Consider the following 144,179-nt stretch of genomic DNA (forward strand, 5'->3'; position numbering starts at 1 on the left):
GGTAAACAGGTAGGTGCACTAGGTACAACCATAAGGGCGCGTTTGGTAGCCTGCATGGGATTCCTGCACCACTGCGCCATCAAGATGGGCCTCCATGCGCGTTGCGAACGGGTCATGTGCCATGAAACGCGGCTCGTTTGATATCCTGGGCGGCCTTTTCTGCGCCGAAGAGGGAAGCCAGACCCCATCGTTTAGTTGCCCATTTCCAGCCTAAGTTGCACGTAGGAAAACAAGAATCAACTGTTTGGTTGCTCAAATCACACTTCCAAATTCCTACCACAATTCAAATAGGGTGAGATTACCATGCCATAGCATGTTACATACGATCAGACACCATTCAAAAGAACAAGATCCTTGCGATCATCACGATGAGGAAGGGGATGATGTAATCTTGGACCCGACTGGGACGTACCTTCGGTGGTGCTCCTTGTAGAGCATGTACTTCCTCCGGCGGTAGCTATGTTAATGACACTTCCTCATCGATGGCCTGATATTTTAGGAACTCCTCTTCTAGAAAGGTGAGGTACTTTTGCTGTGACTCCTCCAATGTTTCGTACCCTCGGTAGCTGTTGTTGGAGTAGCCATTGACCTGGTCTTGATAGACCCTCCATGAGCTGTAGATTCCTCGAATCCGTCCGCGAAACACCACATACCATTAGCACGACATAAGAAGAATAGGTAATCGATCACAACCATGAACCAATTTAAAACAGAACAATAGAACCACACAAGTGTTGACAGCAAATGATAAACTAATAGTGGTATACATGATCATTCAAAAGTGTATCACAAGTTCATCCTACACTAGTATGGTGTTATCCTACCACCACAACAAAAGTGGGTGTCATCCTAACACCACGAGTTCACCATCACCTGAGGGTTAGTATATACCACCTCATCATAGTTACAAAAGGGGGCCATCAAATGTTTTTTCAGCCCTTGCTACTGCCAAAATGTACATCATCAGCAGCATCATCATCATCATCAAGTTCATCACCTCCATGCATGCATCCCCTAAACCACCCCCTCAAGGGCACCACTACACTTTGCAGTGGTACTTGGCAAGGTAGTTCCTTAGCCAGAGGATGCGGTGTGGCTCGATCATGACCACAAAGCTGCAACCCTGGGCCTTGTGGTCGATGAGGTGGCTCAGGGTGGCCATGAGATCATCCTCGGTGAAGCCAAGCATGTCCATGATCGCATTGTACATGTCAAGGTGCATGTCCGTGGGCTTGTTGCCCCTGATGGCCCGTGCGACATCCTTCACAGCAACAATCATGTTGGTGAAGGCCACCAGCTCGTCGTCGACAAAGGCGCCTCTCTTCCTCTTGCCGGCGGTGACCTTCTCAGGCGTTTCGGCAGCCTTCTCAGGTGGCCCATCGAGGTTGATCGTGTCGGACTCCTGGGTGTCAGCTTCCTCAGGTGAAGGATTTGCTCCAGCCGAACCAGGGGCTCACTGGATCCCATGGAGTACTTGCCGGTGGCGAGACCGAAAGAGAAGATGGTATGCATCTCGTCACAGTTGGCAATGTCACATTCAGGAACTCCGCGTCCTTTGAGTGATCCTACAAGTTAGTGCGGTGGACTGAGCGTGCTCACCGCGACGTGCCCGTAGTAGTGCTCATCCTCAAGGATGATGCATTTGGTATCTTTGCACAACTGAGCCCCGCTTAGATCGCGGAGCATGGTCATGGTGAGCTACCTCTGCCTCCACTTACTCAGGTGGTTGTACACCCGAGTGGAGCACGCGGAGACACCACAGTGTTCAAACAGGCCCTTCGCCACAGCAGTTAGATGGACTTCCTTCAATCCTTTGTCAGTTCTCACTCCGGTCTGGATCAAGCTGCATATGTTCTCCAAGACGAAGCTGGACATGAATAGAAGCCATTTGATGGTGTCAGTCCCTTTATGCGAGGCCTTTAAGGCCCTGTCCGCTTCCCTGCGGTTCTTGTACTTCTTTGTGGTGGACAACCTAGCCACGATCTCTGCCTCTACCTGAGCCACCAGGTCAGCCATAGGCCCATTGACGGGCGGCAGAGGAGTGACCGCCACCTTGGAGTCATAGATAGGTTGTGAATCGGGAACTTGCGAAGGGATCTGAGAGTCCCCAATGCAGACAAGCGTCTGGCTAAAGTCATCACAGAAGGAGTCCTACACACATCGTAGTACATATAACGTGAATCTACTTGCAAGCAAGAACATGCCTAAAGTGGACAACACAAACCATACCAACAATCATCCTAAATCAGACAAGCAGTTCATTGCAACGGTGAATAGCACAAACCCTAGCAAGATCATGGTAGGTCAGCACATTTGGGGCAAGAAGCAACCGAAAATGTCGAACCCTAGCAAGATCATGACAGCTCAGCACAATCCAGACTAACCCCTGCTACAAGACCAAACCCTAAACAAGATCTGACAACTCTTAACCTAGATCTAAACATTACCACGGTACCGGGATAAGGGATTTCTTACAGTCATCGCCGGCGGTGTAAGATGTGCTGCACCATGAAGTAGATGAAGCCACCCAGATATAGTCACCGCCACCGCTGCCACTGTCGCCGACCGGGGATGCGTGCGCCTCTTACCTACTTCCCGACGGGAGGAGGAGCTCGAAATTGGGGGGGGGGGGGGAGTGGAGGAGGGGGTAGAAATAGGCCATGGGGCGCGGAGGGAGGTGACGGAATCCTTCCCGCCACCTTTTCGGTTTTTGCCGATGCGCGCCGCAGCTCCCGCCATCTCCATCCTCGTCTCCGCGCGTGCGCCGAAGATTCGATTTTGCATCAGCCGCGTTGAAGATTTGCCTGCACCGCTGGGAAATGCTGAACCGGGCATTCTTCCAAGCCTAGCACAAGGTTGCTTTGAAAACCTGTTCATGCAATAATACCACTCAGCCCAAGCAACAAACGGGCCGAAAATTGCTGGGGCGATGCGAGCCAAGAGGCGCACATCCTACCAAAGGTGCCCTAAATCTCGCTGAACCGGATATAAGGCGCCCTAAATCTCGCTGAATCGGATATTTTCCTCCGCCAAACCTGCTTGTTCTGTTTCCGTGCTGCCACAGAAAGAGAACATCGGCTGCTTTTCCATTCCGCCCGAGAGCCAAATTTACATGGACGCCAAGATCCATTGCACCTCTCCGTGCAACTCGCAGAGCTTCTCTAGATCACATGCCACAACGTCCATCAAGCTGCGGTCGGCGCTCCGCCTCCGGTGGAATCGCCTGCCGCCGCGGTTAAGCCCGCCAGCGTAGGAACAAAACTAAGGCCGCACGAATCAGTCGGTACGAATGGATTTGACTCGCGAGATCGTCTGTTCTTGCCGGTACGTGTGGTCGATGAACCATTGTTTGCGCCTTGATTCGGGGCCTGACGAGATGGGCAGACAGAAACATCTGATCAGAACCACGCAGTCAAATCCAATCCGCACGGGCGTCGGCCTGAGAACGACGGCGGGGTCGACCACCGTAATGTCATCCGACCTCATCCGGTTTACGATAGGGCTGCCGTCGCTGGCGTGAGGACACGTTCTCCGGTGCTCTGCCAGAACTTGACATGAACGTGCCCATGTACAGATACATAGTACCGCCTAGGCGCCTACATGCGTTCATCCTGCAAATTAAGTTTGGGAGCTAGTGAACGCTGGAGTTCAAAACATTCACAGACATGCCCATCACATTCGCATGTATCTTTCAGAAACGATGGACAGTTACCTTACACGTCCCTCAACTCGCCGCTGCTAATTTCCTGACGAACTGGTTTTTTTTTTTTTTTGAACAGGGTACGGTCCCGAAGGACCGAGAGCTTTAGTGACATTCAGCGGTGGATTTACATTTTACAAGAAGGGCCACAAGACAAGAGGAAAATACAACTAGACCCTTACAATTTGCACAAAGGACCTTGGAGAGAAAAGCTAAAAAGCAATCAGGTCCTGATCCAATTCCACCGCAGCAGAGCTCGATGCAGTCAATCTCAACGACGCCGGGGACGAAACCACTTGGAACGAGGAGACAGGAGCACACTGCATCCGAGCCAAGGGGCCTCCGAAGTGGCATAGCAGCCAGGAGGTTGATGAAGACCTTCACACGCCGACCGGTGATCGCCGTAGCCGACGCAAGAGGCTGGAGGGGTCGCCAACCGACCATGAAAGACAGCGGCGCAGAAGACGTCGCCGTGATGCACCTCCATAGAGAAGCAGCGTAGCTCCCCCGCGGCATAATTAGCTACCAGCAGCTAGAGGCGTCAAGGCTTCCTCCCCCCTCGCCACCATGACGAGCGAAGGAGCGCACAATCGACCAACGACCGCCGCCGACGAACCTGCCAAAAAGGACCTTATTAACGGAGATGCCGGCGAGGACCACCTTCCCCGTCATCAGCTCCGACCGATGGAGCTCAACAGGAAGGCAGAGGTCGCCGAGATGCGCCAGATCTGGCCCAGAAGACCTGGGGCTCTACTCCAAACCAGCACAAGGCCAAAAACCAGCAACACGGGAAGACAATCTACTCCTACTATGTACAGGGCTCCGGCGCCGTTCCTCTGCCAACTCCGGCCGGCCGCGCCGCCGGGGAGGGCTCGGGATTGGCCCGGTCACTCAGAGGCGACTCTCAAGAAGCTGACGGTGGACGAGAGGAAGAAAGGGGAAAAGCACGACGAACTGGTAGAGGAAGCAAAATCGTCCGGGTAATAATAATATGGACTCCTGTTTGGCTGCAGTAGTCACAAACCGGTCGAAGCGAAACAACAATCGGATCGATCGGTCGAAAGGGACGTCGCACTCGTTGTCAGTTTATCATATCTGACCATCTCTTTCCCTGGTCCAACAACAGTAGTGCATACCTGGCTCAACGCCTGCTTCAGATTCCATATGTGCAAGGCATAGGCATGGGGTAGCCGTGCCTCGTTCAACTGAGAAGATAAGGATATCCATCAGGACAACTGTTTCAGATTCGTGGGACTTTACGTGTGCATCTGCAACTCGATGAGCTCTAAATCTGTCAGCACAGAGGGGGAGCATTAAAAGTCCAAGCTCTCGGATACCAACTTTGCTGTGAGTGGGGTTTTTTTCGAAGATTATACCTGCGAAATATCCCAGCGATAGGGCCGCCGCGCAACCGTTTAACAAAGTTGTTCTAAGAGCTAAATATTTTTCATCTGGAGATTTTTTCGATAAAGAGTATATATTAATATCGCGGAGATACCAATTACACATAGCCTCTGCAATAACATCATGCCCTAATGGCATAAAGGATGCACACAACTAAGATCGGTGGAAGAGCAATGGTGGTCGGATCGTGGTGGTGAGATGGAATTGGCTTGGAGATTCATGACTTCAAACAGCGGCTTGTATGTGGGGGCGACTGCACAGGAAAAGTTCAGAGTTCTATCTTTCAGGGTGAAAATCCAAGGTCTGGCCTTAATTGGTGTGCCTGACAATGTTCTTGTTGAAGACATTGTTTTGAGAGGGAGGACTTTCTTCAGGGTGAAAACCTAAGATCTATGATCGGGCGATGACAGCGTTTGTGCACTGTTTCCTTCTTGGAGGCATCGCTTATGGAGAAGTTGATCTTCTGGTATTATCTTGGTAGTGTCAGTGTTGTTGTTTCAAGTTTATCGATCTCTGTAACGGGACTTTTCTTTTCTGTTTCATCTGGAGATATCTTAAACTGCCAATTGAAAAAGGTAGTTCTTATACCTGGCGAAGTATTTGGGCAGGGATTCAAAGCTTTAAAACGGGTCACATGTGGAGAGTTGGCGATGGTAATAACATTAATATTTGGGACGATGCATGGATTCCAAGCAGCCCTAATCGGAGAATTGCGACAAGAAGAGGTAATATTCTGTTTACGAAGTTTCTGAACTTATTGACCCAGAAACTAATGCATGGGATGATGAACGGATAAGAGAGATCTATTGATGTTCAACGTATATTAAATATCCCACTCGCGAGACACTAGTGGAAAACATGGATTTAGTCCTGGTGCATTTGGGGTTTTAGTCCCGGTTGTACAACTAGGACTGCACAACCGGGACTAAAGCCCTCTACCTTTAGTCCCGGTTCAAATATAAACCAGGACTAAAGGGTCCTCTACGTGGTGCGTCCAGGGGATTCGTGATGGAGTACCTTTGATCCCGGCTCATAAACAGAGAAAGTGGCCGTTTTATCTGCCTAGGGTGGAGCAGCGTTTCTCTGCCGTGGTAGAGAAACTGTCCGTTTCTCTGCCGCGGCAGAGTTTCAGGGTTTTATGTTATTTATTCAAATCTGCAATCCATACATCACTCAAGAAACCACAAACATCGTCATGAATATATAGACATCATCATTAAATACAATACACGTAATGCATGTTTAAAATACAAAGTCGATCCTCTTTACCATATCTATTTCATATCCCTAATGTCATATATGAACTCCCGGTGGTATGCTCCAGTTCGAGCTATGACCTCCCTAACTAAGAATCCCGCAAATTCTTCTTGAATTTCTCGTATGCGATCCACCGTTAGGAGAGAGTCGCGCACACGTTCCATCCATTTTTTTTAAAAAAAGATCAATATATATGAATGGAACTCAATACAATAGATGGTAATAAAATAAGATTGTGACATATTGTTCACGTAGTTGAAGGGCATGTATACCGTCTTCGGGTCCCGGTAATAGCCCATCTCGCGAATGAACTCGCAGACGTAGTATCCACATAAGTTATTCCCGGGTTCCTGCTTCAAACATTTTACGAAAAAATAATTCGACCAAACTAATAATCAAGCATGGTATTGAAAAAAAAATATCAAAGAGATCCACGGACATACCTATAGTACCACTTGCAAGGCGATCTTGAAATGTAATCTCTGGTTTCCATTCACTCGGAGCAGTCTTGATGAACCGTTTCCAAGCACTGCCCAGGAAAGAAAAAATAAGTAAATGAGTTATTAATTACTTGATATCAGGAAATGAGAACAGAAGATGTCAATACCTGGCGATATTGATTGAAATTACCCCTGGAGCTAGGCAGTCAGGTTTGCTCATAGCCGATGCTCTTTACGTTTCGAGTCCATGACATGTACTACTCCTTTCTCAAGCTGGATGATTAGGAGAATATAGTGGAATCTGCGCACGCATAACTCAGAGAATTAGTTAAGACTTAACATTGAGTAAGTGTATAAGACAGTAACACTCACTGGAATTGGTTTACCGTAACTTCATGAACGGTGTTTGGGTCAATGAACCCAATGTCATAGAGTTCGCCTCTTTTGCATCCGAGCATCTTCATTCTGCATAATATATAGCGCATAAAAGAATACAGTGAGGATAATTGTTAGTGCAATGAATGATCCGAGCTAGAGACTTAATTACAGAAATAAATCACTTACAAACAGTAGAACCTCATGAGAGTTTTGTCGAGGGCATCTTGATTGAATAACTTAAATAGTTCTTCAAAGTCAATGTTTAGCTCCTTGTTTCCCCTGAAGTAATGCTCATCTTTAATTCCCACTGTGAGTATGATCTTTGACTCCCTACAGGTTTGCATGCACCAGTCATGCAATTTTCGCATATGAGTCCCTAGAAGCGGGAGCTGGTCAGATCTGACGAGAGGCTGCGTGTATGTGTATGTGTATGTGTATGTGTATGTGTATGTGTATGTGTATGTGTATGTGTACGTGTATGTGTATGTGTATGTGTATGTGTATGTGTATGTTAGTTCAGCCATGGGAAAGTAACCTTCGTACTGAACGGGTGCTCCAAGATCTCTAGCCTCCCGTTGGATGATCTCTGCCGCCTCTGGATCATCATAGGAGTGCACGATCAAGGGGGGTACCGATTGATTTTCCTGTTGTTCGAGCTGGGCAATTGTTGTCCCTTTTAAGGGTCTACTTCCATACTTTCTCTCATAATCCGCTCTAGAGGACTGTCCAAGAGAGCGGTCATAATCAGTTGCTAACTAAGCTTGCTTTGTTCTCGTCTCGGTAAAGTGCCTCACTGTATTCGGTGGTATAAACAGCTTTGGCAGATGCTTCTTCGGTGCAAAATGCGCCTTCATCTGAGCCATTGCGATTTCATCATTTTGCTTATCAGTCCTCTCGTATGGTAACAACTCAGGAGCCTTAGACCTCTTCGGAGTTGATGATCTCTTCGGAGTTGTAGTACTTGTCGTGGTACTATTCCTCTTTTGCTGAGTCTGTTTAGGCGGCAGAGTCGGCGGAGTCTCCTGACGAGGAGGAGGCGGCGGAGTATGCTCACGCGGAGGAGACTGCGGAGGCGGCGAAGAATGAGCTGGAGGTGGCCTGCTTGGCTTCGAACCTGGAAGCACAACGTATTCCTTTCGCCATAGAACTGTGGTTCTAATGGCTTCTCCCAGTTCAGTCAGTTTCCCATCTTCACCTGTAGGGTGGTCAAGCATCACCAGCTCATATCCTAGCATCACTTCACCCACCCCCGCAACAGCATAGCCATCTGGAATCGGACGACAATGGTAAGTTGTTGTAGCTGAGACATAGCCGACCGCCGCCTCCTTCATGGATAGTATCATAACTTTTACATGTAGCTCATCAAGACGGCTCTCTGTGATATCATCCACGGGGTAGCAAGGAGCCAACATCACCTAATCATCATAAATAGTATCGAGCTACGTGGAAGCCACGCTGCTTTTCCGGTGCTAAGATTGATGCGGGTTGATAGCATCGAATGTAGGATCTTCATGCTGCCCCTGAGATCGCTGGCTAAGTACTTCATTAATTTTGGCCATTTGGGCATGTTGTGACCTCATTTGTTCGTGCATCTCCCTCAAAGATTCCTCTAAGGACGCGAAGCGGTCTGCTTCCGTTGCGTTTCTCCTTTCATGGCTTTTATCGGGAAATCTCTCCTTTCCTCGGGAAAGCCATACTTTATTCCTAAGGGCGCATGTCAGCTCGTCATTCTCTCTATTGGTATGGAACCTCCCCTCTCACACGTCCTTATGTGCAGCTATAAGGGCTTCAACCAGGTTTTCTGAGACGTTCTTTTGTATAAATACACTTCCCTGTTATTGGTCCAACTTTCCCCAAACCACGAAGAACCACTCCTTCGACCGTTCGGTCCAATTGGATGTCTCTATATCGATCCCTTCGTTGATTAGTTCCACCTCAGCTTTCTCCCACTTAGGCTGTTAGACTTGTAGCCACCTGGACCCATAATATGGTGATATTTCTTCAACAAAGCTTTTGCCTTATTTGTTTCAGACCTTTTCTTAATTAGCTTCGTCTGAAAGCTTGAACTTCACGAATTCGGGCCAGTGATCTTTTATCCTCTAATGCGCTCCAGTGAAGTCTGGAGTATTGATTTTCTTGACATAGTCACGAAACAATCTTTTCTTGTGGTTCTTCAATTGTTCGGCCATCTTCTTTAGAGCAAACTCCTTGAATTTCTCCTCTATCTTTTTGGCTGTATTGAAATTCTCCTCTTGAGTTAGGGTGAAATGTGCCATGAGTTCACGCCAAAGGTTATTTTCGTCAATATCATCGACATAAGTGTCTTCTTCAACCTCTTCATCCTTTGGTTTGTGCCAATCTCGAACGGTGATCGGGATGCAGTCCCTAACAACCAGTTCGCATTGACTTACAAATAAATTTTCCGTATTCAAGGGAGCAGTCGGTCGGCCATCATAAGCGATTTTGACGATGTAGAACCTAGCACCATCGCTCAACTTTTTGTCGGGCCTCGCTTCAACTTTACAGAAGATTGGCTCAATCCGGAGGGCTAAAAAAGAAAGAATTTATCGTCAATATATATATACAAATCAGTTAATGTATCTAGTCTGCAACGGCTTAATTAATATACCTCGGAGGACTTTTAAATAACTAAGGTTCTAGAGCCGTCGTCTTCTCCTTCACCGGTGCCATTATCTTCTCCCTCGCCGGAGCCATCATCTTCTCTTCGCTCAAGATCGTCCGCTCCCTCACCGGAGTCATTCAGATACGCTGCGGTGACATCTGCATCTCCACCGGCTATGAGGTTCGCCATCAATTCTTCTTGTACTTCGTCTCTGTCAGCGTCCATAGTTTCTGCAACGACTTGCAAGTTATAGGAACCATCATATAATCACATATATAGATATTAATTAAGCATAATACACAAAACAGAGATTGGAGTTACATATATAGCTATTAATTAAGAATAATGTAGTGCTCAAAACAGAGATTGATGTAACATATATAGCTTGGGTCCATTTTATTATTTAAGCCTAATACATCACTACAAAAATCCCATGCATGAACCTCTCAACGTCGACCGAGTGCTGAGTCTCAGGCGGTGAACACCCAGAGATACGAAACAGTCACATGATCATAGCTCACGTGAGATCCCTGCATAACCGCCCATGTGTTAGAATACATGTCGTCCAACACATGGATGTAACAGCGAACGTGCTCGTCCTCCTCTCTAATGCGGCGATGTACCACCTCCTCGGGGGCCGGCTCCCTCCACATCGATCGTGCCCCACGCGACCGCCACCAAAGAAGATTTGGGTTGACAATGGGACCCGGATTCCTTACTAAGGTGCGCGCCCCGGAAGGTAACACCTCCCAGTGCCAGCCCAACGGAGCCGAGTCCCAGATCTCGGTCGTCATCATCTGGTCCAGAACGTGGCAAAAGCTATGAAAACTAAATCATACCGGAAATTCAATTTGGCTACCGGGTGCACATGGTCCCTCTACCAACAAAACATATTTCAAAGTGTGGAAAAATTTTGAAAAAAAATTCTACATGTACATCTCCATAATATATGTGTGTGCTTCAAGTTTCACGAAAAATAATATTTTTTGTGACCTATGTAAAAAAGAGAAAACTTATCCTGTGAAAAGCATTGTTTTAAGCACTGAATATTGTCTTTTTACACACGTCACTATGAAACGACTTTGTGAGCGCGTAGCACATGAATATGTACGTGCGAATTTTTTGTTTCAAATTTTTTGAAATTTAAAATATATGTAAGATGCATTTTAAAATATAGGGAGCATATGCTCCCTTGTTCCAAAACACCACTCCCTAATATACTAACATAATTAAACAAGTGCAAAATAAACTAACTATATACGAACTAATATTGTTCTATAACTATAACATACTACAAATATAATATTTACATACTAAAAATATTTACTAACTATTTCTAACATTTCTAACAAATTATTTACTAACAATTTCTAACGTTACTAACTACATACTAAAAATATTTCTAACAATATACAAATAACTATTTCTAACAAATAACTATTTGTTACTATTTCTAACAAATAACTATCTGTTACTATTTCTAACATATAACATACTACAAATAACTATTTCAAACTATTTCTAACGAAAATATTTACTAACTATTTCTAACATTACTAACTACATACTAAAAATATTTACTAACTATTTCTAACATTTCTAAAATATTTTCTATCTATTTTTTAAAAAAATTAACAATTTCTAACATTTCTAACTATTATAGTACTAACATTTCTAACTATTTCATCAAAATTATATTTCTAACTAATTAAAAAAATTAAAAAATGGTGTGGCCAGCGGCCGGCTGGAGGAGGGGCGCTACGCTTACCGGCGGTGGTGGCGGCATTGATGGCATCGCACGAGTCGGCGAAGGTCGGAGGCGTCATTCGGTCGCGCGGTCGATCGACGGAGGTCGGTGGCGGAAGGAGAGGAGGCGACCGGCGACAGGGGCAACGGCGGGCGGTGCGCATGAAGGAGGCGGTGGCAATGGCGGGTGGCGGCGCATTTTTGGGCAGCCTAACGACATCCAAAAACTGCTCTCCGTGGAGACGAAGCGTTGGTCCCGGTTCATCAAATGAAAAATAATTTGAAAATACACATAGAAATAGACCTTTGGTCTCGGTTGGTAATACCAATCGGTACCAAAGGTCTATTTTGGCCGCGCCTATTTGCTGCGCGCGCAAAACACTCTTTGGTCCCGGTTGTATTACCAACCGGGACCAAATGTCTATTTCTATGTGTCTTTTCAAATTATTTTGTTTCCCGTCATATTTCAAATCAGAAAATAACATATGGCATATTAAAATGTTCAGAAAAGAAATTTCTTTGTAATAAAAGTATTGTTTATTTTTTATGAACATTCAAGTTTTTAAATTCCTTATGTTAAGTGTTTGAATATGAATTTAAATAACTTATGCATAATTTTGAATGTGACAAAATTTTCAACATGAAAAGTGTTTTAATTTAGATAATTAATCTAAAATCATTTTATGTTTTCTAAAATAATTATTTTAACTATTCAAACTACTAACCATTTTGCCATTTTAAATTTAAAATGCATTAATTTATATCTTTTGCATAATTTCTATTCCGATAAAGTTTACAACATGAAAAGTGTTTGAATTTGGATAATTTTAAAATAATTTTATGTTTTCTAAAATAATTATTCTAACTATTCAAACCATTAACCATTTTGCCATTTTCAATTTAAAATGCATTAATCTATCTTTTGCATTAATTTATTCGTGGATGATGTTGATGATGATGAGGAGGAGGAAGAAGAGGAAGCTAGAGCTGGTGGTGAGCAGATGGGGGACAAAACGAGTACCGGAAGGATGGCTTCATTGTGGATGACACCGATGATGATGACGAGGAGGAAGAATAGGAAGCTAGAGCTGGTGGTGAGTAGATGAGGGACAAAACGAGTACGAGAATGATGGCTTCATCGCGGATGACGCTGATAATAATGATGAGGAGGAAGAAGAAGAGGAAGCCAGAGCTGGTGGTGAGCAGAGGAGGGAAAAAACGAGTACGAGATGGATGGCTTCATCGTGGATGACGTCAATGATGATGAGGAGGAGGAAGAATAGGAAATCAGAGCTGGTGGTGGGCAAAGGAGGGACACAATGAGTGGAGAAGAATGAATTCATCGTGGATGACACTGACGATGATGAGGAGGAGGAAGAAGAGGAAGTCAGAGCTGACCATTCAACCTTTAGTACTAGCTTGTGGGTTTAACCGGGGCTAAGGTGGTTTTAGAAGCCATCTACCAAAACTGTCGGCGAGATAAGGACGTGTGGGCAACCTTTAGTCCCGGCTGGTGGGTGCAACCGGGACTAAAGGTCGTTTTTTTATGTCATCTAACAAAATTGTCGGTGGGATAAGGACGCGTGGGTAACCTTTAGTCCCGGCTGGTGGGTGCAACCGGGCCTAAAGTAGTCGGCGGGATAAGGACGCGTGAGTGGACGCACTGCTCAACGAGATAAGGCTTGTAGTGCACGACGCCCTATCGGAGAAACAAGACGAAGGAGTGATACGTCTCCAACGTATCCATAATTTCTGATGTTCCCTGCTTGTTTTATGACAATACTTACATGTTTTTATGCGTTTTCCGGAACTAACCTATTAACAAGTTGCCACAGTGCCAGTTCCTGTTTTCTGCTGTTTTTGGTTCCAGAAAGGCTGTTCGGGCAATATTCTTGGAATTCGACGAAACGAAGACCCAACATCCTATTTTTCCCGGAAGCATCCAGAACACCGAAGGAGAGTCGGAGGAGAGCCAGGGGGCCACCACACATGTGGGCCGCGTGGGCTACACCCTGGCCGCGCCGGCCTGGTGTGGGGCCACCCTGTCGCCCCTCCTGCGCCGCCTCTTCGCCTATTTAAGCCCTTTCGACCTAAAAACTCGATACCAATTGACGAAACTCCAGAAAGACTCCAGGGGCGCCGCCGCCATCGCGAAACTCCAATTCGGGGGACAGAAGTCTCTGTTCCGGCACCCTGCCGGGATGGGGAAGTGCCCCCGGAAGCCATCTCCATCGACGCCACCGCCTCCATCATGCTCCGTGAGTAGTTCCCCCATGGACTACGGGTTCTAGCAGTAGCTAGTTGGTACTCTCTATCCTATGTACTTCAATACAATGATCTCATGAGCTGCCTTACATGATTGAGATTCATCTGATGTAATCGGTGTTGTGTTTGTTGGGATCCGATGGATGATACATTATGATTAGTCTATCTATAAAGTTTGTGAAGTTATTGTTGCTGCAATCTTGTTATTCTTAATGCTTGTCACTAGGGCCCGAGTGGTATGATCTTAGATTTAAGCTCTATACTTATTGCTTAGATTGTATCTACAAGTTGTATGCACATGTCGCTGTCCGGAACCAAAGGCCCCGAAGTGACAGAAATCGGGACAACCGGAGGGGATGGCGGTGATGTGAGGATCACATGTTTTCACGGAGTGTTAATGCTTTGCTCCGGTACTCTATTAAAAGGAGTACCTTAATATCCAGTAGATTCCCTTGAGGCCCGGCTGCCACCGGCTGGTAGGACAAAAGATGTTGTACAAGTTTCTCATTGCGAGCACGTACGACTATATATGGAAAACATGCCTACATGATTAATGAATTGATGTTCTATCTTAATGCTTTATCAATCCTGTCAATTGCCCAACTGTAATTTGTTCACCCAACACTTGTCACTTGTTATTGGAGAGTTACCACTAGTGTAGATCGCTGGGAACCCCGGTCCATCTCTCATCATTATATACTCGTTCTATATGTCATTGGAAGTAGTATCAACTATTTTCTGGTGCCATTGCTCATGTGTTACTGATATCGCTGCTGTGTTACTGTTACTATTGCTCTCATATTACTGCTGCTTTCACATCACCCCTGTTACTAGTGCTTTTCCAGGTGCAGCTGAATTGACAACTCAGTTGATAAGGCTTATAAGTATTCTTTACCTCCCGTTGTGTCGAATCAATAAATTTGGGTTTTACTTCCCTCGAAGACTATCGCGATCCCCTATACTTGTGGGTTATCAAGATTGTTTTCTGGCGCCGTTGCCGGGGAGGCATAGCTCTACTCATAAGTTCACCTGGGGAGTACACTCTACCTCTCTCTCTGTTTTATTTTGTTTTGTTTTGCTTAGTTTACTTTTGTCTAGTTTATTTGTGCTTAGTTTATTTCTGTCTAGTGTTATTTTGCTTAGTTTCTTTTTGTCTTGTTTTACTTTTCTCATATACCCAAAAATCCATAAAAATTTGAAAAACCTAAAAATTAAAAACTGCTGTTATGGGAGAACCCACAACCTATTTGGAGCTTATAGAATATTATAATAATTATAGAGAATCAAGAACTGGTAAAGTAATGAGTGCTGTGATAGAAAAATTGAACGCAATGATATAAACTGTTGCTCTCAACAGGACACTAAACATCTTAAATTTCAATGTGGCTTTAGTGAGGAATTTTTAATTAAGAACTATAATCGGAATAGGTATATTCATTTTGGGTTTGAAGAAGTAGAACAATTTGTCTTATTTATGGGAGCTTCTGAGATCGAATCCTTCATGGTTAAAAATTATGAAACTTGTGTTGTTTGCAAGGACCTCAAAGATTATGTCTCTTCTATCCTTAATTTTTGCAATGAAAGTTACACTGATAATCTTTATATCATTGATTATAAAGAGAGACTCATTAATGCACAAGAATGCACTCACAATTTGCAGGAACCCGTGGAAGAAGAAATTGATGAACCTGAAAGCTCATTGGATGAAAAAGAGGAGGAAATTGATGAACCTGAAAGCTCATTGGATGAAAAGGAGGAGGAAATTGATGAACTTGAAAGCTCATTGGATGAAAAAGAAGAGGAGAGTGATGAACAAAAGGAGGAAGAATGGATTAGCTACCCATGCCAACCTTCTAATGAGAGTAACTCTTTATCTCTTACACTATTTGATTGTCCTCCATGCTTACCGAAAGAGGTTGAATGTTATGTTCCTGTGGATTCTCTTGAAATATTACCTATGAGTAAAACTTGTGAGAATAATTATGCTACTGTTATTTATGATAATCCATGCTACTTTGATAAATCTTATGATAATGCTTTGTTTGTGCCTAATGTCGAAATGCATGGTACTAAAGAATTTTGCTTGGCAAATGTTTATGATAAAGCTCTAGATGATGGTCCTATGTTAATTGATACTATTAATTGTACTACTAATGAAAATGGGATTGGAGAAGTCTTGACATTATCTAGGAGTCCCATATCTTTTGAGATTGATCAATCATCATGTTATATTATTGATAAAAGTGGGTTTGAAAGTTTTAATCCCATTATTTTTGAGTTAGATAAAAATTATGTGTTATTGGATCATGAAAAGCATGCTGCATATGATAGTTATATTGTTGAGTTTGTTCATGAAGCTACTGAAAATTATTATGAGAGAGGAAAATATGGTTGTAGAAATTTGCATGGTACTAAAACACCTCTCTATATGCTTAAAATTTTGAAGTTACTCTTGTTTTACCTTCTTATGCTTGTCACTTTGTTCTTCATGAATTTATTTGTGTACAAGATTCCTATGCATAGGAAGAGGGTTAGACTTAAATGTGTTATGAATTTGCCTTTTGATGCTCTCTTCTGCTTCAACTCTTATTTCTTGCGAGTGCATCATTAAAACTGCTGAGCCCATCTTAATGGCTATAAAGAAAGAACTTCTTGGGAGATAACCCATGTGTTTATTTTGCTACTGTTTTGTTGTGTTTTGGAAGTTGTTACTACTGTAGCAAACTCTCCTTATCTTTATTTTATTGCATTGTTGTGCCAAGTGAAGCCTCTAATCGAAGGTTGATACTAGATTTGGATTTCTGCGCAGAAACAGATTTCTATCTGTCACGAATCTGGGCTGTTTTCTCTGTAGGTAACTCAGAAAAATCTGCCAATTTACGTGTGTGTTCCTCAGATATGTACGCAACTTTCATTAGTTTTGAGTTTTCTGATTTGAGCAACGGAAGTACCTCTTTAAAATTCGTCTTTACTGGCTGTTCTGTTTTGGCAGATTCTGTCTCTGTTTTTTGCATTGTCTCTTGTGGACTTTAAGCAAGGCTTTCTAGACGTGGAGAACTGTAGCTAATGTTTTATTGAGTTCTTGCAATGTGTCATTACAGGACCAAGGTGGATTCAAATTTTTTGAGTACTAACCCCTCTAATGAAGTTTATGAGAAGTTTGGTGTGAAGGAAGTTTTCAAGGGTCAAGAGAGGAGGATGATATATGATCAAGAAGAGTGAAAAGTCTAAGCTTGGGGATGCCCCTGTGGTTCATCCCTGCATATTTCAAGAATACTCAAGCGTCTAAGCTTGGGGATGCCCAAGGCATCCCCTTCTTCATCAACTTATCAGGTTTCTTCTATTGAAACTATATTTTTATTCGGTCACATCATATGTGCTTTACTTGGAGCGTCTGTGTGTTTTTATTTTTGTTTGTGTTTGAATAAAGATGGATCCTAGCAATCCTTGTTTGGGAGAGAGACACGCTCCGCTTTTTCATATGAACACTTGTTCTTCGTTTTACTTTTAATGTTCAATGATAAAAGTTGGAAGCTACAATACTTATGGTTATTTGGTTGGAAACAGAAAATGCCTCATATGTCTTGAATAATTTGACACTTGGCAATCATTTTGAGCTCTCAAGTAGATCATGATTAAGTTTTTTCATGTAGTTTAAACCTATTAGTGGAGAACTACTGTAGAGCTTGTTGAAATTGGTTTGCATGATTGGTCTCTCTTAAGGTCTAGATATTTTCTGGTAAAAGTGTTTGAGCAACAAGGAAGACAGTGTAGAGTATTATAATGCTTGCAATATGTTCTTATGTAAGTTTTGCTGTACCGGTTCATACTTGTGTTTGCTTCAAATAAACCTTCCTAGCCTAAGCCTTGTATCGAGAGGGAATACTTCTCATGCATCCAAATCCTTGAGCCAACCACTATGCCATTTGCGTCCACTATACCTACCTACTACATGGTGTTTCTCCGCCATTCCAAAGTAAATTGCTTGAGTGCTACCTTTAAACAATTCAAAATTTATTACCCCTGATTTGTGTCAATGTTTTATAGCTCATGAGGAAGTATGTGGTGTTTATCTTTCAATCTTGTTGGGCGACTTTCACCAATGGACTAGTGGCTTCATCCGCTTATCCAATAATTTTTCAAAAAGAGCTGGCAATGGGATTCCCAGTCCCAAATTAATTAACCAAAATAGACACTCCTCCATGGTATGTGATTGTTGGACGGCACCCGAAGGATTCGGTTAGCCATGGCTTGAGAAAGCAAAGATGGGGAGGAGTGTCATCATAATAAAACTAAAATAAAAGGGCACTCCTTCATGGTTTGAGATTGTTGGCAGGCACCCGAGGATTCGGTTAGCCATGGTTTGTGACAGAAAGGTTGGAAGGAGTGCCACCCAAAAATAAAATAAAATGGGAGCCGCTCTTTGAAGGTTTGTCTGGCAAGGGGGTTAGAGTGCCCACTACCATTCGTTGACAACAACAAACACCTCTCAAAACTTTACTTTTATGCTCTCTTTATGTTTTCAAAACCAAAGCTCTAGCACAAATATTGCAATAAATGCTTCCCTCTGCGAAGGGCCTTTCTTTTACTTTATGTTGAGTCAGTTTACCTACTTCCTTCCATCTTAGAAGCAAACACTTGTGTCAACTGTGCATTGATTCTTACATACTTGCTTATTTGCATTCATCATATTACTTTATGTTGACAATTATCCATGAGATATGCATGTTGAAAGTTGAAAGCAACTGCTGAAACTTAAATCTTCCTTTGTGTTGCTTCGATGCCTTTACTTTGAATTTATTGCTTTATGAGTTAACTCTTGTGCAAGACTTTTTGATGCTTGTCTTGAAAGTACTATTCATGAAAAGTTTTGCTATATGTTATCTATTTGTTAGCAACTATAAATCATTGCCTTGAGTCACTTCATTCATTTCATATGCTTTGTAATAGTACGATCAAGGTTATGTAAGTAGCATGTCACTACATAAATTATTCTTTTTATCGTTTACCTACTCGAGGACGAGTAGGAACTAAGCTTGGGGATGCTGATACGTCTCCAACGTATCCATAATTTCTGATGTTCCATGCTTGTTTTATGACAATACTTACATGTTTTGCTTGCACTTTATAATGTTTTTATGCGTTTTCCGGAACTAACCTATTAACAAGATGCCACAGTGCCAGTTCCTGTTTTCTGTTGTTTTTGGTTCCAGAAAGGCTGTTCGGGCAATATTCTCGGAATTCGACGAAACGAAGACCCAACATCCTATTTTTCCCGGAAGCATCCAGAACACCGAAGGAGAGTCGGAGGAGAGCCAGGGGCCACCACACATGTGGGCCGCGCGGGCTACACCCTGGCCGCGCCGGCCTGGTGTGGGGCCACCCTGTCGCCCCTCCTGCGCCGCCTCTTCGCCTATTTAAGCCCTTTCGACCTAGAAACTCGATACCAATTGACGAAACTCCAGAAAGACTCCAGGGGCGCCGCCGCCATCGCGAAACTCCAATTCGGGGGACAGAAGTCTCTGTTCCGGCACCCTGCCGGGACGGGGAAGTGCCCCCGGAAGCCATCTCCATCGACGCCACCGCCTCCATCATGCTCCATGAGTAGTTCCCCCATGGACTACGGGTTCTAGCAGTAGCTAGTTGGTACTCTCTATCCTATGTACTTCAATACAATGATCTCATGAGCTGCCTTACATGATTGAGATTCATCTGATGTAATCGGTGTTGTGTTTGTTGGGATCCGATGGATGATACATTATGATTAGTCTATCTATAAAGTTTGTGAAGTTATTGTTGCTGCAATCTTGTTATGCTTAATGCTTGTCACTAGGGCCCGAGTGGCATGATCTTAGATTTAAGCTCTATACTTATTGCTTAGATTGTATCTACAAGTTGTATGCACATGTCGCTGTCCGGAACCAAAGGCCCCGAAGTGACAGAAATCGGGACAACCGGAGGGGATGGCGGTGATGTGAGGATCACATGTTTTCACGGAGTGTTAATGCTTTGCTCCGGTACTCTATTAAAAGGAGTACCTTAATATCCAGTAGATTCCCTTGAGGCCCGGCTGCCACCGGCTGGTAGGACAAAAGATGTTGTACAAGTTTCTCATTGCGAGCACGTACGACTATATATGGAAAACATGCCTACATGATTAATGAATTGATGTTCTATCTTAATGCTTTATCAATCCTGTCAATTGCCCAACTGTAATTTGTTCACCCAACACTTGTCACTTGTTATTGGAGAGTTACCACTAGTGTAGATCGCTGGGAACCCCGGTCCATCTCTCATCATTATATACTCGTTCTATATGTCATTGGAAGTAGTATCAACTATTTTCTGGTGCCATTGCTCCTGTGTTCTTGATATCATTCGCTGTTACTGTTACTAGTGCTCTCATATTACTGCTGCTTTCACATCACCCCTGTTACTAGTGCTTTTCCAGGTGCAGCTGAATTGACAACTCAGTTGATAAGGCTTATAAGTATTCTTTACCTCCCCTTGTGTCGAATCAATAAATTTGGGTTTTACTTCCCTCGAAGACTATCGCGATCCCCTATACTTGTGGGTTATCAAGGAGGAAGCGACACCGTACCTATAAAAGGAGCGTCGATAATCGCCATGGCAAGCAGCTCAACAAGCCAACCTAGAAGTTAGGGAGCTTCGTCCCCATGCCCAGGGGAAAGGGTTGGGAAATCTCTCGTGGCAGAGCTTCTCGAAGATGTCGTTGGTGCACATGCCCTAGGATATTTTCGAAAGATCCGCCTCGGAATTTTTTTCACGCAAGCGTGTGAAAGCCTCCATCTCATCTAATAGTGTTGGGGAAAGGGTTGGGAAATCTTCCGTGGCAGAGCTTCTCAAAGATGTCGTTGGTGTACACACCCTAGGAAATCTTCGGAAGTTCCACCTCGGAATTTTTTCTCGCAAGCCTGTGAAAGCCTCCATCTCCTCTAATAGTTTTGGGGAAAGGGTTGGGAAATCTCCCGTGGCGGAGCTTCTTGAAGATGTCGTTGGTGCACACACCCTAGGACATCTTCGAAAGTTCCGCCTCGGAAAAATTTCCCCGCAAGCCCGTGAAAGCCTCCATCTCGTCTAACAGTGTTGGGGAATCTCCCTATGGTACGTCACAACCTCTATTTAACTAGTAAAAACAAGCCAACCATCTCCACTGTTAATATGTCACATACAATTACATTATTACACAAAAATAATGGGAAATTGATTGCCATATTGAGATACACATGTGTGCCATGAATCTTTTTCGTGTATGCCCTTGCTTATGATCGCTTCGGCCCTAGCCATGGAGCATCTTCATCATTTAACTTGATGCTTAGGTTAGTGTTCACTGTGAAGGGCATAATTTCATCAAATTTATTATAATCGTCTGACATGTCTGTCTTGTCCTCCACTCCCACGATGTTTCTTTTTCCTGAAAGAACTATGTGGCGCTTTGGCTCATCGTATGATGTATTCTTTTTCTTATTTTTTTCTTTTTCTCGGTATGGTAGACATGTCCTTCACATAGAAAACCTGAGCCACATCCGTGGCTAGGACGAATGGTTTGTCTCTATACCCAAGATTTTTGAGATCCACTGTTGTCATTCCATACAACTTGTCTACCTAAACCCTGCCTCCTGTTATCTTGACGCATTTGCAGCTAAACAAGGGACCTTAAAAGATGGTCCATAGTCAAGTTCCCATATCTCCTCTATGTAACCATAATATGTGTCCTTTTGGCCTTTGTTGTTTGTTGCATCAAAGCGGACACCACTGTTTTGGTTGGTGCTCTTTTTATCTTGGGCGATCATGTAAAATGTATTCCCATTTATCTCATACCCTTGGAAAGTCAATACAGTCGAAGATGGTGTCTTGGCCAACAGCTAAAGCCGATCTCCAACAGTGGTATCATTCATGAGATGTTTTTGCAACCAACCGCCGAAAGTCTCCACGTGTTCATGTATAATCCAGTCGTTGGACTGCCCTGGATTTTGGGAGCATACAAAATTCTTGTGTACATTGATATACGGAGCCACCAAGGTGGAACTTTGTAGAATTGTGTAGTGTGCTTGAGTGAAAGAATGCCCGTCCATACTTATCATTGCTTTCTTTCCTAGCGTGCCTTTCCCACTCAGTCTCCCCTTGTGCCGCGATTTAGGAACACCAATCGGCTTAAGGTCAGTAATAAATTCAACATAGAACTCAATGACCTCCCCTGTTCCATAGCCCTTGGAGATGCTTACTTCTGGCCTAGCACGGTTATGAACAAATTTCTTTAAGACTCCCATGAACCTCTCAAAGGGAAACATATTGTGTAGAAACACAAGACCGAGAACGAAAATCTCATCGACCAGGTGAACGAGGAGATGCGTCATAATATTGAAGAAGGATGGTGGGAATATGATACGTTGCAAACATATCTATAATTTTTGATGCTCCATGCTTGTTTTACACCAATTTCTATATGTTTTCTTTACACTTCGTTGCACTTTTATGCATTTTCTGGAACTAACCTATTGACAAGATGCCACAGTGCCAGTTCGTTGTTTTCTACTATTTTGTATTTCAGAAAAGTTGTACAGGAAATATTCTCGGAATTGGACGAAACAAAAGCCGAAGTTCCTATTTTACTGTAACAAAGACGGACTCCGGAGGAGACACAAAGAAGTGCCACGGGGTGGCCACACCAGGCCTAGGCGCGGCCCAGGCCCTGGCCGTGCCTAGAGGTGGTGTGGGCCCTTCGGGCACCCACCGACCTCGCCCTTCCGTCTATTTATTCACATGTTCAGGGAAAACCTAAATACCCGAACCTCCATCCACGAAAAGTTCTGTCTCGGCCGCCATCGTCGACCCTAGCTCGGGATGGTTTTGAAGCTCTTCCCGACACCCTGCCGGAGAGGGAGATCATCACCGGAGGCGTTGATACGTCTCCGACGTATCGATAATTTCTTATGTTCCATGCCACATTATTGATGATATCTACATGTTTTATGCACACTTTATGTCATATTCGTGCATTTTCTGGAACTAACCTATTAACAAGATGCCGAAGTGCCAGTTGCTGTTTTCTGCTGTTTTTGGTTTCAGAAATCCTAGTAAAGAAATATTCTCGGAATTGGACGAAATCAATGCCCAGGGTCCTATTTTGCCACGAAGCTTCCAGAAGACCGAAGAGGAGACGAAGTGGGGCCACGAGGTGGCCAAACTATAGGGCGGCGCGGCCCAAGCCCTGGCCGCGCCGACCTATAGTGTGGGCCCCTCGTGTGGCCCCTGACCCGCCCTTCCGCCTACAAATAACCTCCGTCGCGAAACCCCCAGTACCGAGAGCCACGATACGGAAAACCTTACAGAGACGCCGCCGCCGCCAATCCCATCTCGGGGGATTCAGGAGATCGCCTCCGGCACCCTGCCGGAGAGGGGAATCATCTCCCGGAGGACTCTACGCCGCCATGGTCGCCTCCGGAGTGATGTGTGAGTAGTCTACCCCTGGACTATGGGTCCATAGCAGTAGCTAGATGGTTGTCTTCTCCCCATTGTGCTTAATTGTCGGGTCTTGTGAGCTGCCGAACATGATCAAGATCATCTATCTGTAATTCTATATGTTACGTTTGTTGGGATCTGATGAATAGAGAATACTATGTTATGTTGATTATCAATTCATGTCTATGTGTTGTTTATGATCTTGCATGCTCTCTGTTATTAGTAGATGCTCTGGCCAAGTTGATGCTAGTAACTCCAAGAGGGAGTATTTATGCTCGATAGTGGGTTCATGTCTCCGTGAATCTGGAGGAGTGACAAGAACCTCTAAGATTATGGATGTGTTGTTGCCACTAGGGATAAAACATTGGTGCTATGTTCGAGGATGTAGTTACTGATTACATTACGCGCAATACTTAATGCAATTGTCTGTTGTTAGCAACTTAATCTTGGAGGGGTTCGGATGATAACTTTGAAGGTGGACTATTTAGGCATAGATGCATGCTGGATAGCGGTCTATGTACTTTGTCGTAATGCCCAATTAAATCTCACTATACTCATCATAATATGTATGTGCATGGTCATGCCCTCTTTATTTGTCAATTGCCCAACTGTAATTTGTTCACCCAACATGCTGTTTATCTTATGGGAGAGACACCTCTAGTGAACTGTGGACCCCGGTCCAATTCTCTATACTGAAATACAATCTACTGCAATACTGTTCTACTGTTTTCTGCAAACAATCATCATCCACACTATACATCTAATCCTTTGTTACAGCAAGCCGGTGAGATTGACAACCTCGCTGTTACGTTGGGGCAAAGTACTTGGTTTGTGTTGTGCAGGTTCCACGTTGGCGCCGGAATCCCTGGTGTTGCGCCGCACTACATCTCGCCGCCATCAACCTTCAACATGCTTCTTGACTCCTACTGGTTCGATAAACCTTGGTTTCATACTGAGGGAAAACTTGCCGCTGTACGCATCACACCTTCCTCTTGGGGTTCCCAACGGACGTGTGTTGTACACGCCATCAAGCAATTTTTCTGGCGCCGTTGCCGGGGAGATCAAGACACGCTGCAAGGGGAGTCTCCACATCCCAATCTCTTTACTTTGTTTTTGTCTTGCTTAGTTTTATTTACTACTTTGTTTGCTGCACTAAATCAAAATACAAAAAAATTAGTTGCTAGTTTTACTTTATTTGCTATCTTGTTTGCTATATCAAAAACACAAAAAAATTAGTTACTTGCATTTACTTTATCTAGTTTGCTTTATTTACTGTTGCTAAAATGGGTACTCCTGAAAATACTAAGTTGTGTGACTTCACAACCACAAATAATAATGATTTCTTATGCACACCTATTGCTCCACCTGCTACTACAGCGGAATTCTTTGAAATTAAACCTGCTTTACTGAATCTTGTTATGCGAGAGCAATTTTCTGGTGTTAGTTCTGATGATGCTGCTGCCCATCTTAATAATTTTGTTGAACTATGTGAAATGCAAAAATATAAAGATGTAGATGGTGACATTATAAAATTAAAATTGTTCCCTTTCTCATTAAGAGGAAGAGCTAAAGATTGGTTGCTATCTCTGCCTAAGAATAGTATTGATTCATGGACTAAATGCAAGGATGCTTTTATTGGTAGATATTATCCCCCTGCTAAAATTATATCTTTGAGGAGTAGCATAATGAATTTTAAACAATTAGATACTGAGCATGTTGCACAAGCATGGGAAAGAATGAAATCTTTGGTTAAAAATTGCCCAACCCATGGACTGACTACTTGGATGATCATCCAAACCTTTTATGCAGGACTGAATTTTTCTTCGCGGAACCTATTGGATTCAGCTGCTGGAGGTACCTTTATGTCCATCACTCTTGGTGAAGCAACAAAGCTTCTTGATAATATGATGATCAATTACTCTGAATAGCACACGGAAAGAGCTCCACAAGGTAAGAAGGTAAATTCTGTCGAAGAAACCTCTTCCTTGAGTGATAAGATTGATGCTATTATGTCTATGCTTGTGAATGGTAGGACTAATGTTGATCCTAATAATGTTCCGTTAGCTTCGTTGGCTGCTCAAAAAGATTATGTTGATGTGAATTTCATTAAGAATAACAATTACAATAACTCTATGCCATATCCTGCTAATGGTAACTCTTATGGTAGATACGCTTCACCTAATGAGGAAAAGATGTTAGAAATTGAAAGATCCACCAAGAACTTCATGCAATCACAATATGAGCAAAATAAATTGTTTACTAAAACTATGAATGAGCAATCTACCTTGTTGAAGAATATAGGAAATCAACTTGAAAATTTGAATATGGAGATTTCGGGGTTGCAAACTAAACTTGCTAATGCTGAAAACCGAATCTCATACATGTCTGCGTCACAATCTTCTTTAATTAATAAAATGGCTGCTAAACCTGAGGATATAGATAATAAAATCACTACTACAGCAAATGCCATCCAAGTTTGAATTAATGAGAATATAAGATTGATGGCCGAATTGCGTGCTAGGTGGGAAAGAGAAGAAAATGAAAAAGAAGAGAATATAGCTAAAGTTTGGACTATTACCACCACTAGTAATGCTAATGCTACACAAGTTGCTGCACCTCCTACTATTACTAATAAAATAATTGGTGTTAGCAATGTTTCCACTTCTAATGCAAAGCGCGAGAAACTTCCTGAAACTGCTAAAGCTACTTTGAAAGCACTGTGATAAAACTGCTGAAATTTTTTCCAACATTGGGGATGATGATCCCATTGCTTTAGATTATAATGGTTTGAATTTTGATGATTGCCACATCTCTGAAGTTATAAAGTTCTTGCAAAAACTTGCTAAAAGTCCTAATGCTAGTGCTATAAATTTGGCTTTCACAAAACATATTACAAATGCTCTCATAAAAGCTAGAGAAGAGAAACTAGAACGCGAAGCTTCTATCCCTAGGAAGCTAGAGGATGGTTGGGAGCCCATCATTAAGATGAAGGTCAATGACTTTGATTGTAATGCTTTATGTGATCTTGGTGCAAGTATTTCCGTTATGCCTAAGAAAATTTATAATATGCTTGACTTGCCACCGCTGAAAAATTGTTATTTGGATGTTAATCTTGCTGATCATTCTACAAAGAAACCTTTGGGGAAAGTTGATAATGTTCGCATTACCGTTAACAATAACCTTGTCCCCGTTGATTTTGTTGTCTTGGATATTGAATGCAATGCATCTTGTCCCATCATATTGGGAAGACCTTTTCTTCGAACTGTTGGTGCTATCATTGATATGAAGGAAGGTAATATAAAATATCAATTTCCTCTCAAGAAAGGTATGGAACACTTCCCTAGAAAGATAATGAAGTTACCTTTTGATTCTATTATTAGAACAAATTATGATGTTGACACTTCGTCTCTTGATAATACTTGATACACACTTTCTGCGCCTAGCTGAAAGGCGTTAAAGAAAAGCGCTTATGGGAGACAACCCATGTTTTTACTACAGTACTTTGTTTTTATTTTGTGTCTTGGAAGTTGTTTACTGCTGTAGCAACCTCTCCTTATCTTAGTTTAGTGTTTTGTTGTGCCAAGTAAAGTCGTTGATAGAAAAGTTCACACTAGATTTGGATTACTGCACAGAAACAGATTTCTTTGCTGTCACGAATCTGGGAAAAATTATCTGTAGGTAACTCATAAAATTATGCCAATTTACGTGAGTGATCCTCAGATATGTACGCAACTTTCATTCAATTTGAGCATTTTCAGTTGAGCAAGTCTGGTGCCTCGATAAAATTCGTCAATACGAACTGTTCTGTTTTGACAGATTCTGCCTTTTATTTCGCATTGCCTGTTTTGTTATGTTCGATGGATATTTCGATTCCATTGACTTTCAGTAGCTTTGTGCAATGTCCAGAAGTGTTAAGAATGATCATGTCACCTCTGAACATGTATATTTTGATTGTGCACTAACCCTCTAATGAGTTGTTCTAAATTTTGTGTGGAGGAAGTTTTCAAGGATCAAGAGAGGGAGATGATACAACATGATCAAGTAGAGTGAAAGCTCTAAGATTGGGGATGCCCCGGTGGTTCACCCCTGCATATATCAAGAAGACTCAAGCGTCTAAGCTTGGGGATGCCCAAGGCATCCCCTTCTTCATCGACAACATTATCAGGTTCCTCCCCTGAAACTATATTTTTATTCCATCACATCTTATGTGCTTTTCTTGGAGCGTCGGTTTGTTTTTGTTTTTATTTTGTTTGAATAAAATGGATCCTAGCATTCACTTTGTGGGAGAGAGACACGCTCCGCTGTAGCATATGGACAAGTATGTCCTTAGGCTCTACTCATAGTATTCATGGCGAAGTTTCTTCTTCGTTAAATTGTTATATGGTTGGAATTTGAAAATGATACATGTAGTAATTTGCTATAATGTCTTGGATAATGTGATACTTGGCAATTGTTGTGCTCATGTTTAAGCTCTTGCATCATATGCTTTGCACCCATTAATAAAGAAATACATAGAGCATGCTAAAATTTGGTTTGCATATTTGGTTTCTCTAAGGTCTAGATAATTTCTAGTATTGAGTTTGAACAACAAGAAAGACGGTGTAGAGTCTTATAATGTTTTCAATATGTCTTTTATGTGAGTTTTGCTGTGCCGCTTCATCCTTGTGTTTGTTTCAAATAGCCTTGCTAGCCTAAACCTTGTATCGAGAGGGATTATTTCTCATGCATCCAAAATACTTGAGCCAACCACTATGCCATTTGTGTCCACCATACCTACCTACTACATGGTATTTCTCCGCCATTCCAAAGTAAATTGCTTGAGTGCTACCTTTAAATTTCCATTCTCCACCTTTACAATATATAGCTCATGGGACAAATAGCTTAAAAACTATTGTGGTATTGAATATGTACTTATGCACTTTATTTCTTATTAAGTTGCTTGTTGTGCGATAACCATGTTCACTGGGGACGCCATCAATTACTCTTTGTTGAATATCATGTGAGTTGCTATGCATGTTCGTCTTGTCTGAAGTAAGGGCGATCTACCACCTTATGGTTAGAGCATGCATATTGTTAGAGAAGAACATTGGGCCGCTAACTAAAGCCATGATCCATGGTGGAAGTTTCAGTTTTGGACAATATCCTCAATCTCAAATGAGAAAATTAATTGTTGTTACATGCTTATGCATAAAAGAGGAGTCCATTATCTGTTGTCTATGTTGTCCCGGTATGGATATCTAAGTTGAGAATAATCAATAGCGAGAAATCCGATGCGAGCTTTCTCCTTAGACCTTTGTACAGGCGGCATAGAGGTACCCCTTTGTGACACTTGGTTAAAACATGTGTATTGCGATGATCCCGGTAGTCCAAGCTAATTAGGACGAGGTGCGGGCACTATTAGTATACTATGCATGAGGCTTGCAACTTGTAAGATATAATTTACATGATACATATGCTTTATTACTACCGTTGACAAAATTGTTTCTTGTTTTCAAAATCAAAGCTCTAGCACAAATATAGCAATCGATGCTTTTCCTCTTTGAAGGACCTTTCTTTTACTTTTATGTTGAGTCAGTTCACCTATTTCTCTCCATCTCAAGAAGCAAACACTTGTGTGAACTGTGCATTGATTCCTACATACTTGCATATTGCACTTATTATATTACTCTATGTTGATAATATCCATGAGATATACATGTTACAAGTTGAAAGCAACCGCTGAAACTTCATCTTCCTTTGTGTTGCTTCAATGCTTCTACTATGAATTATTGCTTTATGAGTTAACTCTTATGCAAGACTTATTGATGCTTGTCTTGAAGTACTATTCATGAAAAGTCTTTGCTATATGATTCACTTGTTTACTCATGTCATATACATTGTTTTGATCGCTGCATTCACTACATATGCTTTACAAATAGTATGATCAAGGTTATGATGGCATGTCACTCCAGAAATTATCTTTGTTTATCGTTTACCTGCTCGGGACGAGCAGGAACTAAGCTTGGGGATGCTGATACGTCTCCGACGTATCGATAATTTCTTATGTTCCATGCCACATTATTGATGATATCTACATGTTTTATGCACACTTTATGTCATATTCGTGCATTTTACGGAACTAACCTATTAACAAGATGCCGAAGTGCCGATTCTTTGTTTCTGCTGTTTTTGGTTTCAGAAATCCTAGTAAAGAAATATTCTCGGAATTGGACGAAATCAACGCCCAGGGTCCTATTTTGCCATGAAGCTTCCAGAAGACCGAAGAGGAGACGAAGTGGGGCCACGAGGTGGCCAAACTATAGGGCGGCGCGGCCCAAGCCCTGGCCGTGCCGACCTATAGTGTGGGCCCCTCGTGTGGCCCCCTGACCTGCCCTTCCGCCTACAAATAGCCTTCGTCGCGAAACCCCCAGTACCGAGAGCCACGATACGGAAAACCTTACAGAGACGCCGCCGCCAATCCCATCTCGGGGGATTCAGGAGATCGCCTCCGGCACCCTGCCGGAGAGGGGAATCATCTCCCGGAGGACTCTACACCGCCATGGTCACCTCCGGAGTGATGTGTGAGTAGTCTACCCCTGGACTATGGGTCCATAGCAGTAGCTAGATGGTTGTCTTCTCCCCATTGTGCTTAATTGTCGGGTCTTGTGAGCTGCCGAACATGATCAAGATCATCTATCTGTAATTCTATATGTTGCGTTTGTTGGGATCTGATGAATAGAGAATACTATGTTATGTTGATTATCAATTCATGTCTATGTGTTGTTTATGATCTTGCATGCTCTCCGTTATTAGTAGATGCTCTGGCCAAGTTGATGCTAGTAACTCCAAGAGGGAGTATTTATGCTCGATAGTGGGTTCATGTCTCCGTGAATCTGGAGGAGTGACAAGAACCTCTAAGATTATGGATGTGCTGTTGCCACTAGGGATAAAACATTGGTGCTATGTTCGAGGATGTAGTTACTGATTACATTACGCGCAATACTTAATGCAATTGTCTGTTGTTAGCAACTTAATACTGGAGGGGGTTCGGATGATAACCTGAAGGTGGACTTTTTAGGCATAGATTCATGCTGGATAGCGGTCTATGTACTTTGTCGTAATGCCCAATTAAATCTCACTATACTCATCATAATATGTATGTGCATGGTCATGCCCTCTTTATTTGTCAATTGCCCAACTGTAATTTGTTCACCCAACATGCTGTTTATCTTATGGGAGAGACACCTCTAGTGAACTGTGGACCCCGATCCAATTCTCTATCTTGAAATACAATCTCTTGCAATCTTGTTCTCTTGTTTTTACGCAAACAATCATCATCCACACTATACATCTAATCCTTTGTTATAGCAAGCCGGTGAGATTGACAACCTCGCTGTTACGTTGGGGCAAAGTACTTGGTTTGTGTTGTGCAGGTTCCACGTTGGCGCCGGAATCCCTGGTGTTGCGCCGCACTACATCTCGCCGCCATCAACCTTCAACGTGCTTCTTGACTCCTACTGGTTCGATAAACCTTGGTTTCATACTGAGGGAAAACTTGCCGCTGTACGCATCACACCTTCCTCTTGGGGTTCCCAACGGACGTGTGCTGTACACGCCATCAGGCGTCTACATCGCCATGCCCGCCTCCAAAGTGATGCGTGAGTAGTTCATCTCTGGACTATGGGTCCATAGCAGTAGCTAGATGGTTGTCTTATCCAATTAATGCTTCATGTTTAGATCCTGTGAGCTGCCTATCATGGCCAGGATCATCTTTATGTAATGTTACATGTTGTGTTTGCTGGGATCCGATGAATATTGAATACTATGGTTGAGATCGATTATATACTTGTAAAAGGTTATCTGTGATCTTGCATGATCTCCGTTGCTAGTAGATTCTCTGGCCAAGTATGTGCTTGTGACTCCAAGAGGGAGTATTTATGCTCGATAGTGGGTTCATGCCTCTAGTAATCTGGAAGAGTGACAATAACTTATAAGGTTGTAGATGTGATGTTGCTACTTGGTAGAAAACAATAATTCTTTGTCTAAGGATAATTCTATGGTTTACTTTACACACTTTTCTTAACGAGATAATATGTTGCTTGCAACTTAATACTGAAAGGGTGCGGACGCTAACTGGAAGGTGGTTTATTAGTCATAGACGCAGTTGGATTACGGTCTATGTATTATGTTGTAATGCCCAAATGAATCTCATAGTAATCATCTTGTCATGTATGGTCTTTATTCTGTCAATTGCCTAGCTGTAATTTGTTCACCAGGATGTTATTTATCTTTATGGAGAGACACCTCTAGTGAACTATGGACTCCGGTCCTTTCTTTTACACTGATAAAATCATCTACTGCAAACACCTGTTCTGTTTACTTACTGTAAGCACTATTCTCTTTATGGCCCACAGCTGTAGAAGTTCTTCAACTAATGGCTTCAAGTACACATCCATGTCGTTGTCGGGTTGCTTCGGGCCTTGGATGAGCACTTGCATCATAATGAACTTCCGCTTCATGCACAACCAAGGAGGAAGGTTATAGATACATAGAGTCACAGGCCAGGTGCTATGAATGTAGCTCTGCTCTGCAAAAGGATTCATGTCATCTGTACTTAAACCAAACCTTAAGTTCCTTGCTTCCCCAGCAAAGTACGGGAACTTTCTATCGATTTTTCTCTACTGCAACCCATCAACAGGATGTCTCAACATCGCGTCTTTCTTACGGTCTTCTTTGTGCCATCGCAACAACCTGACGTGCTCTTTATTTCTTAACAAATGTTTCAGCCATGGTATTATAGGAGCATACCATATAACCTTGGCAGGAATCCTCTTCCTAGGGCGCTCGCCCATAACATCACCCGGGTCATCTCGTCTGATCTTATACCGCAATGGAGTGCACACCGGGCATGCATCTAAATTCTCGTACTCACCGCGGTAGAGGATGCAGTCATTAATGCATGCATGTATCTTCAGCACGTCTAATCCTAGAGGGTATACAACCTTCTTCGCTTCGTACGTACTGGCGGGCAATTCGTTACCCCTTGGAAGCTGGTTCTTAATTATTTTTAGCAACTTCTCAAACCCCGAGTCAGTCACACCGTTCTCTGCCTTCCATTGCAACAATTCCAGTGTGCTACCAAGCTTTTTCTGGCCATATATGCAAGTTGGGTACAACAATTTGTTCGGATCCTCCAACATCTGGTCGAAGTTCAACCTTTCCTTTTCAGTTTCACAGTCTCTCCTTGCATTAGCAATGACCCGACCAAGATCATCAGCAGACTCATCTGATGCCTCTTGATCTTCTGCTTCATTGTCTTCTGATGTAAAACAATCCCCCTTTGCAGTATCACCGTATTCAGGGAACATGTGATAGTTGCCATCATCCTCTTCTTCATTGTCTTCCATCATAACCCTTCTTTCTTCGTTCTTGGTCCAACAATTGTAGTTGGACATGAAACCGGACCGCATCAGGTGGGTGTGAAGGGTTTTCGAGGAAGAGTCATTTATGTTATTCTGACACTTAACACATGGAAAAGATATAAAACCATCCCTTTGTTTTCCTCAGCCACACCGATAAAAAAAATTCAGGCACATAGTGAACTCGTGAAGGCATCGGTCACTGTACATCCATTGCCGATTCATCTGCATGATATAATTAAGCTTATCAAAAACCATTACAGAACATCATGATTAGTGAAGCGATGTATATATATACACATGAATTTTATCAATGACAGATGAAAGAATAAAGTTGTTAACCTCGATGGAGAAGCAAAAAGAGAGGAGAAAGCTTAAGTGTGCCTTGTTTTGTGTGAACTCAAGTGGCAAAATTTCTTAGGCATTTCATCAAGCACCTCTTGTGCATAAGAAGAGAGAGCAAAGCAACATACGCCTCCCTTGTGCTAAGACGTGGAAAAAGCTAAGTGTGGCTCACACTTGGGCAGGGCAGGGGTGTATATAGAGATGGGCCCTTGGTACCGGTTTGTAATACAAACCGGGACTAAAGGTGCACGGGCAGTGGCGCGCCCTGACGCAAGACATTTAGTCCCTGTTTGTATTGCAAACATGGACAAAAGGCCCCAAACGAACTAGGACTAGAGGGTGGCGTCACCCTACACCGGTCGAACCGGAACCAATGCCCCCACTGGCCCCGGTTCGTTTTTAAACTAGGACTAAAGCTCCCAGGGGATTTGGACAAAAGCCATGTTTTCTACTAGTGAGAGAAATGATGGAGGATTTCATATCGTGGCATTATACAAAGACATGAATGTTCTAGGTAAGGTCATGTTATCATGTCGATTGGGAACACCAACATGGAAGTAAACTTTGACGAACGAGTGAGTTTGGGTATGCCTCGATGTTGCCTGTTTGGAGGACCTTACAGGATACAAATGTGCCGGTGAAGATAAAAATCCATTGTTGGAGAGTTTTGCTTGGTGCCATTCCATGCAATGGCGTACCTGCTAATAAACACATGCAACAAATTCTTAGTGCTAGCTTTTCCAAATTGATTGTGATAATGTATGTCATGACCTCTTTACCTGTGCAATAGTTAGTGATATTTGGAATCTTCTAGGGCTGCAGGAACTAATTACACGGGTTTGCAACATCCAGTTAGATGGTGGATATCCTCTAGAAGATTTGTTTCGCGATCGATCTGCTAAAGCTCCCTTGATCTCATAGGTAGACATAATGATTTTGTGGCAACAACGATGTGGTAGATCTGGTGGGAAGGTAGACATGCCACACATGGAGAACGCTACAAAAAAATTCCTGGGCCAGAATGTCCACCCCGACCAGACCTGTTACCCCTGACAGCTCTCTAGGATCTCTAGACTAGCCCCACAGATCAATACATGTCTTTCCTGCACACTTTGTCCTCACTCGTGTGCACCCAGGAACTACTTCCCGATCGGTCACCCATCCTTAAATTACTCCGGGCCAATCACGCTTAACTGAGGAGTTCTTTCCTGATGAGCTTCCGGAAAATAAGTTGCAACTTGTTGGTATGAGTATCCTATGAACCCTATTAATCCCTAGGCTAGGATGTCACATTCATCCCCCCTTAGATGATCGACGCCCTCGTCGATCAGCCCCAGGCCAGGAACGTCCCCTGTTGGCACACGTCTATGCGTCTAGTGTCGGCACATGTGCCATGCCGCGTGCCACGATGGGCCACACCAGCCATGCGCCACATGCCCGAACCCCTGACCCGCACACGCCTGTGTAACTGCGAAGGTCGGATCTGATACCAAATGTAACACCCCAACCACACCCCGGCCGGGTCTGTTACCCCTGGCTGCTCTCTAGGATCTCTAGACTAGCTCCACAGACCAACACATGTCTTTCATGCACACTTTATCCTCACTCGTGCGCACCCGGGAACTACTTTCCGGTCGGTCACCCATCCTCAAATTACTCCGGGCCAAGCACGCTTAACCTCGGATTTCATTGCTGATGAGCTTCCGGAAAAAAGTTGCAACTTGTTGGTATGAGTATCCTTTGAATCCTATTAAGCCATGGGCCAGGATATCAAATTATGCACACGTATTTGCTATCGTTAAATTCCATCAATGAATATAGCAAAGGTGTCATACATCTTTTATCGATCCTCACATACATTTTCATCATTGTTGTTCTTCCTCTCCCAACTTGAACTGCACAATATGCTCACATATAAAATTAAGAAATTTAAACTTGGTTCACTCAAAGCATATTATTCTTATAGCAGCAATGTCAATAGTATGATGTCAATATGATGTCGCATGTGGCTGGGATCAATATAGAAGTATATCATTCATTTTGGACCATTTACAAGTTCAACTAGCCACTTTTAGGGATGAAAAAACAAAATCTACCAACAAAGTCCAGCATCTATGCATCCAATTTTGCCCCACTTAAACATCCTAGGAATTTTGGCCAATTTTTTTGAGTCGATGACCGAGGGCCAAAAGGCACTGGGTAGCACACCACCTGGTCCCTTTTGGGCCTCGTGGCTCCCCTCTCGTGATCCAAAGCTCCAGGCCCTCTATTTTGATGAAAAACTTCCCAAGTGTTTTTTCCCGATTTTATTTCTTGAGAAAACTGACAGAAACGGGACTTTGCTAGAAACAGCATCAAACTCAGTAGTTTTTATCCCAGTATGGCGAGATTCCGGAGCAAATCTTTGAGCAAAGTGCTTGAAAAAATATTTACATTTGAGATGTATTAGTCATTTCATTTCTGATCAAAGAATTGGTCTGGGTAGTGTCATCCGATGCTAGCACTTGTCAGACTGGGCTAGAAATCGAAGCTTCACATACTCCTTCAAACATGTTTTTTCTTAGGTGGGCTTTCCTCGTCTCTTTCTATCACTCTCTCTGTGTCTCTCTCTATGTAAGATAGTTTTTTTTTTGCTAGGATGTGTTTAAGTCTATGTTGGTCATCACAAGCAAGCTCATTGAGATCAACCCTCTAAATAGTGTGGTGTTCCTATTGACTTAAGAACAACGTCATCAAAATATAAAACAAAAACACTGAATTTTTTTCCTTTGTGAAATGGGAGGGAAGTCTCCAACCATCATACATCCTTCGCAATAGACTAAAACCTAAGTAGAAACTTAATAGGTAAAATTATTCCTCTCTAGCTCTGATGTCTAAAACACAATAAAGGGAAAATGTCCTTTTAGCTTTGAGCATGAAAATATGCACGAAGAGGTCGCGCATTCAATGAAGCAGCGTTCGGAGCTACTAGCTAGGGGCACCCAGGGGGATGCGTGCAGGCACTCAGGAACTGGCGTTGGAGAAGTTCAACCTTGAAGGCGAGTGCATTTAGCTGCTTAGGTAAGTCAGTCGTGTGTAGGAGGAACACTTCAAAATTCTAGGTGTCGTCTGTGTGCTTAAAAAACTAGAGATATGATCTTGAGTCATCGAAGGGTATGATGGAGCACCTTGTGTGTGTTCTTGGAGTGTTTCACCTTCTTGATCAATGTGGTGAAGAGCTACGTGTTGAAGGGCAGCAGAGGAGGTCCATGAAGGCCATGTAGAGTAGCTTTGTAGGTCCTCCCCTGCTTGGGTAGTTTTAGTCATTGGAAGATGACCTTGAGTGATCTTATGTAACTAAGTACATATGATAGATGTGGCGAACTAGGTACTAGATAGAAATTGTTGGTTGAAACTTTGCTTGTTACTTCCCTCCATGCAGGGACACACTTGAGTATTTTTTCGAAGTAGCTTGTGCATGCCTTCAACTTAGTGGGTGCTTTCGAAAATAAGGATGAAAAGCACTAGTGAAATGTTAGTTGTAGAAAACCAAAATTGTGAGTAGTTCCCTTATACATGTAGCCCCCTGATACGTCTACAACGTATCTATAATTTCTGATGTTCCATGCTTGTTTTATGACAATACCTACATGTTTTTTACACACTTTATGTCATATTTATGCATTTTCTGGAACTAACTATTAACGAGATGCCGAAGTGCCAGTTCCTGTTTTCTGCTGTTTTTGGTTTCAGAAATCCTAGTAAGGAAATATTCTCGGAATTGGACGAAATCAACGCCCAGAACTTTATATTTCAAGGAAGCTTCCAGAGCACCGAAGAGGCGCCAGAGGAGAGGCCCAGGGCCACCACACAAGGTGGCGGCGCGGCCCAAGGGGGGGGGGCGCCCCCTGTTGTCTGGCTGCCCCGTAGCCCCTCTGACTCCGACTCTCCGCCTATAAAAGCCTTCCTGACCTAAAAACTTTGGGGGAATAAGCCACGGATTGACGAAACACCGGAAAACCTTCCAGAGCCGCCGCCATCGCGAAACTCCAATTCGGGGGACAGAAGTCTCTGTTCCGGCACCCTGCCGGGACGGGGAGTTGCCCCCGGAAGGCATCTCCACCGCCATCTCCACCGCCATCTTCACCGCCATCGCTGTCTCCATGATGAGGAGGGAGTAGTTCACCCCCGGGGCTGAGAGCTCTACCGTAGCTATGTGGTTCATCTCTATCTTTGTGATCTAGTTGAATATCATCTATGTGCTACTCTAGTGATGTTATTAAAGTAGTCTATTCCTCCTCCATGATGTAATGTTGACAGTGTGTGCATCATGTAGTACTTGGTATAAGCTATGATTGTGATCTCTTGTAGATTATGAAGTTAACTATTACTATGATAGTATTGATGTGATCTATTCCTCCTTTCATAGCCTGTCGGTGACGGTGTGCATGCTATGTTAGTACTCGGTATAATTGCGTTGGTCTATCATGCACTCTAAGGTTACTTAAATATGAACATCGAATATTGTGGAGCTTGTTAACTCCGGCATTGAGGTGCTCTTGTAGCCCTACACAATTAATGGTGTTTATCATCCAACAAAAGAGTGTAGAGTAGATTCAGTTATGTGATCAATGTTGAGAGTGTCCACTAGTGAAAGTATGATCCCTAGGCCTTGTTTCCACACATCGAATCTCCGCTTGTTTACTGTTATGTTGCATGTTTACTCGCTGCCATATTTTATTCAGATTGCTATTACCACTCATATTCATCCATACCACTTGTATTTCACTATCTCTTCGCCGAACTAGTGCACCTATACATCTGACAAGTGTATTAGGTGTGTTGGGGACACAAGAGACTTCTTGTATCGTGATTGCAGGGTTGCTTGAGAGGGATATCTTTGACCTCTTCCTCCCTGAGTTCGATAAACCTTGGGTGATCCACTTAAGGGAAAACTTGCTGCTGTTCTACAAACCTCTGCTCTTGGAGGCCCAACACTGTCTACAGGAAAAGAAGCGTGCGTAGACATCAAGCTATTTTCTGGCGCCGTTGCCGGGGAACGAAAAGCTACACCACAGAGATATCTACCTCCCACGTCAACCACGCGCCAGTTGTGGACAGCAAGCTATTTTCTGGCACCGTTGCCGGGGAGGAAAGGTAAAAGGCACTAACACTCCGGTTCCTGGCAACTAAGCTATTTTCCGGCGCCGTTGTAAGTGCTCGAAGCTATTTCCTTTAGATCCTGCATTTGCATCTTTTTGTTTCTTGTTTTTATTTTTCACTAGTTAGGCATAATGGAAAGCAACAGTGAGCTTTTAAAACTATTTCCGGAGTTAAGACATGGATTGTTTGCTGCGAAAACTAAAAAACCTATGGAACCTTATTTGCATGCTAGTAGTAATGATATTAGTATGAATGCTTTGAACACCATTGTTGCTAATGATATGGAAAATTCTAAGCTTGGGGAAGCTGGTTTTGATGAGCATGATATTTTTAGTCCCCCAAGCATGGAGGAGAAAATTTACTTTGATGATACTTTGCCTCCTATTTATGATGATTATAATGATAGTGGTCTTTTGGTGCCGCCTACTATGGAGAGTACATTTTATTATGATTATACTAGGCCTCCTACACTTTATGAGAATAATAATGATAGCTACTTTGTTGAATTTGCTCCCACTACAACTAATAAAATTGATTATGCTTATGTGGAGAGTAATTATTTTATGCATGAGACTCATGATAAGAATGCTTTATGTGATAGTTATATTGTTGAATTTTTTCATGATGCTACTGAAAATCTTTATGAGAGAGGAAAATATGGTGTAGAAATTTTCATGTTACTAAAATGCCTCTTTTTTTGCTGAAAACCTTGAAGCTGCACTTGTTTTATCTTTCTATGCTTGTTGCATTATGCTTCATGAATTTGTTTATTTACAAGATTCCTTTTGATAGGAAGTGGGTTAGGCTTAAATGTGTTTTCAATTTGCCTCTTGATGCTCTCTTTTTCTTCAACTCTTATTTCTTGGGAGTGCATCATTAAAATTACCGAGTCCATCTTAATGGCTATAAAGAAAGCACTTCTTGAGAGATAACCCATGTTTTTTATTTTACTACAGTACTTTTGTTATATATTTGTGTCTTGGAAGTTGTTACTACTGTAGCAACCTCTCCTTATCTTTATTTTATTGCATTGTTGTGCCAAGTAAAGTCTTTGATAGAAAGGTTGATACTAGATTTGGATTACTGCGCAGAAACAGATTTCTGTCTGTCACGAATTTGGGCAGGGTTCTCTGTAGGTAACTCAGAAAAATCTTCCAATTTACGTGCGTGATCCTCAGATATGTACGCAACTTTCAGTCAATATGAGCATTTTCATCTGAGCAAGTCCAGTGCCTCTAAAAAATTCTTCTTTACGGACTGTTCTGTTTTGACAGATTCTGCCTTTTATTTCGCATTGCCTCTTTTGCTATGTTGGATGGATTTCTTTGTTCCATTAACTTTCAGTAGCTTTGAGCAATGTCCAGAAGTGTTAAGAATGATTGTGTCACCTCTTAACATGTGAATTTTTGATTATGCACTAACCCTCTAATGAGTTTGTTTTGAGTTTGGTGTGGAGGAAGTTTTCAAGGGTCAAGAGAAGAGGCTGATATATGATTAAGAAGAGTGAAAAGTCTAAGCTTGGGGATGCCCCCGTGGTTCATCCCTGCATATTTTAAGAATACTCAAGCATCTAAGCTTGGGGATTCCCAAGGCATCCCCTTCTTCATCAACAATTTATCAGGTTTCTTCTATTGAAACTATATTTTTATTCCATCACATCTTATGTACTTTACTTGGAGCGTCTGTGTGCTTTTATTTTCGTTTTGTTATTTTCATTCTCTGAATAAATGATTGTGTGGGAGAGAGACACGCTCCGCTGGTTCATATGAACACATGTGTTCTTAGCTTTTAATGTTCATGGCGAAGGTTGAAACTGCTTCGTTCATTGTTATTTGGTAGGTTCAGAAAATGTTGCATGTGGTAGTGGTATAATGAAACACTTGCATAATCTTGTAGATCATTGAGCTTTGATAACTTGATTCTTTGCAAATGTTTTGAGGTATTTAGATGGTAAGGCTTGCTGGATAAATAAGTTAAAATTAGTAGTGGATTGTTGTCTTTAAGCTTGTGCCATACTACAAACTCTATTTAAATAGTTGAAGGTGTAGTTGGACTTGATAGCTTTCCATGTCTGAGAGTTCATCGTAATAACTAAGTTGTGCTGAAGGTCGAGGGAGCTAGCGGGGTACTTGTGCCACTGTGAACGGCCCTCCTTGGAGTAAATTTTAATCATGCTCTTAATGTTGAACCTGCTAGTTGTTTGCAATAAGCTTGTGAGTTCTTTTTGACTAATGTTAAGTGATACGTCTCCGACGTATCGATAATTTCTTATGTTCCATGCCACATTATTGATGATATCTACATGTTTTATGCATACTTTATGTCATTATTATGCGTTTTCCGGAACTAACCTATTGACGAGATGCCGAAGGGCCAGTTGCTGTTTTCTGCTGTTTTTGGTTTCAGAAATCCTAGTAAGGAAATATTCTCGGAATCGGGCGAAATCAACGCCCAGCATCTTAGAATCCCCGGAAGCATCCAGAACACCCGAGAGCTGCCAGAGGGGGCCACAGGGGCCCCAGATGATAGGCCGGCGCGGCCCAGGCCCTGGCCGCGCCGCCCTATAGTGTCGTCGCCCCGTTGACCTTCTGACGCCGCCTCTTCGCCTATTTAAGGGCCCTCGACCTAAAACTACGAGACGGAAAAGCCACGGTACAAGAAACCTTCCAGAGCCGCCGCCATCGCGAAGCCAAGATCTGGGGGACAGGACTCTCTGTTCCGGCACGCCGCCGGGACGGGGAAGTGCCCCCGGAAGGCTCCTCCATCGACACCACCGCCATCTCCATCAACGCTGCTGTCTCCCATGAGGAGGGAGTAGTTCTCCATCGAGGCTCGGGGCTATACCGGTAGCTATGTGGTTCATCTCTCTCCTATGTACTTCAATACAATAATCTCATGAGCTGCCTTACATGATTGAGATTCATATGATGATGCTTGTAATCTAGATGTCGTTATGCTAGTCAAGTGAATTTTACTTATGTGATCTCCGGAGACTCCTTGTCCCACGTGTGTAAAGGTGACAGTGTGTGCACCGTGTGGGTCTCTTAGGCTATATTTCACAGAATACTTATTCACTGTTATGGATGGCATAGTGAAGTGCTTATTTATATCTCTTTATGATTGCAATGTGTTTTGTATCACAATTTATCTATGTGCTACTCTAGTGATGTTATTAAAGTAGTTCTATTCCTCCTGCACGGTGTAATGGTGACAGTGTGTGCCCCGTGTTAGTACTTGGTTTATGCTATGATTATGATCTCTTGTAGATTATGAAGTTAACTATTGCTATGATGGTATTGATGTGATCTATGCCTCCTTTCGTAGCGTGAAGGTGACAGTGTGCATGCTACGTTAGTACTTGGTTTAGTTGTGTTGATCTGTCATGCACTCTAAGGTTATTTAAATATGAACATTGAATATTGTGGAGCTTGTTAACTCCGGCATTGAGGGTTCGTGTAATCCTACACAGTTAGTGGTGTTCATCATCCAACAAGAGGGTGTAGAGTATGCATTTATCTATTCTGTTATGTGATCAAAGTTGAGAGTGTCCACTAGTGAAAGTCTAATCCCTAGGCCTTGTTCCTAAATACTGCTATCGCTGCTTGTTTACTTGTTTCTTTGCGTTACTACTGCTGCGTTACTACTGCTTGTTTACTGTCCTGGGCAAAGCACTTTTCTGGTGCCGTTGCTACTACTTATTTATACCACCTGTATTTCACTATCTCTTCGCCGAACTAGTACACCTATTAGGTGTGTTGGGGACACAAGAGACTTCTTGCTTTGTGGTTGCAGGGTTGCATGAGAGGGATATCTTTGACCTCTTCCTCCCTGAGTTCGATAAACCTTGGGTGATCCACTTAAGGGAAACTTGCTGCTGTTCTACAAACCTCTGCTCTTGGAGGCCCAACACTGTCTACAGGAAAAGGAGGGGGCGTAGACATCAAGCTATTTTCTGGCGCCGTTGCCGGGGAGGAAAGGTAAAAGGCACTCATACTCCGGTTCCAGGTAACAGTACTTTTCTGGCGCCATTGTGTTTGTGCTCGAAGCTATTTCCTTTAGATCCTGCAATTGCATCTTTTTGTTTCTTGTTTTACACTAGTTGGGCATAATGGAAAAGAACAAAAATATGAGAGATCTTTATGAACTTTATCTTGAATTAGGACATGATGTGTTTGAAGAGAGAATTAAAAAACCCATGGAACTTTATATACATGCTAATGGGAATGTTATTAATATGAATGCTTTGAACACTATTGTTGCTAATGCTATGGAAAATTCTAAGCTTGGGGAAGCTGGTTTTGATGAGCATGATCTTTTTAGTCCCCCAAGAATTGAGGAAAAAATTTACTTTGATGATACTTTGCCTCCTATTTATGATGATTATAATGATAGTAGCCTTTTGGTGCCACCTACTATGGAGAGTATATTTTATGATGACTATACTATGCCTCCTATATTTGATGATAGCTACTTTGTTGAATTTGCTCCCACTACCACTAATAAAATTGATTATGCCTATGTGGAGAGTAATAATTTTATGCATGAGACTCATGATAAGAATGCTTTATGTGATAGTTATATTGTTGAGTTTGCTCATGACACTACTGAAAGTTATTATGAGAGAGGAAAATATGGTTGTAGAAATTTTCATGTTACTAAAACACCTCTCTATTTGCTGAAATTTTTGAAGCTACACTTGTTTTATCTTCCTGTGCTTGTCACTTTGCTATTCATGAACTTGTTTATTTACAAGATTCCCTTGCATAGGAAGCATGTTAGACTTAAATGTGTTTTGAATTTGCCTCTTGATGCTCTCTTTTGCTTCAAATACTATTTCTTGCGAGTGCATCATTAAAACTGCTGAGCCCATCTTAATGGCTATAAAGAAAGAACTTCTTGGGAGATAACCCATGTGTTATTTTGCTACAGTACTTTGTTTTATATTTGTGTCTTGGAAGTTGTTTACTACTGTAGCAACCTCTCCTTATCTTAGTTTTGTGTTTTGTTGTGCCAAGTAAAGTCGTTGATAGTAAGGTTCATACTAGATTTGGATTACTGCGCAGAAACAGATTTCTTTGCTGTCACGAATCTGGGAAAAATTCTCTGTAGGTAGCTCAGAAAATTATGCCAATTTACGTGAGTGATCCTCAGATATGTACGCAACTTTCATTCAATTTGACCATTTTCATTTGAGCAAGTCTGGTGCCTCAATAAAATTCGTCTTTACAGACTGTTCTGTTTTGACAGATTCTGCCTTTTATTTCGCATTGCCTCTTTTGCTATGTGGGATGGATTTCTTTGTTCCATTGACTTCCAGTAGCTTTGAGCAATGTCCAGAAGTGTTAAGAATGATTGTGTCACCTCTGAACATGTGAATTTTTTATTATGCACTAACCCTCTAATGAGTTGTTTCGAGTTTGGTGTGGAGGAAGTTTTCAAGGGTCAAGAGAGGAGGATGATACAATGTGATCAAGAAGAGTGAAAAGTCTAAGCTTGGGGATGCCCCGGTGGTTCATCCCTGCATATTTTAAGAAGACTCAAGCATCTAAGCTTGGGGATGCCTTGGGCATCCCCTTCTTCATCGACAAATTATCAGGTTCCTTCTCTTGAAACTATATTTTTATTCGGTCACATCTTATGTGCTTTACTTGGAGCGTCTGTGTGCTTTTGTTTTTGTTTTTGTTTGACTAAATGCTTGTTTGGGAGAGAGACACGCTCCGCTGGTTCATATGAACACATGTGTTCTTAGCTTTTAATTTTCATGGTGAAGGTTGAAACTGCTTCGTTAATTGTTATATGGTTGGAATTGGAAAATGCTACATGTAGTAATTGGTAAAGTGTCTTGGATAATGTGATACCTGGCAATTGTTGTGCTCATGTTTAAGCTCTTGCATCATATACTTTGCACCTATTAATGAAGAAATACATAGAGCATGCTAAAATTTGGTTTGCATATTTGGTCTCTCTAAGGTCTAGATAATTTCTAGTATTGAGTTTGAACAACAAGGAAGACGGTGTAGAGTCTTATAATGTTTTCAATATGTCTTTTATGTGAGTTTTGCTGCACCGCTTCGTCCTTGTGTTTGTTTCAAATAGCCTTGCTAGCCTAAACCTTGTATCGAGAGGGAATACTTCTCATGCATCCAAAATACTTGAGCCAACCACTATGCCATTTGTGTCCACTATACCTACCTACTTGTTATCACCAGAATTTGACCGAGTCAGAGGTGGGCCGCGATCAAGACGGGCTTGAAGAATGTACATGGAAGGAATACATGAATCGGCCTTATATGCAAAGTTTGGGCTAGTTCGCCCGTGTATCTGTAATATAGTAGGATACGTGTCGGTTAGTTAGAGTTTGGCTCGTGCACGGTTGGGATTATTCCCACGTTAGAAAGTCTACGGACTATAAATATGTATCTAGGGTTTATGAAATAAACAACAATCACGTTCACCACAAACCAATCTAGGCGCATCGCCAACTCCCTTGTCTCGAGGGTTTCTTCCGGGTAAGCATCATGCTGCCTAGATCGCATCTTGCGATCTAGGCAGTACAAGTTTATTCGCTATTCATGCGTTGCTCGTACTGAAGCCTTTTTGATGGCGAGCAACGTAGTTATCTTAGATGTGTTAGGGTTAGCATTGTTCATCGTATCATATGCTGTCGTAGTGCAACCCTGAGACGTCTAGCCGTCCTTACACCTATCTTAGGTGTAGGGGCGGCACCCCGCTTGATCATTATTTAGTAGATCCGATCTGTTATGATTGCTCCTTGTTCTTCAAGGATTAGTTTAATATCTGCATAGTTAGGCCTTACAAACGGGTTGAAGGATCCAGTGGCGCGTAGGGTGTAGTTTGCTAGCCCTAGACGGGATGTTCCGGGGATCAACCTCGTGTTGGTTTTTAGGCCTTGTCTAGGGTCGGTTTACGATCACCGTGCGTGGCCGCCAGGCTCAATCACGAGTAGGATGTTCCGATTATGTGGTGAAAACCCTAAATCGTAGTAGATCGTTTTAGCTTTATATTGATCAAGCAGGACCACCATATATTCGTACACCTCGTGCGAATCATGGGTGGATCGGCTCTTTGAGCCGATTCACAGGACAACCTGAGAGCCGATCGAGGCTCGTATTTAATGTTTACGCGTATGCCATGCAGGAAACTAAGCGAGGCACATCCATCACCTTCCTGACCAGGTATAGGTCAGGTGGCACGCCCTTGCACCAGCATCGGACGTGCGTGCCGAGTCTTTGCGGGCCGTCGCTCGGAGGGACCAGGGCCAGCCGCAGTCCTGGGAGCCTCCCGGCTCTACTGTGTTGCCCGTCGCTGCTCGCCGGTGGGTTTCTGACCGCAACACATTTTGGCACGCTCGGTGGGACAATCTGCGACATCAACCGCATCGCCATCTACATCTGAGATGGCGGACGGCACTCCAGTCACGTACGAGGATCTGACCGAGGAGCTCAAGAAGAAGTATGACGAGGTCAAAGCTATCCTCGAAGCCGACCTCATCGGCTCTTTTCACAGAACCCGCTCACATGGCATCAGGTGGAAAGGGTTCTCACCTGAAGGCGCGCTCGATGGAGTGGACCTGTCCGCCCCGTCAGAAGAACGCACCAGGTCCCTGCGTCAGGAGGTTAATTTCATGGTAGCTCATTCGCTACACCGCCATTCTGAGAGCCTGGTGAACACTTTGGAGCGTGTCGCTCTTCGGGTGATCCAGGAAATCATGAGGCATCAGTACTCTCCGTCAGGACCAGCTCTCGGGCCTTACCAAGGAGAGATGCCACTCCAGTCCCGTCCACCGCAGCCATTCGCGTTGGCAGCACCAGAAGTGCCGAATTCACCGGCATACGTCGTCTACAAGATCGGTGGTGACCCTAGTGACTACCAGTTCTTGCATGAGGCGCCTAAGGAGATCCCTCACGGATACACGTGCACATACGTGCCAGACTGCAGTAACTGGGCACTCACAAACCAGACTACAACAGCAGGGACTTCTGGAACAACAGGAGGAACTTCGGGAACAGATCTTGAGAAGCAGACGTGGCTAGCTAAGTATGCCACTCCGACAAACCTCCAGAGCTCAGCTCCTGCAGTTGGCTCAGAGCTGGAAAAGCAAGCATGGCTGGCTAAGTATGCCACTCCGGCGAATCTTCAGAGTTCGACTCCTGCAGCCAGCACCGCGGATCAGATCAGTACAATCCTGAGAGACCAATTCGGCATGGTGCCGAAAAGGAAGACAATCGGCTATTCCAAGCCGTACCCCAACGGGTACGAGTTGATCCCGCTACCACCCAAATATCGGCTCCCTGATTTCTCCAAGTTTAATGGATCAGATGGTTCCAGCTCCATCGAGCATGTGAGCCGATATTTGGCACAGCTGGGCACGATCTCAGCATCAGATGAGCTGCGTGTGAGGTTCTTCGCACAGTCCCTCACAGGATCGGCTTTCGGATGGTACACGTCGCTGCCACCAGACTCAATCTGGACTTGGAAGCAGTTGGAAGAGCAGTTCCACATGCAGTATCACTCAGAGGCTTCCGAGGCTGGCATTGCCGATTTAGCACAAGTACGTCAGAAGCGCGGAGAAACAGTGTCAGAATACGTCCAGCGCTTCAGGACCGTTAGGAACCGATGCTATTCGGCTCGTGTGACTGAGAAAGAAGCAGTCGAGTTGGCGGTGGTGGGTCTCGCATCACCGATCAAGGACGTGGCCTCCCAAGCAGACTACCCTTCACTGGCGCACATGGTGCAGAAGCTGTCAGTATATGAACAGCGCCACCCAGATGTATACCAGGATAAATTCAAGCGTGCGGTGGTCCTGGTTGAGACAGAAGAAGATGAAGGGTCTGCGGGAGATCAAGAGGTAGCAGTGGCTGAATGGACTCGGGGGGCAACCCCCATATCCTGCAAATGGGTTAAGCCACCAGGTCCGCCCAGAGGGTTTGATTTCGACGTAACTAAAACTGAGCAAATTTTTGACCTCTTACTTAAGGAGAAGCAGCTGAAGTTACCCGGAGGCCTCAAAATCCCCACGGTACAGGAGCTGAACGGAAGGCCATACTGCAAATGGCATAACTCGTTCTCCCATACCACCAACGACTGCAGGGTGTGGCGTCAGCAGATCCAAATGGCGATAGAACAAGGACGTCTAATTTTCAACCAGTACGCCATGAAAGTCGACACTCACCCCTTCCCCGCCGTTAACATGGTGGAGTGCACTTACCCTGGAGGGTGCCAGCCAGGATTCTCGTTCAACATCAACATGGTAGGACCTGGACACCACTCTGGTAAGGATGGAGACGAGGGCAGCTGCTCTCGTAGCAAGGACACAGAGGAAGCCGTTCCACGCGATCGGCTCCGTCACGATGGCAAGCGCTACATCACAGAGGGAGAAGTAAGGAATGTGAGATATCAGCGACCTCTCTCTGATCACCTCCTCAACAAGTATGTGAGTCAATTTGACCAACGCCGACGACCCAACGACGATGGTGAAACAGATCGCCTGTCTAGGGACGCCAGGAGACATCGTCGGCATGATCGCGACGAGGAGATATATGAGCGCCATGCCAAGGAAAAGTCAAGAGAGCAAGACGATGAGGATAGGCACTGGGACTGTCCCTTCTTCAGACACTGCTGGGATTCAGGAATGAGCCGATTGCCTACAATCGGCAACTGCCCAGAGTGTAGACAGAAGAGGAAGGATGCAGCTAACGTGTCCGTGTTAAAACGCCTAGGGCCTCTCCCGCCTCGGAAAAAGCACGCTGAGTCCCCTTGGGTGGAAGATCTCGAGGATTTGGAAGACGATGGTGAAGAAGAAGAAGATAAGTACCACCGGCCAAGGTGGTGCCCTGATGGACTCAGCCGTTCCCAAAAGCGTAGGGTTCAGCGACTACGTGGTTTGGAGGAAGCCGAAAGGTTATACCTGCACACGTTGAGGAAGGCGCGGCCTGATCTGGCCGCTAAAATTCAGCGAACCCTGGACGAAGAGGGTCGGCCACAAAGGAAAGAGTGGCGCCCCAGACAAAAGAAAGCCGATGATGAAACATCGGCTGGCACAAACATGGTGTTCATCCTTCCGACGGAGTTTAGTGCTCCAGGATTAGACGAGGCACCCGTGGCACAACTTGACTGCGGCCCACGGCCAGTTATCTTTGAGAAGCCACGAGAAAGAAGCTACAGACATCTGAAGGCCCTGTACTTGCGAGGTTATATCAATGGGCAGCCTGTCAACAAGATGCTGGTGGACACCGGAGCGGCAGTCAACATTATGCCATACTCCATGCTACGTCGGTTGGGACGCTCTAGCTCGGATCTGATCAAGACCAACGTGACATTGAGCAATTTCAACGGCCAAGCGTCTGACGCACAATGTGTTCTGAACGTGGATCTGACCGTAGGAAGGAAAACCATCCCTACGACGTTCTTTATTGTCGATAGCAAGAGCACCTATGTTGTCCTGCTAGGAAGAGATTGGATCCACGCCAACTGTTGCATCCCATCCACGATGCACCAATGCGTAATACAGTGGGATGGAGATGAGGTAGAGGTCGTCCATGCAGATGACTCAGCCGAGATTTCAACGGCTGGCATGAACGCTTGGGAGACAACAGGCCAAGAGCCACTCTCAGGCATCAATTTGGACGACTGCGAGTGCATCGACGTGACGAAGGACGGGGTTAGGTTGGTCTTATCCACCGGCCTGACCGTCTAGCAAGAACAAACCTATGGACAAACGTGGCGAGGCCGATCCTTGGGATCGGCCCCCGAAGATCTATGGAGGAACATTGCAAAACCTTCATTGAGCGATTCAATCAACGTGGAGGCCGATTCCAGCAATCGGCCAAAATTATCCTCATCACACATTCTGCCTGTGTTCAACGTCGATCTAATGGACAACGGTTTTACGTCGGCTGATGAGCTAAAAAAATCAACATTGGTCCTACCGGTGCCGACGTGCAAATACGGTGCCTTGGCTAACTACAGAGCCGATATCCGCAGTTACCTGGCAGATTCGGCTCGGGGGGCACCTAATCAGATGAACATGTGCGATACATGTGCAGTGAAATATTGGGGGCCGATAGAAAAATCGGCCAGTAAAAAATTTCTCATGGTATACAGCCGATGCACGGACATCGACTTTAGAGCTAAGAAACAAAGCCGATGCACAGCCATCGACTCTAGTACAAATTACACAAGATCTACCAGCTGCGTGTTCAAGACGCGGATTTTCGCCAAGACGGTCTTCAGTTCAGCTTCAAGGCCTTCTGCTTCCTTGAGGGGGTGAACAATGAGAGCTTCCTCAGCCGCAATGAGCCGATTTTGGTGCCCGAATTTTCTCTTCGAGGACTTCCAACCCTTTGCGCCAGTTCAGCAGTACTGTCAGAAGCGTCAGTTTTGGCACGCAAGGCAGCCTTTTGCTCATTAAGCCGTTGGTGTTTCGTCTACAATATCGGCTTTCAACGGTAGAAGAGGCGATCGATGGGGGCAAGTTTGGCTGGCTCGGCATGGTGGCTGTCTCTGAATTACCTGAGTTCAAAGCCCTTTGACTGATCTGTGCATCCTCACCGATATTCTCGCCTTGACTGAGGCTCGGGGGGCAGCTGGCCTGGTAGATGCTCTGTTTTAGAAGCCGATTGGGGTGTCATCGGCTGATCCTTCGTCGCAACCTTCTTCAAAAATGTGAGTTCTTGCAGAAGAGGATCACTGGACCTGGTGGGAGGAATTTAAGGGCTCTCTTGAAGACTCCACATTATCCACCAGATCTCAAAGTCATCAGTTGAAGAATTGAAGGATAGATTGTGAAGAACCGATGCGTTGCTATCGGCTCATTGAGCATTGGCTAAGTGAACAATCGGCAAAGTCAGTATGAAGGGGAATCGGCTAAATTAGCTATAAGGAAATCGGCAAAATCAAACTGGGAAAATTCTTCATTGATAAATAGGATTTCTTACATAAAGAGCTGATTGCTCTCAAAAGGAAATACTAGGGGGTACATTGCCCCATCTACTACTGCTGATCCTATGCTAAGGGTCCTATCTACGGGCCGTCGCTGCCCTCGTCGTCGCCGTCGTCGCCGCTGTCGGCGCTACTCCCGGCGGGCTCGTCGTCGCTGCTGCAGCGGCCGCCGGCCGGGCCCTCGTTGTCCTCGTCCTCCTCGTCAGCGTCGTCGTCGTCGCTGTCGAAGTCGCTGAGGTTCCCCGGCCAGGGGCAGAAGCGCTTGGCCGGCGGTTCGTCGGAGGAGGTGTCGTCCTCCTCCTCCTCCTTCTCCTCCTCCTCCTCCTCCTCGGGGGAGGTGAAGTCGTCACAGGAGAAGCGATCGTCAGCGCTCTCCTCCTCCGTTTCCCCGTCGGCAAGGAAGCGGAGGTCACTTTCCCCGTCGGTCGAGGACTTGTCGTCCTCAGACCAGACGGAGAAATCGTGACTGGATTCCTCCCCGGCTTTGATGGCGCGGCGGATGTTGGCCGCATGGGCCTCCTTCGGGTTCAACTCCGGCGTCGGCTCGCGGGAGGAGGAGGATTGGGTGAAAAAACCCGATGAGGCAGAGGAGGAAGAAGACATGGTGGCGCAGGAGGGCTTTTGGGAGTACTAATGCGAAGGGGATGAAGAAGCAAACTGTTTGGAGCGGTTAAATAAAAGGGGATATAGTGGAAATTCAATGCCATAGCAGTTTCCGAGGAAGTGGTGCCCAACGGAAAAAAAATTTGCCAGGACACGCGGAAGTGGAAGAGGCAAAGCATCATGATGAAGGATACTGCGACGGTTCTGCCACGACATGACCCGACGAAGAAAAAGCAGAGTGATTTTGGAATTATCAATTCCAAAACCAGGGGGGCATGTGTTATCACCAGAATTTGACCGAGTCAGAGGTGGGCCGCGATCAAGATGGGCTTGAAGAATGTACATGGAAGGAATACATGAATCGGCCTTATATGCAAAGTTTGGGCTAGTTCGCCCGTGTATCTGTAATATAGTAGGATACGTGTCGGTTAGTTAGAGTTTGGCTCGTGCACTGTTGGGATTATTCCCACGTTAGAAAGTCTACGGACTATAAATATGTATCTAGGGTTTATGAAATAAACAACAATCACGTTCACCACAAACCAATCTAGGCGCATCACCAACTCCCTTGTCTCGAGGGTTTCTTCCGGGTAAGCATCATGCTGCCTAGATCGCATCTTGCGATCTAGGCAGTACAAGTTTATTCGCTGTTCATGCGTTGCTCGTACTGAAGCCTTTTTGATGGCGAGCAACGTAGTTATCTTAGATGTGTTAGGGTTAGCATTGTTCATCGTATCATATGCTGTCGTAGTGCAACCCTGAGACGTCTAGCCGCCCTTACACCTATCTTAGGTGTATGGGCGGCACCCCGCTTGATCATTATTTAGTAGATCCGATCCGTTATGATTGCTCCTTGTTCTTCAAGGATTAGTTTAATATCTGCATAGTTAGGCCTTACAAACGGGTTGAAGGATCCAGTGGCGCGTAGGGTGTAGTTTGCTAGCCCTAGACAGGATGTTCCGGGGATCAACCTCGTGTTGGTTTTTAGGCCTTGTCTAGGGTCGGTTTACAATCACCGTGCGTGGCCGCCAGGCTCAATCACGAGTAGGATGTTCCGATTATGTGGTGAAAACCCTATATCGTAGTAGATCGTTTTAGCTTTATATTGATCAAGCAGGACCACCATATATTCGTACACCTCGTGCGAATCATGGGTGGATCGGCTCTTTGAGCCGATTCACAGGACAACCTGAGAGCCGATCGAGGCTCGTATTTAATGTTTACGTGTATGCCATGCAGGAAACTAAGCGAGGCACATCCATCACCTTCCTGACTAGGTATAGGTCAGGTGGCACGCCCTTGCACCAGCATCGGACGTGCGTGCCGAGTCTTTGCGGGCCGTCGCTCGGAGGGACCAGGGCCAGCCGCAGTCCTGGGAGCCTCCCGGCTCTACTGTGTTGCCCGTCGCTGCTCGCCGGTGGGTTTCTGACCGCAACACTACTACATGGTATTTCTCCGCCATTCCAAAGTAAATTGCTTGAAGTGCTACCTTTAAATTTCCATTCTTCACCTTTACAATATATAGCTCATGGGACAAATAGCTTAAAAACTATTGTGGTATTGAATATGTACTTATGCACTTTATCTCTTATTAAGTTGCTCGTTGTGCGATAACCATGTTCCTGGGGACGCCATCAACTACCCTTTGTTGAATATCATGTGAGTTGCTATGCATGTTCGTCTTGTCTGAAGTAAGGGCGATTTACCACCTTATGGTTAGAGCATTGCATAATGTTAGAGAAGAACATTGGGCCGCTAACTAAAGCCATGATCCATGGTGGAAGTTTCAGTTTTGGACAAATATCCTCAATCTCATATGAGAAAATTAATAATTGTTGAATGCTTATGCATAAAGGAGGAGTCCATTATCTGTTGTCTATGTTGTCCCGGTATGGATGTCTAAGTTGAGAATAATCAATAGCGAGAAATCCAATGCGAGCTTTCTCCTTAGACCTTTGTACAGGCGGCATAGAGGTACCCCTTTGTGACACTTGGTTAAAACATATGCATTGCAATGATAATCCAGGTAATCCGAGCTAATTAGGACAAGGTGCGGGCACTATTAGTATACTATGCATGAGGCTTGCAACTTGTAGGATATAATTTACATAACACATATGCTTTATTACTACCGTTGAAAAAATTGTTTCTTGTTTTCAAAACCAAAGCTCTAGCACAAATATAGCAATCGATGATTTCCTCTTTGAAGGACCTTTCTTTTACTTTTATGTTGAGTCAGTTCACCTATTTCTCTCCATCTCAAGAAGCAAACACTTGTGTGAACTGTGCATTGATTCCTACATATTTGCATATTGCACTTGTTATATTACTTTGCATTGACAACTATCCATGAGATATACATGTTACAAGTTGAAAGCAACCGCTGAAACTTCATCTTCCATTATGTTGTTTCAATATCTTTACTATGAATTATTGCTTTATGAGTTAACTCTTATGCAAGACTTATTGATGCTTGTCTTGAAGTGCTATTCATGAAAAGTCTTTGCTATATGATTCATTTGTTTACTCATGTCATTTACATTGTTTGGATCGCTGCATTCATTACATATGCTTACAATAGTATGATCAAGGTTATGATGGCATGTCACTCCAGAAATTATCTTTGTTTATCGTTTACCTGCTCGGGACGAGCAGAAACTAAGCTTGGGGATGCTGATACGTCTCCGACGTATCGATAATTTCTTATGTTCCATGCCACATTATTGATGATATCTACATGTTTTATGCATACTTTATGTCATTATTATGCGTTTTCCGGAACTAACCTATTGATGAGATGCCGAAGGGCCAGTTGCTGTTTTCTGCTGTTTTTGGTTTCAGAAATCCTAGTAAGGAAATATTCTCGGAATCGGACGAAATCAACGCCCAGCATCTTAGAATCCCCGGAAGCATCCAGAACACCCGAGAGCTGCCAGAGGGGGCCACAGGGGCCCCAGATGATAGGCCGGCGCGGCCCAGGCCCTGGCCGCGCCGCCCTATAGTGTCGTCGCCCCGTTGACCTTCTGACGCCGCCTCTTCGCCTATTTAAGGGCACTCGACCTAAAACTACGAGACGGAAAAGCCACGGTACGAGAAACCTTCCAGAGCCACCGCCATCGCAAAGCCAAGATCTGGGGGACAGGACTCTCTGTTCCAGCACGCCGCCGGGACGGGGAAGTGCCCCCGGAAGGCTCCTCCATCGACACCACCGCCATCTCCATCAACGCTGCTGTCTCCCATGAGGAGGGAGTAGTTCTCCATCGAGGCTCGGGGCTGTACCGGTAGCTATGTGGTTCATCTCTCTCCTATGTACTTCAATACAATAATCTCATGAGCTGCCTTACATGATTGAGATTCATATGATGATGCTTGTAATCTAGATGTCGTTATGCTAGTCAAGTGAATTTTACTTATGTGATCTCCGGAGACTCCTTGTCCCACGTGTGTAAAGGTGACAGTGTGTGCACCGTGTGGGTCTCTTAGGCTATATTTCACAGAATACTTATTCACTGTTATGGATGGCATAGTGAAGTGCTTATTTATATCTCTTTATGATTGCAATGTGTTTTGTATCACAATTTATCTATGTGCTACTCTAGTGATGTTATTAAAGTAGTTCTATTCCTCCTGCACGGTGTAATGGTGACAGTGTGTGCCCCGTGTTAGTACTTGGTTTATGCTATGATTATGATCTCTTGTAGATTATGAAGTTAACTATTGCTATGATGGTATTGATGTGATCTATGCCTCCTTTCGTAGCGTGAAGGTGACAGTGTGCATGCTACGTTAGTACTTGGTTTAGTTGTGTTGATCTGTCATGCACTCTAAGGTTATTTAAATATGAACATTGAATATTGTGGAGCTTGTTAACTCCGGCATTGAGGGTTCGTGTAATCCTACACAGTTAGTGGTGTTCATCATCCAACAAGAGGGTGTAGAGTATGCATTTATCTATTCTGTTATGTGATCAAAGTTGAGAGTGTCCACTAGTGAAAGTCTAATCCCTAGGCCTTGTTCCTAAATACTGCTATCGCTGCTTGTTTACTTGTTTTCATCTGCGTTACTACGCTGCGTTACTACTGCTTGTTTACTGTCCTGGGCAAAGCACTTTTCTGGTGCCGTTGCTACTACTTATTTATACCACCTGTATTTCACTATCTCTTCGCCGAACTAGTGCACCTATTAGGTGTGTTGGGGACACAAGAGACTTCTTGCTTTGTGGTTGCAGGGTTGCATGAGAGGGATATCTTTGACCTCTTCCTCCCTGAGTTCGATAAACCTTGGGTGATCCACTTAAGGGAAACTTGCTGCTGTTCTACAAACCTCTGCTCTTGGAGGCCCAACACTGTCTACAGGAAAAGGAGGGGGCGTAGACATCATTAAGCTACGGTTTTTGGCACTTCCACCATCCAAATTTGCTAGCATCTTCGGTACTGTGCATTGCCTTTTGTTCACATTGAGAATTGTGCATACTTCGCCAGTACATCCAAATACATAGGAGGACTTTCTCTTGTTCTCCTACACATAAGCCCATACATCTCCTCAAAACAACCACCATACCTACCTACCACAGTATTTCCATAGCTGTTCTGAGATATATTGCCATGCAACTTCCATTTTACATTACATGTTGTCATTTATTATTTATATATTGCTTTGCATGATTCTATACAGCTGATGTGTGGTTTACCCATGTTACGCTAGATCATTGCACATCCTGCTACCCTGGCAGAGGCATACAGTTTTATACATCATGTTTCATTCATTATGAGTTATTTGTACCAAAAAGTGTGTTGTCATATTAGGATGTTGCCCCTAAAAGTGAAAAGAGCCATGGAGGCCATCAAAAAGAGAAAAAGAAAAGAAATAAAAAAATAGAAAAGAAAAAGAAAAAGAATAAAGAAAAGAAAAAAAGAATAAAGAAAAAGGGGGCAGCATTACTATCTTTTATCCACACTTGTGCTCATGTTTTAGCACCTGCATTATTCATAGTCATCATTTGTGCTCATGTTTAGCACCTACACTTCATATGAGAGAGTTTTCATGTTTTACTAGTATAACTATGTGGGGAATTTACACTATAGAACTTGGGTTGTATATTCCAATGATGAGCCTCCTCAAAAGTGCTCTAGGTCTTCGTGAGCAACCAAGTTGGATGCACCCCCACTAGTTCCATTGGAGAGCTTTCATACACATATAGCTCTATGTGCATCCGTTGCATGGCAATCACTACTCCTTGCATAGCTTCGATCATAAGACTTCCTCTTGTCTAATGATCACTTATAGCTTTGTAAGACTTTCTTCCATTTGGCCTTCCAAACCCCCATTAACGTTCTTTATGCCATAACATCCTGGTGCCAATACTAAATGCTTGCGCTCACCGGTTGAGTAGACTTCGAAACAGTTGATTCATGACGTTCATGTTTATGTTTACTTGACTGAATCCTTCTTATGTTGTGAAAATTTACTTGATGCTTGGAATGAAGGATAGAACTTCTACGCTGAATACTTAACACATCTTTAATGAACTTTGTACGGTTTCATGTCTTTTAAGCAATAGTTCATGAAAACTTCTAGCTTGTTTAACTCTTGCATTATCATCTCTTATATCAATATAGACATTTGCTTTGAATGATTTGATCTCAGTTCATATGCTTTACATCACTATTGGCTCAAGATTATGTTGGTAGCATGTCACTTCAGAAATTATCTTTGTTATCGTTTACCTACTCGAGGACGAGTAGGAACTAAGCTTGGGGATGCTGATACGTCTCCAACGTAACTATAATTTCTGATGTTCCATGCTTGTTTTATGACAATACCTACATGTTTTATACACACTTTATGTCATATTTATGCATTTTCCGGAACTAACCTATTAACGAGATGCCGAAGTGGCAGTTCCTGTTTTCTGCTGTTTTTGGTTTCAGAAATCCTAGTAAGGAAATATTCTCGGAATTGGACGAAATCAACGCCCAGAACCTTATATTTCAAGGAAGCTTCAAGAGCACCAAAGAGGCGCCAGAGGAGAGGCCCAGGGCCACCACACAAGGTGGCGGCGCGGCCCAAGGGGGGCGCGCCCCCTGTTGTCTGGCTGCCCCGTAGCCCCTCCGACTCCGACTCTCCGCCTATAAAAGCCTTCCCGACCTAAAAACTTCGGGGGAATAAGCCACGGATTGACGAAACACCAGAAAACCTTCCAGAGCTGCCGCCATCGCGAAACTCCAATTCGGGGGACAGAAGTCTCTGTTCCGGCACCCTGCCGGGACGGGGAATTGCCCCCGGGAGGCATCTCCACCGCCATCTCCACCGCCATCTTCACCGCCATTGCTGTCTCCATGATGAGGAGGGAGTAGTTCACCCCCGGGGCTGAGGGCTCTACCGTAGCTATGTGGTTCATCTCTCTCTTTGTGATCTAGTTGAATATTATCTATGTGCTACTCTAGTGATGTTATTAAAGTAGTCTATTCCTCCTCCATGATGTAATGTTGACAGTGTGTGCATCATGTAGTACTTGGTATAAGCTATGATTGTGATCTCTTGTAGATTATGAAGTTAACTATTACTATGATAGTATTGATGGGATCTATTCCTCCTTTCATAGCCTGTCGGTGACGGTGTGCATGCTATGTTAGTACTCGGTATAATTGCGTTGGTCTATCATGCACTCTAAGGTTACTTAAATATGAACATCGAATATTGTGGAGCTTGTTAACTCCGGCATTGAGGTGCTCTTGTAGCCCTACACAATTAATGGTGTTTATCATCCAACAAGAGAGTGTAGAGTAGATTCAATTAGTTGATCAATGTTGAGAGTGTCCACTAGTGAAAGTATGATCCCTAGGCCTTGTTTCCACACATCGAATCTCCGCTTGTTTACTGTTCTGTTGCATGTTTACTCGCTGCCATATTTTATTCAGATTGCTATTACCACTCATATTCATCCATACCACTTGTATTTCACTATCTCTTCGCCGAACTAGTGCACCTATACATCTGACAAGTGTATTAGGTGTGTTGGGGACACAAGAGACTTCTTGTATCGTGATTGCAGGGTTGCTTGAGAGGGATATCTTTGACCTCTTCCTCCCTGAGTTCGATAAACCTTGGGTGATCCACTTAAGGGAAAACTTGCTGCTGTTCTACAAACCTCTGCTCTTGGAGGCCCAACACTGTCTACAGGAAAAGAAGCGTGCGTAGACATCACCCCCAACTATTTTGGGGAAGATGTGAATTTTTTTCAGCTTAGTTTGTATAGAAGGGAACCCTTGAGAATGCCGGTGTTGTCGATTCCTCTTTACAGAGAACCCTCGACTCATTGATTGGTTTGTCAATAAGATAGGATCTAGTATTAGCATTCAGTGACATACTCCCTCCGTTCCTTTCTATAGTGCCTATAGATTTTTTGCACGGAAATTAGCGTAAGAGTATTTTTTACACAAGACCCCCTGGCTGAACGATTTGAGATCAGACTAAAATTAGGGAAATCGATAACTTCCTAACTTACCATAACAAATCCCACAAATATGTCTGGTTGTCTCTCCATATATGTGCAGCCAGATTTAATTAAGGAAAGAAAAACATTGCTTCCTAAATCTAAGCAATCCTTGGAGCCATGCATTAGGAATCTCAATTAATTGTTTCCTGTTTTGAATGGATCTTTTTTCATGCATGTCGTGTGGGAGTTGACCGGTGAAGGGGGTAATTAAAAAAAGCCAAGATACAGCCTTATATTGTGAAACAAATGCCAAAAATCTATAGGCACTATAGAAAGGAACGGAGGGAGTATTAAAGATATGTATAACTTCATTTTTTCAATAAATTCTTGAGGGATCACCAAAGTTGTATAAATCTTTTCCAAACACACAATTAATTTCATATCTTAAGCCGAAGTTGGAAATATTAATGACATATCTTTAAAATAGGTAACATTTAAATAAGGGCCATTAATTCTCCAAAGATAGGTAGGCAAAGAACGTATATAAAAAGGTAAGTAACTATCAGCAAAGACCACCACCTCCACAACAAAAAATTAATTGGATCCCTCCCTCGACAGGGACACTGATCGGTAGACAAACCGCATACACCATGGATGGTATCAGTCCTCTTCCTTTCTGCGCCTACCCCATCCCTTGTCCATTGGTAACCAAACACTATCTAGATAGTTTTGTTCTTGTTTTAGCAGTTCAATTCTTTCATTATGTTATGTATGTTGACTTTATATTGGAATTTGTGTGCTTCTAACCCCAAGTTGATGATTTCTATAGCTCTTTCAAGTCGGATATCTTGGAGAGCTTTGGGTGGCATATTTCACCGCTGGAGGAAGAATAGTGGTACAGATACTAGCTCTAGCGGGGCAGTGGTACATGATTCCAATGGGGTTGCAGGTGAGAGATTTAGGTAGATAAATTTCTTCTAATTTCTTAATGCCAAATGTATGACTTGATGGTTTAATTGAGAGACAAGATAGATGGTCTTATTTTCTAAACTTAAGAGAAAAATAAATGGATAGAAACAATGTTTTATTCTTAGGTTGTTTTTGTGTATCCTAATTCCATGTTCACAATATGTGTCTACATATAGGTCAATCATGGAACATTCAACGTGACCCCTGTTGTTGTTTTTATATTGATGGTTGATCCTATTGTTATGTTGGCTGCCACTGCGCAACCACAATGGGTAAGGGGCAATGGTGTGTTGCGACCGGAATATCGACCTGTGCTTTCTACAATGGACATCACAAATAATTTTCCTCCGAACATAGGTAATAAATTCATCCCTTGTAGTGAATTTATATAGCCATCAACATATGTGCACTACCATGGTGCTAGCAACTTTGGTACTTGTAGAAAGCACATGTTATTGTAAATATCGATGACCAATGATACCAGAGGTTAAATAATCTAGAAGAAAATCCATCTTAATAAATGCAAGGGAACAACTCTTACTTATCCACCTTTATGTAAAAAAAGCACCTTCCACTAAATTGAAGTTACACTTTACATAATCAACAACATCAGAAATTCTCAGTCGTCTTAAATCAAGATGGGTCCATACTAGATAATTTTTAGATATCTTTTTAATATGTAGATAATAAATGTTCTCTTATATTTTTCTTAGCCTTCATGTTAACTTATATCGTTGGGAAATTCTATGTAACAAACATTTTATTTGTGTTCCACTAGTGCCATGTACAATATTGTTTCCTTATACAATAGAGTTTAAAGTCTCAAGTACCTTTCAATGATGAAGTGCGAGTATCACCTCTTAGATGATAATAGATATGCCATAAGTTGGATCACTTGAAATAGATTTCTAAAATATGTGGGGTACATCTTTGGAAATTTTGTATGATATATTTGATGCATCTTAGGAAAACTGGTAGGCTCAATGATCACGTTGTTACTGATCGTAAAATTAATTGTAAATACTATGAACATTTAGTGGCGTACAAAATGGGGGTGATGTAAATCTTACCTTAGTTATGGAGTGATTTATAATGAACAAGGTTTTGTTGTCCTAGATGACACCTTATTGCCACATGTTTTAATTATACTGTAATCATCATATAATTTTAGAGTCATGCAAGCATTAGTCCACACTAGATAATAATTTATCCATCATGTTTTATGGTAATCCCTATTGTAGACGAATTTGAGGATAAAATAACATTGTATGCTCATTCACTATACACCGCATGTGCAGATGCGGCCGTGAGGAGTGAAACTATTGGAACTGAAGAGGAACCAAAGGTTCCTTCTGGAAACCATATGACCAAGCTCAACATGGATGTGGGTCCAAGCAAAGCAACAATTATACAAGACCATGAGCCAATGGTTTATAGAAAAGTGAACAAACAACTGGAGCCACAACATAAGGGTGTGTGTAAGGAGGATGAGGATGTTGTCAAGGAAGTAGATGACTTCCCTGAGCTCGCGTTGCTGCCGAAGGAGTGGACCTACTGATTCATATGTCTACCCCTACTATTATAAACTTTTAGCATGTATAGAATGCATAGAAGATCACACCTTTTCTCCAGATCAATATCTTCATCAATCTGATTCATATTCCCCGCTTAATAATAAATTTATATTTGCGTTTTATGATGGCAAAAGTATAAAACAAACCTTCAGCTGGTGGGCCACATCTAAATTGAACCCTGACGACAAAATCTCCTAATATCTCTGCTTACTATCTTCCTGGTCATTTTCTAGCCAAATGTTGTTTGCACGCTCGGATTAGCCAATGTGGAGGTTATTCGTATTTCAAATGGACTAACTAGAGGTCTCTTCAGATTCAATTGGATTTTTGTACATTTTTTTATTGTCCATACAACTTTTTGAACCAGTCGTGTTTGCTATAAAACTTATGGAAACTCCAAGGGCGTCCCCACCCCAAATGTATTTGTTTGAATGGTGCCAAGCCAAGTATTAGTGAAAACTTACCATGGTACCCAAGGACAACCCCAAAGAGTATATAAACTTGTTCAGGTTGTCAATTTTTGTCTATACGTGTTTATTGATCACCCATATCAATTACTCATAAACTAATATTTTAGCACACATTCATCCGTTCGAGCTCCTCTGCTGAAGGTCAGGGCGGGGGAGCGGCTCATTCTCCTGGTCAAGACCCAGAGGAAGAGATGTTGGGTGTGTGCGTGAGGTTAGATGAAGTGGTTATCATCTCACGGACAAAAAACACCGTCTGACACGTGTCACTCAGTTACCGCGTGCTCACGTATACACCCGGTCACCAGGCTTCATCCGCTCTGGATATTAAATGTCGTCTTTACTGGGAATTATTGAGGAATGCTTTCTATACCAAGTTTTATACTCCTAAAGAAGCTTCTGATGATCGTTGTCATATTTATAATTTTTGGCCTCATGTTGGAGAAAGTGTTGCTCGAGCATGGGGGAGGCTTAATGAACCCATTCGTAAGAATTATTGTCATGGTATTCCTGATATTCTTATATTGATAAACTTCTATGTGAGGCTGCCCCAGCATCATAGGGATTTTCTGGACAATTCATCTGAAGGGAGTTTTACTAATAGAACTCAACAAGAAGCAAGGAATTTATTGTCTCCTATTTCTAATAATTCAGCTGCATGCATGGGATCTTGATAAAGGTAATAAGCATTGTTTTGAATTTGAGTATGCATGTGTAGAGAATTTCTCTACTACTATACTGTTTGAAGAAATAAAGAATAAGTTTGGTCTTGATCCTCATATTTTATTAGAAGTTTCAAAATCTTTTGCTAACCATTTGAATGTTCCTAAGAAAAGATTTAAGGTCTTTACTGACCCTCTTAAGAATTTACCATATATTGCTAAAGTTGAGTAACAGGTTCGGCAAGCTTCTTAAGTTATTATAGAAGAATATGTGGAATCTCCCCCATATCCGAACATGGTGAAGGAAAATTTACTCACCACTGTTGCAAATAAGAGTGCCAGAAGATGTCATGAACCTTATGAACAAATTTCTATGAAGCCTCAAATTTCAGCCATTAAAGAATTAAATGAAGAGACTCCTTGTGATGTCTATTTATGCAAAGATTCCACTAAGGTAATTCAATGTAAGACTACTAGAGCTGGTAAACATATTATATCTTGTGCTATTGGAACTTCATGTTATCATGGTCTTTGTGATATTGGAGCAAGTATAAGTGTGATACTATATTCTCCATATCTCGAAATCAAGCCCGATATTGATCCCATACACATGGAGGAAACATGTATAACTATTCAACTTGCTAATAAAGAAGTTATCACTCATCTTGGCATGGTAAGAGATGTTGAAGTATTAGTAGGAAATATTAAGTACCCATCTGATTTTATTGTGCTTGGTTTCTCCCAAGATGCATTTTGTCCTGTTATATTTGATAGAACTTTCTTACATACTGTTGATGCTGAAATTAATTTACCGAAAGAAAGAGTGTTTATTAAATGTGCTGGAGACAGGTTAGAATTTAATTTTTCCAAGTTTACTGATAAGCAGTTAGAAAAACAAAAGGTTCAACAAGATATTGTGGAAACTCTTGCTTCTGTGGTAGTCGCTTCATTGGATGCGGTGGAATGATATGTACTTAATCAAGAGGAACCATATAGTAATGCAAAAATAGAAGCTTTGGACCAAATTTTATCTCAAAAACCACCACATTTACAATTGCATATTCCACCTGATGATATGAAATATGCATACCTTGATGAGAAAAATATATATCATGTTATTATTAGTGTTAATCTTTCAGGAGAAGAAGAAACAAAAATTACTTGAAGTCTTGCATGCTGATAGGCCAGCTATTGGTTATTATCTTGATGATCTTAAAGGTATAAGTCCAGCTTTATGCATGCATAAGATTAATTTGGAAGAAGATGCAAAGCCTGTTGTTGATTATCAATGTCGTCTTCATCCAAAAATGAAGGAAGTGGTAAGAAAAGAGGTAATTAAACTCATTGAGGTTGGTATTATTAATCCTATAGCTGATAATAAATGGGTGAGTCATGTTCACTGTGTTTAAGAAAGGTGGAATCATTGTGGTTCCAAATGATGAAAATGAACTTGTTGCTCAGTGTACTGTTCCTGGCTATAGAATGTGCATTGATTTCAGAAAATTAAATAAACCTACTCGTAAGGATCATTATCCTTTGTCTTTTATTGATCAAATGTTGCAAAGATTATCTAAGCATTCATATTTTTGCTATCTTGATGGTTATTCCGGTTTTTCTCAAATACATGTGCACAAAGATGATCAAGAAAAGACTACTTTTACTTGTCCCTTTGGTACTTTTGCTTATAGAAGAATGATATTTTGTTTATGTCATGCTCCTGCTACTTTTCAAACATGCATGAATGCTATATTTGCTGATTATATTGAGAAGATTTTGGAAGTGTTTATGGATGATTTTCTGTCTATGGTACCTCTTTCAATAATTGCATATTCAATCTTAACAAAGTTCTGCAACGGTGTGAGGACCAACATCTAGTTCTTAATTGGGAGAAGTGTCATTTTATGGTTACGGAAGGTGTAGTCCTTGGTCATCGAGTATCAGGAAGATAGAAGCCATTGATAAGCTACCATATCCGCAGGATATTAAAAGTATAAGAAATTTCCTTGGGCATGCTGGATTTTATAGAAGATTAATTAAGGACTTCTCTAAAATAACGAAGCCTCTTATTAAATTTTTGTAAAATGATGTTCCATTTTGTTTAACTAGTTCTCCTATAATTCAGCCACCTAATTGAAATTTACCTTTTGAGATTATGTGTGATGTAAGTGATTATGTGGTAGGTGTTGTGTTGGGAAAAGAGTTGATAAGAAACTTAATGTTATATATTATGCTAGTAAGACTCTTGATGACGCCCAAATAAATTATGTTACTACTGAAAATGAATTTTTAGTTGTGATCTTTGCTTGTGATAAGTTTAGACCTTACATAGATTTTAAAGTTATTGTGCACTCTGATCATTCTGCTATTAAATATCTTATGAATAAGAAAGATGCTAATCCTAGACTTATTAGATGGGTTTTATTATTGCAAGAATTTGATTTCATATTGTTGATAGAAAGGGTGAGGATAATCCTATAGTTGATCATTTGTCTAGAATGGAAAACATTCAGGATGATCCAACCCCTATTAATGATAGCTTTGCTAATGAACAACTTGCAAATATTAATGTGTCTAGTGCAAGAGTAGCTTCCCCATGGTTCCTTGATTATGCTAATTTTATTGTTGGGAAAGTTATGCCACCTCATTTTACTTATCAACAATTCTTCTATGATCTTAGACATTAATTTTGGGATGATCCTTTTTGTTTATAATAAGGGTGTTGATGGTATTATTAGATGCTATGTACCTGAGTTTGAATAGCAAATCATTATAAAAGACTGCCATGACAGTCCTTATGGAGGCCACCACGCAGGAGACCGCACAACTGCAAAGGTATTGCAATATGGTTTTTACGGGCCTACTTTATTTCAAGATTGTGCTACTTATGTTAAAGCTTGGGATAAATGTCAACGTGTTGGAAGCATTGGTAAGAGAAATGAAATGCATGTGGATTATACACTGCCTCTTGAACCATTTGATGTGTTTGGATTTGACTTTATTGAGCCATTTCCTGCCTCCAAATTGCAGCATAGTCACTTTTGTCTGCAGTGGATTATGTTACTAAGTGGGTGGAAGCAATTCCAACAAAGAGTGCTGGCCACGCTACTGCAATGAAGATGTTGAAGGACATCATTCTTCCCAGGTTTGGAGTACCTAGATTTTTAATTACTGATGGTGGCTCTCACTTTATTCATCAAGTTTTCAGAAAAACCTTGGCTAAATATGGTGTTAATCATAGAGTAGCATCTCCATAGAACCCACAAACTAGTGGTCAAGTTGAATAGAGCAATAGGGAATTAAAGGTTATATTGGAAAATACGGTTAATAAAGCTAGATCTGATTGGCCAACTAAAATCAATGAAGCTTTATGAGCTTATAGAACGGCTTTTAAAAATCCTATGGAAATGTCTCCTTATAGATTGGTCTATGGAAAAGCATGTCATTTACTTGTAGAGTTAGAACACACAGCTAGGTGGGATGTTAAGGAGCTTAACTTTGATTTTAAAATTGCAGGAGAGAAGAGAATCGTAGACATAAACTTATTGGATGAATGGAGAGATGAAGCTTATGAAAGTGCTAGATTGTTTAAATAAAAGGTTAAAATTTGGCACGACAATAAAGAGGAAGGAATTCAAAGTCAGAGACCAAGTATTATTATTCAACTCTCATTTCAAGTTCTCTGCAGGCAAACTAGCATCGAGCGCCTCCATGGAGATTACAAAGGTAAGCCTCATGGTGTTAATGGACAACGTCTTAAACATTATATTGCAGGATAAAAATTCATAGGGAATGTGGAAGAGTTACATCTCCGGACTCCGGAAGCTATCATCGCCGAGGATTTCCCTCTGTCAGACACCGAAAACCAATAAAAGTCGTGATCTGGTATGTAGCAATCTCAAAATCTTTTCATATTTTAGGATAGTTACTTTTTTGCAAAATAAGGAAGTTTCGTGAAAGATTTGGGCGAAACGGAGTCACGAGGGGCAAAAGACCAAGGTGGCATGCCCTAACTTGTTGGGCGCGCCACCCGAGGTCGTTCGCGCCTCGGACTTCCTTCTCGCCTAGTTTTCGACTCAAACTATTCATTTTTACCTAAAAACCATCAATATAAACCCCCTGTGCCGCTCTAATCTTGCATCCAGTCCTTTCGAGCTAACATTGTTTTTCTACCTTGTTTTTCAGATTTGTCTCCACCAAAATATTAGTTATGTCTTCGGGAGACTCCTACCAATGATTCCCCATGCAAGATGATGATGATGAGCTCGATGGGCTCGATGGGCTCAACCCTACATCCATGTGGAGGAGGATAAGGAGAAGGGACCCCTTCGAATATGAAGATGAAGAAGAGAAGGAGGAACAGAAGAAAGAAGAAGAAGACGATGAGGAAGAATAGGACCATAAGCACATCACCAACAATGAAGAGAAGGGGAAGCTTCCGACACCTGTCATACCAGTTGCTACTGCGAGAGTTGTGCCTCCTCCTCAAGAGATGAAGCGCACTGCTCGCATAAGAACTGGTGGAGGAGTCCCTAACCACTCTTTATCTTCCAAGAATCTTTTTATCAATCTTCATTGCAGGGAAATTGCAAAGGTCCCAACTAGGTATCTTCTAGGATAGTGGGATCATCACATTCCCAAAAGGAAGAGAGGGTATACACCAGAATGGAAGCCTAGGAGGGAGATGATTGGAGGGAAGCTTTGGGAAGATCTGGAAAGGAGTTCTGTGCAACTTCATCAAGATTATAATCTCATGATGAGCATAACTCAAGAGACCTTCAAAACCATCATGATCCGAAGCATCAAGAGAAGAATAAGAAATAAGATATGCTTGGGGGAGTTATATCAAGTCTTTTATGCTTTCTAGTTTATCATATTATTTTTAGTTCATCATCTTAGTTTGGTTTTGCTTTCATCTAGTAGTATCAAGTCTCTCATAGTTTGGAAAGCTCTTAGAGCATTATCATCTATCTTTGGTCACGTGGTTTTTAATGAAATTTGAAGTATGGTGTCATCCATGATTCTTTTGTATGGAGATTTATGGGTAACACTCATGCAGATGTGTTCCTCATATTTAGAAATTTCAATCACATCTTATCTTGAACTTAATTAACTTGAGCTTGTTGAACAAGCATAGAATTTTGTGAGTATGACTTTCAACAAAGAAAAGATCCATGCAAGCACTACTAAGCATTATTAGAAAAATTAAATACCTTGAAGTTTTGGTGGAGATGTGGTCTTGGAGAACAAATAATTAGGAAGAGGAGATGACAAGGAAGTATGATATATTCTTGTGCTACTTGGTAATCAATGGGTAAACTCATGTCATGGATATTTAAATACATATTCTCCAACAATTTTGTGAATGAAAAGGTCGGCTCCAGAGGATTCGGTTAGCCATGGAAAGTGAACGACAAAAGTGGATGTAAAGCATATGACACGATTGAAAGATCCATGAATAAGGTTTATACTGGTTACTAAGGGGCAAGACTATTAACTGATCATATATGAAAAAAGCAAAGTGTTTGGTAAACATCAAACTTCATGCTCTTCTTGTCATTTAACAATTCTTCTTCTTGTAACTAGTTGGTCTATGAGAGTTTATCTTCAGTGCAAAGGCAGAGTAAAAGAAGAACAAGCTGGTAAAAGGCCAAGCATATAAGTGATCTTTACTTATAGACACACATGAAACATTGTTCAATTCATGCAGTGGTTAGTCTTGTTCAAACGGTAAGACGTAATTGCTAGAGTTTCTATCATGAAGTTCATGTTGGTATGATTGTTGGTTCAGAAATCTTGCATTACAATTGAATATCCATAAGTTGATGATGCAATGCTTGTATTTATTTTATCAACCACAACCTCATTGATGCATGATATGATCTATTCGCTTATTTTCTCGAGAACGAGCAAAGGTTTAAGCTTGGGGAGTTGATACGTGCATTTTGCATCATCATTATTGCTACATATATGATTAGTTTTCATTGTTATTTGCCATCATTTTCTATACATTTTTACTCGATTTCCGAGACTTTCCTACAAAGTCCCCTTCATTGGTATTTAATTTCTAGGAGGCAGAAAACCTCTCTTTTCGTGTTTTATTTGTTTCAGGACTTGCTGGATCGCTAAAACTCGAGGGAAAAATACATGATTAGTTTTTTACCCGGAGAAGGACCGTGAGCGAAAGAAGTACGTGAGGGGAGCCACGAAGGCCAATTGGCAACAGGTGGCGCGCCACCCAGGTCCGTTTGCGCCTCGGGCATCGTCTCGGCCCCTTTTATACCAGAGCGTCCATTTCGCCCAAAAACCAAAACCATATTTTTCCTGAGATTTATTGAGGCAGAGGCAAAAGTCCTCTCCTACTCCGGGAGAGGGCAGATCCTATTGCACCGGTGCCTCCGGTGAAGGGGAAATCGACGCCAACAACATCCCACTCCTCCTTGGCTTGGGAGGAGGCATCTCCATCAACATCTCCATCATCACCATCATTACCACCATCTCCATCTACGAGATCCACGTCCACCCCCTCATAGTTTGTGTTGAATTGAACCTCAGATCTTGTTTTCTAGTGTTGTTGCATGATTGTGATTGGTACTTTATCATTATTTGGTGGGGAAATTATATATTTAGATTGTGTTGTAATCATTATGCCTATGGTTCATATCATGTTTGACACTTGTGAGTAGTTCCCCACGTTCTTGAGGGCATAGGATGATCTGGCTATGATTCTACATGATGTGTAATGAGTATTTGGTCAAGTTTTCTATCTTTTATGTTGTTCTATGATGGTTTTATGTGAACGTTGACTGCATATTACTTAACCTATATGATCTCATAGGGCTGCACTTTAATGTAGCGTAGTAGTGTTGGACGGGACGGATTGATAGAAACCGTTTTCCCATACTATGTGTTGCATTAGAGGGGTTTATGTCGGGGACCAATGATCTTATTGCTATGGTGGGACATTCGTGTCTTAATGATTCCTATACTTGCACATGAAAATGGCTCTAGGACCCATCATTAGGGGTGTGTTTGCACATATCTATGGCTGCACCTAATTTAGGCTCCGCCCAAATTGAATAAATCTTGACAAAATATTTACCATGTTGTTTAGAAATCAGATGCTAGTAAACCCATGCCGCCCTCGGGAAGTTTAGTCTCATATAAGCACACACACACACTTGAGCTTGTCATCTTGCTACATAGAGGATTGGTATTTTCTCTCATCAAGAGCATTTACTTATTTTCTATTTACTCTCTGCACTTCATTTTCATTGCAAACTATACCAAAAACACCAAAACTGGTACTGTATGTTTACTGCTTTTTTGTCAATTCTGCTAACCAATACCTTCAGCTCCTCGTGGGTACGGCAACCTTACTTATTGAAAAGTACTACAATTGATCTCCTGCACTTGGGAGCCATCAGAATCCTACAAGTGTTACCCATTAACTAGGTTTCCAACCTAAGGTCAAAGCTTTTGCTCTGATACCAACCGTGATGACCTTGCATACCAATAGATGTTGTAGTACGCTAGTCGTTGACATAACAATTGTGAAGTACCAATTCGTAAATATTTACATCCCTCGGAGTGGTACAACAAAAACATAGTTGGTCGTTTATTCACTCACTTAAGATTATAAGCCATATATGTACATCATAGTTAAGCTCTTCGTGGGTCCAGAGAGGATAAATCGATAACTCTAGTTTAACTCTACCTAGTTTGCAAACAAGTAGTGCTAGTAGACTAAACACCATGGATACTCGAGCTGCGTTATTATATATATATATATATCGTTTGGTGATGCCCGACTAGTAATTCGACATGCCTTCTACGCTTCTGCCTCTTGGTTGGTCTCCTCAATGCCGTAGTTTATCAGGTAGTTGACCCCCTCGACACCTCCAGAAAATCTAGCATCTCGTAGCAGACATCTTCTGTGACTTTAGCTCCTTCGGTGGTCTCTTCCAAGTTGTTCAGGCAGTGTAAGCATGAGATTCAAAGAAGGATGAGTATGAGCGTGCTCAGCAAGTTCACTAAAAAAAGGGGAGTTTGATGCACAAACTACCGCATGGACCAAAAGTCCTAGGCCATGTAGGTTTTGGTAAACATTTCTTCAAAATGTTACTTTTATTCAGAAAACTATGTCCGTCAGCCTTCACCGGGTGTCTAGAACTTCATTGAGTTCCATTCCAGCCGCGTTCGCAGTTCCAAACCCAGAACAACGAGTGACAAGTAGAGGTGTGCTACTTTTCCCATAAGAGAACTTAGCCACGTTGCACAACCGGGCGTACTTTCCCGTCCATACTTCTTTTAGTATGGGGCCGGTCTAAGATCCTAGCCAATCACTGTCCTTTTCCGTGACCCCACATACCCACCCGTCATTGTAGCCATGTTGAGTTTAGGTCCCGACTCCACCTTGGTCGTTTGCCCCTCGGTGCATGACCTTGAGACAGAACCTACAACCCTTCATAGATACACAGTACCGTGGGAACAATACAGGGTTCTCGTTGCCAGACCTTAGTTAGCCTCCAGTAAAGTATATCCGTTGATATGCGAGAGGAAAAAGAATAGCTGACTACTCCGTCCCACTCCAAATCTTATGGTTAACACGAGTATTACGGCGCAAGAATCACTAGACGATATTTGTTGTTAAGTCCTATGTCGATGTAACCCAGTTGCAATGGAACCTCCACCACACTCATACCATGGTTCCATTTCCCACCACATAATCATATTCATAATTCAGAAAGTAATTATTTGCTTTGCAATTCATGAGTGATACGGATAGTAATTTGCAAGTAATTTGATAAACATAATCAAGGTGACATGACCAAGCGATGAACTTGCTTGGATACTAAAAGATAGTGCAGATGGATTGTTTGGACTGACCATATTCCTCGGTATCTAAAAACTACCATCATTGTCCGATAAGGGCAATGGTTAAAGAACCAAATAATCCATGCTCTTGTGTTTTAGTAGTTATTTCCACCCTTGATGGTTTGGTTTGATTTCAAACTTCAAATTTTAGAATGTGGTTGAAGGGTTTGCAATTATTAGTATTAATGACCTTATTGTAATTCCAAAAGAATTATTATTTTATAATTAAGTATTTAATTGTAGGGATTTCTATTTTCGTGCCCCCGCTTCGTTAGTTGTACTCAGTTTTCCCCAGCCCCTTAGTTTTTCCTTAGTTTTCCCCAAGCCTATGTCTGAAACCCGCAGAAGGAGCTTAGACGGAAGGAATCCGTCTATTTGGACGTTCTGTGCTGACGTGTTGCGCCACGTCGTCTGTGGGGCCGCGTCGCGTGGGGCTGGTAGAAAGGGACCGCGTGGGACAGGACGAGAAGTGTTTGGTTGCACGTGAGCAGGAGAGGGACCGCGTGGGACAGGACGAGAAGCGTTTGGTTGCACGTGAGCAGGAGCTGGGTTTTGTCTCTCTCGGCCCAAATTGGCATTTTTAAGAGCACCTTTTCCCCTCTTTCTCTCTCTGTATTTTTCACTAAATTAGTATCAAATCTAGAGAAGCTTCTATTTCTGTCTTTCTTCAATATGGCAGCAAATCTAGTAGCAAATCTCTGGGGTTATTTATGCCTTTTGGCCCTCGTTTTTTGCCCAATATGGCAGCAAATCTAGAAGCTAGTATATGATAAATTCACAACAGCATAATCAGAAAACTAAGTATAATACATAAACTGCATACAGCAGCCAAAAGCAGCCAATAACGTTGTTAATGCTAACGACAAACTAAACTGAAAAATATACAAGACGCACGCAATGTATGGACAACAAGAAGATTAGGATAGGGACCCCAGGATGAATGAATTTGTTCTTCATTCCTCCCCATATATTTCTTCCTCCCTCCATTCGTGCATTACCACAAGGAAATATGCATTGAACTCCTTCCGTCTGTAGTGTGAGGCCAATACATCCTCCAAACGGTATGGCCTGTGTTCATTTCTCAAACCGTAGAGTCCTATTCTATCCACACGTAGTGGTCACTCATCCCAGGCATTTGTATCATGAGAGTACTCTCTGATATAACCCAAATCCGTGTAGTAGATGCTGCCAGGTTGAAGTGTCGGGTACACTCTGGTGTCGACGGAGATACACCGGATATAATTCACGAAGAAGGCATTACTGCCAATGTTACTGACCGGATGGAGAGAGCGGCTCACGAGTGTCCACACGGTACACCAATGGTTTGCCCGCCAAAGCCTCGCTGACCAACAACACAAGCAGCAGATCACCATCCGACTTCACAAGGTAGAACTTCTGACGTCCAAGTTCTGGAAATGAAATTAGTGTCTCCATCTTGACAGTGCTCGCGCGTTGCTGCAACTGTACATTGGTGCACACTATTCTTCCGATCTCAAAATTGTCCGCAGCTACTGCATACAGTTCACCATTGAACGGGGTAATGCAACGCAAACAATGGTTCTTGATCGAAAATCTTCCTTCTCCCCAATCTTCATTTATATCCTTAGTTGGAGTGCTCTCATCGACCCAACCAATTTCCGGCAGGTAATGTGCGGCAACGAAGACCATAGTCGGGGATTTGATAACAGCGACTGATTTCAGAAAAACAGATGGCATCTGCGCCTCAAACATAGTGTTCGATTTCTTTGTGAGTGGGTTCAGCAGCCGTATCTTGTGCGGCGGGTTCTTCTGGGCAAGCACGATGACGCCACGGCAAAAGCCGACGAAGTAGTATCTAAAATATATTGATGAAGATAACATTCAGCACTAAGATGTTTAAGATTGAAAATAAAAAGGTAGATATGGAGGAATTTGAACCTTGTATGAACTTCCGATAGATCTATGGTGACGTAGCGTGATGTGCCGAGTTGGAGGAAGGTGAACTCAGCGACGCGTGGAAGGGCGTAGTCTAGCATGATCCATTCATCCAGGTGCACGTCGGGCTCAGGCAAACCTGAGCGCCAATTTCTACAGACTTGCCTCATAGCAGAGTAGGTGTCGGCGTACTCCTCGTTCGCCGATGGCATTCGCCGATCTTGTGAAGTGGTCCATCAGCCGAGAGAGAGGCCCAGTTCATGGAGGCGCCGCGCTTGGATGCGCCGCCTCGGCGGCGACGCGCTCGGCAGCGACGGGCTCGGGCGGCGACAGCGCTGGCGGCGGCGACGCGCTCGGCGGCGACGGGCTCGAGGCGACGGGCGCGGAGGCGACGGGCTCGGAGGCGACGACCGCCGGCGCATTCTTCTTCTCCATCGCCGGCAGGGTAGCATGCGTACGGCGGTTGGGGTTTTTTCGATTTGGAGAAGTTGATGGGACGTGAGAGGGGTGGTTTCGTGCGTGAGCGAGAATGAGACGACTGTGTGCAGAGGGAGGGAGGGAGGGGCTTACGCGTCCTAAATGCGACCCGCGTCCTACGCGTCCACTATTTGCACGTACGCACCGCGACACGCGTCAACAATGGCACGTCTTCCACTTACGCATCGCAACACGCGTCCTCGGGTCTAACCCTGGAAATTTAGATATACTCAGGTATACCCTCGAGTCATATACTAGCATTTTTTGTGTGCTCAGTTTTCCCCTTGAGTGCTAATACTGGCTAGTGCAATATACTCAGTTTTACCCTCAAGTGGCTGGTCAACAGAGAGTCAACAAATGGGATTAACTAGTTAAATGAGTTATTTAATGTGCAAAAAATTCCGAAAAAGAGTGGCACTTACTCATTTAGTCTTTACCACAAATTGCCACTTCTCAAATCATAGATAAATCATAGATAAATCAAGTTTCACCACAAATTGCCACTTCTCAAATCACCTAGTAGCTATGAAGGTGCATGGTTTTCCATAATAAGCCCTACCCAAAACAGCTTTCCCCAAAACATACTTTGTCTGAATGAGGCCATAATTTTCACACTCATGTAGATTTGTATTGCAAATAGTTTGAGGTAGGCCAAGATGGGTTTCATTGTACAAAACACGCATTTTCCATTTTTTAAATCTCATATTTGAATCCCTTAGTCTGTTTATTACTCACTTGCCCTTGGTTTCTTGATACTACTCAGTTTTGCCCTCTCCCTTCACAAACTCTCGCGTACGCCCAACATTGCCCTGATTGGTCTAGCCCATGTCACGCGGATCGTGCCCGCCGACCGTTGATCGTATGATCTAACGGGCAGGATAACCCCTATCTCTCCCTCTGGTCGGGGCCACCACCCTCTCTCTCTCTGTCGTCGGTTAGCTTCACGCAAAGTTTGGTTTTCTGCATTATTTTTCACGAGCTAAATTATAAACTCTTTTTAGGCATTACGTTTCACGCAAAAAATGATAAACCATCACCGATTTGTTGTAGCCATTACTTTTCACGCAAAAAAATGATACACCATCACCGATTTGTTGTAGCCATTACTTTTCACGCAAAAAACGATAAATCATCACCGATTTTGTTGTAGCCATTACTTTTCACGCAAAAAATGATACACCATCACCCATTTCTTGTAGCCATTACTTTTCACGCAAAAAACGATAAACCATCACCGATTTTGTTGTAGCCATTACTTTTCACGCAAAATGATACACCATCACCCATTTCTTGTAGCCATTACTTTTCACGCAAAAAAACGATAAACCATCACCGATTTTGTTGTAGACATTACTTTTCACGCAAAAAATGATACACCATCACACATTTCTTGTAGCCATTACTTTTCACGCAAAAAACGATAAACCATCACCGATTTTGTTGTAGCCATTACTTGTCACGCAAAAAATGATACACCATCACCCATTTCTTGTAGCCATTACTTTTCACGCAAAAAATGATAAACCATCAACGATTTGTTGTAGCCATTACGGTAAATGATAAACTATCACAAATTACCATTTCTTTTAGGCATTATTTTTCACGGTAAAATGATAAACTATATCACGAAGTTCCATTTCCATCAAGATAGTCCACATTACTTTTTAATTTTGTTGAGATATATACCCCCACAACGGTCGTCTCCTCCTTAATTTATTGTGTAAACCCCCACAACGGTCATCTCCTCCTTAATTTATTGTGTAAACCCCCACCAACGTTCACCTCCTCCTTATTTTATTGTGTAAACCCCTACAACGGTCATCTCTCCCTTATAAACACCCACACGGCCATCCCTTGTGTCAATAGGTTCTGCCTCTCTCTTCTTCGTTCACATACACTTGATCCATTGCCATGGCTTCCACGTCTCGGACGCGGACCGGAAGGGGAAGGGGAAGGGGAAGTGGATCATCATCATTGCCACCACCACCGTCAACACTGCCATTGATCATAGAGGAGTTCTTCATCGTCGTCCATGAAGACCCTTTGGTCAAGAAGGTACGTACGCGTTCCCACATATATGATGCATGTGATTAATTATGGGCATGTTCTAAAAAACCTTTAATTTCAAACGATCGGCGCTCGATCTCTTTGCAGGCTCTCCCAAAAAAGTTTGCGGACTATCTTGATGGCCAGGAGCCAGCTAAGGTGTATCTGCGAGCAGCTGACTGTGGTCCTCGTCTCTGGACCGTGGAGGTCCTATTTGACGGTCAAGGCCGGATGTACCTCGACAAGGGCTGGGAGAAATTCGCCATCGCGCACGGTGTGGATTTCGGCTGCTTCGTACACTTCAAATATGAAGGCGATGATGTGCTCACAGTGAAGATGTTCGACGGAACAATGTGCAGGAAGTACTACTACTCGGACGACGAAGATACTGACGATGAAAGCGACGACGACGTGAAGCCATGCATCCATCCCCTTTAGATAAGGGGATTATGACCAAGAATATATATGTAGCTTCATATGCATCGATTTAGAGATCTAACTATTTTCTATATATTATGCACATGTAAAAGATAATGTCGCATTTCCACTATTATTCGAGCACCACATCCTCCAAACGATGCCGATGCCGATGCCGATATCGGCATGGTCAGAACGGCTATGCTCGCCGCCACTGCTAGGTCAACGTCGGGATGCACAATGTTTAGCATAAGAGTCACTTTAGATTAAGCTGCGAAAATAGTCACCTGCCACAGCGGTCATTGGCTGCGGAGGCCCCACAGAGCGGCAATATAATTTTCTATAAATAAATAGACGACCCACTGGTCATTGGCTGCGGCAGCCCCATAGAGCGGCCCCATTTATCATTGGCAGCACCGTGTATACAATCAGGAAATAAAACGATCCACGCGTCAACGGTAGATGGATGGCTACCCGTCAGCACGAGACGGTCAGAGAGGAACTGCCCTCTATGCAGCCCCACCTCTGTGCAGCCCCACCCGTCAGATTAACGGTAACGGTAAGGCCTCTGACCTGACGGCAACCCGCGTCTTCGAGGGGTTTCAAACTAGAGGGAGGGGAAAGCTGAGGAAAAACTAACGAGCTGGGGAAAACTGAGTACAACTAACGAAGCAGGGGCACGAAAATAGAAATCCCTTTATTGTATTATTTAAGTAATCAAGAAAAAATCCTAGTTTATTTTAAATAGTAATATAGAATTAATAGTGTTTCATTTTTTTAAAAAATAATTATTTTATTATAAAAATCAATTTTAAATTCCTTAGAGTATTGCTAATTCTCTTTTAAAGTTTTGAGGTAATTTTTTTACAAAAATAGGATTTGTAAAAAAATAGAGTGTTAAATAAATTGTAAAAGTTTTCTCATTATTCCTATTTTTATGATATTTAAGGTTTTGTTTTTGGCTTTTAAAAAATTTCTTGGATTTTTCAATTTAAATCCCTAGTGAATGGACCAAAATGCCCCTAGGCCCACTGGTCAGGTCAACCCACTGGGATACACCGGACCAGCTCCCCTGGTTTGACTCACGGCCTCACTCGCTGCTACACTCTCTCACGATACCTAAACCTAATCCCATCTCCTCGCTCGCGATTCAGAAATCATTGCCGCCATCGCCGGGCTCCTCCGACCACCTTGGACCTCGCCACTGGTCACGTTCGACACGCCCTTCAACATTGTTCCTGCCTGTCTGCGTCAATTTGATGGGCATGTCCTCTTCAGCTCGCGCGTAACCACTTTTGCATCTAGGGTTTCGGTGGTGATGCGTTTGTGCGACGAGCTGGGGTCCTTGGCCCTCCTAGTGGTGGTGCATCTTGGCATGCTTGTTGGCTAGGTCGCGGCTCAGTGCAGGTGGCGCTGTCGTGACCTTCCTATGCCACCGTGATGCCATGGCTACTGCTGCTCCGGGTATTCCTTCTTCTTCCTCTCTGTCTGCTCCTATTCTTCTTCCTCTAGTGGCTCTCGTACTTGGGTTGGACATGGTCCTATTTATCTAGTGGGTTGCTCGATTTATTATGGTGTTGATCATGATCCTATGGAATATTGTTGTTGTTCATGATGCTCTAGATTGGGTTGGTCACTGTAATTTCTAGTGATCCTTTATGGAAATCTGTTGTTAGTGGCTATTGCTCTTGTCCTTGACTGCTATGATCCTTTGCTCTGCTTGCCTTATGCCTATGTTTGTTGATGCTTTTCAGCATCCTAGCTCATGGATGTATGTGGCACTACCCTGTTATGCTTTACTATGTACACATACTATGTTGTAAATTGAGGTAGCTTGCTACAGCAAATTCTAGAGTTTTGTTGCTCATTGTTTCTTTGGGTTGTTGGTTCAGTTGAGTTGGCTTCCCAACTCTTCCGTTCCCAGCCGGGCAATTTTCTTTGGTGTATCGGAATGAGCTGGTTATTAGAGATATTTATGATTGAATATGCAAGATTATATTAGTACCAATATTTATTGGATACTCATACTGAAAGTTTGGACCCTTTATGCGTGGTGATGATTTGCTTTTTTGTTGCTATCTTCATTGCAAATGAAGTGACCTCAACAATAGCACTGCTATTGTTGTTGGTTTCTCTTTACTGTATGGAAATACCTTGGATGAACTTGATGTACATGTATGGATGAATTATCAGTAGGTAACCATATTTATGATTGCCACTGTGATTCTAATATGGGGATACCATTATATTCTTATGGGTTTTATATACTAGTGTAGCTAGGTGATCTCTGTGGCTTGCTACTGGCTTGGTACTAGTTGGGCATGTCTCTTGGATGTGATCCTATACTTTCTAGGGTTGCATGCAAGTACTGCTTGGATTAGTGTGGATCTGCTATTGCTGCTGTTTTTGCCATCCTCACCGGATCTATGGCCAAATGATGATAAATCCCTTGTGATTACCGCTCTCTGTGTTTCTTGGGTATGTTGTTGTATTAAGGAAAAATCCAATGGATCTGTCCCTGGTAACTGGTATACCTATTTCTAGCTCCTAGAGTATATGAGTGCTCTTATTGTTGCGGATCTACTGGTGCAGCTATTGATCTTGCCTTCTCCTCCTAACTCCCTTGCTCACTGGATCTTGATCTGGTGCCCCATCTGATGTGTGGTGTTCTTGGTGGAGGAACAACTATGAACATTTGTTGCTATTCTTGGTGTTCAAGTGGTTGGTGTGTGTTTTGGTGCTTGTGTAGATGGATGCCTTGGTTTAGCTGTAAAATGCTATTTATAGAATTGGCATGGCTCTTCCTTGGTCGACTGGTTAACCTTTGATTGTGTTGTGTGCTTTGAAACTTGCACTAGTCTTTGTGAGCTGCTTGTCATGCTTTGGTTCCTGGGCTATGTGGATCAGCTCGGCCATGTTGGTATTATCCCCTATAATGATTATTTTTGACTGCCAAGTGGTGATGCCACTTTTTTTTTCTCTATTTTTTTGTTTCTTGTCTTTGCTTGCAAATGATTAAGGATCAGAAGATCAATACCTAGTAGACCTTAGTTAGGTTCTAGATTAGTTTCTAGTTTTTAACAACATTGTAATTTTCTATAAGTTAATAAAAAACTATATTACTATAAGTGTGAACTTTCAATTCAAATTTCAATTTCAAATTCATCCCCTTTCACAAAACCCTAATTTCAAAAGAGGTCATGTACGTCGAAGTTTATAGCAATATCGCAACCCTAAACCCTAATTGCGAAAAGAGAGAAACCTCGACCCCCTAGGTTTTATGCACTAAAGCACGAAAAATTTCCCTGTTTTACGATGCAATGCACATCCCTTTCTAATTCTACCCCACGATCGTCAGAAAACCTGAGATGTTACACTTCTCCTTCTCATTTCCTTCTCCAACTAAACAAAAAATCCTACGTGGAAACTCTATGTAAAGACTAACATCATACCTTTGTACATGCCCTCACATATCGGTGTAATTGTGTGCCGGTCCAAAATCCACGAACCAACACATTCATAGTTTTTTGGACAAGCATAGATAAATTTTCTGGAAGAGTTATCGGTTCGCTCACGGGTTCCGTTAGGGTTTAATCTTTGTCTGGACACCCAAAACAAACAGATAGCGGCATTTTGAGCTCACATTTGTGGTTGCTTGTATATTGCAGATTCGAGATCAATATCCACAAAATAGGGTTTGGGCTGATTTTTAGGAGAACCAGTTTCTCGGATTAGTTCGTTAGGAATCGGTTTACTGAAAATCATGTTTGTTGAGGATCGAGTTATCATTACTCGCAAAACTCATTTTATTTGGACTGAAGAAAATGATTGGGATCGAGTTATCTGAGAGCATGTTTTCACAAACACAACAATAGATGTTTTTGCCATAAAAAATCATTTTCCTGGTTTAGCTAGAGCTTACCATTACTAATCCTCAATTTTATCGCCCTGGGCAAACAAAGGTTTAAGCCTTCTTTGATACATAGGATCTCTAATTGCACGAATAGGAATAGGGATAGAAATATGGTAGGTGTAACTGCAAAATATGAGTAGAGGAACAATTTCTTTGTTGGTCGTTTGAAACAAAGGAAAGAAATCTTAGAATAATTTAACATGCTCTCTTAAGTAACTTGATTAGCCTAAATAAAAAAGCAATGCAGGAGCACCTAGTGGCTATGCTGCAGCGGAGTGAAGTGAGACAAGCAACATTGGCTTTGATTTGCCTCGTTTCTTGCAAAGGAATGGAAAAAATAGATCTGATTGGATCCTTTAATTCATGTGTTTCCAATGGGAAGCTTGTTTCAAAGGAAAATAATCCCTTCAAATTCATTTGCTGCATTCCTATGAATCAAACGCCAGTGAAAGTTTCTACATGAACTAGAATCCTGCATTTTTCCTACAAAAATCCTGTGAATCAAAAGAAGCCTTAGGTGATTAACTGAGTTTCTGGAAAGCAAATTCTCTACAAGTTCGGTTTTATAACAAGGCCTATGTAGGATCCAATACATCATTCTTTTGCAACAAGATTACCATTCACTCCTTTAGATGTGGTATAAGCTTTCGGAGGTAGATCATCGCGTTTTTTTTTTTTTTTTTTTGCAGGAAGATCACCGTGTTGTTGTGGCCGAGCATCTTGTCATATCCAGCAAGAACTGGGATAGAAGTATCAAAATGTCGACGAAACGAAATAAAAAGAAATCCGATTAAGTACTGTGATTATTTTATGCGGGAAACATTCTGATGGTCGAGTTTGACGATGCGTGTCTTCAGAAAAACAAAATTGCACACGTTTTCGGCCTGGAAAACGATATAGCTAGCTGGTGCCTGCACATATCGGCCTCCCTAATTCATCTCTTTTCTGGAAAACAGTATAGCATGATCAAAGGTGGGAACCACGTCTGATCAAAGGGCATCCGGCAAAGGGTACGAATCGCATTCGATACGGCCGCGGCACATGCGAGCTGACATGCGTAGCGACTATTTGCAAATCATGCAGCAGGTTATATAGACACGGTTACACACAGCGCATGCTTGATCGGCCGGGTCAGCATTATACAACTCTACGTGCTGTCGCAGCATACAATGTTCACGTGCTAATTGGCGCATTTGCACGCGCGATCTGCCGCTCTCGACGCAGCAGCCGCCACACTTGGTAGAATGGATTTGTGTGAACAGTTAGGGGTTTGCAGGTAGAGGGAGGCGCCACTGGTCCACAGTACGTATATACGCAAGGACACCACGACGTAACTACTGTAGTTTCTCCTCAGGTCAGCTCAGTCGGCACGGGCGGGACGGCTCGTGTTGAGGTCAACAGTAGCCGAGAAAGATCCCGCGGATACGTTTGGTACATGCCCATGCAGCTACATAAAGAACCTTTTGGTCCGCAGAAAAAAAGTAGCAGACCATGCTGAATATCTGTTGAATCAGTTTATTGGACTTAGTTTTTTAGAGGTGTTCATAGAAGGTAGTGTATACACGTAATTGTGAGCGTCTGCATCCGTATTATGTTTCGCACAGAAAAAAACAACATGTAAACCAAAAATAACTAAACAACTGTTTGGCATCAGCTTGCAATGGACTGAGGATTCAAGCCTCAACATCATTCCCGGCCAGTTCACAGGCCCCGGCAAAATGGTGGTCCTCGGTTGCTCTGAAGCTCACAGATGAGAATTTGTCAGCGGCGATCTACACTGGCTGGCACATCTAGAAGGAACGCTGCCGTCGCATATTTGATGACAGATCAATCTCTGAAAACCACATGTTCAGCATGATCAAATCTGACCTGCAGCTTGCACGCTTCAGCTATCTCGAGTACATTCTAAGGGATAAAAGCTACTCTGGCTCCGGGCATGGCACCCCAGGATCCTGGTGGCTACCCCATAGAATAGAATCTACCTTACCCAACTTTTCTGGCTGGGTATTTTTTTTCGTTTTCTCTGTCTAGATGCATATGATTCACAAAAATGTTAGAACATATTTTAATTGGAACCGATGATGTACTACATTTTTATAAAACACATGAAATGGAAATACACACTTTTTGATTGCATTGCAAGAAAACAGAGATACCTACTATGAAAGATTGTAGGTATGTCATAGTTGTCATGAACACAAAGGAAATTATCACGGGGTTAAACATATTTTATCCTTACCAAATTACATGTAAAGTAAGCCATAGAAAAACATAGATTTCAATACAGCAAACCAAGCAACCTGTATAGAAAATATTTCTAACCCTCTGAAAGGATTTTATAAGGAATGAAATTCTCGAAATAACTTATAAAATTCATCTGAACCAAAGAGACCCCAAATATTTTTGGCAAACATTGGGTAAAATAATCTTGATTCCTTCACATATGCATAGAATGGCCTTGGACATAGACTAACAAATAAAAAAAAAAGAGAATTTAAATTTAGCCAACCCATAAATAACATCAAATAGAAAATTATACTCCCTACTTGGCAAATATAATTCCAGCCGACTCTTCAGCGCAAAGGCATCAGACTGATCACAACATATATGTAGACGGATCTCCGCCAGCGTGAGGGCCGGTGGCAGGAGGGAGGGCGACCTCGCTCCTCTGTTCTAGTCTAGTTTTTAGAGTTAGGGTTTTCTGTTGTGGTGCGTTGTTGGGGTGGTGGGATCGGCGACCGGGCGAATAATTGTGCATCAACTCTATTCCCCCAAAGGAATCGACCTTCGTGGCGGCATCTCGAAGTCGATGGCATCATGTGTTTGTCGATCGTTCAGATCGGCATCTTGGTCTTCTTGCCTTTCTTCCAATCTGATAAGATCTGTTTCTCGGCGTGTCGCTGGCGTTCCTCGTTATCCACAATGGAGCTGGGGCCGGGGCGAGCTGGATGCTCTGGAGTGTGGATGTTGGTCCGAAGGTGGTGAATTTTGGTTCAAGGTAGCACAGGGACGTCCCCCCAAGCACCGATCGTTGTGCCACAATGACATGCATGTGCATCGCTGCTTGCAGCTGTTCATCAACTTACAAAGCCTCTTTGAAGATGGTTCTCTTTTTGATCTGGCAGTGTTGGAGGCTCCGCGTCTCTTCCAAGCGGTGTTGGAGTTTGGCAGCGAACGCTAGCTTCGGCGAGTGCAGCGAACGCTAGCTTCGGTGATTGCAACGAACGCTAGGGATAGTTTTCTGCAAAGTTTTTAGGACACTTGTTTTCACTTGATCTGTTTTAGATGTTAAAAAGGATAAAACATCATGCCACTTCTATATTCAGAAAAAATGAGAAATAAAACCAAAAACCTTATAGAAATTTGCATCTTTTCTAGCTGGGCTTTTTGACGGTAAAAAAAAATCCTACATGGATGTTGTCGACGTAGTCCATGACCACCCATGATTTTATCACGTGTCAATTAATTGAATGTATGAAATTAACTATTCACGATTCTCCTAACTTAGTTGAATTATCTCCTCTGAAGTTTCTCCATTCCACAGGGGCCACGTTGGCCTAAGAGCATCTCTACCCAACCCTCTGCCAGCCTTTAGAATAACCGATTGTTTTTTATTTTAGACGAAACAAGAAGGGTCCAAGCAGGTACCGTAAAAACGCGAGACCGTGAACGTCTACACAAGAGGGTGGTGAGATATGATAAAAATGAACAAAAAAGAAGGCAAGCGCTAGGCGGTGGTGGTGGCGGGATATGACAAAGATGGAGATCTTGCAACAAATAAGGCAAGTGCAAGGTGGTGGTGGTTCTCCCGCTAGTGGTGGCAGCAGTGGAGGTGATGGTGGTGGTGTCAGTGCTCCGGCGACTGCGAGTGGAGGTGGCGGTGGTTGATGTTTTCGGCGTGCTTGGCGAGGGTGGTGATGCTTGATCTTGCATCCTTTTAATTGATTACGCCGGTTATGATCATTTTAGCTATATAAAAGCTGTTGTCCATAAAATTGGCGAGGGCGGTGATGCTTGATCTTGCATCATTTTGACTTTATAGATTATGTTATGGTTGGTTTTACTATTCAGCTGCAGGCTTGCAGCACACACAAAATCATAAAATTGGTTTACCACAGGCCGCCGTTTCAAGGGTATGCTATAGATGCTCTAACCTATGCATGCTTGTTAGCACCGAAGCCTCATTTGTAGTGCGGTGTCCAACTAACAGCTCCAATGCAGCGTCCAAGTCCAAGTTCCAACTGCTTTCAGTCCTTCGTTCCATCCAAACAACCACTCTTGTAAGTATTTTACAATCCTCTGTTTCGCATAAGATTGACGTCTTTTTTTTTTCTTTTCCTGAAATGGAGGTTCTAGGATAGATATCGTAACACCTATAAGCTCGATGAATGGGTGACCATGTCAAAGCCTCATACTCGGACCTCTCCTACGATCCAAAGTAGCCTTATGACGTGTCCACTGGGACGTGTGAACAATTCTCGATTCTGCTACGTTAGTTGCATTGTTTCCTGCCTCTGAAGTTTCTCCATTTCACATAAACCCTGCTTTGTAGGGATAAAGGTGGAGTGAAAAGTTTCCAATTTTTTGCGAAAAAACGGAATCGGAATGAAAATATGAAAACAGAAATGAGTTTTGCAAGATGGAAATAAAAATGAAAACTTTTTGGCATAAACAGATACAGAACAGCGTTTTCCGCGAAACTGAGAGGAAACAAAATTTCCGTTTTGGGCTAAAATAAAAATTTCCGATTTAGGTTTGATGTGTATGTCCTAGTCCAACAAATCCCATTACATGACCTTGTCAACTAATCCCTTCCTACATTTGAGGAGGTTTCCATTGTTCGACCTTGTCCGGTTCCTAGTAAATCGAGCACCACACTTGGATTAGGGAACAAGTTTGTTGATTCATTTGAATGCTTATTTTTTGCATGATTCAAGGGGTTTCTTGTTCCAGCAAATATCTACACCGCTATGTTTTCGCGTCGTATTACGTTTGTATCCATTTCCGACAATATTTTTCGATAAGGGAATATATTAATATCAAAAGATACGAATTACACCCAACCTCTGCAACAACGCAATGCCCTAATAGCATTACAGAAGCACATAGCCAAAAAAAACTAAGAAATAAAAGTCCCGCTACAATATCCCAGCCTTAGAAACATCAATACATCTACTACCAAGACAACACCTGAAATTTAGACTCTCCAAAAGCGACGCCCACAAGAAGGGAAGAGTGCACCAGCGTCGTTGTCGCCCGATCAAAGATCTTAGGTTTTCACCCTGAAGATAGTCTCCGCTCTCAAAACAATATCTTCAACAAGGACATTAATTACTAGACACAATCAGTTAAGGCTAGATCTTGGATTTTCACCGCTCAGTTCCCTCCATATCCGCTCCGTTTTCATCCCTACTGCTCTGACCTAAGCTCTGCATGCTGGCTAGCACCAGAACCTCATTCAACGTGTTAGGTGCTGCAGAAACCCTCGACGCGGCTGGACACCGGACGTACAGGATCCATCCCGTGCCGTCCGAGAAGAAGGTGGCAAGGCCGTCGCCGTCAACTTGCAGTACGGACTAGGGATGATGACTAACACAATGTGCGATCCCCTGTGCCGTGCACGCACCCAAACCAGACATGCAACCCGATCGCCGAGGCCGAACCACCACCACCCATCGATCGCCGCCGAACTTATGCGCCCTGTGGAACAGTGGTCCGCAGCTGTGCCGCCTTCAATGGCCGATCGGGGTTTGACACCGACGGACATGGCCCCGAGCGATCGGCGCGGGGCCCTTCCCAATGATATGCAGGACCGGCCGCTCTCAGCTCATGAATAGTGCGCGCGCGCGCCAGCTAAGGCGCATCGACGCCCGTCAGCAGCGTCGGGATACGCGCAATCCGACGGGTACGGAGCGCGCATGGGGCCGGCCGGGCCGCGAACCGTACCATACCAAGGTCAAGGACGCGGCCGGAGGCGGAGGCTCGCACGTCGGAGTCGCCGTCGTAGCTGTTCGTCCGTTGCCGCATGGGGGGACCGCGCGCTTCCGGCGAGCGAGCGAGCGCACGTACGCGCTGGTACGTGTTCGACCGATCGACGCGCGCGGACGGACGCGCGCCGGCTGGCTTGTCTGGCTGGCCGCTGCGCGTCTTCGCGATCTCACGTGCGTCAGCGAGTGCGTGCGCGCCCGACGCCGACGTCCCGCGCGACGGCGACGACCGACGCGTAGCGGCAACACAGGAACCACACTGTTTGCCTCTCTCTAGCCACCTTGCGCTTTATTATCTCCGACTTGGCTTTCCGTATTTAATCCGTCCATCGGTGATCGGTCGGCCGCTCGTTGGGTTCCATCCAGCCTTGTTCGGCTGTTGGAATCAGCCGATGGATCGTGATTAGCTAGCTAAGTTATATAGCCGCTGGGAGACGACTAATTATACAACCTCGATCTTGTTAACACTTCATGGTTTTTGCTGATTCTGAACCATATGTCCTAACTTGAATGATCTTTGATGGGGTTGTGGGGAATAAATGGTGTGACGGTACGGTGTTGCATACGCTCGGAAAAAAAAAGCATACATGTGTTTGATGTTGCAACGATCGAAGCCCGCAAATCACCATTTTCAACAGATTGGATGGCATGGAAACATCTGATTGGATAAATATAACACCTGGCACTCCATTTCTTATCTGGTTCCGATTCTTGAAATTCATAGAACAGTTATTTTGTAGACACACTTTTGGCCTTTTTATACCTTTCTTTCTTTTTGCAACATGTGTATGGTGCTCGCATAATCATGGGCTCATGGCCATGAGTCTCATGGATCCAGAATAGCTCACACAGTGTCAAGCGACAAGGATGTCCATATCTCTCGGCTACATGGAGACTGGAGAGGATGAGAGGTATACACCTCTGTAAACCCTCATCTATTATAAACAGAAGATTTAAGACAAATGCACAACTCATAGAATCGAACAAAACCTACAAGAGAAACATCTGATATATGCTCGAACACTTGTCGGATAGAAAGCACGGCAATGCACGCTGCGAACACTCTAACGCTGATGCTAAGATATCTCAAGGTTTGACATTCAACGCCATGAACATAGTAGTCCAGCCTCGCATGGTTGGATAGATTGCGGTGTAAGTTTAACTTAAGCAAAGTGATTTTTTTTGACACCACATAAGCAAGATGAATCATTCTACATTACGAAAAGATCTACATGTACACAAGCCAATTCCATTAGTGTGACTCAATCATGTAATGACAGTACTGTGGGATTGAGTTAACCATCCAACTTGCTTTTCTTTATATATCTTAACCGTTTTTTTTTCGAACCATGTAGGAGAGCACTTCTCCTCCGGTGCTCCTCCCCTGGAAAAATTCAGGGCGCTTCAAACACAAGAACGGTGGAGCTTCTCATACCTGTTCGTAAGCGGGGGCACAATCCTAATTTCAATGTAGGTTCACCGTCCATACAACGATGTATAGGTCCATATGGTTCCAAAAGAAACCCTTTGACAGCAAGAAAAAAAAACAACTAACCATGACCGGCAGGCAAGACGACCCTCTTTAGATATCTTAACAGTTGATATTCAACAACTTGGCCATGGTCTCACGTCGGGCAAACGTTAAGACATTTCAATGGTTGCATTCAGCAACATGGACAGGGTCTTGTGCCGATCGAGTTGTCGAAATACAAAGGGAGATTGGTACGGATCAAATTGTGTTATTTTTTCAGCATTGCGTGTTTGTAATTCCAATTCTCAAAACTCCGCAACAGTTCTTCTGTCTTGCCGAACTTTTGGCCGTTTCTTTTGATATCTTTCCTCCTTTTGCAAGCCAGGGATGACCATGCTGCAGAATGAATGCATGATCACGGTCCTCGTACTAGCATGGCCATGCATCTCATCCAGAAAGCTCGCACAGTGCCATGCGTAGGATGGCCAAAGATTGCCTTTGACTAGAAAAGGAGAGCATGCTGCATGGGCTTCACTTTTGCATAATGCAGCCGTTGTTATGACCCCAACCCATTCCTCTACTCATGATCGAGTCGTCGGTCCTTACAAGCTCCGGCCAACAGTATTTATCTTCGGCTTGTCCTTTATAGCATGTCAAGAAAAAAAAGACAAACACCGCAAATCACTGCGTGATTGATGATACAGCACTATTTTTGATAACACGATTCAGTAACCGATGTTCAGTTAGCCTAGCCTGTTCTTGCTGACCTGCAGCTTTTCCTGAACCCTGACAGTAACAAAACAGGGATATGTCACAAATAGTAGAACCTAACAAACTGTTCGTTCGATTGGGCGATGATCTGACCTCACTTTGCCGCCAGAAGACATGTCGGCAAAACCCTGTGACAACCAGTATCAGCAGGTTAAAAAGGGAACGAGGGAAAAACTGAACAGCGCAAGTGTCAGGAAGAAAGATGTTTTGATGTCCCTCGAGCGACACCATGATTCACGAACGTGCGCGAACAAAAAGATGATGCGGGGCGAAGAAAAAGGAGAGCCAGGCCATACATATACACATTAGACTCTACTTTTACCTAAAAAAACTCCAAGGCAAGTGCACAAGGATGTGTCGACTGCTCGACAGACAAGCTCGGTCTTAAGATCAAAGGGAAACTCAATGAGCTTGGCATCAGACTAATTAACTAATGTATCGAAGCCAGGAAACTGGCCAGGTTAGGAGAAAAAGGTAGCCGATCGATCGAGTTGCTGCTGAGTGCATGCTGATCAAGTTTACGTCTCGGTGCTGCATCAGAGCTGAAATAGATGAGCCATCATTTGGTGCAGGCACTTGTCACGGCCCCTTTGGTCTGCATATCGATGGCAACTTATCGTCTCATTGGGCACCCGTGCGACAGAAACATAAAATGCTCTTACTTTTGGCCGATTTTGCTGCGCAGAAAGCATAGCTAGCTATAGGTACCTGAAGAAGACGCAAATGCAGGGGCTCTTGAGGGACAGCGAAAGGCACATTGGCACTACCCGACACAATACGATTTTTATCAGTAATAAGAAAGCTAGGAGTTGGAGTACTCGGGATGCAGATGATGCCAAGTCTAGTTTAGTGGTCAGCGACACACTGATATGGCTAATATATTGTTGTTGCTGCATGCTAATCGCAAGAGGATATGGTAGGTATCCTAGGAGGCGCTCGTGCAAAACCCTAGCTTAGCTACAAGGTGCAGCCCTTTCTGGTAAAAGACGAAATGGTGCTTTAAACCAACATGATCTATGGCTTTTCTGCCCACTTTGGGCATGCACTGTGAGTGCTCACATTGTTGCCCACTGAACGCAGGAATCACTAGTGGTAGAAGACACAAGTGTCCAGTGGTTTTGTTAAGAAAGAAAAGCGTGGCGACCAGAGCGCGCAAAGCTACTTAGACGCACATGCGTCGATGATACGATAGGCAGACTACTTGACTATACTAACTAGTGCATAACATGAAGCATGTCAGTCAAACTACGGAAGCACTCGGTCAGAGTTGGCGAATTGTGCAGGCATGTGCAGATAGAATTTTCTTGAGTGGCTAGGGTATTTGCTCCTTTGATCCTGTATGTCTGGTCCGAAGCTGTCATGATTCACCGGCACTCTGCAAACTCAGTGCTCCACCTATCTGCGACGGTGAGATACTCAGATGATTTCGCGGTACACGACAAATGTTCCTACTTGTGGTAAGAATGGCACCCGGATATATCGCCATATTTGGGAGCATGATGATGATTCCAAGTTCCAACACTGGGAAGGAGAGCGGCAGCGGTGAAACTGCCACTGATAACGAACACACCCCGCAGTACCCAGAAGCCCTGATCGGTGACCGCAACGAGTTCCGACCATATCACAAATCCTACTTCAGATTACAGTGTTACTACTCGTTCTGTGTCCAACCATGGAAAAACTTATAAGAGCTTGTGTTCGCTCAGATCAGATAGCAGGCACCTCGAGAGTATTAACTATGACAGCAGCATCAGTGCGTCTGAAACTCTGAACTTCATTTTTTTAGGCGAGCTGCACTGTTTGGTCTGACTAGCTAATGTAAGTTGTCCTGAAGATGCATTTACCAGGCCCTGCAGGCTCAACAAACGCAGCCGGCAAGCAGGATGGATTTGCAGAAACAGTGTAAATAGTGTAACCTAGATCGAGAATCTGAGGTACCTCAAAGTGCAGAGCATGCAGTGCAGTTGATGATCTGCCGACAGCAGAAATATAAGTATGGAAAGGAGGAGAAAAAATGACAACTTTCAGATTTGATTTGACTTTCGAGATACCCACTCAAGATTATGACTTCGTAAATCTACATGAACTGGAACAAAGAAGCTGGAAGTCTGAAGTGAAAGAGATGCGGCGATCATATTCAGTTGGCATGCTAAAAAGGTAAGGCAGCTCACTTAACACACTGAAGTACTGAACCAAGTGACAAGATGATATTTCACATGATTGCATCCACGAGCGAATGCACACCATAAGCAACCCAGAATCTGTAAAGATTCACTGTCATAAATTTCTAAAGATAGCATTACCTTGCGAAGACAAACGTTTGAAAAGAAGGCGAAAATGGAGACTGATGCCACATGCACAAAAACAAGATAGCTAACACATACAACGTATTCGAGGGTGTAAGCTGAGCCTGAAAAGTGAGTAAACCCAGGATTTTTCCTCTTTGTAGTTGAGAGCCATTTTACTAAAATGGTAGTGTACCAGAAAGATTTCACATAGACAAAGGCAGCAGCAATCTTCTATATCTTTTCCCTTTAAAACTTGTATCTTACTTGAAAGAACTTGTATTCCCTCAGATCAGTTGGCAGGCGCCTCAAGATTTTTAAACTACGACAGCAGCATCAATGCGTCTGAAACTCTGAACTGCATTTTTTTAGACGAGCTGTACTGTTTCTTGGTCTGAATATCGAATGTAAGTTATCCAGAAGATGCACTTACCAGACTCAAGAAACACGGACTGCAAGCAGGATAGACTCACAGAAACAGTGTACAGGAGAAGATCAAGAGCAGTGGAGCCGACAGCAGAAACATAAGTGGGGCAAAAGACAACCTTGATGTTTGATTTGACTTTCAAGATACCGACTGAAAAAGCACGTCTTCAACATTAGGCCTTCACAAATCTACACAAACTGAAACAAAGAAGCTCGAAGCCTGAAGCGAAAGAAAGAATGAGATACAGCGATCACACTTGGTATGCTGAAAAATGGTAAAGTAGCTCACTTATAACACCGTGATTGCATCCACAAGCAAATGCATAGCATAAGCGGGCCAATATCTGTGAAGATTTGCTTTCGTAAGTTTCTAAAGATAGCATTACCTTGCAAAGGCAGAAGTTTGAAAATAAGGGAAACTGAGACTTGATGCATCATTTGTATGCGCACGCAAAAAAGCAATACAGTTAACATATAGAACATTTACGAGGGACCTGTAAATGAGTAAACCTGGGATGCTTTCCTCCTTGTAGTTGAACATGCACAAAAGACAAGTTTGAAAAAAGAAGGCAAGAACGGATAATGATGCCGCATTTTATGGGCATGCATAACAGCAAAATGGGTAATACATACAGCACATTCGATGGTGTAAGATGAGCCTGAAATGAGTAAACCCAGGATTTTTCCTCTCTGTAAGCTGTAGTTGAGCCATTTTACTAAAATGTTACAATATACCAGAAGGATATTCACATAGACAAGGGCAACAACAATCTCCTCTCTCTTTTCCTTTTAAGCCTTCTATGCCTAGAGATTTTGAGAATTACTGGAAGAAGGATTCCTAAAAATACAAAGAGGGATGAAAGCTTGAACCATTTCAGGTACAGAGCAACATAGCAAGACACCATGAGAAAACAAAAGAAAACAGCATAGAGGAGGGCAACCTTCAGATCCCGCCTGAAAGAAAAAAAAAGAACACAGGTTTAGGTAAAACTGAATCAAATAGCAAGAAGCAATTACGCTGGTCCCTAACTAAAGCAGAAACAGGATAACCGCAAGGAGCATTTTTATACTCCCTCCGTCCCAAAATGTAAGGCGTCTAAGGACTGGTCAAAAGTCAAACTTTACTAACTTTGATCAAATATTTAGAAAAATATATTTACATCTACAATATCGAATGGACATATTAAGAAAATATATTTTATGGTGAATCTATTCATGTTGATTCAGTTTTATATTTTGTGTATAAACTTAGTTAAACTTAAAAAACGTTGACTTTTGACTAATCCTTGGACGCCTTACATTTTGGGACGGAGGGAGTACGAAAATGAGAATTAGCCAGAATTTCAAATTTGCAAATACCTAGAGCACAATTTCAACTTTAAGCTAGTTTGAACTTTGAAAATCAGTTAGGATTTAAGATATGCAGATACATAGAACGCATTTTCATCAACCTTACTACTCTCTGCATGCTACTTTGGACTTCGAAATCAGCTAGAACTACTTTGTGGATGCTACTTTGTAACTAATTTTTTCTTTCCTCTATCCTAATATGAGCTAAGTTCAGATTTTGTTAAAAAAATTGGCACTTCCCATTGTTCTTCTCTGTTGTAGTGATTAGTCCAAGAGCCTTATCAATAAACGAAGCAGATTCTGAATAATGACATGATTCACTAACAACCAACAACCAACAACCAAGCCTTTCAGTCCCAAACAAGTTGGGGTAGGCAATGACATGATTCACTGTTTCCTCTAAAATTACATGATTAATTGGAATGGAAGCCAGAGGGCCTAATCAACTGGTGTGCCAAATGAGATGGCCATAATTCAAAAGACAGTGAAATATCCATGTAGGAAAATGCCATCAATGTTGCGGAGATAATTTTAAAATGGTTCATTGAGAGATAGGCGTCGATTAGGTCAAACTAAGTAAATAAAGATGTTCTCGTTCCAGAATCAGGTAACCGATCACACAGCAGAGTATCGACAAACCACAGTTTTAAAATCACGTGTTCGCTTAATCCCCTGTAGGCTGACTTCTGGTATATCACTAATCTCGATGAGGGTGATACACAGTTTTAATATCTTGTGCATTATAAACAGGGGGCATATCCTGCGCAAATGCACCAAAGGCGAGCATGTCATTTGAAACAGCGGAAGTTCTCTGTTTTTTTCCTTGAACACCCGGGAGCATGTCATTTTCATTCACGAAGAAAGCGCGACGATAATGCAAATGACCAAACGACAAAGATTTACAAAACAAACAAGAAAGTAAAGAAGAGAAAAGAAAATTCAACTTTGGTGAGAGGGGCTAGTATCTCCACTTGTGTCATGTAGGTCCTGGGTTTGAATCAGCCTCTTTGCATAAAATTAAGGGAAAGGATTACCTAGAAATTCCTTCCCCAGACGCCCACGATGTGTGGGAGCTTTCTGCACTGGGTACGTCCTTTTAGATTCAACTTCGACAAATGATTGGAATATGATCCCTCAAGTATGGAGCATTTATGTATAATGCACACTGCATGTACTTGCACCAAGAACGTAACATATGCAATTCAATGCTTAAGTGCAAGAAATGTCATGAAATGCAGAGTGTTTGAAGTTACTTGAACTGAGACAATGTCCTAAGTTGGCCCTAACTTCTTTTCTTGAGAGGTGTATGTAAATTGTAACGTTAGAATTAGTCGAAGCTTCCAATTTCTGTTGAATATGTTGAAGTATATGTGGATCGACTAACCTACTCCATCAGTTCGGACTTTTGGCTCCACTAGCTGGTGCATGAAACTTAATATGGTATCAGAGCAGACGTCTTTGGGTTCAAGTCTCGGTTTTCGCAATTTAGATGAAAAAATTGATTTCGCTCTTTCTGTCCACATTTAGGCATAGCACACCTTCTCCATCAGATCGGAATTTGGGTTCTACTGGTTGGTGCATGAAACTTAATAGAATAGACATGCATGAATGCAGCAATGTTTAGAGCATAAGATTTCTGATGACTGCTGCATTGTTACCTTCTATACTCCTAGTTTTGCATCATGCTGTTCGTACAGCCATAATTGAAAATTTGTCAGGTCATGAAATTTGTGTTTAGCTTTCTAGGAAGCATGGTTTAATCTTTTATAACTCTATACTTCTATAGGAGATTAGACCACGTCAAAATGTAGTGAAAAATAAAACAGAACTGAGAAGAAATAAACATTTGATAAAATCATCAACCCTCTTGAGGTTTCTTTCTTGCTAACACAACAAAGCATGTGTATTCCCTTCAGCTGTAATTATCTGTTATTCTACAAAGTACACTTTCCGTACGTTCAGATTCTGATATGGGGCTCAACTTCTTTTTCATCCATGTGAAAGATGATTGTTCTGGACTGGCAGTAAAAGACTAGATATTAGAAAGCCTTCCTAATCTCAAAGCATGAAGGAATATGCATTTGTAGAATGTAGAGACTCATCACAGGGAGATCACTACTGGCCCATGTGTAATACGATGTTGGTTCTTAGGTGCTCAAACCTGGCTTGGATGCACCGTGGAAAGCGTCAAAGATTGCGCTAGATTATTTTCATTCATTAGCTCCAACCATGCAGACCAAACTAACAGGTTCCACCAACTGTGTTCAAACCGTATTTGAACACTCCTGGTGGTTCTTACAGTATTGACCTTGTTTACTTTACATGGCACCATGGCCGCTTATGTCCAGCTAGACTGCTGGTGAACTTGCCCCATAGTAAGCACTAGCATTTCTAGTCATGCCAATTACCAACTTCCCACCATTTCCAGCAACATTAACTCATGGCAACTTCTTAAATAGAAAGGAACACCGTTTCTACAGCTATGCGTGTATGCAACAGGAGTGAGGGCCACCAGCAATGTCTCATTCTGCCAAAGCAAGCAGGCTGTCACAAGTGACCCTTCTTATAAAATGGAGTACTGCAAGTTCCTTGTAATGCCGATTTCAAATTCACTACTTGCATTTCTTTCAAAGAATAGGATAGAAAAGAAATGGACCCTTCAAATTAAAGACAAGCTATGAGCCTTTGACTTTGTTAGTTATGACCCCTCAAGATTACCCGTGTTTCTGGATTTTGAACATTACAAAAAAAGGCTTGTCTTGAACTTCTTGGAAAGAATTGGATTAAATTTCCCTAAGCCTGTATCACATTCCTACTTAGGTCAAGCTAAGATTTTTTTGGGAGGGGCAGACTCCTAAACTATGCACTATGTGATGCGTACCCAGTCTTAGTAATGAAAAGTAACATGGTTGTCATCTAAGCCTTCAGCTGGCATAGGGAACTATGTGGAATGCCCTGTAGACACCAAGTCGCTGCCATGTTGTTTAACATGCAATATAATCAGACATAACTTTAAAAATGGGTTGCATGAGATATCTTTTTTTAATGAAGAAGGTTGAGTGATATCCACCTGATACAGTCAAAAATCGACCTGAGGGTCTGAAATACGGAAGATCCAGGAAAGTCTCTAGATTCAAGGCCTATTAGCAGTCAAGAGAGAAGAACTAGCATTTAGGCCCCAAACCTTGACCTAGGTTAGGTGCCATGCATGTAGATGGGCCCAACACAGAAGGTGCAGAGTTTTACTCATATAGTCACGGTAGTGAAAGCACTCGATTTATCCACCTAGTTAAAAAATGCTGGCTCAGGAACTGAAAAACTGAAGAAGCAATATAGCCCATACAGAAACTATGTTTATTCAGCAGTGTGTTTATACTTCATCAAGTATACATTGAGAGGGCTTCACTTCAAAAGCAACAGATGCAATTCACGAGATTCATCCAAACTAAGTTGCTAACTAAGCTCAGTAGCTTCGGTATTGCTTTAATGCGCGTTAAGAACATTATCTTGAGCTTATCGCTCTGCAGATGCATTCAGCTTGCCTAATATACAGTCAATGCCCATGCTTTTCAATAGCCCTGGTATTCAGAGCAGATCTTCACACAACCTCAAACCTCCCACATTCCATATGCTAGTATGCCCCCAACTGAACGTTTTTACCTCCAGTTAGCAGAAAGGGTGATGTCTACTAACAACCATATCGCCTAATTCCCAAATAACAAAGGTAACTAAAATCCATACAGATCAGCCAAGATCCATACAATCAAGGAAGAAAAAATACAGAGCATAGGCAGCAATCCGTACCAAGCGAATCAGACAAATCCTTACGCTTAATCGAAATAGTAGACACCCAAAAGGGGAAATTCAATTGAAACCGAACAGCGTGAAATTTGAAGAGCGTGGCATCAGATGTTAGCTTAAGCAATAAATCAAGGAGGAGGGGAAACCTGACCTGGAGGCGATGTGGGGGTTGGGCGAGAAGACGGAGAGGGCCGTGGAGTACGACTGCGCCGACCGGATCTGGTGCTCCCTCAGCTGCTCCACCAGCTTTGCTCGCGTGATCATCTCCTGTGTCCCGCTACTGATCCTCCCGGCTGAGCACACTAGCAATCTTTTGCCCACCCACCAAAATTTTCTAAAATTGGCGGAACGAAGGGGGATCCGGGAGCAAGGAAGAGACGACGACGGGAGGAAGAGGCGAAGAGGATGGGAGGAACAAAGGACTCGTATCCTACATCCTGCAGTTGCTGGTAGCGCCGCTGGATCGCGGATCAACGCCCAGGATTACTTCTGCAGGAAATATTTGCACATTGGAAATTTCGATTTCTGCCACTAGAAAACGGTCAGTGAAATAACACTCCAAATTTTTTTATTACTCCATCATGCAAGACCACTTAATCTCAGGTAAAAAAAAGACCACTTAATCTTAGTTAAGTCAAACTAGTTTTAGTATGACTAAGTTTATTGGAGCATGTATCAATATTTACAATATCAAATCAACATCGTCAAATATATTGTAAGATATCCTTTCATAATATAAGCACTTGGTATCATGGATGTTGATACATTCTTATAAACTTGGTCAAACTTGATCATGTTTGGCCTGACCGGCCTTGTATACATGCATGGAGGTGTTAGCAGCACCAAGCAACAACATGAGGTTGTCGGTGAACTAGGCTCAAAGAATGTATTCAGCAATCAAGATGGGCTTCATGGTATGTCAAAAAAAAGATGGGCCTCATAGCCAAGTTAGTAGTCCGACATGAGTCCCAAGCTTGCAGTTCGCTTCAAGATCCTTCTTGGGCCTAGTAACGGCCTTTAACAAAAGTTGTTAGTACTCGTTGGCTTGTAGCGAGACAGATGGATAGAAGTTAGATATTAGATATTGGAATGTAGATGAGCAAACATGGATTGGTGGTTGAAGGAGGGGAGGAATGGCCACCACCATGATTACTTCCTCTCTTTTGATGATAACCAGAGTTGTTAGGGCTTTCTAGTAGTCTCGTATATGTTGCTTATCATTGGTATCAGATTCTTCTTAGATCATGGTGCTTCCCTCTCATTTTTTTGATAATCAAGTTTAAACGGGATCAGCGTCCGGGGCTGTGGGAGGCTGAGAAATAAATAGAGAGGATTTGCCCTTATCTCGCTGCTTGTTTGGCCAACTTGGGCCACGTCCAATATGGCGGGCAGGCATGTACGAATATATATCAAGACACCCCTTGTTGGTCCCAAATGTTGTTATTGAGGTTGAGCCAACAAAGAGATGTCCAAACAAAACATACCTATGTTTTTTTAGATCATCATACCTACTTTTTGACCGATCTATAGGCCCGCTGGAGCTTATTTTTGTATTTGGATTTTGATGAGGGGCCATAGAAGGTATTGTTGGAGATGCTCTAAGGTAGAAAGTACATGACTTTATTTTTTAGATGAAAACTTACAGTGCTCTGAGTAAGCAAATGGTGCATTGCCTATCTATAGGCACACTAGACAGGGTTTTTCCTTAGCTGACCAAAATGCTCTTAGGAGTACATGTCAATCAACTTTGTTTTGTGAGTTGTTCCAATTCAATGTACCCGGTGGTATTCACACTTCACCTCTTCAAACTATGACAAACAATGACTTCAGTCCCACCTGTTTCAATCACTCACCACTCACAAATCACAAGTCACAATCTCACACCACTAGCATACTAAGAGCAACTTAAACAGATTTCTAAAAAGTACCAAAACTATAAATTACCTACTTTATGTTTTTTGGCGGAAAAATGTCCATACCAGATCCTGTATAACTTGCAAAATCTTGGTGCGAGGAAAGTTTCAACCCAACTATCACTGGACCAGCACCGCAGTCACCGGAATCTAGCCAAATTTTGCCACATCGCTCTGATAGCCAAATCTTTGTCAATCTCCGGCAAGCCGCCATAATTGCGATTGGTTCCCCTTAGGGGGCATCAAACTTGAAGGTGTGCATCATGTCAAGGGACCGGTGGATCGTTTTGTGCTAGAGCAGTGTTGTTTCTAGCGCATTGATGATGTCGAGTTTCCGTGACGTGGCACGGCTAGGTCTCGGTGGCGAGTGCGTGATGTTGGACGTGCATAGGGTAGTGGCGTCGTTCTAGCGTCGACAGAAAGTCTCGTAAGATCAATGCATACATCCATGTCCTGAAAATGGGTTCGCAAAAGATGGTGGCGACTTCTACCGTAAGCGAATGCGGTGCATGTTGAGGGTCCGTCGGACCGGTGATGCCCACAAGTGTTGGGATCATTGAAATCTTCGTTGCAAAATATTAGCTCAAATTTATAGTTCGAAAACATGGGAGTATAGGAAAACCGATAAGATTTTAGCAATTGAGACGTCACTCTCAACCATACATGTGTATCAATATTCTCAAATGCAAGGGTTGTGAAGTTTAGCACATTGTAGCAAAACAATGACAAGTAGAACAAATTTCCAGTTTTCACAAGAAAGTTTGTGAACGAAACTTTTAGTAATTAAAAGCGTAGGAATGAGGTGATATAGGGCCCCGTTGCATGGATGAGATCATGCATATAATAATTATATTAATGAAGTAGTAGTAGGCTCTAACTTAGTTGCATCTAGGTGTATGTTCGTAATATAGTTGCATGTGTTAACAATAGAACTTGCACAACACTATTGTCTTACCCTCCCATTTAACCGGACCACTTAAAAAACTTAGGTTAATTAAAGAAGGCCTTTTCAAGACATCTAGATCAAAGCATTAACACTTCATGAATATACATAACCTCCCTCAAGTTAAGACATGATGCCCTTGTTGTCTCCACGCTATGCACCGCTAGCGGTTCACATGTCTCACATTATAACATGCCTCGCATGGTGCAAGTAAATATCAAACTCACATATACGATGGAGGCGGAGGCAAGTGTGGGGTCTAGGGATTCGCAAAAAAAGTGTAGGTTCTAGGCCACCCCCACGAGAGTTCAAGGGAGCCTGCAATGTCAGGGAGGCCGGGCGGGGCGGTGCTAGGACACCGTCCTCTGACTGAGCGGAGCATACCGAAGTTGCGGAGCCCCACCATCGGGAGAAGGAGGGTGTGAGCGGTCGATCTACTAGAGAAAGGGTGATGGAGCATAACGTGGACTAAGGAAGAATATGACCAGACTTGGGAGGAAGATGACCAAATAAAAGGAAAAGATAAAAAACCCAATATTCGGTTTTACGGTTACTATTTGCGGGATCTGTTTCATCGGACCCCGCATGACACCTCAAAAAAATTATTCACCCTTGTATGCATTCTAAAGGCCGAATAATATAGGAGCTAGGTAAATCTTGTCGTAAAAGGAGGTGGAGATCGTGGAATACCAAACCGGTATGCATGTGAGGACTACAGGAGAGGCGATCAGGAGGCGGCGACAAAAACCATCTAGAGTTCCGTTTCCCTCGCTGGCGACGCCACCGGTTTGATACGCCTTTGGTGGCCTTGGAGCCTTGGAGGTGTGGAGCACCCCGCCTTCTCACTCGTGGGGTGTTTTTTGTACTTTTTAGGTTGTTTTTAGTGTGTTTTTAGGATGGCGTGGTGCTAAATCCTAAAGTAACAATAAGGCCCGCCCCGCCCTATCCTTTCTTAGGTGATGTGTCTAGCGCCGGAGATGGCTCGTGGAGTCGTTTGCCCAGTGTATCTCCTGGGATGTGGTTAGTTTTTGTGTTTATTGGTGTATTTTCAGGTCAATCTCTTCAGATATATGGTTGTCATCATTAGCGATGGCTGTTGTTGTGGTGTGCCGGTCCTTTGGGTTCTTAGCGAGATAACTTATTTTCTGTCTACTAAAACAAGCTCTACTACAACAAGATTCTCCTGGATCTGGTGACGGAGGGTGAGGATGGACGACCGCCTTCGGCTCGTGCTAGTGTCTTTAGTCGTCGGTAGGTGGTTCAAGTATATTTTTGTAAAAATACATTTAATGCTATTTGTATTAATGTTGATGATTATTAGTAGATCGAATAAATTTCACAAAAAAATCTACATCACTGATAAAACCATAATCCACCACCGGATTGATGAAGACTCAACGGAGCACTCATAACAAGGGATTTCATATCTGAAGGTGAGGACGATGGCGCTGTTGGAGATATGCCCAAGAGGCAATAATAAAAGTGGTTATTATATATCTTTGTGTTTATGATAAATGTTTATATACCATGCTATAATTGTATTAACTGAAACATTGATACATGTGTGTTATGTAAACAACAATGAGTCCCTAGTAAGCCTCTTAACTAGCTTGTTGATTAATAGATGATTAGTTTCATAATCATGAACATTGGATGTTATTAATAACAAGGTTATATCATTATATGAATGATGTAATGGACACACCCAATTAAGCGTAGCATAAGATCACGCCATTAAGTTATTTACTATAAGCTTTCGATACATAGTTACCTAGTCCTTTCGACCATGAGATCATGTAAATCACTTATACCGGAAAGATACTTTGATTACATCAAACGCCACTGCGTAAATGGGTGGTTATAAAGGTGGGATTAAGTATCCGGAAAGTATGAGTTGAGGCATATGGATCAACAGTGGGATTTGTCCATCCCGATGACGGATAGATATACTCTGGACCCTCTCGTTGGAATGTCGTCTAAATAGCTTGCAAGCATATGAATAGTTCATAAGAGACCACATACCACGGTACGAGTAAAGAGTACTTGTCAGGAGATGAGGTTGAACAAGGTATAGAGAGATACCGATGATCAAACCTCGGACAAGTAAAATATCGCGTGACAAAGGGAATTTGGTATTGTATGTGAATGGTTCATTCGATCACTAAGTCATCGTTGAATATGTGGGAGCCATTATGGATCTCCAGATCCCGCTATTGGTTATTGGTCGGAGAGAGTTCTCAACCATGTCTACATAGTTCGCGAACCGTAGGGTGACACACTTAAGGTTTGATGTCGTATTAGTAGAACTTGAACATAGAATGGAGTTCGAAGTTTTGTTCGAAGTCTCGGATGGGATCTCGGACATCACGAGGAGTTCCGGAATGGTCTGGAGAATAAGATTCATATATAGGAAGTCATTTTATAAGTTTGAAAATGATCCGGTGCATTTATGGAAGGTTCTAGAAGGTTCTAGAAAAGTCCGGAAGAAATCACTTTGGAAGGTGGAGTCCCTTCGGGACTCCACCACCCATGGCCGGCCAACCCTAGAGGGGTGGAGTCCAAGGTGGACTCCACCAAGGGGGCCGGCCACCCCCCCTCATGGAAGGGTGGGAGTCCCACTTGAGGTGGGAATCCCACCTTGTGTAGGTTTCCCTACACATGGAAGGTTTTGGGTTGGGGTCTTATTCGAAGACTTGTAGTCCAACACTTGGAGGTTCCACCTATATAAAGAGGGGCAAGGGGGAGGGGGCCGGCCACACAAAAGCCACCGTGGCCGCACCCCTCATAGTGGCCGGCCACCCCCCCTCTCCCCAAACCCTAGCCGCCCCCCTCTCCTCCACCTCTCCCGCAACGCTTAGCGAAGCTCCGCCGGAGATCTCCATCGCCACCGCCACCACGCCGTCGTGCTGCTGGATTCAAGGAGGAGCTACTACTTCCGCTGCCCGCTGGAACGGGGAGAAGGACGTCATCTTCATCAACACTGAACGTGTGACCGAGTACGGAGGTGCTGCCCGATTGTGGCACCGTCAAGATCTTCTACGCGCTTTTGAAAGCGGCAAGTGATCGTCTACCGCAGCAACGAGAGCCTCCTCTTGTAGGCTTTGGAATTCTTCAAGGGTTAGTCTCGTTCATCCCCTCGTTGCTCCCATCTTCTAGATTGCATCTTGGCTTGGATTGCGTTCTCGCGGTAGGAAATTTTTTGTTTTCTATGCTACGAATCCCTTGATACGTCCAAAACGTATCTACTTTCCCGAACACTTTTGCTATTGTTTTGCCTCTAATTTGTGCACTTTGGATGCAACTAACACAGACTAACGCTGTTTTCAGCAGAACTGCTCTGGTGTCTCGTTTTTGTGCAGAAATCCAACTTTCGGGAAAATCCTCGGAATTTATGCAGAAGGCCCTATTTTCCCAGAATAATGACGGAGCCAGAAGGACAATTAAGGTGGAGGCCCGAGGGCGCCGCCCTGTGGTGTGGCCCCCTCGGCCGGCCTCCGACGCCCTCCTTCGGACTATTTATCGGCCTCGACCTAAAAACGCTCGGGGAGAAGTCGAAGTCGCCATAAACCCTCCAGAACGCCGCCACATCGCGAAACTCCGTCGCGGGAGCCAGAAGTCTCCGTTCTGGCACTCCGCCGGGACGCGGAATTAGAGGAGATCATCACCGCCATCACCGCCAACGCCTCTACATCAACCAGCCATGTTTCCCCCATCCATGTGTGAGTAATTCCCCCGCTGTAGGCCGAAGGGGATGGTAGGGATTGGATGAGATTGGTCATGTAATAGCATAAGATTGTTAGGGCATAGTGCCTAGTGTTCGTAATTGGTACTTTGATGATATTGTTGCAACTTGTTATGCTTAATGCTTGTCACTAGGGCCCGAGTGCCATGATCTCAGATCTGAACATGTTATTGCTTCATCAAGATATTCATTGTTTATGGTCTTACCTATAAGTTGTATACACATGTCGCTGTCCGGAACCGATGGCCCCGAAGTGACAGAAATCGGGACAACCGGAGGGAATGGTAGCGATGTGAGGATCACATGTGTTCACGGAGTGTTAATGCTTTGCTCCGGTACTTTATTAAAAGGAGTACCTTAATATCCAGTAGTTTCCCTTGAGGCCCGGCTGCCACCGGCTGGTAGGACAAAAGATGTTGTGCAAGTTTCTCATTGCGAGCACGCACGACTATATATGGAACACATGCCTATTGATTGCTTTGTACTTGGACACCGTTTTATTATTATCTGCAAATGCCCTGCTATGATTGTTACATGAGTTTCTCTCATCCATGCAACGCCCGTCATCCGTCCCCGTGCCTATAGTATTTTAATCCTACTGTTTACTAAAATCACTACTGCTGTCTTTGTTACTCGTCGCTGTTATTTCACATGCTACTGCTATAAAACTGTTACTATCGATAAACTCTTGCGAGCAAGTCTGTTTCAGTGTGCAGCTGAATTGACAACTCCGCTGTTAAGGCTTCCAAGTGTTCTTTGTCTCCCCTTGTGTCGAATCAATAAATTGGGTTTTACTTCCCTCGAAGACTGTTGCGATCCCCTATACTTGTGGGTCATCAAGACTATTTTCTGGCGCCGTTGCCGGGGAGCATAGCTTTATTTGGAAGTTCACTTGGATTAATATTGTTCGCTGCAAATTCTCCATCATGGGTAAACCTCGCGATACTAAGATTGCCATATTACCATCCACCACAAGAAAAGGTACAATTCTGAGTACCTCCGCTACACTTGATTCACCATCTGTGATTGATAAACTTGTTTCACCGCCACATGCTTCACATGCGGGTACTTCTGCTGAATCTGAAAACTCTCATAATATTGATAATATTTCTGCTGTGCTTGATGATAGTGGTTCATTGGGATCTTTTCTAGATGCTACGATTGCTAGGTCTAGACAAATTGAAAATACTGAAACTCCTAATGCTACTACACCTGTTAATTCACCTGAACTTGATTATTTTAGTGATGATCCTGATGAAGATTATGTGGAGCTTAATGATGATTTTATTGAAAAATGCAATGCTACTACTGATGCAAGAAAAATTAAAAAGTTGCTTGCAGAACATGCTGTTAGATATAAACTGTCTCCTGATCCTAAGTTTGCCACATCTCCTATAAACATTAAGGATAAAGATTATGATTTTTCTCTTGATCTATCTCATATAGCTATTGTTGAGAAAACACCCTTTTGTGGTACTGAAAAAGAAAGTGTTGTTGAACACATGACTGAGTTATCTACTCTAAGTAGCTTGTTTTCTGATGATGTCAAGATGTGTACTTACTTTGTTGCTAAAATCTTTCCATTCTCATTAAAGGATGACGCTAAAACTTGGTATAATAATTTGCCACCTAATTCTATTAGAAGTCCAAAAGAATTGCTTGATGTTTTCTTCCGCAAATACTTTCCTGCTAGCGCTCAACATATTGCTTTGCAGAGAATTTATAATTTTGACCAGGGAGATGAAGAGAAACTGCCTGAGGCTTGGGCGAGATTTTGCTCTCTTATTAGAGCTCGGCCTGACCATGATTTGGAAAAGCATGATTTACTTGATATATTTTATAGTGGACTAACCATTGAGTCTAGGGCATACCTGGATAGTTGTGCTGGTTGTGTTTTCAGAAAAGAACTCCAGGACGCAATATTTGAAGAATTATTGGCTAAAATAAGCCGGAATCATGATGATTGGACTACGCCTGAACCAACTCCAACGCCAATATTGAAGAAGAGGGGTTTAATTAAATTGAATGATGAAGATATGAGGGAAGCCAAGAAGTCTCTCAAGGAGAAAGGTATTAAATCTGAAGATGTGAAGAATCTACCTCCTATAGAAGATATATGTGAGATAATTCCCCCTTCATCCATGATTGAGGTAAACTCCCTTCAACGCTTTACTAGGGAAGATATTCCGTATTCGAAACCTCCTGCACAATGCTTAGATGAGTTTGATAATTATATTGTTAAGCAAGAAAATTTTAATATGAGAGTAGAGAATCATTTAATGGAAAATTCTCGAGCTATTAGTGAATTGCATGATATTGTGGAGAGAACCTCCAATGATGTTAAGATGCTTGTTAAACATTTTCATATGATTCAAACTCAAATTGATCAACTCACTAAAGTGCAAAATGACTTGTTAGGGAATAATTCTAAAGAGAAACATGCTTATGAAGTAACAACTAGAGGTGGTGTCTCTACCCAGGATCCTCTATATCCTGAAGGGCATCCCAAAAGAATTGAACAAGATTCTCAACGCATTGAACCTAGTGCTCATTCTAGGAAGAAAAAGAAGAAGAAACATAAAAATGTTGTAGAATCCTCTGAACCCGTTAATGATCCTAATAGTATTTCTATTTACGATGCTTTGGCCGAAAGTGGTAATGAACATGATAATGATAATGATAATGATAAAAATGATACTCCCGATAAAGAAGAGGTTGAAGAAGAACACGAAAAGCATGCTAAAAATAAAAAGTACACTAAAGAAGATTTTATTGCTGAGAAACATGGTAATGAAAGAGAACCTTGGGTGCAAAAGCAAATGCCTTTTCCTGCTAAGAAACTAAAATCAAAGGAAGAAGAACACTATAATAAATTTTGCGATTGGATGAAACCTTTATTCTTGCAAATCCCTTTGACTGATGCTATTAAATTGCCTCCTTATTCAAAGTATATGAAAGATATTGTTACTAACAAAAGGAAAATCCCCAATGAGGAAATTTCCACTATGCTTGCTAATTACTCTTTCAATGGCAAGGTTCCAAAGAAGTTGGGCGACCCAGGTATACCTACTATTCCTTGTTCTATTAAGAATAATTATGTTAAAACTGCTCTATGTGACTTGGGAGCCGGTGTTAGTGTTATGCCTTTTTCTCTTTATAAGAGACTTTACTTAGATAAGTTGATACCTACTGATATATCTTTGCAAATGGCTGATAAATCTACTGCTATTCCTGTTGGTATATGTGAGAATGTTCCTGTTCAAGTTACTACTAACTGCTTGATATTAACTGATTTTGTTGTGTTGGAAATGCCGGAAGATGATAATATGTCTATTATTCTTGGGAGACCTTTTCTTAACACCGCAGGGGCTGTTATTGATTGCAATAAAGGAAAGGTTACTTTCAATGTTGATGATAGGGAGCATACCGTTTATTTTCCCAAGAGGATTGAGAAAGCGTGTGGAGTTAATACTATTTCTAATGTGAGAACTATCAAAGTGGGAACTATTGATTGTCCTATATATGAGCCTAAGGAAGAATATCAAACTCTCGTGATTGGATCCATATCAATACAATTCAAGGTAACATGATTGATTTGAGGTTTATTTCTTCTTATGCTATGTAAAATTTATTTGGTGGCAAGACTTGATCAACCTTGTTAACGAATACCTTTTATATGCATAGAGGAGGTAAACAACATCTCTTTCTTCCTCCATTTGCTCTAGTTGCTGTAGCATTTTTAATTTGCAAAGTTCCTTAGTTATTTGGAGATTCCAAAAATTTTCCTGGCCAGTAATAATAAACTAAATACCCAGAAATGTGCATTTTTCAAAGTTTTCAAAAATTCACAAAAATTATACCGTTGGTCCTATTTTTCGACGAGGCACCTGGGAGCACCAGAGGATGACCTGTGGGGCACCAGAGGGCGCCAAACCACAGGCCGGCGCGGCCAAGGTGGTGGCCGCGCCACCATGTGGTGTGGGCCCCTCCTTGCCCCACTTTGTCATCTCTTTCTCCCAGCACCTTCTCTCTCCCGAAAAAACTCGTACCAAGTTCCTCTCTCTCGCGTTTTTGCTTCAGAGCTCCAGATTTCTTGATCTCTTTGCTCAGCCCAGATTTCCTGCTGAAATTTGGCACATTTGCTCTTCGGTATGTGACTCCTCCACCTATCCAAGTAGAATATTGTTTGGTTGAGTATATCTTGAATATTTTGCTGCTGTAGGTAACATGTTTAGTGAGCTTGCATGCTTGTTCTAAGTGGTAGAAACTAGTTTTGATGCATGATTAGTACTCTAGCAAGTTCCTATGGTAGTTTCCCTCAATTATATGTCACCAAATCAGATTTTTATATTGTTTGTTGAAATTTCAGAAAATGGAGTGGAATAGATATCACTTGAACCAGCAAGAATTGGAAGTCCAACAAGTTATGAGAGTCAATCGTGAAGAGGGAGTATACCCCTCTTACTACCCGTGTGTGGATTTCATGAGAAGCGCGGGAATACTTGAAGATGTTCAAAGTCTAATTTCTCGTGCAGGGCTGAGTGACTTTGTTGAAGGAGAGCCAAGACAATATGCAAAATTAACTATGTCTTTTGTGCAGGACTTCAAGTTCAATTGGTCGCGATCTAACCCCACGGTCCAGTATAAAATTTACAATAAAGCTGTCAACTTGCCATTTAGTGTTTTTTGTGCAGCAATTAGAGTACCGCAATGGGGGTCATGCGAGAAGATAAGGGGATCGCCGCAAGAACTCGTGGACCTCTTCAAGATGATTTGCGATGGAAGGAGTTTCTCAGGGGATAATGGTAAAATCACTAGTATTCAGCTCCCGGCTATCCGCTACTTTGCCTATTTTATTACCAAATGCGTTCTTGCTAAAAAGATTGGTGGTAAGCTTTCTATCCCGGATTTGGCTTTTCTAGCTGCGGCACTGCAAAATAATAGGACTTATAATTTGGGGGCATTGATAGCTTATAGACTTGCTACTAACCGTGAGAAAGGTGGAATTTGTGGAGGTCTCATCGCCTCTCGTTTACTAGCTTTTCATAATGTATAACCTCATCATTTTGATATTCCATTCCCCATAGAAAAACTTGACATAGCCTCTATGATTAAACATGAATTTGTTTCAGATTCCTCCAACTTGGGTAACCTGTTTTACAAGATGACATTTTATAAGAAAGTTTGGAGAATAACTAAGAAAACTGAGAAACTAGTAAGATTGCCTGCGCCTGTTCTGTCTAACCTTGATTCCAGGGGAGATTGGTCGGTCACAGAAGGTGCACTGGATGCACACATAGAGAGAGGAGGTCAACATGCAAGAGACGACACGGAGGTCGAGGAGCACCTCGACTCATCATCCGATGCAGCAAGTTCCTCGCATCAACATGGTGGATATGCGGAGCCTCCACGCTTTTCTTCTGCACAGGAACTTTACTATGACTACTCCTTGGACTACCCACCGGCGAGGAACAACGACCCTCGTTGGGGTTGAACTCCACTTAGGCCAAAAGCTTAAGCTTGGGGGGAGGTATACCGGCATCACTCATTCTTTGCATATTATGGTTGCTGGGTACTTGTACATACTTGTTTTGTTCGTTTGAGTGGTTTTCTAATGAGAGGAAGATGATATTTGGGGAAGTGCTGCCTGAAAACAGATTCTGGAATGTTACCGTAAAAATTCGCAAAAATAGCCAGAGCGTTATTTTGAGCTGCCAATTTTTGTTCAGGTTCCCCAGATTGTTATCTAATTTTCATTAGTTGAACACTTTTCTAAATGAGCAACGTAAGATTTTTGTAAAAATCGATTTCTGTACTGCTGTCAGGTTTTGGCAGATTTCTGCCATCTCGCTTTTCTGTGTTTCTTCTAGTTTGCTATTTCTTGTTTTTGTTTTATTTCCTTCCCAAAACACAAAAAGACCAAAAATATTTCTGTTGTTTCTCTTCACCATTTGTTTGCTTTGGTTTCTTGCATTTGTTTCGCTTTATTTGCTATTGCTAGTTTGCTACAAGAAAACCCAAAAAGATTTTGCTTTGTTTGTTTCCTCTTGTTCTTGTTCTCAAATTCGAAAACACCAAAAATATTTGCTGTTCTTCTTTGGTTTGTAAAGTTCATTATGAGTTCAATGGTCTTCGGTGGCTGGAGCGTGGTTTTCATTTCATATTATCCAAGCTGCACAAGTGAAAAGGCAATAATGACGATCTACGACAATTGGATTGTGGTGAGAGGCTGGTATGAACTCTATTTGTTTTCATTTTTGTACATATACTCATGCATGTGAGCATGCTTAGTTGGTTCATGTGAGGTATATGTTATTTGAGAAAGTCTAGTAGTTTATGATCTCTCATGATTAGCTCCAATTTATTAATATGAGTAGCATGTCATGGATGTTTGCTTGCATTGTTTTATTCATAAGTAAGTATGGCATTGTGGTATCCTCCTCTGAATAATTCATCTATATCGACTTGGCACATGCTCACGCATGTATATGACTGAACAAAAAGTCAATTAAGCCTCGATGATCTATATTGCTTCAGAGTTCTTGTATCACTTTTATGCCTCTGTTAATTTATTTTGCCGCAAGCATGATTATGACAGTTATTGCTCTCTTGATTTGTCGCTCCCTAGTCTATTGCTAGCCTTCACTTGTACTGAGCGGGAACGCTGCTCGTGCTTCCAAACACCTGAAAACCAAGTTGTTCCAAAAGTGTCCACCATAAATACCTATGCATGGCATTTCAAACCATTCCAAGTAAATTCTCATGCGCTACCTTTAAAACTTTCAAAATGCTTCTTAATTTGTGTTTATGTTTCATAGCTCATGAGGAAGTATGTGGTGTTTAGCTTTCAACCTTGTCATTTACTTTTGACGGACTCTCATATGGACTAGTGGCACATCCGCTTATCCAATAATTTTGCAAAAAGAGCTGGCAATGGGATTCCCAGTCCCGAATTAATTAACTTAATTAGACACTCCTCCATGGTTTGTGATTGATGGACGGCACCCGAAGGATTCGGTTAGCCATGGCTTGTGTAAGCAAAGGTTGGGGGGAGTGTCATCATCATAATAAAAATAAAATAAAAAGGCACTCCTTCATGGTATGAGATTGTTGGCAGGCACCCGAGGATTCGGTTAGCCATGGTTTGTGAAAGAAAGGTTGGAAGGAGTGCTAAATAAATATGCAATAATACTTGGGAGCCGCTCTTGAAAGTCCGGTTGGCGAGGTAGTTGGTGTACCCATTACCATTCGTTGACAACAACAAACACCTCTCAAAATAATTTTACTCCTGTCTTTATAAAAATGAAAAGCTCTAGCGCATGTTAATCCCTGCTTCCCTCTGCGAAGGGTCAATCTTTTACTCTTATGTTGTGTCTCCATTATTTCTTTGAGCACTATCTTGAGAGCACAACTGTCATTCTTAGTATAATATGCTTGTCTCAAAATATGATTGATTGTGGTATAACTTTGATGCATTTACCTTTTGACAATCACTACTTCTAGTCTTTCTATGAACTCCAGAGGTGCCCGGGCATTTATGTTTTGCCAATCAAACACAGGCAAGCGAGATACCACTTTATCATACTCTCTTATGAACATTGCAATCCTGCTTATGTACATGATTCATGATGCTTATTATTAATTGTTGGTACCTCTTCATGATTGACATAGCTTTTAGATGATCTTATTTGCATGTATCTCATTATGAATTGCTTAAGTATTAGCCATAGCATGAGAATATATACATCATATGAGCAAATGTGTTCGTGAAAGTTCTTTTATCGCTCAGTTGTTAACTGATTTGCTTGAGGACAAGCAATAAGCTAAGCTTGGGGGGAGTTGATACGTCCAAAACGTATCTACTTTCCCGAACACTTTTGCTATTGTTTTGCCTCTAATTTGTGCACTTTGGATGCAACTAACACGGACTAACGCTGTTTTCAGCAGAACTGCTCTGGTGTCTCGTTTTTGTGCAGAAATCCAACTTTCGGGAAAATCCTCGGAATTTATGCAGAAGGCCCTATTTTCCCAGAATAATGACGGAGCCAGAAGGACAATTAAGGTGGAGGCCCGAGGGCCCCACACCATAGGGCGGCGCGGCCCAGGGGGGGCCCGCGCGGCCCTGTGGTGTGGCCCCCTCGGCCGGCCTCCGACGCCCTCCTTCGGACTATTTATCGGCCTCGACCTAAAAACGCTCGGGGAGAAGTCGAAGTCGCCAGAACCCTCCAGAACGCCGCCACATCGCGAAACTCCGTCGCGGGAGCCAGAAGTCTCCGTTCTGGCACTTCGCCGGGACGGGGAATTAGAGGAGATCATCACCGCCATCACCGCCAATGCCTCTACATCAACCAGCCATGTTTCCCCCATCCATGTGTGAGTAATTCTCCCGCTGTAGGCCGAAGGGGATGGTAGGGATTGGATGAGATTGGTCATGTAATAGCATAAGATTGTTAGGGCATAGTGCCTAGTGTTCGTAATTGGTACTTTGATGATATTGTTGCAACTTGTTATGCTTAATGCTTGTCACTAGGGCCCGAGTGCCATGATCTCAGATCTGAACATGTTATTGCTTCATCAAGATATTCATTGTTTATGGTCTTACCTATAAGTTGTATACACATGTCGCTGTCCGGAACCGATGGCCCCGAAGTGACAGAAATCGGGACAACCGGAGGGAATGGTAGCGATGTGAGGATCACATGTGTTCACGGAGTGTTAATGCTTTGCTCCGGTACTTTATTAAAAGGAGTACCTTAATATCCAGTAGTTTCCCTTGAGGCCCGGCTGCCACCGGCTGGTAGGACAAAAGATGTTGTGCAAGTTTCTCATTGCGAGCACGCACGACTATATATGGAACACATGCCTATTGATTGCTTTGTACTTGGACACCGTTTTATTATTATCTGCAAATGCCCTGCTATGATTGTTACATGAGTTTCTCTCATCCATGCAACGCCCGTCATCCGTCCCCGTGCCTACAGTATTTTAATCCTGATGTTTACTAAAATCACTACTGCTGTCTTTGTTACTCTGCTGCTGTTATTTCACTACTGCTACTGCTATAAAACTGTTACTACTGATAAACTCTTGCGAGCAAGTCTGTTTCCAGGTGCAGCTGAATTGACAACTCCGCTGTTAAGGCTTCCAAGTGTTCTTTGTCTCCCCTTGTGTCGAATCAATAAATTGGGTTTTACTTCCCTCGAAGACTGTTGCGATCCCCTATACTTGTGGGTCATCATCCCTACAGTGGTATCAGAGCCGTGTCTATGCATAGATGGTTGCACGAGTAGAACACAATGGTTTTGTGGGCGTTGATGCTTATGTTGTCTTTAGTTTGAGTACTTTGCATCTTTGTGGCATAGTGGGATGAAGCGGCTCGGGCTAACTTTACATGACCGCGTTCATGAGATTTGCTCCACGCTCGACATGCAACTTGTATTGCATAAGTGGCTTTGCGGGTGTCCGTCTCTCCTACTATAGTGAAGATTCAATTTACTCTTCTATTGACAACACTAGTATCACCGTTGTGGTTCATGTTCTTAGGTAGATTAGATCTCACTCGAAAACCCTAAACCACGTAAAATATGCAAACCAAATTAGAGACGTCTAACTTGTTTTTGCAGGGTTTGGTGATGTGATATGGCCATAATGTGATGATGAATATGTATGAGATGATCATTATTGTATTGTGGCAACCGGCAGGAGCATTATGGTTGTCTTTAAATTTCATGTTGAGTAGTATTTCAAAGAAGTTGTAATAGTTGCTACATGGGAGAACAATCATGAAGACGGCGCCATTGACCTTGACGCTACGCCGACGATGATGGAGATCATGCCCATTGATGATGGAGATCATGTCCGTGCTTTGGAGATGAAGATCAAAGGCGCAAAGACTAAAGGGCCATATCATATCACATATGAACTGCATGTGATGTTAATCCTTTTATGCATCTTATTTTGCTTAGATCGCGACGGTAGCATTATAAGATGATCCCTCTCACTAAAATATCAAGATAATAAAGTGTTCATCCTTAGTAGCACCGTTGCCAAGACTTGTCGTTTCGAAGCATCTCGTGATGATCGGGTGTGATAGAATCAACAAGTGCATACAACGGGTGCAAGCCAGTTTTGCACATGCGGATACTAAGGTTGCCTTGACGAGCCTAGCATGTACAGACATGGTCTCGGAACACGTGATACCGAAAGGTAGAGCATGAATCATATGATTGATATGATGAACACTTTGAGTGTTCGCCATTGAAATTACATCTTGTCTCGTGATGATCGGACTTAGGTGTGGTGGATTTGGTTCGTGTGATCACTAAGACAATTCGAGGGATATTGTTTTGAGTGGGAGTTCACCTACATTTTTAATTTTGTTGAATTAAAATTTGAACTCAATTTGTCATAAACTTAGTCTAAACTTTTGCAAATATATGTTGTAGATATGGCGTCCCCAATCAATTTTAACCAGTTCCTAGAGAAAGAAAAGCTTAAGAGCAACGGTAGCAACTTCACTGACTGGTTCCGTCATGTGAGGATTTTCCTCGCTAGTGGAAACCTGCAATATGTGCTTGATGCACCGCTAGGTGACCCTCCTGCAGAAACTAAAACCGATGAAGTAAAGAATGTTTACGCGACTCGGAAAACTCGGTACTCTCAAGTTCAGTGTGCCATCCTGTGCAGTCTGAAAGCCGATCTTCAAAAACGTTTAGAGCACCACGATCCTCATGAGTTGGTCAATGAGCTGAAAGCTATCTTCGAAACTCATGCGGCCGTGGAATGCTATGAAGCATCGAAACACTTCTTCAGTTGCATGATGGAAGAAGGCAGCTCCGTTAGTGAGCACATGCTCATCATGACTTGACATGCGAAGAAACTCAGTGACTTGGGAATAGTCATTCCTAACAGACTGGGGATTAATCGTGTCCTTCAATCACTGTCACCTAGTTACAAGAACTTTGTGATGAACTACAATATGCAGAACATGAACAAAGAGTTACCCGAACTCTTCGCCATGCTAAAAGCTGCTGAGGTTGAGATCAAGAAAGAGCACCAAGTGTTGATGGTCAACAAGACCACCAGTTTCAAGAAACAGGGCAAGTCTAAAGGTAAATTCAAGAAGGGTGGCAAGAAAGCTGCCACGCCTCCTGTGAAACCTAAGAATGGCCCTAAGCCTGATGCCGAGTGCTATTACTGCAAGGAGAAGAGACACTGGAAGCGTAATTGCTCCAAGTATTTGGCTGATCTGAAGAGCGGCCTTGTCAAGAAGAAGAAAGAAGGTATATCTGATATACATGTTATAGATGTTTATCTTACTGGTTCTCGTACTAGTACCTGGGTATTTGATACTGGTTCGGTTGCTCATATTTGTAACTCGAAACAGGAACTAAAGAATAAACGAAGACTATTGAAGGATGAAGTGACGATGCGCGTTGGAAATGGATCCAAAGTCGATGTGATCGCTGTCGGCACACTTCCTCTACATCTACCTTCGGGATTAGTTTTAAACCTCAATAATTGTTATTTTGTACCCGCGTTGAGCATGAACATTATATCTGGATCTTGTTTAATGCAAGACGGTTATTCATTCAAGTCTGAGAATAATGATTGTTCTATTTTTATGAATAATATCTTTTAGGGTCGAGCACCTGAAAAGAATGGTTTATTTCTATTAGATCTCGATAGTACTGATACACATATTCATAACATTGATGCTAAGCGAATTAAATGGAATGATAATTCTACTTATATGTGGCACTGTTGTCTTGGTCATATTGGAGTGAAACGCATGAAGAAACTCCATACCGATGGATTACTTGAATCACTTGACTTTGAGTCACTTGATAGATGTGAAGCATGTCTGATGGGAAAAATGACTAAGACTCCATTCTCTGGTATTATGGAGCGAGCTACAGACTTATTGGAAATCATACATACCGATGTGTGCGGACCAATGAGTGTAGCCTCGCGCGGTGGTTATCGTTATGTTCTAACCTTCACAGATGATTTGAGTAGATATGGTGACATAGGCATCCCAAATGGGCCTGCCGAAGATAGTACCCGGGGTTTATTGAAGGCCCACTACCCGAAGAATAAGAAGATTCGGAAGCCCAAGATATTATTAAGGAAAGTTAGAGTTGTAATAGAAAGTCTTATTTGTAATCTTGCGGGATGAGTTAGAAACCTTCTCGGACTTTGTAACTTGTACAGCACGAATCCCTCGGCTCCGCCTCCTATATAAGGTGGAGTCGAGGGATGCAGAGATCATCGAATCATTGTTTACAAACCCTAGTTTTCATAATCGTCGAGTACTTTTCGGCTGAAACCTTCGAGATCTACTTGCCCTCTACTTCCAACTAAACCTTAGCCTACAATCCATAGGCATTGACAAGTTAATACCTTGTCAATTGGCGCCGACCGTGGGGACTAGAGGCGTAAGGATCTGATCTCGATGGCACGTTCAAGATCTTCGACATCATCAACCGCAAGCAACGCAATGGATTGAGGTAAACAGATCGCTGCTGGTCCTGTCGATTTTGTTCCTCACCCACCCTCCCGTTTGGATGCATATGCGTATCTGGCGGAGCCTATGGAGATGACGTTCGGAAGGTTTCGTTTTCGCGTCGAGAAAGAAGGATCGTATCGTGTCGAAATTCCGATTTCGTCGGGATCGTCGGCGGTCGATTCCGATTTTTTAAGCTATACATCGTCAACCGAATCAGGAGAAGAAGAAACTTCGTCGACACGCTACGTCAGCACCAGGGCAAGAGAGAAACTCGCCAAGATCTTTAGCGACATGTCGTTTGAGTCATCTGCGGACTCATATATAAGCGATGGCTCAAGCAGTGTCGACAGTTACGACTTCATCGACAAATCTACTACAGTGGGCAAGGTCTTCACCAATCTCAATGATGGTGTCACCAAACCCAACATAGATCTGAACACAAAATATCATCAGATTTATGTCATTGGAGAGCCAAGCAATGACCAAGAGGAAACATCTGAGGCTTTCGACGATCTGGGAAATCCATACGTCGATCCCTCCGATCTACGACGAGGCCTGGGCAATAAGTACGTCGGGCCACAGCCGCGACACAGAGTTCAACTCCCACAAGCAGCGTGGGATAGAGCCGCGAGAGCTATGGACGGCTCAGAACCAATGGCCACCACAGCCACGCCAGAAGAATTGCAAGCATATCAATATAGGCTCGCACGAGCTGCAAGAGAATTGGAAAAACAGACAACTGAGTTAAACAGAAGAAAGGAGGCAGCTTCTGCATCCAGCAGGAGAAGAGCAGAGCTGAGTCGACAATCTAGAACTTCGGGTGATAGCCACAGAGAGGCTCGGAACAGAGCAAGATCAAGGTTACAACACATACCCGAAGCAGAAAGAGAGCACTTGGTCCAAAACCTCGACATGTCCTTTATGTCGATAGATACAAGAGGAAACATCATCCCTAAGACACCAGAGGCTGGGTATATGGCGACACATGCTTTTATCCTCGCATCTAAACCACCTCCAGGAGATCCAAGGGAAACATTATACAATATGGCGATAGCAGGAGTTGGAGCTATGGGGACAGCGTTTGTATCAACGCCTCCCGAAGGAGCGGCAAGGCAAAATAGTCCACGACCTGCAGCAGCAGCAGCGGCAGCCCCTGAAGGACCAAGTGGAGCAAGAGACACGGCAGCACAAGCAAGGGTCGACAGAGCGCGGCAAAGCAGAAGGGAACATCGGCAATCCCCAGAGCTTAACGACGAGGATATGTGTGGCTTGCCGTGCTTCACGAGGAGAGTCCGAAAAACTCGAGTCCCTTCAGGATTCAAGTTACCTGACAACTTCAAGAAATTCGACGGCCTTCAAGATCCAAAGGACTGGCTAGTTGATTATCTCGAGACGGTGAAGCTCACAGGAGGAACCAGGGCAACAGCTATGCAAAGCATCCAGGTCCATTTGAGTGGAGCCGCACGATCTTGGATAAAGAAACTTCCTCCAGGATCTATCGACAGCTGGGAAAGCTTCGAGGACGTGTTCGTCAAGAACTTCCGGTCCACATGCAAAAAACCTGCGTCGTTGGAGGAGTTGAGAGCATGTCTACAAAAGCCGGACGAGCCAATGAGAAAATATATCCAAAGGTGGAACATCATCAAAAACTCGGCAGAAAATATATCTGACGAGAGAGCGATAGATGCGTTTGTCGCAGGAATCAGGCGTGGAGATTTTGTCGAAGACTTGGGAAGGACCAATCCAAAGACAGTATCCGCGTTAATGGAAATAGCAAACAGGTGGGCAGATGGAGAAGATGCTGTCCACAACAAATGGCACAGGTCGCCAGAAGAGGACCGTGGTCGAAATTATCAACCGAGGCGACGATTTCCTCGGCAGTACCCGAACTATGATGCTCCAGGACAAATTTCGGCAGGTTTTCGGGCACACACAGGAGGAAACAACAGAGATGATTATCAGAGAAGCAATGAGCAGCGAGGCGATAATAGAGACGATTCTCGAAACAACAGGCAAAATAGCGGGCCTAGGTTCCCGAGGCCTTTCGTGTCTCCTGAAGAGATAATGAATGGGCCGTGTCAGATGCATTTTTTCCTCGACAGCAACGGAAAAAGACAGTCAGGACATCTGCAGAAAGATTGTCGCAATTTCCAGGCAATGTTAAGGTGGGCAGAGCATGCTAACGCTCGGGCAGCACAGAGAAATCCTCGAGAACCTAGGAGCGAGATTCACTTGCCACCTCCTCCCGCGATTACAGAAGACAATCGACATCAGCTCAGAATAGCGGCAGCACCTCCACCACCACCTTACGTTGATCCTAACTCCAACGGAGCGGTGTCGATGATTCAGAAGGGAAGGCCATCCAATAGAGCTCAGAAAGTAATCTCACGACAGGTGTTCATGGCAGAAAAAATGCCCCCACCAACAGTCGAGTATCTTAATTGGTCAGGGCAAGATATTGGCTTCACCATAGCAGATCATCCGCAGCAAGTTCCTCGACCAGGGCAGTCAACACTTATCTTACCAGCAGTTATTGCAGGATTTGATGTCTCTCGAGTGTTCATAGATGGCGGCAGCAGCTAAAACCTTATGTATGCAGATACATTGAGGAAGATGAACATATCCCTAGCAAACTTGAAGCCAACAGACACGAGGTTCCATGGTATCACACCGGAGAAACCAAGTTATCCATTGGGGAAGATCAATCTCGACGTTCAGTTTGGAACCCGAGAGAATTATAGAATCGAGAAGCTGGAATTTGAAGTTGTGGATTTTCCGTCGCAGTACCACGCTCTGTTGGGACGACCAGCATATGCTAGATTTATGGCGGTGCCACACTATACATACCTGTTGTGGAGGATGCCTGGACCGAAGGGACCAATCACAGTCAGAGGAAGCTTCGCCTTAGCCGATAAGTGCGATAAGGATTTTCATCGGATATCAGAAACTTTCGGGATGCAAGCTGAGTATTTGGCATCAAGAAGTATGACCGACTACGACGTGCTGCCAGACGTTGGAAGGCCAAATAAAGAATCAACTTTGAATACCAAGAAAAATTCTAAGGAGGTACAGATTCACCCGACAGACCCGAAAAAGACGACGTCCATTGCAACAAATATGGATCTCGCATAGGAAAGCGCGCTCGTCAAGTTCCTCCGTGAGCACTGGAAAATCTTCGCATGGTGTCCAGCTGACATGCCAGGAGTACCCAGGGAACTTGCCGAGCACCACCTCAACTTGGATCCTCTCGCGAGACCAATCAAACAACCCTTGCGGCGTTTTTCGGAACCAAACCGCAAAGCTATGCTATCAGAAATAGATCGACTTAAGGATGCTGGTTTATCAAAGAGATATCTACAGAAGCCACATGGGTAGCTAACCCAGTGATGGTGCCGAAGAAACACACGAAAGTCCTTCGCATGTGCGTTGACTTTACGTGTCTCAATAAACATTGTCCTAAGGATCACTTTCCCCTCCCAAGGATCGATCAAATCATCGACTCCACGGCTGGATGTGAACGTCTTTCCTTCCTGGACGCATATTCTGGTTACAACCAGATCAGATTGAAAGAAGACGATGAGGCCAAAACAGCGTTCATAACACCTTACGGCGTATTCTGCTACAGAACAATGCCCTTTGGTCTAAAAAACGCGGGAGCAACATATCAGAGGATGATGCAGAAGTGTTTGGCGACACAGATTGGGAAAAACGTGCAAGTATACATCGACGATGTCGTCATAACGTCAAAAAAGGGGGCAACGCTGATCGAGGATCTCAAGGAAACCTTTGACAACCTCGACAAATTCTGCCTCAAGCTGAACCCGACGAAGTGTTCTTTTGGCGTCCCAGCAGGAGAACTTCTGGGGTTTCTAGTTTCAGCAAGAGGGATTGAAGCAAATCCCGACAAAATACAAGCTATCGTAACAATGAGGAAGCCAACAAAGTTGAAAGAAATACAGCAGCTAACTGGGCGAGTCGCAGCTTTGAGCAGATTCGTCGCCAGGCTGGGAGAAAAAGCGTTACCATTTTACGCTCTGATAAAGCAAGGAGAGAAATTCCAGTGGAACGAAGAGGCCGACAGAGCTTTCGAGGATTTGAAGCGCACAATCTCGACACCACCAATCTTGGTGGCGCCGAAGGAAAAGGAACCTCTCCTGCTGTATATTGCAGCCGCGCCCCAAGTGGTTAGCACGGTGCTAGTTGTTGAAAGAGAAGAAGAAGGAAAACTCTATGGAGTGCAAAGGCTAGTATATTTCATCAGTGAAGTTTTATCGCCTTCCAAACAGCGGTACCCACAGTACCAAAAACTAGCATATGGAGTAATTGCAACGGCAAGGAAGTTGCGCCACTATTTTTCAGCACACCCAATAATAGTAGTCAACGAAGCACCTCTTTCAAATATACTGAACAATCCAGAAGCTACAGGGCGTGTCTCCCTTTGGGGAATAGAACTTTCCCCTCGGGACATCACGTATGAAAAAAGAAAGGCAATCAAGTCGCAAGTCCCGCGCATTTCATTGCAGAGTGGATGGAGCTACAAAACACGGGACCCCCAGATTTGTCGAGAACTTGGACCATGAACTTCGATGGGTCCAAGAGAGTAGAAGGAGCTGGCGCAGGAGTAGTACTTATATCACCTGAAGGCGACAAGTTGAAATACGTCCTTCGGATGACGTTCCCTAACGCATCCAACAATGAAGCAGAATATGAAGCCCTCATACACGGGATGAAGATGGCGAAAGCTTGCGGTGCAACTCGACTAAAAATCTTTGGCGACTCACAATTGGTGGCTCAGCAAGTTATGAACCAATGTGACGCAGTCAATGATAGCATGATGGCATACAAGGAGGTGTACAATGAGCAAGAGAAGCTGTTTGATGGATGCGAGGTAAATCACATCAGTAGACTGAGCAATGATGAAGCCGACGTTCTCGCAAACATCGGGTCGCAGTGCCTCCCAATCCCGCCAGGAGTATTTTGGGAAGAAATAGCGGAGAGATCCACGAAGCCGAAAAAGGTGCAGAAAAAAGCAAAGGAAGAGAAAACTTCGACGCCCCTCAAAGAAACCACGGAGGACCAAGAGGACCAAGAGCTTGTGATGATGGTAGAAATTCCTTGGATGCAAGCATATATATCATATATCCTCAGGAAAGAAATACCCGACGATCCAGTTGAGGCAAGGCGAGTTATTCGACGATCCAAAGCTTTCACAGTGATCAAAGGGGAATTATACAAGCGAAGTATTTCAAAGGCCCCGCAAAGGTGTGTCACACCCGAAGAAGGAAGAATAATTCTGAAGGATGTACATGAAGGAATATGTGGCCACCACGCAAGTAGTCGAGCTATTGCAGCCAAGGTTTTTCGGGCAGGATTCTATTGGTTGACAGCAATCGAGGATGCCAAGGAAATAGTACGAACCTGCGACGCGTGTCAAAGGTTTGCCGCAAAACCTCATTCTCCAGCGGCAGAACTAACACCAATACCATTGTCATGGCCCTTTGCCCAATGGGGACTCGATATGGTGGGCAAGTTGCACAAAGCTTCGCCTGGAGGGTATGAGTACTTGCTGGTCGCTGTCGACAAATTCACCAAGTGGGTAGAAGCGAAGCCAATAAATTCACCAGATGCAGCGTCGGCAATAAAGTTTGTGAAAGGCCTCGTTTTTCGGTTTGGGGTGCCTCATAGCATTGTTACAGATAATGGTTCAAACTTCACATCCAAGGAATTCAAGGAATACTGCGCAGAAGTATGCATTAAATTGCACTTTGCGTCAGTTGGGCACCCGCAAACTAACTGACAAGTCGAGAAAGCCAATGGTATCATCTGCAACGGCCTCAAAAAGCGCCTGCTAGGACCGCTTGAAAAAGCTCGACATACTTGGCCAGAGGAATTGCCAAGTGTTTTGTGGAGCATCCGAACAACACCAAATACGGCGACACAAGAAACTCCGTTTTTTCTCGTCCACGGAGCCGAAGTAGTACTACCAATTGAAATAGAGCATGATTCTCCAAGGGTAACAGAGTATGACGAAGAAACATCACAAAAAGCTCGGGAGGATGATATGGACGCACTCGACGAAGCTCGCGATGAAGTACTTTCATAAGTCACCAAATACCAGCAAGACCTCAAAAACTACCACAGTCGACGGTTAAGACCAAGATCTTTTCAAGTTGGGGATTTAGTCCTGCGGTTAAATCAAAAAAGTACTGAGAAGCTCGAATCACCATGGTTGGGGCCCTACGTTGTCACGGAAGTCATCGAAGGAGGCGCATACAGGATCAAGTACAAGAAGACAGGGGCTCCCGAGAAAAACCCCTGGAACGTGGCGCAGCTCAGGCGGTTCTACGCCTAGAGCTGAAATATAGTCCTTCTCTGTAAAAATACAATGTACTGAAACGCCCGCGAGTTTTCAGACGCACTCTTTTCCTTTTCGGGGCACCGAGTGGGGCCGGAAAGGTTTTTAATGAGGCGGGCTCGCGGTGCTGCAAATATAATAAAGATAGTGGAGATATACTTCTTATTCTTCGACACGCTCGGGGGCTCAACGCCTTCAAGTCTCAAAATACGTACAATATAGACAAACTAGACTTACCGAAATATTTCGCCTTGGTACACTTATACCTCGCCAAATATAAAAATCGGAAGCTAACAATTATAAATATAGTCTACACGTCAAAAATCTTATTGCTTTGGTCTAAGGACCTCACAACAAAAATACAGAACTTCGACATTAAGATACCCGGAGGCTTGCAACCTATCTGGTGAAAAAATAAAGATATCTTCTTACGACAAGAGGAAGAAATTTTGAGATGGAAAAAACAGTACAAACTCTAGCCAGAAGGCTCGGGGGCTCCAACAATATAGAGCACTTTACAATATACAACAAATTTCTTCGGAAATCAAAAAAGATACAGACATAATGTTTTCCAATATGGTACAAATCAGTCAAAGCCTAAAATACTATCTATGGACAAGCCTCTGGTTGTTTTATGTTCAGCATAGGACCCCTTGACGAAGAATTCTGAGTCCATCCGAAGAAGCTCATCTATCATCGACTCGGCCACAGGAGTTACCATCTCATTGATTGTGTCAATATCATTTTTTCGTCGCGATTTCTTGGCCAGGCAATCAGCAACAATCTTCGTCAGGTCTAATTTTGGATGGAAAATATTTATCATAATCATGGCGAACCTTGCTCCAGCAGTCAATTGAGCTCGCACAAAATTATGAATGCGGGGAGCATCTCTGCATACCTCCAGCAATTCAGGAAGAGTTTTGGGAACTTCATTCCGAGGAAACAAAGTCTTGTAAACAAGGGTTAATGTTGTCGTGCAAAAATTGAGAAATTCGCGCACTTGGCAAGCACGATCTTGGAACCTGACAATTTGCTGGGTTCGTTCAGGGGTGGCCCAGAATAAACAGCCATGGTTAAGGGAAAGATTGACAAGAAGATTTGTTCTCTCGTTTACTCTTCGATCTTCGGCGGCAGCATCAAGAACCGAGCCTATTAAGCGACAAGGCAAGAAATTTGAAGGGGGGCACAACAAAATAAAGAGGAGGCATTGTGAGGTTGGAAAAACATACCTAACATATCTGTGCTAGCTTCCAACATTAGCTCGAGCATGCTATTTTCTCGGGTAGTGGCTTCCTTTGCTTCCAATACAGCAGTATCCTTGGCAGCCATAGCCTCTTTGGCTTGTTGGAGAGCAAGTTTTTCTTGTTCGGATGCTTTCCGACTGTTCCATCATTGCCAGAGTTTGTTTCTTCATGGATTGAAGTTGTTGTCGAAGTTCTTGCAAATCCTCCGACAAATGTTTGCTCGAAGAACCTTCAAGGGGGTCGCCATCAACTAGCATTTTCTTCGAGAAGGAAGAAGCAGGTGAAGCATCGGCAGAGCAAGGATTGGTCGAATAGTTATCAAATATTAACTGGAAAAGAAAGCGCCAGGATCAATGATACTGCCAGAAGGAATTTCATTAATTTCTAGAAAAATTTACATAGACATTACAAAAGAAGTTTCTCCAAAAGGACTACCAGGATAATTGTCGCCACAGCTAAATTGGCGACAAGGGCAAAAGAGACAGAGAAAACAAAAAACAAAGAGGCATGCAACTAGACCTCCGGCCTCGATGAGCTAGGAGTTGAAGATGGCTTGATCCCGAGATAGGCCAGAATTTTCTTCGTATTGGGCTTGGCTGCCTTGATCAAAGACCGCCACTTTGTTTGCTCTATCTGCTCGGTGTCGCCAACCTTCATCCAGTCAACAGTTTGTTGGCTGTCTGCGACCAAGGCAACAGTGCTCTCGACAGCAATCTTCATGTTCTCCTGGCGCATTTTCAGCCCAAGGTCCTCTGATGGATTGAAGCTCTGGGCAAGGGCAAGGAAATTTTTGGGCTCCTCTTTCTTCGGGAAGAAGTAGGGGAATAGCTTCGACAATCCTGCGTCAGCATTCACCACGCCTTCACGAATTTCGGATCCATGAAACTCCAGATAAGAAAGTGCGTCAAGGAGAGGATCATTGTCGGGATTCTCCAGATCAAACTCTTGGTTTGTTTGGCCTGCAACAGGAAATAAACGTTGGTCAAAAGCAAGAAAAAGCAGGTCCTATAAAAAATAGAAGGGATCGATAACATTACCTTTGAAGCGCCGATTTTGCGAATTCAGGCGCTTGAGGATCCCCTTTTCACGAGTAGCCTGTGCGGCTTTGTGCTCGTTTAAAGCAGTTTCAGTATCTTCAAGTCTCTTCTGCAGTTCTTCGATACTAGCAGCTTTTGCCTTGGCTTCATTAGCCTCTGCTTTGGCTTCGCTAGCAACAAGTTCGGCTTTCTTGCGGGCCGCTTCACTTTGCTCCAGTTTTTGAGCAAGAGTGTCGGCAAGCTTGTTGGCCTCTGCAAGTTTCTCTGTCGAAATAGAAAAGAAAGGTCAAAATTGCGACGAAAAACAGGAGCAAGAAGTCAGAAACAACGACAGCAAAAAAGTTATTACCTTCAGTTCTGCTGGCATACTCACGGTACCCAATGAATTGGGATCCGATGCGAATAAGCTCTTTGATCATGGGCTGTCAAAGAAGAACAAAGAAAGAGAAACATCGGTATGGAAAAAGAAAAAAGGCGTAAAAAAAAAAGCAAATAGAGGAAATATAGATATTGGCAAGAAAATTAAAAAAAAACTTGCATCATCCAAGAGCGGAGTAGAAGAGCTACCCAATTGAGGGGCAGGCTCAATGATCGTTTCAATCCTTGTCCTTTTTGGTGAAGGAGCAAGGGGGCTTGATGGCGGAGTAGTGGTGACGACGTTTTGTTGAGGAGGCGAGGATTCTTCTCCTTCAACTGGCGTATCCGAGGCAAGTAAAGTATGTGACGTGCTCGTCCGAGGAGCCACGTCAAAAGTTGGTACTTCTTCCTCATCATCGCTGTGATTAAAAATCGACAGCATAAAAAGCAAGATAAGACAAAAATTTCGAGTACAGAAATAAGGAGAAATAAAAATGACTTACGAGCTGACGAGGGATTCAAGATAAGGATCATAAGTTGCCTTCTGACGTGAAGGATCAACTTCTTCGGCTTTGGATGTGCCGGAATCTTCGACGTCATTCCTCTTCCTTTTGCCTTTTGGAGAAACAGCGGGAGGAGGAGATAGTGCCGACGCAGTGCCTTCGGAAGATCCCGCAGATTTTCGAGAATCCACGGGTTCATTCACAAAAGACGGAGCTTCTTGATTGTCATCAGTGACAATGGCCCTTTCTTCGACTTCTCCACCTTCAGGAAGAGGAGGAAGCGAGACAAGGTCTGGATGATTCTGTGCAAAATAAAACAGGGAGAGACGTCAGAAAAGAAGTTACAAAAAAGTTAGCAAAGCAACAACAAGACAATAGACAAAGATTACCTTGGGGAGTGGATTGGCGGCGCTGAATGGTTTTACACGACAAGAAGCAGGGACAGGATCTTTTTTGCTGAGAGATGAGATTTTTCGGACAAGCTTTTCCAAGTCTTTGACCTCCAAATCCACCGACAGCCGATCTTCATCCTTCTCGCCAGCATATTTCCAGAGAGGATACTTGCGAGCTTGAAGTGGTTGCACTCTAGTCCTAAGAAAGTATGCAGTGATTTGGATACCCGATAATTCTTTGTGTAAGGGTACATTGCCCCTATGTGTGGTTTTGGTAATTAATGACAACCCCTATGGACTAATGTTTTCATTGAGTTTATATGAAGGAATATTCCATAGGTTCTACTTGTATTTCATGTGTTGGATTCAAGTATGGATGCCATGAAGATAAAGATACACCTTGTGTATTGGCATCAAGATCATTGTTTTAAAGATACATATGTGACATGATCAAGAAGAAGAAATGAAGATGGAGTTCTTATGTGGAACTCAATATTAGCCATGCTCTATCTTAAGTGAGTATGAGAAGATACAAAGTTGATTTGGGCAAGTTCAAGATGAGCATCTCAAGTGGATCACATGCTTGAAGCTTGCCGTCCATTTGGTGATAATGGACATGTGAAGATGTGCATCAATAGAGCTTTCCCATCATGGTGTATGGGGGAGCATTTGTGAGTCTTCACGAAGCAACATTGATCAAGTGAGGCATTTCGGCTTGTGTAGAGCTTGAAGAGTTATCATCAAGATCAAGCGGGATGCGCAAGGCAAAGGTATGACCTTGATAGGCTTTCCTTTTACCGGTCTCGAGGTGGTTGATGGGAGACCGGATTATAGGATAGATAGCCGCACTATCAAGAGGGGCTTTCGGTTGGTTAACTTGATCACATCGTCTTAGGGAGCTCAATCCTTGCATGCGTTGCATATTCTTATTGCTTCTTGGTATTTCTCGGTGTGAGGTTCTTGAGCTTGTTGCTAGCTTTACAACAAGCCCAAGTTCATCGAAAACGGAGTTCACATGCATCTTCTATTGCGTTTTCGAGGTTGGGTGATTTTACCGGTTATTCATGATATAAGGTTCTACCTTTTATATTCATGATAAAATCCCCTCCTACAGATTCTTGGTTTTTCACTTTCCATAAGATAGCATTTGTTGTTATCTTCCAAACAAAATTGGTTTCATGCGATTCGGAGTTCGGGAGCATTTGTTATTAAAGAAAAGGGAAAAAGAGAAAAGGATAAAAAGAAAAGAAAAGAAAAAAAAAAAGGGGCGTGGCAGCCGGCCGACCGCCCGGTCAACTGGGCCGCGCGCCGGCCCACCCGGTCACCGACCGGCCTGGTGACCGGTGCCTTCCGGGTGGCATCCAGTGGGCTTGGCCACCCCATCCGGCCCAAAGACACCGGTTACCAACCGGGCCGCCCGGTGGAGGCCCCGGCCGGACCGGCCTCTCCGCCGGCTGGGCTTCAAGCCCCACGCGGCCCACCTGCTCGCCCCGCGCGGCCGCGGCCTATCCGCCGCCTATGAGCGCCTCCGGCCGCTCCCGGTCACTGGGCCGGACCGACCGGGCCACCGACCGGGCTCCTCAGTGCCCAGGCCGGTCGGCCGGCCTGGTGACCAGCTGGGCCAATTCTAGAGCTGTTTTTTTGCCCGTTTTTCTTGTCTTTTTCCCCCCAACAGTTTTATTTCTCCCTTTGCTATAAATAGCTCTTCTTCCACCTTGAGCTAGTGAGTTCTTCCTATTCTCTCTCCTCCATTGTTGCATTTGAAGAACTTGCTCTCCCCCTTGATTCCTCCAACCATTCTTGCTCATATTTGAGGATTTGAGAGAGGAGATCTAGATCTACACTTCCACCAATCCATTTCTCCTCTAAGTGAGGGGAACCCTTTGGATCTAGATCTTGGAGTCTTTTGTTGACTTTCCCCCTTGTTCTTCCTCTCCAATCTCACCCTAGCATTCGTTGCTTTGGTGGGATTTGAGTGTGAAGGACTTGAACACCTCCGGTGTTCTTGCTTTGCATCATTGCATAGTGTTGAGCTCTCCACCACGATTTGTTCGAGTGAGAGACCGTGAGCTTGTTACTCTTGGAGGGTGACCTCCTAGTTGGCTTGGTGATTGGTGCTCCGGTGATCTCTTCAAGAAGATTGTGAAGAGGCCCGGGCTTCTCCTTCGTGGAGCTTGTGAAGTGGTTGTGGAGCTTGCCATCTCCGGAGCGGAGGAAAAGCTAACCATAAGGAAGGGGCCATTATCCTTCGTGGGTGTGGTTCGGAGAATAGGGTGAGCCTTCGTGGCGCGGGGAATCCTTCGTGGGACCTCCACTCCTCCAAACGTGACGTACCTTGTTGCAAAGCAAGGGAACACGGGAATACATCCTCGTCTCCGCGTGCCTCGGTTATTTCTATACCCGAGCTCTCTTTCCTTGTGATAGCCATCGTGCTTGAAGTACATATATCTTGCTATCACTTGTGCTACATATATCTTGTGCCTATCTTGCTTAGCTCTAGTTGCTATTGTTACACTTAGTTGAGCTTAGCATATTTAGGGTTTGTGCTTGTAAACTAAACGATAGTTTAATTCCGCATTCATACAAGACAAATCCGCAAGAGTTTGTAATTGCCTATTCACCCCCCCCCCTCTAGGCGACATCTCGATCTTTCAATTGGTATCAGAGCAAGGTCTCTCCTTGTTTAAGGCTTCACCGCCTTGAGAGTAAAGATGTCGGCTAGTAATTTAGTGCACAATGACACAATTATCTTTGTTGGCACAAATTATCATTTGTGGCGAAATTGCTTGCTTTGTAAACTTCGGACCTTGTGTCCAAACATTGAGCAATTTCTAGATGTAGGTTTTTCTCCTCCGATGGATCCTCAAAATCTATCTTTAGAGGATGAGAAAAACTTACATCTTGAAGCTCAAGTATCTAATGAGCTTTTATTCTCTTTGAGACCCGATTTTCGTAGGTTCTTGATATATATAAAGCGAAAGTCGTCTCATGAGATGTGGATCAAGCTTAAAGAAATGTTTGGTGGATCCACTTCTCATTTGGTCGGTGGTGACTCCGAGGAGCTCTCTTCCCCTTCACATCATGAAGAGTTCCAAGTTGCTTCCACCTCTGGCCGTAATGATTCATCATCTTCTTCCACTTCACCAACGTGTTGCAAGACACAAGGTAATGATATGGTGAGTGGTGAGGGAAATTGCAATGTTGATATTGTGCTCAATAGTGATGACTCTTCATCTCTATCTCATTGCAATGTTTCCTCTTTGGACTTAAACACATCTAGCATTGAAAATAATCTACATGCTTGTGTTGATAGTCCTTGCATATCATGTGTAAATTGCTTACATAGATCTCATGAGGATATGCTTGCCTTGTCTTGCTCCCATAATCAAAATGTTTCTATTTCCTCTAGTTGCTTGTTGACTAACATTGTAGAGGAAACCGAACACTCTATGGATCAAGACATGATTTCAAATGAGGATTCAAGAATATCTTCATCTTCATCCTCCGGTATGCACATGTGCCTTATGGCAAATGGACCAAAGGTATCTCTTACTTTGACTCCTAACACATCCTCTAATGATGAGAGTGATGATGATGATAATGATGAAGAACATAATACCTTGGTGCATGATATGGCAATGGTATATGCTTCTCTTCGTGGTAATAAAGAAGCTCGTGCTTATCTCGAACACTCTATGGATACCTTGAATAAATATAGGGAAACCATAGTAGAGTTGGAGTCCCATGTTGAAAATGAGGAAATGAGATTCACTCTCCTCAAGCATGAGCTAAAAGATGAGAAGCATGCTAATTTCATGCTTACACAAAAAATTGAATCCTATATGCATGAAAATGAGAAAACTATTGTTGATGCTTGTGCTACTAACTCTAATTCTTGTGAAGCATCGACCTTAAAGGAGAATGTTGAGCTAAGGGCTCAACTTGAGTTGCTAACTAGCAATTATAGGGAATTGGAAGAAAGTCATAAAAAGCTCTCAAGCTCTCATGATGATCTTCTAATTTCCTATGATGGGCTAAAGTTAGCTCATGAGGCAAGTATCACTAAGGTAACATCTTGTGAGCCTCATATGGATGTTAGCACAATCTCTACTACAAATGCTATATTGCCATGTGCTAGTCCTTGTAATCCATCTAGTCAAACTAGTGATACACCTTGTGTTGGATTACTCACTTTGCCTTGTTGCTCTAACAATGAAGCTTCCACTTCCTCTAGTACTTGTATTTCTACTAATCATGTAGAGGAAATAAAAGAGCTCGAGGCTCAAGTCCTTTCTTTGAAGAAAGACTTGGAAAAGCGTCATGAAGGGAAATCCGCACTTGACAAGATGCTAAGTGTGCAACAATCCCCCAATGACAAAAGTGGACTTGGATTCAACTCCAATAACAAGAACAAGTCCAAGAGCAAGAGCAACAAGAAGAAGGGCCAAGACAAAGTCAAGGATCCGGCCAAGTTGGTTTGCTTCAAGTGCAAGGTTGAAGGGCATCATGTTAGATCATGCCCATTGAAGAAAAAGAAGCACTTGAGTGAGAAACAACAAGGGAAACGGCCACAAGGTCAAGGTCAAGCTCATGCTCGACCTCAAGTTGAAGATAGGCCACTTCCCAAGAAGAATCAAGATATTGTTCCCCAAGAGAAGAAATCAATAAAGAAGAGAAAGGGGAACACTTGCTACTTATGCCGTGAGAAGGGGCACTTTGCTTCTTCTTGCTTAGGTAGTACCTTATCTACCCCTATAATTGTTGATGATGATTATTCTCTAAGGAAGGATAAGGATGGCAATGTGTTTGCCAAGTTTGTTGGAACTCAAAGTGGTTTCAAGAAAAGAACCATTTGGGTTGCCAAGCCTATTGTGACTAACCTCTTAGGACCCAACTTGGTTGGGGACCAACAATCTCAAACTTGATCAATAGGTACATGTGGAGGTCATTGGAGACTTGGCTACTTCATGAAGAATTAAGGGATCTTCATATATTATATTTTGACCAAGCCAAGTCGTATGGATTATCATCTATATCTTATATCCAATGTTCCTCCTTGCGGTAACTTATACTTCAACTCTTCATGTGTATTGTAAGTTACTTGCCCCTTTTGCATGTTTGGTTTTGTACCAAATGTGTGTATGTATGTGTTGTGTCTTACTTACCTATCTTGTGTATTCAAGTATGCTTGTTTGACCCATCATATACTTGTGTATTATTTTGAGCCTAATGCATCTTGATGATATTTTATTTGGCTCTCTTTAAGTGATTAATGGAACATCCCATTTTGGGGGAGTGATATGCTTTGTGCATCTCTCTTTCTTTAAAATGTGTGTACATGGGTACCACCACTTAGTATTGATATTGCAAGATTATCTAGTCACTATGTGGTGTGCCATACTCATGAGAAATTCAAATTCTAAATATCCATTAATCATCTCTAGTTAAATTTTAGTTGCCTCTTGTTTGGGAAGAAATGACTTATCACATTATGGGGGAGTAATATGTTTTGTACATATCACAAGCCTAGAAAATGTGAACATATGAGGTTATGCCACTTAGAGTTGATGCTCTTAATTATCTTGTTTCTAGGTGGCATGTTTGCTCAAACAAGCTCCACTTGTAGTAAAAAGATTTTATTGCTCATCTTTTGGTTCTTGTTTGAATAAGAAATTCTTGGTGCGGTTTTTCATCAAGTACATATCTCTATATCTTATTTGGGACACCGTTTGCTTCAAGTTATTCTAATCATTGCCGTGCGTGATAGTTTGACTAGTTGAAGCTATCAAGAATCTTCATCCTTGCATAGTGCTTAATTCTATATACTTATCATATGCCTTTTATTGTGAAATTGATCCTTACTATCCTTGTTAATATACCACCGGAAGTTAATTCCAATATTCTCATTGTCTTTGACAATTGACAATCTTGTATGTGGTTGAATCTATGGATCACCTTCACCTTGGATTGCTTCTTATTTCCTTATATTATTTCCAAGAAATCTTTGTTGCTCCCATGTGTCTTCCTTGTCCCTTTGAAAAATGTTTTGATAAATTCTCTTGATTCATATCAAGTGTTTGTTTTGGAAGACAAACCTTTTCCTTACGGTACATTGTGCCATTGTGAAAAATGTATAGGGTTTGGTTTATTTTGTTTGAACCTTGCTCTTTTGGGGAGTTTGTTATCTCATTCTTTCTTACATGATTTATTTGCTTGAATGAGATAAATCCTTGAGCATGTTTGCTTTATTTCATCCTTTGTGCTCAATGGTTTCTTCTTAGTTCATTTGTTGAACTTTGTTGAACAAATCTTTTGTGATTTGCGTCTTTGATATATTTTGGACAACAAATTTGTTTGGTGACACCTTTATGCCTTTTTCGATTCTTTTGGTGTTTTGTCCAAAGTATATCTTTCTTGGATCTTTAAAGTCTTTATGTGTGCTTATATGTAATTTGTTTATATTTGTAGCATGCTTGCTTTGTTTGATCCATTATATAGGGTATACTCCATCAAATCCTAAATGGCTAAGATGTGCATGAAATTCAAATTTCATCTAAATATGCACATATTTATATGGAGTGTGTCCTATATATTGTGGTTTGTCTAACCATGTTGGACCCAATAAGTTTGGGGGCCAAGATGTACTTGAATGATGTTTTAGGTACATTGGAGATGCAATGGAGGCTTGTCTCATCTATAAGGAATGTGTTATCACCATATGAGAATTGGAGTCAAGACTAGGATGATCGATGAACTCCTATCTACTACATCATGCCATTGCTATCTCGGTAACAAGTATCTTATTCATGCATACTCATATAGCATCCAACCTCTTGTAGGTTGCATCTTGGCATGAAATTCTTTATTTCGAAAATATTGAGGTTCTTGAAAAATCCTTTTAAAGAAAACTTCTTATTGTACACTTGAGTAATTTGAGAAGATGCATATGATGGGGATATATATATATCATGTTTATGATTCACCTATCCCAAATATGCCCTCTAGCAATTTATTGCATATCAATTCCTCAAAGAACTCTTATGTGCAATATTGATGAAATTGCGAAATAAATCCGCATTTGTGATACTTGTTGCCTCTCTCAAAACATTCCAACTAGCTTTACTTCCCTTATTGTTGGTTGTGATGTTTTTGAGATTTTACTTGGTTGAAGCTCATTCATATACCATAAGTGAAAATTGGAGCCATAGGCTATATATATGCTTTATTAAGCAAACATCCTTTGGTATATTTTATGACTTCATCTTGGATACCTTGTCTTATCTATTTTTGTTAACCTCTTGTGTGTGCATGTTTCTTTATGGATCACTTTGTCCACTTTAGAAACTCATATACATAAGAGCGCTAATCCAACACCTTGATATCCTTGTTCCTTGCCAACCATCTTCTTATCCTTTTGATTTTAGTGTTGTTGGTAAAGAAGATTTATGAGTGCTTAGTTTATTTGTTTTCCTTCTTGCACTCATATCTCGTAATTGTTGGACTAAAGTTGTTCTTGATAAGCATACTCTCTTTATCTTAGTTGTGTTCTAAATGATATATAGGGAGTGAGGATTCCATGTTTGTGCATATTGTATTCAAATACAAACATTATAAATTGTGCACGAACCTTGGGGAGCTTTCTTATTTTTAGAGCACCATATCTCTATTATCATGATATCTTTGTTTGTCCAATTGGATCTTTGATTGCTTGCTTTATTTGTTGAAGCTCACTTCACCATGTTGTCTTTATGCAATCTTTGATCCTCAATATAGTTTGATTTCCTTCAAGTATTCATCATTGGATATGTGCACTTGATTCCACTCAAATTATGAGAAGTGCACACTTTGGGGAGGAATTCACATTATATTGGCCTTCTAAATTTTTCACCCATTTTGACAATCGATGCCAATGGGGGAGAAGTTTAGAGGGTTTAAGGGAATGGTTTTATACTTAAGTTTGGTTTGTGCTTAAGTGTTTTTGCCTCTCATGCATTCCATATTTATATGTCTTGCATGGTTGTATATATATAGTGGAAACTATCCCAAAGGTTAATCTTGACAATATATGCAATGAATTCATGTTCATCACACGTGCATACATTGTGGGGGAGTTTTCTCTATATATATTGGTTCTACTCACATCCATTGCATTTGTTGTAGTTGTGTGAGTAGAGCCGGTTTTGATATGGGCTAATAGCTTTGTGTTACTTGACCATATCAAATACAACCTCTTGTATACAACTTATCCTCGGATAAGTTGCGTACTTGTTTCTAATATTCATTATATAAACCCTCTTATTGTGGTTGTCATCAATTACCAAAATGGGGGAGATTGTAAGGGTACATTGCCCCTATGTGTGGTTTTGGTAATTAATGACAACCCCTATGGACTAATGTTTTCATTGAGTTTATATGAAGGAATATTCCATAGGTTCTACTTGTATTTCATGTGTTGGATTCAAGTATGGATGCCATGAAGATAAAGATACACCTTGTGTATTGGCATCAAGATCATTGTTTTAAAGATACATATGTGACATGATCAAGAAGAAGAAATGAAGATGGAGTTCTTATGTGGAACTCAATATTAGCCATGCTCTATCTTAAGTGAGTATGAGAAGATACAAAGTTGATTTGGGCAAGTTCAAGATGAGCATCTCAAGTGGATCACATGCTTGAAGCTTGCCGTCCATTTGGTGATAATGGACATGTGAAGATGTGCATCAATAGAGCTTTCCCATCATGGTGTATGGGGGAGCATTTGTGAGTCTTCACGAAGCAACATTGATCAAGTGAGGCATTTCGGCTTGTGTAGAGCTTGAAGAGTTATCATCAAGATCAAGCGGGATGCGCAAGGCAAAGGTATGACCTTGATAGGCTTTCCTTTTACCGGTCTCGAGGTGGTTGATGGGAGACCGGATTATAGGATAGATAGCCGCACTATCAAGAGGGGCTTTCGGTTGGTTAACTTGATCACATCGTCTTAGGGAGCTCAATCCTTGCATGCGTTGCATATTCTTATTGCTTCTTGGTATTTCTCGGTGTGAGGTTCTTGAGCTTGTTGCTAGCTTTACAACAAGCCCAAGTTCATCGAAAACGGAGTTCACATGCATCTTCTATTGCGTTTTCGAGGTTGGGTGATTTTACCGGTTATTCATGATATAAGGTTCTACCTTTTATATTCATGATAAAATCCCCTCCTACAGATTCTTGGTTTTTCACTTTCCATAAGATAGCATTTGTTGTTATCTTCCAAACAAAATTGGTTTCATGCGATTCGGAGTTCGGGAGCATTTGTTATTAAAGAAAAGGGAAAAAGAGAAAAGGATAAAAAGAAAAGAAAAGAAAAAAAAAAAAGGGGCGTGGCAGCCGGCCGACCGCCCGGTCAACTGGGCCGCGCGCCGGCCCACCCGGTCACCGACCGGCCTGGTGACCGGTGCCTTCCGGGTGGCATCCAGTGGGCTTGGCCACCCCATCCGGCCCAGCACCCGGTTACCAACCGGGCCGCCCGGTGGAGGCCCCGGCCGGACCGGCCTCTCCGCCGGCTGGGCTTCAAGCCCCACGCGGCCCACCTGCTCGCCCCGCGCGGCCGCGGCCTATCCGCCGCCTATGAGCGCCTCCGGCCGCTCCCGGTCACTGGGCCGGACCGACCGGGCCACCGACCGGGCTCCTCAGTGCCCAGGCCGGTCGGCCGGCCTGGTGACCAGCTGGGCCAATTCTAGAGCTGTTTTTTTGCCCGTTTTTCTTGTCTTTTTCCCCCCAACAGTTTTATTTCTCCCTTTGCTATAAATAGCTCTTCTTCCACCTTGAGCTAGTGAGTTCTTCCTATTCTCTCTCCTCCATTGTTGCATTTGAAGAACTTGCTCTCCCCCTTGATTCCTCCAACCATTCTTGCTCATATTTGAGGATTTGAGAGAGGAGATCTAGATCTACACTTCCACCAATCCATTTCTCCTCTAAGTGAGGGGAACCCTTTGGATCTAGATCTTGGAGTCTTTTGTTGACTTTCCCCCTTGTTCTTCCTCTCCAATCTCACCCTAGCATTCGTTGCTTTGGTGGGATTTGAGTGTGAAGGACTTGAACACCTCCGGTGTTCTTGCTTTGCATCATTGCATAGTGTTGAGCTCTCCACCACGATTTGTTCGAGTGAGAGACCGTGAGCTTGTTACTCTTGGAGGGTGACCTCCTAGTTGGCTTGGTGATTGGTGCTCCGGTGATCTCTTCAAGAAGATTGTGAAGAGGCCCGGGCTTCTCCTTCGTGGAGCTTGTGAAGTGGTTGTGGAGCTTGCCATCTCCGGAGCGGAGGAAAAGCTAACCATAAGGAAGGGGCCATTATCCTTCGTGGGTGTGGTTCGGAGAATAGGGTGAGCCTTCGTGGCGCGGGGAATCCTTCGTGGGACCTCCACTCCTCCAAACGTGACGTACCTTGTTGCAAAGCAAGGGAACACGGGAATACATCCTCGTCTCCGCGTGCCTCGGTTATTTCTATACCCGAGCTCTCTTTCCTTGTGATAGCCATCGTGCTTGAAGTACATATATCTTGCTATCACTTGTGCTACATATATCTTGTGCCTATCTTGCTTAGCTCTAGTTGCTATTGTTACACTTAGTTGAGCTTAGCATATTTAGGGTTTGTGCTTGTAAACTAAACGATAGTTTAATTCCGCATTCATACAAGACAAATCCGCAAGAGTTTGTAATTGCCTATTCACCCCCCCCCCCCCCCCCCTCTAGGCGACATCTCGATCTTTCACTTTGCCGCGAGTATTTTGCAACTCGTGGATGCGAGCCATCAAGGTTTCTGTCGACGCCCTTTCTTCTTCGGTGGCCTCCGCGTCCCAGGAGCGGCGGCGAAAGATTTTCTCGGCGCCATCAAAAGGAGGGATGTTGTCCTCCGCACATCCATGGTTCTCCTCCTGAATGTACAACCACTTCTTGCGCCATCCTTGAACTGAGTCAGGAAGCTTGACGTCGAAGTAATCGACAGTGGGCCAAACAGAAATCACAACGCCGCCTATATTGTAGGCGACATTGGGTGAGCCATTACGGCGGCAGAAGAAAATGCGCTTCCATAGCGCCCAGTTAGGCTGGACGCCAAGGAAGGCCTCGCACAGAGTGATGAAAATGGAGATATGGAGGATTGAATTTGGCGTGAGGTGGTGGAGTTGCAGACCGTAGATAAAAAGAAGTCCACGGAGAAAAGGATGAATGGGGGCGGAAAGACCGCGGATGAGGTGGTCGACAAAACTTACCCGGTACCCCATTGGAGGGGTTGGGTAGCTTTCCTCACGGGGGAAGCACAATGCCTTGGGTTTCTTGCTGATCCCCAGCTTCTTCAGCATGTTGATGTCTTGAGTGGAAATTTTCGATCTTTCCCACTCCGCCGCCCCAAGATCCACGGCGGCCATGGAGGATTCCGGCGTGCTGTGCCTTGTCAATCGACGCAGTGGCATCAACAATGGCGCAGGGTTTGCAGCTTGGAGGTGAGGAGCTTAGGAGGTTGTGGATCGCAGGAGGAAATTTGCAGATGAGAATAGGAGGACGGCGCGAGCGGAAGTGCTCAAGGAGGAAGAAGATGATCTTATATAAGGGTGCGGTGAAACGCCGAACCGTTGGATAAGGAAAATGTGTGACAGATGATAGCCACGTGGCAACAAGGGTAAAAAAGTAACTTAACGTTGGGGAAGTTACGGTGCGTGCGCCAGAAAAAGCGGAGGACGTGTGTCCCCCACTTGCACGACGTGTCAAGATAGTGGATCAATTGGGCCCGCATGGCAGCGAGAACAGACTTGTCGCAAATTTCTGACTAGCAATCGTGGCTATCGTCAGCAATAACGTCACCTTAGCAGAAGGAAAAATTCGACTAACCAGCTTCATAAAAGGCGACACGGAAAAATAATGCTGAGCCTTTGATCAAATACAAGTTTTTGATCAAATGCTCGGGGGCTACTTTGAAAAAAAAAAGAGAGAGATCCAGAAAGACAAAATAGAAATGGAGTGAGCCTATGATCAAATACAAAATATTTGCTCATAGCCTCGGGGGCTACTCCCATCGGGAGCGCTGTTCGCGCACCCGAGGAATTATAAAACTTCGGGAGATAAAAAGAAAATATAGCGGCATAAGGCGTGGAGCCTACAACCAAGTACAAGTCCTTGGTTGTAGCCTCGGGGGCTACTCCCATCGGGAACGCTGTTCGTGTACCCGATGAAATCATACAAAAAGAAGAGAGAAGAAAGAAGACGAGAAAAGAATGAAAGAGCAAAAAGAAAGATAGCAGAGCAAAAGAGTATATTTCGAGTTATAAATAACTCTGCATATACTCCCATCGGGAGAGCAATATAAGTCATCTTTGACTCGATAAAATGTGCCATTCCAACAGCCGAAAAAGCACTCGACAATATATTCTCAGAACGCCAAAGTTGCGATCAATTTCTAAATGCCGCAAATTTGCGAAGGTAAGACCCCAGATCCATTCTGCTGGGCGTGGCATCACCAAAGACTGCGCTCTGCTACTTTTATCCGTATCAACAGATACGAAGAAAAATCCTAACGGACGCGTTAGGTACCCGATAAATTTTACTGGGACTCGACAGAATGGTAAGACCTTAAGCGGCACCTGTCGAAGTTTACACCAGTATCCCGAGGTCATGTCCAGGGACGTGATCTTGAAGTAGGTTTTTGCGGATTGCCACGAGAGCAGTTAACTAGTACCTGATCCGTCAGATGAACTAGCCCCAACTACCATTATCCCTGTACAATATAGAAGTTTATGAGAAGAAATATAGAGAAGTTGAAGTTGTCGAATAAAAATAAACAGTGGAGATTTTCCTTAACTCTGCGATTCAAGCAAAATCTCGGGGGCTACTGACATAGGCATCCCAAATGGGCCTGCCGAAGATAGTACCCGGGGTTTATTGAAGGCCCACTACCCGAAGAATAAGAAGATTCGGAAGCCCAAGATATTATTAAGGAAAGTTAGAGTTGTAATAGAAAGTCTTATTTGTAATCTTGCGGGATGAGTTAGAAACCTTCCCGGACTTTGTAACTTGTACAGCACGAATCCCTCGGCTCCGCCTCCTATATAAGGTGGAGTCGAGGGACGCAGAGATCATCGAATCATTGTTTACAAACCCTAGTTTTCATAATCGTCGAGTACTTTTCGGCTGAAACCTTCGAGATCTACTTGCCCTCTACTTCCAACTAAACCCTAGCCTACAATCCATAGGCATTGACAAGTTAATACCTTGTCATATGGGTATATCTATTTCATGAAACATAAATCCGAAACTTTCGAGAAGTTTAAGGAATTCCAAAGTGAAGTAGAAAATCAACGTAACAAGAAGATTAAATTTCTACGATCTGATCGCGGAGGTGAATATCTAAGTTATGAGTTTAGCATGCATTTAAAGAAATGTGGAATACTTTCACAATTGACACCGCCGGGAACACCACAACGAAACGGTGTGTCCGAACGTCGTAATCAAACTCTCTTAGATATGGTTCATTCTATGATGTCTCTTACTGATTTGCCGTTATCATTTTGGAGTTATGCATTAGAGACAGCTGCATTCACTTTAAATAGGGCACCATCTAGATCCGTTGAAATGACACCGTATGAATTATGGTTTAATAAGAAACCTAAGCTGTCGTTCCTTAAAGTTTGGGGTTGCGAAGCCTATGTAAAGAAGTTACAACCGGACAAGCTAGAACCCAAAGCGGAGAAATGCGTCTTCATAGGATACCCTAAGGAAACTATAGGGTACACTTTCTATCACAGATCCGAAGGCAAAATCTTTGTTGCTAAGAACGGAACCTTTCTTGAGAAAGAATTTCTCACTAAAGAAGTGACTGAAAGAAAAGTAGAACTCGACGAGATTACTGAATCTTCACTCGTTGATCAGAGTAGCGCAGTACCAGAAGTTGTTCCTATGCCGCCTGCACCGGTAACAGAGGAAGCTAATGATAATGATCATGAAACTTCAAATGAGATGGCTACTGAACCTCGCAGATCGACAAGGGAACGTGCCACTCCTGATTGGTATGATCCTTGTCTAAATGTCATGATTGTGGACAACAATAATTATGAAGACCCTGCGACATATGAAGAAGCGATGATGAGCCCAGATTCCAACAAATGGCAAGAAGCCATGAAATCTGAAATGGGATCCATGTATGATAACAAAGTGTGGACTTTGGTAAACTTACCTGATAGCCGCAAGGCTGTCGAGAATAAATGGATCTTCAAAAGAAAAACAGATGCTGATGGTAATATTACTGTCTATAAAGCTCGACTTGTCGCAAAGGGTTTCCGACAAATTCAAGGTGTTGACTATGATGAGACTTTCTCACCTGTAGCGAAGCTAAAGTCTGTGAGGATTTTGTTAGCAACAGCTGCATTTTTCGATTATGAGATCTGGCAGATGGATGTCAAAACGGCGTTCCTTAATGGAGACATTGAGGAAGAGTTGTATATGGTACAACCCAAAGGTTTGTCGATCCTAAAAATGCTGACAAGGTGTGCAAACTTCAGCGTTCAATCTATGGACTGAAGCAAGCATCAAGGAGTTGGAACCGACGCTTTGATAAGGTGATCAAAGACTTCGGATTTATACAATGTCATGGAGAGGCATGTATTTACAAGAAAGTGAGTGGGAGCTCTGTAGCGTTCCTGATATTATATGTAGATGTGATACGTCTCCGACGTATCGATAATTTCTTATGTTCCATGCCACATTATTGATGATATCTACATGTTTTATTTATACTTTATGTCAAATTTATGCATTTTCTGGAACTAACCTATTAACGAGATGCCGAAGAGCTAGTTGCTGTTTTCTGCTGTTTTTGGTTTCAGAAATCCTAGTAAGGAAATATTCTCAGAATTGGACGAAATCAACGCCCAGGGGCCTATTTTCACACGAAGCTTCCAGAAGACCGGAGAGCTAACGAAGTGGGGCCACGAGGTGGCCAGACCACAGGGCGGCGCGGCCCAAGCCCTGGCCGCGGCACCCTGTCATCTGGGCCCCTCGTGACGCTCCTTGACCTGCCCTTCCGCCTACAAATAGCCTTCGTCGCGAAACCCCCAGTACCGAGAGCCACGATACGGAAAACCTTCCAGAGACGCCGCCGCCGCCAATCCCATCTCGGGGGATTCAGGAGATCGCCTCCGGCACCCTGCCGGAGAGGGGATTCATCTCCCGGAGGACTCTACACCGCCATGGTCGCCTCCGGAGTGATGAGTGAGTAGTTCACCCCTGGACTATGGGTCCATAGCAGTAGCTAGATGGTTGTCTTCTCCTCATTATGCTTCATTGTCGGATCTTGTGAGCTGCCGAACATGATCAAGATCATCTATCTGTAATGCTATATGTTGTGTTTGTTGGGATCCGATGAATAGAGAATACTATGTTATGTTGATTATCAATTTATATCTATGTGTTGTTTATGATCTTGCATGCTCTCCGTTATTAGTAGAGGCTCTGGCCAAGTTTTTGCTAGTAACTCCAAGAGGGGGTATTTATGCTCGATAGTGGGTTCATGTCTCCGTGAATCTGGGGGAGTGACAGAAACCTCTAAGGTTATGGATGTACTATTGCCACTAGGGATAAAACATTGATGCTATGTCCGAGGATGTAGTTATTGATTACATTACGCACCATACTTAATGCAATTGTCTGTTGTTTTCAACTTAATACTGGAAGGGGTTCGGATGATAACCTGAAGGTGGACTTTTTAGGCATAGATGCATGCTGGATAGCGGTCTATGTACTTTGTCGTAATGCCCAATTAAATCTCACAATACTCATCATATCATGTATGTGCATGGTCATGCCCTCTCTATTTGTCAATTTCCCAACTGTAATTTGTTCACCCAACATGCTATTTATCTTATGGGAGAGACACCTCTAGTGAACTGTGGACCCCGGTCCATTCTTTACATCTGAAATACAATCTACTGCAATTGTTCTACTGTTCTCTGCAAACAATCATCATCCACACTATACATCTAATCCTTTGTTACAGCAAGCCGGTGAGATTGACAACCTCACTGTTTCGTTGGGGCAAAGTACTTGGGTTGTGTTGTGCAGGTTCCACGTTGGCGCCGGAATCCCTGGTGTTGCGCCGCACTACATCTCGCCGCCATCAACCTTCAACGTGCTTCTTGGCTCCTACTGGTTCGATAAACCTTGGTTTCATACTGAGGGAAAACTTGCCGCTGTACGCATCACACCTTCCTCTTGGGGTTCCCAACGGACGCGTGCTGTACGCGTATCAAGCTCTTTTTCTGGCGCCGTTGCCGGGGAGATCAAGACACGCTGCAAGGGGAGTCTCCACATCCCAACCTCTTTACTTTGTTTTTGTCTTGCTTTATTTTATTTACTACTTTGTTTGCTGCATTATATCAAAATACAAAAAAAATAGTTGCTAGTTTTACTTTATTTACTGTCTTGTTTGCACTCTATACCAAAACACACACAAAAAAATTAGTTACTTGTTTTACTTTACTTAATTCCATGCATGTTTTTATTTAACTAGTTAGGCTTAATGGAAAACAACAAAAATATTAGAGATCTTTATAGTATTTATCTTGAGTTAGGACATGAGGTGTTTGAAGAGAAAATTAAAAAACCTATGGAACTTTATATGCGTGCTAATGGCAATGTTATTAGTATGAATGCTTTGAACACTATTATTGCTAATGCTATGGAAGAATTTAAGCTTGGGGAAGCTGGTTTTGATGAGCATGATATTTTTAGTCCCCCAAGCATGGAGGAGAAAATTTACTTTGATGATACTTTGCCTCCCATTTATGATGATAGTGGTATTTTGGTGCCACCTACTATGGAGGATAAAATTTATTATGATTATACTATGCCTCCTACACTTGATGAGAATAATAATGATAGCTACTTTGTTGAATTTGCTCATGATGCTACTGGACATTATTATGAGAGAGGAAAATATGGTTGTAGAAATTTTCATGTTACTAAAACACCTCTCTATGTGCTGAAATTTTTGAAGCTACACTTGTTCTATCTTCCTATGCTTGTTACTTTGCTCTTCATGAACTTGTTTATTTACAAGATTCCTTTTCATAGGAAGCATGTTAGGCTTAAATGTGTTTTGAATTTGCCTCTTGATGCTCTCTTTTGCTTCAAATACTATTTCTTGCGAGTGCATCATTAAAACTGCTGAGCCCATCTTAATGGCTATAAAGAAAGCACTTCTTGGGAGACAACCCATGTTTTTACTACAGTACTTTATTTTATATTTGTGTCTTGAAAGTTGTTTAATACTGTAGCAACCTCTCCTTATCTTAGTTTTGTGCATTGTTGTGCCAAGTAAAGTCGTTGATAGTAAGGTTCATACTAGATTTGGATTACTGCGCAGAAACAGATTTCTTTGCTGTCACGAATCTGGGCCAAATTCTCTGTAGCTAACTCAGAAAATTATGCCAATTTACGTGAGTGATCCTCAGATATGTACGCAACTTTCATTCAATTTGAGCATTTTCATTTGAGCAAGTCTGGTGCCTCAATAAAATTCGTCTTTACGAACTGTTCTGTTTTGACAGATTCTGCCTTTTATTTCGCATTGCCTGTTTTGATATGTTCGATGGATATTTCGATTCCATTAACTTTCAGTAGCTTTGTGCAATGTCCAGAAGTGTTAAGAATGATTATGTCACCTCTGAACATGTAAATTTTGATTGTGCACTAACTCTCTAATGAGTTGTTTTGAGTTTGGTGTGGAGGAAGTTTTCAAGGATCAAGAGAGGGAGATGATACAACATGATCAAGGAGAGTGAAAGCTCTAAGCTTGGGGATGCCCCAGTGGTTCACCCCTGCATATATCAAGAAGACTCAAGCGTCTAAGCTTGGGGATGCCCAAGGCATCCCCTTCTTCATCGACAACATTATCAGGTTCCTCCCCTGAAACTATATTTTTATTCCGTCACATCTTATGTGCTTTGCTTGGAGCGTCGGTTTGTTTTTGTTTTTGTTTTGTTTGAATAAAATGGATCCTAGCATTCATTGTGTGGGAGAGAGACACGCTCCGCTATTGCATATGGACAAATATGTCCTTAGGCTTTACTCGTAGTATTCATGGCGAAGTTTCTTCTTCGTTAATTTGTTGTATGGTTGGAATTGGAAAATGATACATGTAGTAATTGCTAAAATGTCTTGGATAATGTGATACTTGGCAATTGTTGTGCTCATGTTTAAGCTCTTGCATCATGTACTTTGCACCTATTAATGAAGAAATACATAGAGCATGCTAAAATTTGGTTTGCATATTTGGTCTCTCTAAGGTCTAGATAATTTCTAGTATTTAGTTTGAACAACAAGGAAGACGGTGTAGAGTCTTATAATGTTTACAATATGTCTTTTATGTGAGTTTTGCTGCACCGCTTCATCCTTGTGTTTGTTTCAAATAGCCTTGCTAGCCTAAACCTTGTATCGAGAGGGAATACTTCTCATGCATCCAAAATACTTGAGCCAACCACTATGCCATTTGTGTCCACCATACCTACCTACTACATGGTATTTCTCCGCCATTCCAAAGTAAATTGCTTGAGTGCTACCTTTAAACAATTCAAAAATTTATCACCTCTGATTTGTGTCAATGTTTTATAGCTCATGAGGAAGTATGTGGTGTTTATCTTTCAATCTTGTTGGGCAACTTTCACCAATGGACTAGTGGCTTCATCCGCTCATCCAATAAATTTGCAAAAAGAGCTGGCAATGGGATTCCCAGTCCCAAATTAATTAACAAAAATAGACACTCCTCCATGGTATGTGATTGTTGGACGGCACCCGAAGGATTCGGTTAGCCATGGCTTGAGAAAGCAAAGGTGGGGAGGAGTGTCATCTAAATAAAACTAAAATAAAAAGGCACTCCTTCATGGTATGAGATTGTTGGCAGGCACCCGAAGGATTCGGTTAGCCATGGTTTGTGAAAGAAAGGTTGGAAGGAGTGCCACACAAAAATAAAAATAAAATGGGAGCCGCTCTTTGAAGGTTTGTCTGGCAAGGGGGTTAGAGTGCCCACTACCATTCGTTGACAACAACACACACCTCTCAAAACTTTACTTTTATGCTCTATTGATGTTTTCAAAATCAGAGCTCTAGCACAAATATAGCAATCGATGCTTTCCTCTTTGAAGGACCTTTCTTTTACTTTTATGTTGAGTCAGTTCACCTATTTCTCTCCACCTCAAGAAGCAAACACTTGTGTGAACTGTGCATTGATTCCTACATACTTGCATATTGCACTTGTTATATTACTTTGCATTGACAATTATCCATGAGATATACATGTTATAAGTTGAAAGCAACCGCTGAAACTTCATCTTCCTTTGTGTTGCTTCAATACCTCTACTATGAATTATTGCTTTATGAGTTAACTCTTATGCAAGACTTATTGATGCTTGTCTTGAAGTACTATTCATGAAAAGTCTTTGCTATATGATTCATTTGTTTACTCATGTCATTTACATTGTTTTGATCGCTGCATTCATTACATATGCTTACAATAGTATGATCAAGGTTATGATGGCATGTCACTCCAGAAATTATCTTTGTTATCGTTTACC

The sequence above is a fragment of the Lolium perenne genome, chromosome 4 (assembly GCF_019359855.2).
Source record: "Lolium perenne isolate Kyuss_39 chromosome 4, Kyuss_2.0, whole genome shotgun sequence".
NCBI classification, from domain to species: Eukaryota; Viridiplantae; Streptophyta; class Magnoliopsida; order Poales; family Poaceae; genus Lolium; species Lolium perenne.